Genomic DNA, 127196 nt, shown 5'->3' with positions numbered 1-127196 from the left:
CACATGAGCCAGAAGCTTGACATGCTTTGGGATGTGTCACCTCTCTAAGCTGTCATCCGTAGCACATCAAACCATCTGTTGATTGCAAGAACCTCTGCCCACTTCAGTCTATTTGTAGGCCAAATCCCTGAAGGTTGGACATTTACGCTTAGCATCAATGATATTGGATGTTTCTATCATGGTATCCCCCATGCAGGTATTGCGTCAATGCAGTGTGTGATCAAGCATGTGCACCTATACCTAATCATTTGACAGTTATGTCTGATATGTGATCTGAGCCAAATTAATGCTCTTTGAGTCTTAGGGATACAATGAAAAGATTTTTTGTGGTTACGGATCAATGTTAAACATCTTTCTGTAACTCTCTAACAAGGTTACAAAAACGTGCTTAACTAATGCATAACTAGAGTGGTAATGATGTAATGCATGAATTACTGCATCAGGATATATCATTAATGTCTGTTGCACACCTTCAAGCAATGATAAAGTCACTATGTGATTAGTATAATTAATTAATGGATTATTATTTACAGATTTTTAACTCTTTTTCTTCATACATTAATCTACAGTATCTGCCATCACATTAGCTGAACTCCAGTTACACAGGAAAGAACATTAGAGACCCATGCATTTGATCAGCCTGTCTGAAACAGAACATTAACTGTTCTCAACATCTACATGCTGCACGACCCAACAGTCTTTATGTCACAAGCTAGAGGGTGTTGTTATTAAAAACAAGTGTTCATTATGTATCGTTAAATTATTACTTAATGCAAATTCACGAGAAATGAGTATGAATAGCTACTGTTCTGCTTTCAGAGAGGCTTTTTTTTAAAAAGTCTTAATTCTAATAATATAACTGAAGATACATTTAATGTGTCAATTAATGTATGAAGTAGCCTAAACTTTATTTAGTACATGACCTATTAACTAATCACATAAACTCAGTGAGTTGATCATTTCTAATGGAAGGAATTCATAATAGATCCCATATTAATTTATGAATTAAACCACGAGTCATGCATTATTTATGCAGTTTATGTACTTATTTTGTACCGCACTGTATTTTGCATTAAATTATATTATTATTTGCACCCAGCTTTCCATTGTTAGGATTAAGTCTATCTGTGACAATGACAAGACAAAGAGTGCTCATAGATATTTATTAAATTAGAATAACATTGACAAGATATGCATAAGTAAGTATAATAATAATAATAATAATAAGTATTTTCTTAAATAAGCCCATACCTAGTTCTTTTCAAACACTATTATTACACCTTCATTTGGCCCTTCAGAATTGGGTTAAATGATGAAGCTTTTAAATTCATGATTCACTGAATTTTATACAAACATTAAAACAAATGAGATTATGCAAATTTACATTTACAACATAAGCAATACATTGACACCAGGAGGCAAAATACTGTAAGTCTATGTTTGAATAAAATGTTATTTATTCATTCTATTTCACAAAATAAATATAGATGAATAACTTATCATACAAAGAGAGAATTGACATTCTGGCAGAAAGTGCTATTCCATTTGGTTCTTAACATATTTCCCTTTATCAATCACTTTAAAGCACTCATACCCATTGAAAATGGTCCCATCCATTAACATATTATTTATATTACATATATTTTGCAGGCTTTTCATGTTAAAGGAATGTGTACACATTTATGTATGGATATGGTTGTGGTCGAGAATGACCTTAGGCTTTTAAAATATTACCTAGACCTTCGTATATAATTTCACATCAGATTCAATGCCTATAGAGAACTTAAATAATCATAGGGAATAAGTATATAAATGGATAAAGAATCTGATGATATGTAAATATAATATTTCAAAATACAAAGTATATACTTAACAAAATAAATACAAATTGATCCAATAACAAAAAATTGCAAACTGTCTCTTAGCAAGACAATACATTTTACATTTTCTTAGGTAACATTCAGTGTAGCAATACAGGATCTAGATTAAGAAAGTACAATTTGACAACACAAGAAAATAGTAAGTTTCACTAGTTCATGAAGAGGATATTTGTGACACATCAGATAACTGTTATTCACTTACAGTATACACAGAGATTTACAAGACTAAACATGAACATTGATTAACGGCAGCATACAATACAGATTTGTTTACAAGCACACAGAAGGGATGGTGACAAAGACTCACAACACTGTCCTCCATCTTCTTCATCTTATATTTCTCATCATGGACACCAGTGTTGTGAAACACTGTGATCGTTGTAAAGGACTGTGAGAATGAATAAAGAAAAGACAGATGTATAATTACTAGATATATACTAAGCATATATTGTGTTTGTTACTAGCAGTGGTGGAACATGTACTCAAGATTCTTTACCTAAAGGTCCCAATTTATAAAAAGTGAGATTTCCATGTTATTATAAAGCAAGTCAAAGGGCTATAAAAACACTGTGAAAGTATCAGTATACTTGAGTAAAAGTAAAGAAGTATTATCTGCAAAATGAACTGAAAGTGTCAAAAGTAAAAGAACTCATTATGCAGAATGGCCCTATCCAGAGTGTTATATTATTATATACTGAATATATTGTACAAATGATTAGATCAGATGTTATATATATATATATATATATATATATAAGTATATTAACTACAGCTGTAAAAGGAGGTGCTGATAGGCAGATGTTTTTCCCAAATTCCTATGAGTTGGTTCATGTAGCTTTTATATTATTTTATTTTTCCATTGTTAAAGCTTTAGCTTTTTGTTATGTCTAACAATCTGACTAGTTTTCATTTTTCTAGTTGTTCTGACAATGACCAAAGTACGCCTGATTTTGAACAGGACATTGATCCAGAAAATAACTTTTATGTTAACATAAATAACAACTGTAGCTATTACACAGAGCAACAGTTCAATAATAATACTAAAATTGATTACGGCATATCTATCATTCATTTTAACAGCAGAAGTCTGTATTCAAACTTCCAGAATATAAAGGAATATTTAGGACAGTTCAAGAAACCCTTTAATATTACAGCCATATCAGAAACATGGATTAATGCCGATAGGGGCATGGATTTTGAGTTACAGGGATATGAATTTAACTATGTGAATAGAGTAAATAGTTGTGGAGGGGGGGGTGGCGCTTTTTGTTGATAAAGGGCTAATTTACAAGGTTGTTGAAAACATGACAGTAGTCATGGATGATATAATAGAGTGTATCTCAATTGAGTTATGTATGGAAAAAATGAAGAATTTCATAGTAAGTTGTGTATATTGGAAACCAGGATCCAATGTTAAAATATTCACAGAAATAATGGAAAAAATGTTTAATAAAGTAAAGCATAAAGTCAACTATATATGTGGGGATTTCAACATTGACCTACTAAATCCCAACAAACACAAATCGACGGAAGAGTTTATTGAAACACTGTATAGTTTGAGTCTTTTTCCAACAATCACAAAACCTACCAGAATAACATGCAATGGTGCCACTCTGATAGATAATATTTTTACAAACAATATGGCACTAGATAAAATACGAGAATAAATTTGACAGTGCAATATAAGAAATTAACAATTATTTAAAGAAAGGCAACATCAAAAAGAAAGGTCTTCAGCCTTAATTTGAAAGAACTGAGAGTTGCGGCAGACCTGCAGTTTTCTGGGAGTTTGTTCCAGATATGTGGAGCATAAAAATTAACGCTGCTTCCCCCTTTTTAGTTCTGACTCTGGGGACAACAAGCAGACCTGTCCCAGACGACCTGAGAGCTTTGGGTGGTTCATAGTGTGGTAGCAGATCAGAAATGTATTTTGGCCCTAAACCGTTTAGTGATTTATAAACCAGTAGAAGTATTTTGAAATCTATTCTTTGGGGCACTGGAAGCCAGTGTAAAGACTTCAGATCTGGAGTGATGTGATCCACTTCGAGCAGCAGCGTTCTGAATCAGCTGCAGCTGTCTGATTGATTTTTTAGGGAGACCTGTAAAGACACCGTTACAGTAGTCAAGTCTACTGAAGATAAAAGCATGGACAAGTTTTTCCAAATCCTGCTGAGACATAAGTCCTTTAACCCTTGATATATTTTTAAGGTGATAATAGGCTGACTTTGTAATTGTCTTAATGTGGCTGTTAAAATTCAGGTCTGAGTCCATGACTACACCAAGATTTCTGGCTTTGTCTGTTGTTTTTAACATTGTCGTTTGAAGCTGAGCACTGACTTTTAATCGTTCCTCTTTTGCTCCAAAAACAACCACCTCAGTTTTTTCTTCATTTAATTTAAGAAAGTTCTGATGTTGTAGATACTATACATAAGGTATAAAATAATAAATATAAATAAATATTAAAAAAAAGTAACGTTAGATGCAATGTTATGAGTGTTTTTGTTGTTCTTTGTTTGACTGTAATAAGAAGAAGAAAAGGAAGGCAGCCAGTTACGTCACTTCCGTTGCGTAGCCTGTAGGGGGAGCTCTTGGTCAGTGTCTCAGTCATTAAACTACTGACTTAACAGTGAACAGTCGCTATTGTTTTAACTCAAGTTATTTCTTCCCCTATTCAGGTAATGTAGTCTTCGTGGTTTATATTTTGGTGTAACCTTAACCTGTATTGTTACTTTCAGTCATTAAACTACTGACTTGAGAGCTGAACAGTCGCTATTGTTTTAACTCAAGTTATTTCTTCCCCTATTCAGGGGCTTAACACTGGCACATCCAGTCAATAATTTGTTCAATGCACTTAGTCAGTTTTTGTATTGGACTATAGTCCCCTGGCGATAAGGTTATGTAAATTTGTGTGTTGTCTGCATAACTATGGTAATTTATTTTGTTGTTTTCCATAATCTGAGCCAATGGAAGCATGTAGATGTTGAACAGAAGAGGCCCCAGAACAGAGCCTTGGGGAACTCCACAGTCATATATGTATGCTCAGATGCATAATTACCTATAGACACGAAGTAGTCCCTATTCCTTAAGTAGGATTCAAACCAGTTTAGTACTGAGCCAGAAATGCCAACCCAGTTTTCCAATCGGTCTAGTAATATGTCATGGTCGACCGTGTCAAATGCAGCACTGAGATCAAGTAATACTAAGACTGTAGTTTTGCCACTATCTGTGTATAAGTGGATGTCATTAAAGACTTTAACAAGAGCTGTCTCAGTGCTGTGCTATGGTCGAAAACCGACTGGAAGGCATCAAAACTGTTGTTTAGTGACAAGAAAAGGTTGAGTTGTTGAGAAACCGTTTTTACAATAATTTTACTTAAAAATGGAAGGTTTGATATTGGCCTATAGTTGCTCATTAGTGACGTGTCTAGATTGTTCTTTTTTAAGAGTGGCTTAATGACTGCAGTTTTCAGGGCCTGTGGGAAGATACCTGAGAGAAGAGAATTGTTTACAATCTGTAGAAGTGCTGTAGCCATACAATTCAAAACATTTTTGAAAAGGCCCATTGGTAGAATATCAAGGCAACAGGAGGAGGTTTTCAAATGTTGTATAATGTCCTCCAGGTTTGTATGGTTAATCGTATGGAATTGTGTCATATTGGAATTTGTTTAGCCTAGACACTGTGACAACACATACCCTGTACTCGATATGGAGGCACTGTTTGTTTGTCTAATTTTCTGAATTTTGTCTTTGAAGAAGGTGGCAAAATCATTGCAGGCCTTGGTGAATAAAAGTTCAGATGCTACTGGTACTGGAGGGTTTGTTAACCTATCGACAGTAGCAAACAAAGCACGTGAAATATTATTGTTTCTGTTTCTGTTTCAATAATGTCCGAGAAGAAGGACCGCCTTGCATTCCTTAGTTCCAAATTATAAATGCAAAGTCTCTCTTTATAGGTGTTATAATGGGCCTGGAGATTAGTTTTTCGCCACCTCCGTTCTGCTTTTCGACACTCTCTTTTTTCTGTTCTTACCAGTATGACATTTCTCCATGGGGATCTTTTCTTACCAGAGACAGCTTTGACTTTAGTGGGAGCAATGGCATCAATAACATTTGTAATTTTACAATTGAAATTGTCTACAAGCTCAGTGACTGAAACCCCTGAGAGGGCAGGTGTGGAGGAGAAAAGCTGAATGAATGTTTCACCAGTGTTTTCAGTGATATACCGTTTTCTTATTAACTTTGTTTGGACACTTTTTTGCACAGAGATAGTGCCATTAAAGAAAACACAGGAATGATCAGAAAGAGCAGCATCAGTCACCACAACCTTGGAAATGTTCAGACCCTTTGAGATAATCAAGTCCAGAGTGTGCCCCTTATTGTGTGTGGGCTCTGTCACATGCTGAGTCAGTCCATAGTTCTCAAAAATACAGCACAGTTCTTTGGTCCCTCTATCCTGGAGGTTGTCAACATGAATGTTGAAATCACCAGCAATAACTACACAGTCAAAGTTAATACAGATTATAGACAGCAGTTCAGTAAAGTCGTCAAAGAAGGATGCACAGTATTTAGGTGGCCTGTAGATATTTAAAAATATAGCTCGAGGAGAGGACCTCAGCTGAAGAGCCACATATTCAAAAGAAGCAAAGTTTCCATAAGATATTTGAGTACATTGGAATGAGTCATTAAACAAAATGGCGACTCCACCTCCTTTCTTATTCACTCTATTCTCACTCATAAAACTGAAGTTAGGAGGAGCTGACTCAATGAGAACAGCAGCACTGTTATTATGATCCAACCAGGTTTCAGTTAAAAACATAAAATCAAGATTGTGCTTAATAATAAAATCATTGATTAAAAATGATTTTTATGCCAAAGACCTGACGTTAAGTAAGGCTAGTGTTAGTTTGTTAAAATAACTATCTGTCTCGTTTTTTGGGACAGACTTTGGCTGACGAGGAATGGATGCTAAATTTGCTAAGTTTGCAGTTAAGTGCTTCTTTTTCTTACTTAGCGGATTCACCATTCTTTTTTTATTACCTATCATAACATAGATTGAAGAAGAATTTAAGGGCCCAGGCTTGTCCTGGAAAGAGTCATGAGTGCCACTAGGCGTGCAGCCTGGACCCAGCACATATCAGTTAAAGCTTGTTGCATTTTGTACACAAGCATACTTATCAGTCTGGGGAGAAGGAGTTAGCTGCCGTCCTTAAGGGGGCAGAGGTGCCTGGCGTTTTACTTTCAGTGGTTGAGTCAAAACGGGGTCAGTTTGATGCTGGGGGCGAATGATGAGAGAAGGAAGTGGGGCAAACTTGATTCCAGCATCTACCAGCTGCTCCATCCGGTCAGTGAACCCCAACATGTGGTAGGGGGAAAGAGGGGAAAGGGTGAGTGGGGAGAGCGATGGATCCTCAAAGGCGTCGGGGTTGGTAAGGGGGTTTGATGAGTGTTGGACGGGTGAAAAGGGGGGTTGAGATTTCTCGTCTCTGCTCTGTGGTCTCCCATGGTCAAATCTTTGCTCAGGTGGGGGCTGTGGTGGATCACTGCCGCACTTTGTTGCGTCTTCCTCTTGTTTTGATTCATCTTGTCTCGTGTCCTTGGCCGAGGGAGCAGATGTGTGGCGCAGAAAGTAAAGTAAGCTAGAGGTGAACAGCTTTACTCCTGGCTTGTTAAAGAAAAGTCCATCTGCTTTAAAAATATGTCTGTGGTCCCAAAAGATTTTAAAATTGTCAATGAACCGCAGAGAATGGACGGTACATGCAGATGAAAGCCATTTGTTCAGTGCCAACAGTCTGCTGAATCTCTCAGCTCCTCTTCTGAGGGCCACTGATAAACACCTCCACGTTTAGAGAGCTGACTGTGTTCAGCAGATCCATAAAGTCACGATTCAGCACTTCAGACTGTTGTGACCATATATGCAGTATAATGTTATTCACAGTTGGGTGTGCTGCCACGATATCCGGGATTCTTTGGGCCAAGTCAGACACCATGTCTTTGGGAAAACAGAGTATTTTGGTGTTTTTACTGCTTTTTACATCTTTTATAGCAGAGTCACCCACAACCAGAGTTTGAGGCCCAGTCGTTAGCTTTCCCTGTAGCTTTTTACTTTTTAAATTGCTCTTGCTAAATTGTCCTTACGCTGCTGTGTGACGATGAGACGCAATCCAGGTCATCAGATGGATGTCCAGGGTCCTGCTGCAGTGGAGCAAATCTGTTATCCACTTGCATACTCGGTTGTTGGGGAAGCATTTTGCTGCTAATTTCCCCTTTTGCAGCTGTACGCGGCTGTGTCCTACTGAGAACACTGGTTGAAGAGGTGCCTGGATGATAATGCAGGCCAGCCGTTCATATGACAAATCTCAGGGCGCTGTGCCCTGCCTGTTAGTCGTCCTTCCATTTCCCAGGAACATGATTTACTCTTAGGCTTTGCACCAATAGTGTTCCAGGTAGGACTACCACTTGTTGATTTATTACCCGTTCCACAGCCTTCCTGTTTCTTTGTAGCCTTGTTGGTGCTAATTAGCCGTGTGTTAGCATACTTTTGTCCATTGTTTTGGGTCCATGGTAAAGTGGTGTCATTCCCACATGATCCGTCCACTTCCACGTTTACTTCTAACCGGTGAATTTTGGTTTCCAAAACTGCAATCTTCTGAAGGAGTTTATAGTAGTCATCCATGGAGAAGGGAGGCATCTTGCTGCTAATTAGCTTTAGCTAAGTACCACGTTTCCAGACACTGTAGGACAGGCTTGAGCTATTGGTAGGCCACGCAGAAAATGTTGAAATATGGCAATAGCATACTACGTATGTCTACAAAAAATGTATAGTCCAGTGATGTATAAGTATCCAAGAGCCGCTACTCATAGTTTCTCTCAGAGGAAAAGCAAGATTATCAGCAGAAATATGCAAGCAGAGGCAGGAGCAAGCAGCAAAGCGTCTGCGCTGTAAGAATACACTATTCGTCGCACTATAAATACAGATGTTAAAATAGTAATTGATAATGAAACAATTGAAAGAGTCTATGAAAATAAATTTCTGGGTGTTGTTCTTGACCATAAACTCTGCTGGAAGCCACACATTAAATATCTGTGCATGAAGATGGCCAGGAGTATTGGTATATTGAGCAAAACTAGATACATCTTGAACAAAAATACGTTACATACTCTGTACTGCACACTTATTGTACCATATATGTTATATTGTGTGGAAGTTTACAAAAAATTTGCGCATTGCAAAAAAAAAGCAATTAGGATAACAAATCACATCGGGTATTATGGGCATACCCATCATCTTTTTTTTAATTCACATTTGCTGAAATGTATGGACATTGTTACATTCAAAACTGCACAATTTATGTTTAAAGTTAAAGAAAATAATTTACCTTGTAACATACGCTAAATGTTTAAAGAAAGAGACGGGGGATATCATCTAAGAGGTCATTGTATGTTCAAGCAACCTCTTGTGCGAACTACTGTTAAAAGCATGTGCCTTTCAGTTTGTGGGGTGACCTTATGGAATGGACTGAACAATGACATCAAACAGAGCCATAATATCATTCAGTTTAAAAATAGATTGAAGACATCATTACTTGACCAATATAGAAAAGTATAAACTGAAACATATGATTGGAATTTGTAATTTAAAGATATTGTTGTATATTATTGTATTGTTGTAAGTTATTGTAAGACCGAAAGATTGTATGCTGTATTTGCATATCTATTTACTTTGTAATAATATGATTTTGTGAAATAAGGGGCAAGACCAAATAAGCTTTTTGCTTCCGCCTGCTCTCGTTCGACAAGAACGTTAATAGGCATATTTCCCAAAATGCCAAACTGTTCCTTAAATCTAAAATTCAAAAACCTAAACAACTAAACGATAGTTAAGCTACAGTTTGTTGGACCTTTTTGGTGCAAAACATTTTGTTAGATGTGCCTGACTTTTATAAATACTCTCATAATGCTTTCTAGAAATATTGCTGTAAATTAAAACAGCCACAGATATAAAAAAAAACATTCAACAAAAACAAGAAGCCAAAGATTTAATAAGCAGCCAACATTGTAGATAAAAACGACTGTAGTAGCATTTCCTTATTGGAATGTTTACCTAAGCTTATAAGTGGCCACGCATAGTGTAGACATAATAATTAAAGAAGTTGGTTTTTTTAATGTATTTTTAATCTCTGTCAACACAAAACTAACGATAAGCTATGAGTGAGTATACTATATATTCAACCATGCAAAAAGTCTTACCATAATGTTTGGAGTTGAGATGTTTTGATTATTTCTCAAATGTCTTAGCTGTTCGCAATCCAAGTATTTCCAAAAGAACCTTTTGACATTTCATCTGTGATATTGATGATGGGTATTTCTCTGTGAAAAGAGGTGACAATTTACTTGCTCGTCTTTATGCAACAGATTAAAATGTGCTGTATATGAAATGGCATTCAGAAAAAAACTAGTAAGTAAAATATAACTTACCTGCACCCTTCTAATGGCACTCGCACTACTCCATCTTCTGCCAATATACTCTGCTCCTCCTCCTGAAGGTCAAATAAAATACAGCTTAAATGCATGTCAATATTTATCAAGTTACTGTAAATGAAATTGACATGCATGTTGTAATAAAACTGTACATAGTTATTTGTTTATGATAGCAACAGCACCTCTTGAGCATCCTCAAGCTTCTTCTTCTTGCTCTCTGGCATGAGGTCATCCAGCCAGCTCAACTCCCTCTTGGTGAAGAAACAGTCCATTAGCTTCCTGATGAACACCAGAGCCAACACCTGCAGAATTGAAACACAGAAACCTCTGAGTCCACAGTAAACACTTAGATTGCTGCCTATGTTATGGTCCTGCTGATGCTATAATTGAAATGTTTACGCACCATCATGGGAAAGACAATGGCAGCCTTGGAGGTCTTGATGACCCAGAGCATAATCAAACAGCTGAGCTGGATGATGGTGAAGAGGTGCACTTTCCTCAGGGGTACATGTCGTAGATAGATAAAGTCTGGCTGGTGCTTAGCTGGCATGCCGAACAGTTTCAGACGGTCAAAGAACTGGAGAAGATAAATGATAAAACAATTCTTGAACCTCATTATTTTTTTGGCAAACTGGGGGGCAGTTGAAACAAGTTGTGACAATAACAATGATATATCATCCCCTTTAAAGCTGATATGGTAAACATGTTGGCAAAAACTTGCTTATTTACACATCCAGCAGATACAGCGCAACATTATCATTAATTAGAGTCCACCTGTCCAATGTAAGTCCAATATTTACTCCTTTAGATCTGGTTTTGGCCTCTACCAACTCCTGAGTGAAATATCTGGCTCCCTAGTCAAGCTGTGTCCGTCTGCTGTTTGGTGCTGACCAGGAACAGTGGGTTTTCAGAAAACAGCTGCCTGTAGCGGCCAAAGATCACTGTATGAGAGTGATGACAGTGAACCAAAACAGTAAAGTCACAGGCCGGACAGCTAAACGATTAGCTGAAACTCGTTATAAAGCTCTGTAAAGCCAAGGGGAGCTGCAGATTCAGGTGATTATTCTCCATAGTTTCATCACTGCTAGCGACCACATTGGCATTGTTTTCATATTGTCAGTTGATACATTGTTATAAAAGACAAATGGTGCAACGACAATATCCTGAAGCTCAGTATCAGTGAAATATGATCACAATCCCCCCTTCTTTTTCTGAGTTATGGCGTTGAATAATGGCCATAAAAGCATTTTTGCGGAACATTATGATATCACAGTGAAGTTGACCTTTTAGATATGAAATATCATCACTTCATCCTATTCAACATTTATATTTATATTTTTTAAGATTATCTTTTGGGCATTTTCAGCCTTTATTTTGATAGGACAGCAGAAGACATGAAAGGGGAGGGAGAGGGGGAATGACATGCAGCAAAGGGCCATGGGTCGGAGTCGAACCGGGGCCTGCTGCTTTGAGGAGTAAACCTCTATATATGGGCGCCCGCTCTACCAACTGAGCTTTCCAGGCACCCATTTATGTGAAATGTGTTTTATGAGGTCACAGTGACCTTGACTTTTGCCCACCAAAATCTAATCAGTTCATCATTAAGTCCAAGTGGACGTTCGTGCCAAATTTAAAGAATTTCACTCCAGGCGTTTCTGAGACATCGCGTTCACAAGAATGGACGGACAACTTGAAAACCTAATGGCTGCTGCCGGCGCGGAGGCATTAAAATACTGATTAGAGCCACTTTAAGTTATCTCATCTATCTTAACCATTTGAAAGGTGTTACAACAACCACAGGTACATATTACATGCACATGTAATGTAAAAGGTTCCTAAAACCCACAGAGAATACAGTTCTGCAGCAATTTTATGATCTTTAAGGTCTTCATCAAACAGCAGACAGACACACACATGACTAGCTGGGGGACAGTCCAACATCTATCGAGCTAAAAGTTGCTCTGTGTCTGCCGGATGTGTAAGTACAACAAGCTGGATCCCATTGAAAAAAGCATAGGACCCCTGAGCAATAAAGATCTTTATTCCCAAAAGTGTTTGTCTAAATATAGTTTTCAAAACCAATAATAGAAAGTACTTTTAAGTGAAGAAAATAAGAAGTAAACTGTGCAATTAAAGAACGGCCAGGTGTTCTCTAAATGTTGGGAACACACTAGAGGCCAATTAACACTTTTTATCTGGGCAGCCAGACAATATAGAAGCGATCCCCTATCATGGCTCACTGAGAACTGTCTACACAGATTATCCGGTAGGAGCGTCTACAAATTAAAATGTAACCACACTGGCCAACTGTCTGTCAAATCTTAGCCATGCAGATAATCTCAAAACATTTTCATATTTACGACCGAAATTCTGTCACAGGAAGTGTGTGATAATCACATTAGGAACTAAACAAATAAAAGCTGATAAAACATATTTGTTGTTATGTGCGAGATGCTATTTAATAGCATCTAACTTGCAACATCAGTTAGATTTGGTCCACTAAAACCAGTCAGTCATATCAAATGTTATAAGGCAAGGTGTTATCATTGTGTTTCCTCATCTATTGATACATTATAATGTGAGATAAAAAGATGCATTAAATAGAGTATTTTACCTGAATGCCTCTGAGAGAAGATGCTCCCATGTAAAGGAATACTCCATACAACACAGGCATAGGAATAAACTGAGGAACAATAAAAGGGTTGTCTCAGTAACACAATTATATATGCCAGGAACTGCTTTATTTTAGCAGGAATACTAAATGATGAAGCCCTGAGAAATGTATAGAACAATTACAGAGGGATTTTTTCAATCACACTAGATACATACAAGAATAACTGCACATGGATGAAAATGCCCAAATAATAAAAAGACAGTGCCTGACCTTCAGCACAGATGTCATGAAGACAGAGCAGCCCATGAGCGTGAAGATCATGAGGCCGGTAAAGCGTTGCTCTCTGATGCCAAGGAACTTGGGCACTTCCCCAGGAGCTGAGCACTCCGACTCCAGCTTCAGGCTGTTGACGTGGCTGATGGAGAGGACGGTGGCTGCCACGAACCAGGGCAAGCCCATCAAAGAGCACACACCAAGCATCACCCCCACTATGAACAGATCCAGGTGGTACCCACAGCCTTTCTGAAGGGGGAAAGCACCACTAAATAAAGTTGAAGTTGAGCAAATTTTGAAGCACTTCAGACATCCTGAATTCAAATCAGCATGTCTCCAAGATGCTATACAGTACAGTAAGTAATCTTAGTATTGCAGTCTGCAACCAGGGCTCAAGTACCTTGAGTTTGTGTTCTTTCCTGTTGATGATGACAGCTGTGATCTGCTGGTCCATGAAGATGAGGATGGTACAAAGCAAAGCTGGGACCACTGTAATGACTGTGGTCCACCAGGGGTTAGGCCCCAGCGGGTTGATGAACCAACCTCGATCATCTCTGGTTGGCTGATAAACATAAATTTAAAAAAGGTTTGTTGTTGGTTAGACATAATTAGCAGCTTGTTGAAAAATGATGTAACTCTGCAATTTGTTGATGAAATTTTCTTTTGCGGACTACCTCACCTTAAACACACTGGGAACCTGTAGTTTTGGAGAAGGGATACCTAAGGCATAGTCGATTAATACCATGGTAAGAATGGTAAGGAAAACAGAAAAGTCACTGATGATGGATCTCACCTGATAGAAATGAAAACATATAAAAAATTATTTAGTTTCATATATTTTACCCAAAGTAAATGCAAACAAAAGGGCTAAAGGAAATGGAGCTCCTCATTTTTCAAATGTCCTTGTTTCTATTATGCAGTACCTATATTTGACCACTAGAGTGTACCACTGCACTAATCCACTATGCAGCTGTGGAAGCTCTGTCTTCATGCTTGGATCATAATGCACTCTCAAGTAATGATAATGTGTGAAGAATAGTACCTTTGTGGGAAAGTAATTGCTGAACTTGAACTCCTTGAGGAAGGCGGACATGAGGACGGTGGAAAAGAAAAGAATGACACACCAGAAGAGGACATCAGGGACGTAGGGTCCATGAGGACCGCAGGCGCTGCCCACAAACTCCCCGCGCTTTTCAATACAGTCCTGCAACAACAGATAGAGGAGGCCAGAGCTACTTATACTCATCATGAAATGAGCAATACACAAGAATCAGCAGACTCTAGGTTACAACAAATATGTTTTATTATGAGCATCAATGTCCACAGAAAACTTAACTGAGTACAAACAAAATGTGCTTTTATAGTGATTTGCAATGAGTAATCTACTATAATCCAGACCACATGCCCTTAATCTCCTCCGTTCAGTTTCCTACATCTGGGAGGGCATATGCTACTTTAAGGTGGAAAACCTAAATGCACAGTACTCCTTTCAGTCTGTCTTTGTGTAACTCAATAATTCCTGCCCCAGTGTGCGTGTAAAACCCCCACAACCGGGTTTTGTTTTTTGTTTTTTATTCTTGACTTTTTTCCTACTTTTTTCTTTAAAAAACCAAGTTGTCGGAGGTAGTACCTTGGTCTCCAGTGCTTCCCAATAAATTTCTGAGGCAGTGACGTTGGTGGTCTCCCAATACTTCAGGGTGCCATTGGTGGGGTCAGAAGGCTCAACGCATGAACATCTGTGGAGGAACATGAACATCTGGGTGACTGAATAATCCCTCATCTGTCAGGGATTTACAGTACCTCCAAGAATTGTATTTAATTGTGTGAGAATTAGTGTTCACATACGAGTACATGGTGAGTTTGTCCAGGTTGTTGTTCTTGTTAAAAGGATAGTGATCTCCCAGGTGGATAAGTTTCTCCAAGGCCTCATAGATGAAGATGATGCAGATGAGTGAGGCGAAGGCTTCCTCTGTAAAACGTGTGATGTAACAAACGAGCGAACTGGCATCCGTAGCCACCAGCACGATACAGAGGAAAGCTGTCCACAGACCAATACAGGTTCTCAGAGACAGATAGGACAAGCCATACTCCCTATGTGGAGATAAAAGAGGAAAAGTCACAGTGGGAAAGATTTGAGATCAAACCACATCATATATTGATTATTTACTGTCTGTAATGTGGTGGATTGGAGGAAGTCATTATCACAGTGAAATGAAATGGACAAAAGTCCATACAACCAGAACATTTAATGGTCTATAGGGAGGCCAGATGTTTGCAAGATGGTTCATTCATGTCCACAGAAGTTATCCCACAGCAAGCCGATAAACTTTAGACAATGTAATCACAAAATGATGCAATGTTTAGATTAAATGTATAGTAGATTTAAATGAGATGATTTATGTGTACTGTCACATGAAAAGAAAACATACTTGCAGAATTTGAACAATATTTTTTCAAATACAAGCACTGGCCCCGTGCTGCCCAGGATGGTCAGGGGCTGCCCTGCAAACAGGGAATAGGCTATTCCAGTCAGTGAGGCTCCAAACAGCGACTCAATTGCACTCTGGGGAATGGGAAAGGACAGAGAGATTATTGATGGATAGTTACCTTAAAAATATTCACCATATTGAACTACAACTGTCGTCTGGTTTAATGTACGGAAAGACTAGCAGCAGTGGACAGCAGTGTACAGCTAGTCTTGGCAGAACACTGTGAACATTTAGAGGAAAGGGCATGTGATTTACTATGCGTCCTTCTGTTGCCTCGCCCAATAGTCCTCCAAAGGTGATGACAGGGGACATGCAGGCACAGTAGAGGAATAGGAAAGAGGCCACACACTGTAAACTGAAAGCATCAGTGTAGTCGGACAGGTAGTGGGGTGCCTTGCGCTTGATGTCTAGAAAGAGACCACCAAACCACCTGGAAACATAAAAAGGAAATTAGTCACACATGAAATTTATATTTTAAAAAGCCTACTGTAACAGATACCCTGGTTTTTTTAAACAGCAATATGAATTTATTTTCACTTTATTCTTAAAAAATGTGCTAAAATAATAATTTTTCTCTTTTTCCTTTACTTGCTTTCCCTCCATTGCCGTCTTCCCAACGTGTAGCTTAGTGTGATAGTCCCTTACCATAGAAAAGTGTAGCTGCAAATAGAAATCTCCAGGCAGGATGTTTCTATGGAAACCACGTTATGACTACAACCACAGTACAGACCAAGTTTACCCAGAAATAGCCAATCAGTATTAAGTGTACAGTTAATAGAAAAGTGATATTTTTTCATGTTTACTGGCTTGATTTTGAAAAGTTCTATGTACATTTTAGACAGCATATAATAAGGAAAGACTGATGTCAATTACACCAAGAACAATGTATTATCTCAAATAATAATATGTATTTTATATTTTAATTTACATACAATTATTCAACATGCTAAGCATTATGTAGTGCCCTATGTCAGCATTAGTATACATTCAATTAGATACATTCTTTTTCTCTAAGCACTGATTTTTTCATAACCCAATTGAAAAGGCAGGCTTTTAAAATCCCTTATCGTATTTAACTGCGTACAAAACATAACAAAATAAATGTTGTGTTGTGTGAAGCTGTCCAATTGTAGATAGATTATCTGCAACAACATAGTGAGCAAATGAGTGGGCTGCAAGCTGTACTGCCACAGCACTGCATTTCCAGAGTTTAGTATGAGGCACTTATTTATTTAAAATAATATTTCTTCACCTCTGTAAAAAAGACTTCATGCTATTCAACTGGTGATCAGAATTCACTTTAAACAAAAACACTGCCCGTTCTTTCCCTTTGTGATTCCACACCTTCCAGTTCGCTGCAGTTCTGGACCCCCATGGCCACCTTCCTCCTCTTCCTCTTCGCCCTCTACTAATCCGTTAGGTAAAATGTTACTTTTCTTCCTCTTCTCCTGTTTAACAAACAATCCACAGCAAGTTGGGTTCTTTTTCAAGTACAAAATCTTAACAAATGAAATCTGAAAGAGAAAACCAGCTAAACAATTCCTACAAACCTGAGAAGGTACATTTTTTGGTGGCTCTATCCTTATGGATGGGTCCCACTCTCCTGGAGGCAGGACTGTCACTTGATCGAGAAATTCATCAATTCCAGCGATCAGATCATTGCGGTCTTTCGCTTTATAGGCAACATCATGGAAAACCTAGAGACAGAAAAATAGGGAAGGTTAATTAAGGCTACACTCCTGACTCAAATCTTGACTGAATGAAGAGCAAGCAGGGCTGCCCATGAGGGGGTAAAAAGAGGAATGCTTTCTGGAGCTCAGCCGCTAGGTGGGGGGAAATGGAGGCCCGCAATAATCATGTTCATCCTAAATATAAGCAATGAAAATCAAATTTTATTTTGAACCAACATATATATATATATATATATATATATATATATATTCACCATTAAAACTAAAGTGAACATTGCATGTAGTGTTGCTTTAATAAAGTGTAGCCTGTTTCTCAATGAAAACCCCCTCTCCTGGAAATGGTATGAGTCTTTTTTTTGTGCGCCACCAAAAAACACGGTCGGCTGATTTGGAAAAACGAATGTTCCCTCTGAAAAGGATATACTGTACAGTGATCATGAACACCCATGGAGATGCTAAACAGGATTTATGAGATGAAGCTTGAGCGCATTTATAATGGAATTTGCATTGCACTGGGGCTATTTAGCACTATACCAGTAACTGTGGCAGGAGGAGAGAGATCATTCAGTAAACTGAAAATAATAAAGAATAACTTGCACTCCACAGTGAGCCAGGGGAGGCTTAATAACCTGGCAATACTTGCCATTGAGTCTGAACTGCAACAGATGGACATTAAAGACATTATAAAAGACTTTGTATCCTGAAAGACAACAAGGAAGATGACTGCATAAGAGGCAAAGATGAAGCCATAAGGTAAGAAATTGCATTTTCTACTAGGAAATGTTTGCCAACCTTAACTATCGAACAGACAGACACATTCACACTTGTATCTTTGGACTTACTTAACCCCATGTGCAGAACATATTACACACACGTAGGACCTGCTCACTATGAAACAACAGTGTTAATCACTGACTCACAATTCACCACTATAAAATATCCAGTATCATCAAATCTACTAATTCCACAGAGTGTATAACAAAGTTGGACTTTGTCAAAACCCATCTTTTCCTTCTCAGTGATGATGGATGGCAGCCTAAATCCCAAACAAAAAGAAGGACATGAGGGCTGACTAATCGCCAAAAGCATTTGATAAAAGCTCTGAGCTGTGTTTCATGCTGAGAAATGTTCCACCACTTCAGGAATTTGTTCAGTTCTGCTGGACTGTGAATTTATGCAAAGTGCCTGCAGAATATCTGAGTGCGACATCTGGTTGACATTCAAAACAATCCACACTCTTCAAAACATTAATGAATAAATAAACCCTGCAGGATGCTAACATGGTAATGAGGTGTTCTTTAGTGAATTCTTACCTCATCTGTCATGAGTGTTGCAATGGACCTTCCAATCTCATGATACTGAAGCGCTCTACCCAATGGTCCTAAAAGAATAAACAGAAACCTAAAGGCAAAAACAGATATATATATATATATATATATATATATATATATATATATATATATATTTTTAAATAAATTAACAAATTCAATCTCAATCAGAACCAACTAAGTCTAACTAGCTAAATCTACTAAATGTCAAACAGGGTTCAGCTGAGTAAATAAAATATATTTTTGGCTTATTGAACTGGTTAGTTGAATCAGCCCACAGCAACCTTGTGGCGATGGGGACTTCAGCCAGCCCACTGAGCATGACTGCCGGTGAAAGGCGGACAAATGCCACCACCGGCTTGTTCAGAAATTCCAGCTCTCCCACTAACACGTTACACGCCTCGGCCCCTGCCGGGATCTTCTTCATGAAATGAAGGTCTTTCTGAAAGAGGAAGTATAGTGTTTAGAATATCACATAAAAGGCCTTTACACCTTTTCCGGTGGTTAGCTTAGTAGTAAAAAAGGTCAATAATGCATTCTATAAATAAGTAATTAATTAAGTTTATCCTCAGATTAAGCCCCAAATGAAATGGTTTGACTGGATTGTGGAGTCTAAATACAGTCCAGCTGTCCAGGCTTTGTGCAGGATGTGAGTCACAGATGTGTTACAATAAAATATTACAAAAGATTATTAAAATATAGATGTTAGTTTGACCTGTTGCATAATATTTTATAGGGATGGCAGAATCTTTAATTTCCCAGAAGTATGATGCTTATAAGCGTATAAAATCTGACCCTGACTATGAAACTGATCCTCTTACAGTAGCTATATATGCTTTACACTCTTTTATGAAGTGGAACTGCATTGTACAGAATATTTTGGAATATTAAAAGTGTTGGCTTTTTCAGCAATAATTATGTGGAGTTGACAAGTGTTGTCTGACGAGTTGTTTGTTCCTTCAGTTCATGTAGCCCCACTGTGGCTGTTTAGAACCATCCAAAAGAATATTTGGGATGTAATGATGAGCCATGTCTTCCATAAACACTGTTATGGTACAGGTTTTTGAAGTCCCACAGTTAATAGTGATTATTTTGCCGTGTGCATCAAGTAAATAATAATATGCAGAATAATATGCAGCTGCCACAAAGGGGGGATTTTGATTGCAGCTGTGTTCATAAATATATAAGGTGCAATATGGATGACTAGGTACATTCAATTCAACAACTCTAAAAAACACACTCCATATAAGCACAGCACATTTCATTAATGTTTAGGAGAACAGGACAAAGCACATGAAATCGTTATTAACAATATTGGACATTGGACAAAAGGACCAAAGATTAAACCCCTATACATTATGCAAAAGGTATCGTTTGCTGTGTGTGTTGTCTAATGGCTGTAATACTTAGCATGGTTATAATCCTAATCCTTTACTAGATGACTAGATTTAAAATACCAACAAGGACCTCCTGTTCTACGTTCGAAACACACAATTAATATATCATATTCACCAAATATGATTATTTAGTAAGAATTACATTTGGGCTACTGTTACAGATACAAAACTATACAGTATCTTGACAGTTCCACAATACAATACCCACTCTGACAAAAGTGCAATCAGTCCCTTCTGACATTAAAGTGCTCATATTATGCTCATTTTCAGGTTCATAATCGTATTTAGAGGTTATATCAGAATAGGTTTACACGCAAAAAACACCATATTTTTGTTGTATTGCACATTGCTGCAGCTCCTCTTTTCACCCTGTGTGTTGAGCTCTCCATTTTAGGTGCCGAGTGAGGCATCACACTTCTGTACCATCTTTGTTGGGAGTCACACATGCACAGTACCTAGGTCAGAAACTACAAGCTAGTCAGAAGCAGAGTATGAGGGCGTGCCACGCTAGCAGCTAGGCGAGCATTATAACGTGTTGCAAAGTGACGCACGTTCGTCACGGAAGTAAAGGCTGGACTACAATAGAGCTGCTTGTGAGCAGTGTTTTCTGTTGGAGATGGTAAGTACCTTTGGAGTGGACTTTGGGCTTTTTCACTTTGTAAACCTATAACATGCACAAAAAAGATATATAACACAATAAAGGAAAGGGAAAAAGCCAAAAAACTAAATATGAGCACTTTAATGCACAATCTTTTACATAAGTAAAAGTATCAATACATATAAAGATACTTAATTACAAGTATTAATACCACCATTCACAATGTTACCTAAGAAAAGTATTTTATTATTCCTAACATTATGCAAATTATGCTTAAAGTATCAAAATATCTCATTACGCAGAAAAAATGGCCTCTGTGACAATTATATATTATAATACTGTATTATTATTGCTGATGCATTAATGCGTAGGCAGCATTGTATTGTGTTGCAGGTGGTAGGTGGCACTAATTCTTATAACTTCACATATTGTTAGGTATTTTATCTATAACAATGTATAATATTTTATAAGATGATGATATGTTTTGCATATAAAATCTTACTTTACAAATTAACTAGTAACTATGGCTGTCAAATGTATCGCTCTGACATGTGAAGTAGAAGTCTAAAGTAGAATGAAATGGAAATACTTAAGAAAAGTTTTCGGACATTATGCCCATAACTTGAGAAACACAGTACTGTATCTACTAAATGGCATCTGCACAGTGTGTGTACTCTACCTTGCTGAAGTCCACAGAACTGTTCTCTTTACTGACGTCCCCTTTCCCGTCTGGACCCGCTAACTGAGACTGGGAGGCCGTCATCTGACCTGGATAATCCAGAAAGGAGAATTATGAATAAATTCCAAAATGTCTCAACATTTCAGCAACTGATGTTTTCGCTAAACATTATGAAATTGACCAAGTATACATAATATCTCTAGAATATCTCTGTGTGAAGATCACACACAGATCCCAGAGGACAACATCTACCGGTGCTATTGTGGATAAATCCACAAAGATTTCACTACTGTTGTTGTCTCAAAAAACCCAGGCTCATGTTAATATGATTACTGCCAAGCTGCCTGGCAGGTCTGGCCTAATTTCTGTATTCATTACACATCAGGGTCAAAAATGAACACTAATTATAGTGTTTAATACACAAACTACAAACATGGCGTGGAGCTTATCAGAGATCATTGCTTTGAAATAAGCTTATAAATGCCACACCAGTGAAATTAAAATACTAATGATGTCCCACCAAGATGTCTAGTAAACTAGAAAATTATTTAAAAAACAGTTTGGTTTGTTCTGCGTAACAAATTTTGTCATGTTGAATTCTGGCAAACCTGAAGCTTAAAAACGTAGCTGGCAATGATATAGGCATGAAATGCTTCCAACTACAAGCATGTCCTAAACTAAATTTAACCCAGAATTCAACCAAATATTTCTTGTGCTATGAAGATCAACCGCCAACAACTTTGCATATTAATAGAATGTACTTTTGCACATTGTTTTTTAATCTCCTTTTTAACTCAACCATTTCAACCCAACAAAAACAACCTATTTTAAGTTGCCAGTATTAACATGAATCATGAGAATATTCCCCTCTACAATATGTTTTTTTAAGTATAAGCTGGTAAAGGGGCAAGAGCATATTGTATAAACCAGCACCTGTTGACTTCAGTGGGGCTGTGGCAGGTGGGTGGGCAGATGGTGGGTGGTGAATAGAATCAGGAATGAAGAGAAGATGGAACATGCGCAAGTTAAGACCATATGCATATAAGACACATACACATATTGCACATTTACAAAGCATCTACACTTAAACACCACTGACCACATTCATTACAGAATCCAGTAAAGCAGTGATCCCCAACCTTTTTGATTTGCGACCCCTTTAAAACAAAGTTCTACTTTGGATTCCTTCTCACAGTTTGCATACAGTATTTCAACGTGTTGTGACCAGTTCAACCAAAGACCTTCGCAGAATGCTTCATTCATTAAATTTTTTTTTTTCTCACCATTCTTGTCCAGGTGGATCTCCGATGTCCGTCGACCCATGTCAGCAAGGGAGCGTACAATTGGCAGGCGATTAGCTAGCTTCTTTTGGTTTTGGTGATGGTGCCGCTTCAGCAGGGTTTCACGCACTCTCTTTCTGAGCTCATCTCCCAGTGGTGAGTATAACGCCTGGTGGTCCAAGACCATGTCTAAGGTAGACAATGACAAGCTATTTGGATACATGTTTCACGGTTCTAGTTGAGTGCAACTTGAATTAAATGCATCAATTTATTCCTAGATTTCACACAGCATCGTTAAGAAAAAGGAGCCTTACAAAATGTTATAGTCACTAAGACAACTTTATCTGAGTTCTTAAGTTGACAAAAACAGCAACTTTGTCACTTGCTACAAGTGTGTCTCATTACAATAGTTACCTGCAATCTCTTCAATGGTATTAGCCCTCATGTCGAGCAGCACAGTGCTGTTGATAATGCAGCTTCGCAGTTCAAACAGGCTGTGCAGAGACAGAGTGGCTACGTAGGGTTTACTCCATCGCTCTCCTCCGTCCTCCACATCCTCCTCGAACTTCAGCCACCTGTAATAGGAGTTTGAGTACCAGTTAGGAGAGAGGCTAGCCGACAGCTAACTGGCCAGCCATCTGTTCTAGCTGCAATAACAACACTTATTCATTGTGGGTCCCTCTCTCCTCACATTAGGCTCATTTACTTTCTTTACTCATTGTCTCTCATCAAGGTATCACTATAAATAAAATATGTCTGATTTACCATTTTAGCAGAAGACCATAATTCATATGATAAATAAATTATACATCTTGATTAACATTGACAATTATCAAAGAAAAAAAGTAACAAGTTAATTCCCCAAGCAATTACAACAATGAATTGTGATTACTTAATGTAATGAAAACACAAACATTAGACACGCAGACACACAGTTACATCTCTCATCAGTATAAGTGGGATCGTGGGCATGACCTGTCCATTCAATCAGAGCTTTCAGTAAGGACATGTAGGTCAGGTCTTTGTGTAAATGCTGTGATGACATGGCAGTCTAACAGTACCTGGCACTTTCCCTCCACTCCGAATCCTCTCCATCCCTTACACAGATTTCATCCATCTCTGTGAAGAGGTCATGAGGAATATGCTCCTCATCATCATCCTCAGTACCCAGCAGGAACTGCACTCTCTGGGAGGGAGTGTCTGGGAACACAAGAAATTGCACTGAGTGGTTTAAACTGAAATGGTCACACTAAGTATTTTAAGATAGTAAGAGATAATGAACAAACGTAGAAATATTTTTTTTTCTATGATATAATGTGTGCAAGTTCATTACTGTAGTTAATACCATAAACAGGAGACTCTCTACCCTCCAACAAGGTGGGGGCTCGGTCCATGCTCCTTTTCTTGTGTTTGTTTCCATGGTGATGGTGTCTACGATGGCTGCGGTGCCTGGTACTGCCCAAAGGGACGTGGACCCCAATGTAGAGAGTCCTGTGGCCTGGGGACACATCACACCGCAGTTAGAGGACTGCAATGTGCCTGTCTGTGTGTCTGTCTGCATGCTTGTGATAACCATTAATGTTTCACTGATCATGATAAAGCACTGCTTCTTTGTTACACCATCAAGTTTTATAGTATTTATCATGGGTTTGTCTACATCATGAAAAATCATCTTGTCCCCATTATGTGTAAAATAATATAGGACATATGGTGGACTCTTTTGGGTCCACGCAAATAAAAGTTCAGACTATAATGTCGACTTCATACTTGCTATATAAAAACAGAGCTTAAATTAGTGATAAAGTAACAAAAAATAGCCGGTGCAACACAGATGTCTTCTTACTTGATGGTTTTATTACTTAAGGTGCAAAACAGTGACTAACGTTTCGATGTAGAGTTACATCTTCATCAGAGACTCTGAGGCTATTTTTTGTTAATTTATACCGTTTTTGTCCTGCCTTGGTTGCACCGGATTGTTGTGGTCTGCAGAAGCGCAGATAACTTTCTTTTTTTTACTTAAATTAGTGATCTTTTACCGACAAACAATTAATGCATGAATAACTGTGTTCAAATGAGCTCTGAACTAAACCGGTTGTGTGGAAAAAAACATGTCTAAATACTTATTTTGGTCAGCAGGGGCATATAATGTTAATGATGAATGAAACACAGGAAAAAGTAATGATACACAAATACTCTTGAATTCTTCAATTTGTATGGCATGAAATTACAATGTGATAAAGTGAGGTTATAGTATATAGTATGGTATAGTATCTATTTACAGTATCCTTTTCATGTAGGCAATACATGACAGCATTCTGCGTGAAGTGAGTGCATATGGCTTTGACAATTTAAATCTTTTTATTTTATTTTTTTACTTTTCTTTTGCAGTTTTTTGTGCTATTGAGCTCTGGAAAGAAACTGCAAAGAACCTTTTACTGACCTAATGATACATTTTTAGTTTGGGTGCAAAGTTCAGTTGAGTGTCATCTAATATGGAAAGTTGTTTCCATATACTGAAGCGATGTGATTAGCACACACACACACACACACACACACACACACACACATACAACACGGAGGAGCACATTACACACACTTACAGTGTCATATTATATATAAAGGCTACCTGCATTATTTGATAAATTACTGTAGTGGCTTGTGTTTCCCTTAAAGATAAAGGTATCAAAAAATGTTGTATTTTAACAAATTCATACTTAAAGGCTGAATCCTTTTAATTTCACTTAAAAGCTAAAACTGAAAAGCTGTGTATTGTTATCTGTGTCTATAGATACAGATGGGGAAAGCTGCTGGCCTTTAGTTAGCCAATGTTACAAAATCATACTGTTTGTATCTTGTTTTGATTGTCCATGTTTTTCAGTGATTATGAAATTGCTGATACAAACTCAGCTCACCCACAGTTTCTACCTCCCACTCTGCTCTTGTATTTTAACTTCAAAATAGCTGTCAAGAGGAAAGCAGCCGTTTTATGGAGCGAGTGGGCAGACTCAGCTACAGCTGCCGTTTACTGCTTGACGCTTGTTGTATTCCAGATGCAGTCAGTGCAGTCCAGGTACCTTCAAGATCCTCCTGCCCGAAGTTGGTTCCCTGTTGGGACCGTGTTCCTCCTCGGTCCACCACAGCCTCATCATCATTCCTCTGTTGGACACATAGCGGCAAACACAGAAAAACACATATTCAACATTATAGACATTATAAAGAGCACAAGTCATACAATATCTTCATACAATATCTTATCTTAGCTGAACTGGAACATGAAACAACATATCTTCCAGTATGTATCCTGAACTTTGTATGAAACAAATTTTATGTTGACTTGGTGCTGCCTCACAGTCAAGGGCATCATGAACACACACATTATCCAATCGAATGGCGCGTTGCCACGGAAACAAATTACATGTCTCATTTTAAAGAGGAAAGAGTATCATCTTAGTCCAAACAAAAAGCTTTTTATAACGGGAACAATAAATGACCCACCTACAATTATAGTTGTACTTCTGTTTAAGGTGATTCCTTTGCAGTGGCCTGTATGACGCAAAAGGTGAATCACTGCTTGAATTGAATTACAAAGTTAGGTGAAGCAAGTTTGTACCCTCCTCCGTTTCATTTTTATCACTGATTTATCCATCATCTTCTTTTACCACCCACACTTATCCAGTTACAACAATACATTACACTTGTTCTTAATTAGAGGAGAGAGAAATAACAATAAAAAAAACTTAGGCTGCATTCCAAATAAATGAAACTGTTTTAGGAGTATCAGCTTTGATATTATGTTACTAACTAGCAACAGGCTAGCAAGTTATACGACACTGGTCCACCTGGAGATTATCCAAACTCATGGTTTATTTAACAGGCTACACAGACATTCATATACGAGAGCAATAGAAAACAAGCATTGTTAAAAGAACATAATCTTTAGCTCAGAGCTTTTGTCAGATTACAAGAGAGAATACTGAATGACCGCTGGTTGAGTACAAGAGATTTTCCATGGACCGTCCTGTCCTACAGAACCACCAGACTGATACCCCCTCAGAAGTACTGGACACCCGTCCCACATGTGACAAATGTTATTAAACCGTTAGTCTCGCTTTGCCAGACCATCCACCACACGCTGCAGAGCGGAGGAGGATCTGGCTTGTCCACATAGCATTCCGGGATGGGAGAAAAACGTGCTCTGGTTTTTTGACATTTCTTTAAACCAATTACAATCGTCTTGGGCGCCGCTAAGCTCCGCACAGAGCCACAGTGCAAAATCGCCTCGGGAAGGAACTTCGCAGCAATCCCGGAAGTGGAACATCGAGGATATAGACACTCAATGGTGTTTTTTGCCCCCAACTGCTCCTTCAAGGCAGCGCTGCGACCGCTGCCTTCAAGGCACCTAACCCTAACCCTAACCTTAACCTTAACCCTAACCCTAACCCTAACCATAACCAGTGTCTGATCCTAGTGCCTAGGCAGCGCTGCCTGGAAGGAGCCGTTGGGGGCAAAAAATGCCTATAAATGATATAGACTTATAAACCATTAACCACAACCAGTTACATTTTTTGACAGCTAAACAAGAGATAACTTAGAGCAGCTGGACCTACTTTAGATCTACTTGATTAGAGTCAGATCACTGAGAGCACCAGCATTATGTGGTGTGAATATCGGCCTGCTTATGTAATACTCATTGAAGAAGATGAGGGGGAGTAGGCGGTCAGAGGGAATCTGTAAAACCAACAGAAATCATTTAACAGTGCATGCAAGGATAAAAAACTCAACCCCTGCTTTCACCTGTTTTATAAAAAAATAAATATGTGATTCATTAAAGTTTTGGAGCTTTTCAACATTACACAGATGAATCTTGAATCTGAACATACAAACACACACACACACACACACACACACACACACACACACACATACACACATGTACTTATGGCCACCCACATGAAAATCATTTCTTAAACCATGGGAGGCTAAACTTCATAACAGGCTTTATGGAAGGCACATAATGTACCTCTGACATACAGTATTAACACACCTAAGCTAACTGTTAGCTGGAATGGTTTTGGCTAACATCTTGGCATCCAGTTACCTATTTGCACAGCCAACAGATGCGGTGCAGCAGTAGCTCTGTTTTGGTCTTCACCAATATCTGGCTGAAAAAAAAGTGTTTTCAAAAGATACCATTTGAAAACACTTAAGATAAAACACAAATATTACCTTTGCTTCACCAATTGGCACTGGACGGTTGGTGAAGAACCACATTTGTATTTCTCCAAATAGCCACAAGGGGCAACAACAACAAAAATCCATACCACACTCCAAAACGAACTTCGACAAGCGGCACAAAGGTTAGATCATCAACAGTATTTTTTGGTTGTTTTTTTTTTACTAGATTAAAGACTTCATGAATGTGAACTAACGTTAACTGGTTGGTTTGGCAAGTGAACAGCGCACAGCCACTAACATTATAGCATGATGCTAACAGGTTACCATACTAATGCTAGCAAGCTAAAAGAAAAAATTCAGTTATGTTGTGGACAAAAAGTTTATAATAATTATATAATATAATAATATATTATATAATTATTATTATAACCTCTTTGTTGTGGAGTTCGGCACATGAAACGGTGGTGCTTGATTAAGTCATGGGATCACCAAAGTTATTAGGACGGGCCCTCTATGAACCATGAATGTTATTTTCCATGAGGATCCAGTAGTTGTCTCGCTTTTCACTTTGGAGGAAACACTGACAGACTGAATGAACTGCCATTGTAGAGCAACAGAGGTAGTGTTTTGTTAAAAACTGACAGTATCCTATAATTGCATTTTACACTCAGCAGTAACAATAAATGCATACATAACAAATACAGAAAGCCACCATTACTACTGCAAACATCCATCAAACAACTAAACATTTTGCTGAACAATACGTGAAATGTGTGACAAATAAACACTCCTGGTGTTGATTAGTATACCAATGGTATGGACTTTTAAGAGTAAAACTCATTTGACACTGTCATTTATTTTAAATCCATGCAGCAACAGCTGGGATTGAGAATGCAAAACAAGCATACAACAAGAGAGCTCTGCAGAATAAACCCTGTCTCCTGGAATTTACAAACAGATCAAAGCACTTTTTACAGTAGGTATTTTTTATCCTGAAAGCTTGCTTAATATCATCTTTTCCAGGAGCCATCTTGACCACCATTTGACCATCAAGGCATTATGATAATGAAGGGCACTGCAGTTCACAGCTGCAGTGCCACATGTGCTGGCCAGGCCACAAGGCTGATGTTGATAATCTGTCTACAAATACACAGGGCATGGATCAACATCCCTGCTCAGATTAAACCGACAGTATTTGTTACTAAAACACCAGACGCATTAGCCCATATTAAATCTGCACCATGCTCACAAACCTGTATGTGAAATAAACTGTAAACACCTGTGTGTAACATTACTGTAAATTGGACTACAACTGGTTACATTCTGCTACATCTAAAAATAAATTAAATTGCATTAACTTCTAATGGTCCATGTAGGTCTGTGTATCATCCAGTCATTCAATTATTCAATTTAATTATTCAATTCAATTCAGAAAAAAAATATGTTGAGTGAAAGTTCATCAGTGACAACAGACGGACTGTGGCCTACCTTATATGTATGTACAGTAAGAGTGAATTGACATTTGTTTCCTGCATTTTAAAAGTCATTTGTCAGTGACATTGTTTCTGTCCTCCTCACCGATATGTTTTAAAACATGAGTTTAGACAGTGAACCGGAGGGTCGCTGGCTCAAGTCCCCATACGGACATACGGAAAGTATGGTGGTGGAATGGTATCTGGAGAAGTGGCAGTTCACCTCCTGGGCACTGCCATGGTGCTCTTGACCTGCGCTTGACTTGCACCAAACTCCCAACTGCTCAGGGCGCCTTTCCATGGGCAGCCCCCTCACTCTGACATCTCTCCATTAGTGCATGTATAGGTACTGAGCATGTGTGTGTAATTCAGGCCTGTGTGTAATGTGTATAATAATAACAACAGAGTGAAAATATTGTAATTTCCCTTACGGGATTAATAAAGTATAAATTGTAAATTCTATTGTATTGTTATACTGTACACTATTTTTTTATATTCTTACCATCATCTCTGTTTTTATTCTTAATATGTTAAGTGTTGTACTTTGAGAGCAAAGAGTCAAATTCCTTGTTTGTCTATGCAAACCTGGCCAATAAAGCTGATTCCGATTCTGATTATTATTATTATTAATTATTATTATTCACTATGAATAGTATAGACCAAATCACTGTGACGTCGTACTAACACAAAACATCCCTTCTGGGTAGACAAATGGCAGTTGATTTGAATCGTGGAGCTATGTAAAATCAGCAAAGTTGTTTATTTCTGTTGTCATTTTCAGCTGTAACTTTAATGTTTAAAGATATATAGTTAAACACGATGGTCTGACCTATCTAATGTTTCTGCTGTCATTTTTTGCACTCTGTTGCTTTGCTAGCATCTTTTATAAACCAAATCTAACGTTACAAACATATCACCGCCGGTCGGACTGACTACTGGTTTTGGGTGGTGTCATTTTCTTTATTCTGTGGCCCAACAGGTAAATTAGATATTCAACTTAATTAAACACACAGTCATTTTCCTTTTTTCAAGCCTACAAAACCTGAAATAACTTGAAAAAACAGAATGAGTGGAAGCATTGAATTATCGGATACTACACGGACCCATGTATCCTCCATCCAAATGCATTATTTTGTTTTTCTGTTTTTCGTGTGGATAAAAAAAAAAAAAATCCACATCCTTTTCCTGTTTTCGTCTTCAAATCGGCAATTTGAATAGAGGTTAAAGGGAAATTTCTGTATTTTTCAACCTTGACCCTATTTTCCCATGTTTTTGTTGTCTGCAGTGACTAATGATAACAACATTCCACTGACAGGCTCGGATTGTTACAAGTGTCTGACATTATGGGAAAATGGAGAAGTTGCTGTTACCCTGCCATTCTTTTGTGTGTACTAAAGCGCACAGCCACTTCCCTCCTGTGGCTGTAAAATGCAGAATTTAACTGCACAACAGGCTCATCAACACTGTAATTCAAGTTGAATTAACCGGTAGTCAAGGCTGATTTAATTAGTTTTTTCTTCTGGAAAATTGTCACATGATAGGGCCATGACAAATCAGGGGAGGACACGTCGGGACTGATAAGACCTAATAAGAAAGCGAACATGGGTGTCAGCATCATTGTTTTTAAAAGTCTGTGTTTCCGCCCATCCAGACCAAAACACAGTCCTGGAGTTTTCAAACTATTTTCAAACAGGGTCAGCAGCATTTTTAAAAGTCTCTATTTTAGAGGTTCAAAAACACCGGAGTAGTGTAGACGCTAGACCTAAGTGTAGCAAAAGTTATGTGTTTTAGGACGGAAATGTATTTGTGTGGATGTAGCCTCCCTTCCTCCAACCCACAGAAAAATTCTTTTCCTCATGGAGGTTGAACGTTTATGATTCTTTCCCAGGTGTATTGTAAGAGAGGACAGAAGGTGTGATGTGGATGAGAACTTGTGGCCAAACGAGACGTCAACCCTATCTTCAACCCTGTCTTCTGTTATAGCGCTGTTGTATTCCTATTAGGGCTGTGACGATAACCGCATCACCACAATACCTGCAGTGATGTGACCCTAACGCGGAGATGAAATCACCGTCATCACCGCATTTTTTATTTATTTATTTTATAAAAAAATGTTGGTGGTGAAAGTTACAGGAGTGCATATGTCGAACACAATAATTATTGTTTAGTTATCCTTATCAACTGTCTTGTATCCTATATTCAAGAGATTATGGAGAAAAAAAACTTAAGTTGCTCGTCACTTCAGCTTATTTTGTTAAATGTATTTCTATGAAGCTAAATGTGTTCTATTGTATTTTCTTCTTTTATGCCCTCTTAAACATGTAAGATGTCCTTGTGTATCTAGACTGTATTATTATTATTATTATTATTATTATTAAGAGGATGGGCAGTACATTAAATATATGAGGGATTTATTTTGTACATACAGTACATGTAATAAATTACACTGTAGAAAAGGCAAAGACATTTCTCCATTCTCAGCTGAGGTGGATGCATTAAGGTTACTGCTGCAGTGTTTTACCATTGCACTTTAGCCTATAGCTAGTGGATTTCCTTCTGCTTATACCTTATTCCGACAAAACACCAAGTTTCGTAGCCTAAAACATAGCAGCTTATATTGGTAGAGAGCTCCCTGTATGCTCAGCTGCTAGACCGCTGCGCTGCAAAGCGTCTGCCCTCGGCATTGTCGGCAAATCATTTTTATTTTTTTACTTAATTTTAACAAAAGACCTTTCTGAACTGTCTGTGAAATAGATCAAAGGAGAGGAGAGAAAGCAGCACGACCGTAAATGACAGCAAAACACAGTAAAGACTCTCACATTGAGCGGAAATGGAAACACTGCTGCAATATATGTTGTAAGGTTCAAGCCGATGCTTTTTCGGGGGTAATGCCCTATACTTTACCAGCGGTATTGACAACAGAAACAACTGGGTCTTGAGAAGCTCAAGCTTGTTGTTTTTATTGTTCACTTTTAACCCACTTTACATCGTCTTTGGTATCTCTTTTTTCCTCTCGCTTTTCATCACAGCCGCACTCATACGCTACTCTCAGCGCTCGCTGTCCCTGCGCGATCACACGGGCACTGAGGTCACTCACTTAAGGCACCCTGCCATTCTCGTAACGGGAGAGTTGCGGTTAACCGCCATATCGCGGTGATAAGTTGCTTCTTCACCACGGTAAGAAAAAATCTATACCGTCACAGCCCTAATTCCTATATCTGTAGCTGTCCTATACAAGTATAGTGAATATTTATAGTTTTGTATTGCATTACTGGAATAACTTTAGTTTTAGATGCCCTTACAAATTACTGTGCAAAAATGGTACAATAAAGTGCCCATTGAAGTATACTGCAGCGTATCTGATTCATTTCTGTGACATATACTGTAGGGTAGCACAATCCATGCAATATAGAAGTGACCTTGTTGTTGCAATGGAATCTGGGTTTGCTAAATAAATAGATAAATAAAATATATGTCAAAAGCCAATATTTATACATATTGAAGTGCTACCTGTTAGTGTTTTTCAGGTCAATGTGTAATGAGTGACGAGTGTTACTGTTAGGAGACAAAAGTTGTCGGTGTTCAAGTACAAGAGTTCATCCTTAGATATGTATAAATTGTTTTGGTTACATTAGTGCATGTTGGATGTTAGATTAACTGTTAAAGGGGTTGATTGGACAAAGAGATGCTTGGATGTTAACACATAACCATGACAGATTGATCTACTAATTTAGACATGGTGATCACAACAAGAAGATCAGATAAACTGTTCTCAAGGCAAAGTAGGTTCTGAATAAAAACAGGAATCCAGGGTTCCTGGATAGTTCAGTTGGTAGAGCAGTTGCCCATACAGTGGTGTGAAAAAAGTGTTTGCCCCCTTCCTCATTTCCTGTTCCTTTGCATGTTTGTCACACTTAAGTGTTTCGGAACATCAAACCAATTTAAACAATAGTCAAGGACAACACAAGTAAACACAAAATGCAATTTGTAAATGAAGGTGTTAATTATTAAAGGTGAAAAAAAATCCAAACCATCATGGCCCTGTGTGAAAAAGTGATTGCCCCCTAAACCTAATAACTGGTTGGGCCACCCTTAGCAGCAACAACTGCAACCAAGCGTTTGCGATAACGTGCAATGAGGCTTTTACAGCGTCCTGGAGGAATTTTGGCCCACTCATCTTTGCAGAATTGTCCTAATTCAGTTACATTAGAGGGTTTTCGAGCATGAGCGGCCTTTTTAGGTCATACCACAACATCTCAATAGGATTCAGGTCAGGACTTTGGCTAGGCCACTCCAAAGTCTTCATTTAGTTTTTCTTCAGCCATGCGGTGGTGGACTTGCTGGTGTGTTTAGGATCATTGTCCTGCTGCAGAACCCAAGTTCGTTTCAGCTTGAGTACATGAACAGATGGTCGGACATTCTCCTTCAGGATCTCTTGGTAGACAGCAGAATTCATAGTTCCTTTTATCACGGCAAGTCTTCCAGGTCCTGAAGCAGCAAAACAGCCCCAGACCATCACACTACCACCACCATATTTTACAGTTGGTATAATGTTCTTTTTATTAAATGCAGTGTTCCTTCTACGCCAGATATACTTGGACACACACCTTCCAAAGAGTTCCACTTTTGTCTCATCGGTCCACAGAATGTTGTCCCAAAAGTCTTGGGGATCATCAAGATGTGTTCTGGAGAAATTGAGACAAGCTTTGATGTTCTTTTGCTCAGCAGTGGTTTTCTCCTTGGAACTCTGCCATGCAGGCCATTTTTGCCCAGTCTTTTCCTGATGGTGGAGGCATGAGCGCTGACCTTAACTGAGGCAAGTGAGGCCTGCAGTTCTTTGGACGTTGTTGTGGGGTCTTTTGTGACCTCTTGGATGAGTCGTCGCTGCGCTCTTGGGGTAATTTTGGGCGGCTGGCCACTCCTGGGAAAGGTTCACCACTGTTCCATGTCTTCGCCATTTGTGGATAATGGCTCTCACTGTGGTTCGCTGGATTCCCAAAGCTTTGGAAATGGCTTTATAACCCTTTCCAGACTGATAGATCTCAATTACTTTCTTTCTCAATTGTTCCTGAATTTCTTTGGGTCTCGGCATGATGTGTAGCTTTTAAGGATCTTCTGGTGGACCTTACTGTGTCAAGCAGCTCCTATTTAAGTGATGCCTTGATTGTGAACAGGTGTGGCAATAATCAGGCCTGGGTGTGGCTAGAGAAATTGAACTCAGGTGTGGACAACCACAGTTATAGTATGTTTTTAACAAGGGGGGCAATCACTTTTTTCACACAGGGCCATGATGGTTTGGATTTTTTTTCTCCTTTAATAATAAACACCTTCATTTACAAATTGCATTTTGTGTTTACTTGTGTTGTCCTTGACTTTTGTTTAAATTGGTTTGATGTTCCGAAACACTTAAGTGTGACAAACATGCAAAGGAACAGGAAATGAGGAAGGGGGGCAAACACTTTTTCACACCACTGTATATTGAGGTTTACTCCTCAACGCAGGTGGACCCAGGTTTGACTCGACCTGCGGCACTTTGCGTCACTCCCCCTCTCTCTCCCTAAAATCTAGTCTAAAAAAATAACAGGAATCAAAAGAAGAGTTTAAGTATAGAGGTCTGTAGATGCTTTTTAGACTAATCATCTATACACCAGCAAAATAATTTTAAAGGGCTGGCAAACCACACGGCTGAAGTGATATCACAGGATGTGGCACATACTTGGATCTGATCCCTACAGATGGCTGTGGCAATTTTGGAACCATCAGTGGCAGCAATAACAGCATTAACTGCACAGGCTTATATGTGGCACAAAATACACAGTAATCCTTAAATGTTTTTGCTATAAACATCAACATTCTGTTAAAGGACGCATTAGTATTGAATTTAGTTTTTTCAGAGATGCAATTTAAGTTGTTTTACAGCTTTGAGCCCCCACTCTGGCAGACTTAGTGTCTGCATCTATCTCCAAGCTGCAAGATGGATCAGTAATGGTCAGCAGAAGAAAGTTGTTTTCCACTTTTGTATTTTCGCCAGGATTTTACGCTCATTTTGGAGATTCAGAGAGAGGGGTCCCTTCCTACAAATTGTCCCAAATGTCCTGTGAAACACGCATTGCCCTCTGTTAACCACATAACAATCTGAATATTTACTTAATCAAAAAGGTGCTTGTCCTACCTGATATTTGAAGAGCCAAGGAGCCTCCATGTTTCCAGAATGCATGAGCTCTCCCTCTGTGTCCTCTGCTATATAATCAGTTGAGTCAGAGTGCAACACGGTCTAAAAGCTGAGCTCTGCAGTACAAACTCCTGCTGCCCTGCTTCACACCATGCCTAGACACTGATGCCCTTCTGTTGTGCCAAAGAACAGGGTTTGTGATTGAGCATCTATCGACAGCCACCAGTCTATCATCACGAGATTACAGCAGTGACATCATCGCTGCTGCCCAGTAGCATCTCATCAAAGACAGAGCTTGATTCCCACCATCCCTCCTCTCTTCCCTCTTTACTTCAGTATGTATGTAAAGTAGAGCTATAAACTTGTCATGTAGCTTAAAATCACCTTGGTCACTCCAATGAATGTTTCTGCAGCGCCACCTGTGAGTCTCTCTTCTACTTGCACTCTTTATAATTTGATCTAAGAAAAGTAAAAAATGACCTCAATGCAACAAAAAAGTGCATTTTATATGCTTGTTTTTATCTTTATTTTAACTTTTATCCTAATACTGGTATAGAAGCCATACATCCAGGGAAAGTAACTCACCAAACTTCTGCACCCAATGTGCAAAAGGAAGAATTGACCTGAAAGATAATAAATCATCACTTTTGTAGAAGAGTCCATTCGGCCACTCAAAACACTTTTTTCAAGACGTTTTTTTTGATTTTTAAATGTTCAGTGAGTTATAAGGCCAGGTTGTGACCTCATATTTTGAAACCAAAGCCACATGGGTCTAAAAGTCCTACGAGAGCAAAGACACTCTCAGCCCAAAGCCTGTCAGTCTAAAACCTTCAGCTAAATGGAAACATCTGTTTTGATGTAAAAAGCATATAAATAATGACAATCTCCAAAGTGATAAGCAGAGACCAATGGGGATGGGCCCACACGTTTCTGAGAACATCCCCTGAGAAACTTCTTTTACATCCATAGGATTTACCATGTCCTCCACAGACAATAGTTTGTTTTTGTACCATCATAAATTTGCTGCTGTACATAAACCTTAATCCATGTCACAATATTTAAACATAAACATAAAAAAGGTCACTTCTGCCTGAATTTACTATATTAATCAGACATCTGCCCCAACAGGGATTTAGCATATTTAAAACGATATAGTTTTATAAATTATAAATAATAAATGATAAAGTAATGAGACATCACCTGATCACTCTTACATCCTACATGTTATACTGTAAAACAGCATCATAACACATAAAGCCTACTAGTATAGTGCCTGTTTCAATTCAGAAAGTAACTTTTACAACATGCCAACATAAAGTCACATTTTGGCTCACTAAAAAAATAGATTGAATAAATGTTGCTTTGTCTGTAAGTGTCTGGAGCTCTGCAGGTGAGCTACACCTGCTCAAAGCTCTACAGGTAGCGACTTTTTCACCTGTGGAAACATATTGACTTAAACACTTTGTATTTGCTTTCTGTAGAAATTGTTGCATTTTAATACTATCACTTAAATGTTATAATTAGTATTCTGGCAGTATACAGCACATAGATTAAGTTTGACAGTCTGGATAAAAAGGCGTCCTGAAATATTAAGTGAATATTTGTCCTAAGACATCAGGTTTCTTTACCGTTGGTAGCAGTGGCTCTATCTGAGCACCTCGGTCCGCGGTGTCCATCTTCCCCTCTCAGCCGTATCACTGTGTCAGCGAGATGAAGCACAGACCTCCGCTGTGTATAATCCGGGCAGGTGTAGCAGAACTGAGCGACCACACAGCGGTCACATGTTAATACCAGCGTCGGTCAGCAGCTCGGTGGTGATTTGCGCCTCCCGTGCTGTTCGCCTCGTTCATAGAAACATGCGCGTCTCTGCCAGCTGACGTGGACGCGTCACTCTTAAATGTTTAGCCTTTGTCGCGGACGCAGATGTGAGCAGAGAGACCGTGCTTTCTGGGTAAAATGTCCTGTGCCGAGTGTGTGCAAGTTAAATAAGTTCTGTATGGTTTAGTATCAGACTGTCTCAGAGTCAGTGGGCATAAGCTTACTCATGAGGACTATTTGAGCAAATGCTGCACTCCAACTATCTGCTCTGCAATCTATGTTTATGATTCCCCCCACATTTCCAATAGCCTACACAATCTCACTCGTACTTCCTTGGAATTAAAATTAGTGTATTGGCATAAAATCATAGGCCTATGTCAGAAAATTGCATATTTTTTAATGCTGAAACCTTCTGGAGATAATGACTTTGTAAAGATAACATTTTGACAGCAGCTGCTTTTTCTGTCTTCTGAGGCATCCTGTAACCTTTAAACGAACATAAAGTCTTAGCAGATGTATTACTGCTTAATAATACAGTACCCCACTCTGGATAGACAGGAAGAAAATATCAAATTCTCAGATAAGAAGTGAATTAATTCTTATTTTTTTAGTATTTTGGGATGTTATGGTGAAGCAGTAAGAACACGCATATGATTTACAATAACAGGAGCATGCATAGGCATAGGCCTATAGGCCTACTAAAAATTGCTCTGCCCCCCTTCTAGGTGATGCAGGTGCCCTCCGACTCTAGGCCTCTGAAATGATCCCCACTTGCAAAGGCAGTGGTGACTGTTGTTGGCACCCAACGATGAGCAAGACAGTAAACACACAGCGCGAGTGTTTACTTCCCTCTTTGATTTGTTCATCAGAGCTTGTGGGTAGCAGCTGAAAGCATTTTTAGCACTGCAGTTCTGATTCTTTTCAACAGCAGGGATTCCTTTAGCTGATATAATAATAGTAATAATAGTAAAGCATCGCCATCTGGTGTAGATCACAAACCATGTGTAGTTGAATCCAGAGGCAAACCACTACAGCCTTTAATTGAGACATACATAGAGGTTTGCTTATTTAAAAAAAAAATAAAAAAGTAGTTGTCCCTGGACTTGACTGACCCCCTGAAGGGCTCAATGGTGTTTTTTGCCCCCAACTGCTCCTTCCAGGCAGCGCTACGACCGCTGCCTTCAAGGCACCTAACCCTAACCTTAACCTTAACCATAACCATAACCAGTGCCTAATCCTAGTGCCTTCAAGGCAGCGCTGCCTGGAACACCGATAAATCCCTGAAGGGCCACATATTAAAAAAGCTGTATGATTACAGGACCTGCATTCAGTTATCGCCATCTACTGTTTATCCCAGGGAAGGCCTGTCGCTGACTGATAGAGTGAGCAACACACGATTTAAGACTTATTGACAGCTGTGAGCATCTCCTTCACACCAACATTCCAATTGAGTGCACATTGGGTTTATTATGCATCAATTTTAATTATTTCTCCTAACTTAATTCATTTGATATCAGTGTTTAACATCTTTTTCAAATGAAGACATTACAAATATAATGATAAATGCAGAGAATAAATAGGGGTTGACTCATTCAATCCTTAATTAACCAACCAATCGATATGCAATCAGTTATAGTAATAATACAAAACACCAGATATTTTATGAACTGTTTCTTGTTCTGTCTTGTTCTGTTCCTCTTTCACACAGGCAAGACTTTCTTTTGATGTGTCACTTCCTTTGGCTGCCGAACAGAAAACTTTTCAACTTCACAGTTTTTTTTATTTTTTTTATTTTTATTTTTTATTCTAGTTAACTATTAAGTTTTTACCATCTTAGATTGGTAAAGTCATTCCAACCAAATGTTGTTGCAACAATGCTTATTGTTGAGTCAGATAAAAAAATCTGGTACTTTTCATAAGCGTTACAGCAAACACCACCTGGATACCTTTGAATTGTGACCGATATTTTAAAAAAAGAAATACACATTGAAACAGTGTAGCTCCATTCACATTATTAGTGTCTCACATTATTTTTGTGCTTTCTTTAATTTAACTTTTCTTTTCTGGCTGCCGTTTTTGCCACGTGCAAGTCTCATTAGTAAACGGATCTTTGAATCCGCGATTTTTTGTTCATATCCTGGACCAATCAGTACACACAAAAGGGCAGGGTCTCCAATTTTAAGGAAAAAAAAGAAAGCATGATGAGACACGAGATTGTCTCACATAAGCATTGTCTAATTGAGATGATTTCTAATTGATCATAGATTAAAATATTCCTTCACAGTGTCCTTTGAAATGATGATGCGTCCATGAAGAATTTCCAAATGCAGTATACTTGTCTGTTTTAAGACTGTTTAAATGCAAATTATTTAAAATGCAAATTATTTTTAAAGTAGCATCCTAATAAAAAAAAAAAAATAACATGATTTACTTGTCCTGATGATAACACCATTTATTATGTTTCAATCACATTACAGCAGATACAGATATGTTCACAACAACATAGGCCTACAGGCTATGAAAAATAACCGGCTGAAATAAAAAAGAAATAAAAGACCCTAAACGTCTACATTACCAACATTTATCACTTCTGTGCCACAAGTATCATAGCAGTGGTCGTCATAAACTGTTGGAAGCCTACAGCTTGGATGAAGTACAAAATACTTTTTTTTTTTTCACTGACAGGGATTAATATGCCAGCATATGCTACACAAGAACATTTCATTTACAAGATTCTCGATATCTTTCTTTACTAACAGTTTAGGCTACTCAACAGAAGAGCTTTTTAAAACACTAGGCTATTTATGAATCAGATTTAATCTATTCTGTGTACATCCAATCACTATCACCAAATGTTCAATATTATGTACATTATATTCACAATTACAGTGTTTTCTGGAAACAAGGCGCCCAAGCCATGGAAGAATTTACACTTTGGCCATTAACTGTGAAGAAGTCCTTTTCATCTTCATTAATTTGTATAGATAGATAGATAGATAGATAGATAGATAGATAGATAGATAGATAGATAGATAGATAGATAGATAGATAGATAGATAGATAGATAGATAGATAGATAGATAGATATATTCACAGTTTGTTGTTTTTAACTGTGAGGATAGAAACTGTAATAACCAATGTCCTTTGTGCAGTTTTTCTCACACTCTCTCGGTGCCAGCAGCTCAGATTTTAACGGGGACACTGTCTCTGAAACCGGCGTGGCAGAAGGTGAGATTCTTCTCCTTTTGGCCTGTTCAAAGATACCAGAGTCGCTCGAATCAATGGACTTAATGGAGGACGGCGTCTCTATCCAGCTCGACTCAGATGTCATGTCTTTGGGTTTGGTCTCCTCCGAGCCGCCGATCGGTGACCTCTCTGTCGGGATGGAGTCTCCCTCCTCAGCCAGGTAGTTGGTGCCCGCTCTGCCCCCGATAGAGTTAGCGTGCCAGCAGGAAAAGACCGAGCTGGATTTGCTGTTTACGCCACAGTATTGCGGCGGTGTGCGTCCTCCCCAGCCTGACGGGTCGGCGTAATAGCCAAGAGCCCGATTGGAGCAGCCTGCAGTCGGCAGGGGAAGAGCCTTCACTCCGGCCGCTGCGTAGGACAGCAAGGTGGCCGCGTTACCGGCGAAATCAGCGGCGTCGTATGCCGAGGCAGCAAAGTCCAGTCGGTTGTTGGCAGGGGTGACAAACCATCGCTGCGGGGGGGTGGCAACAGTGGGCTCGTCGGTTTGCTGCGGGGACAGCAAGCTGTTGCCGAGTGGGACGCTGCGCTCAGTGCCAGGACCAGTCCCCACGCCAGGGTGAAAGCGAGATTTGGCATAAGTGCTGACAAATTGGTCCTGCAGGAAAGAGCTAGGCATGGCATATCTCGCACCCGGCACGATCTGTGAACGCGGAGAGTCACCCGGTGATGGAGTTAGGCGGTCGATGTCGCAGCCTGTGTAGACACTGAAAAGATGGAGAGAAAAACATTGAAACAATTCAGTGACTACACTGTGCGCTATAGAAATCAACGAAATGTAGATCAATATCCCTTTCGCCAATGTCTTTATTCAGCATTCTCACATATCATAGGCTATATGTGAAAAGTGTTTTTAGAGAGAATTGCATGATTTTAAAACATTTAGGCTATGACATCAAATCTAATCTTTGCGCAAGTGGTTTCTAAATAGGCCTATACTGTTTTATACAAAGATCGGCTACATGCAACGTTTCATTGCCAAAAAGTTATCGCTTTGGTCAGTTGTTTTACATCTGAATTTTACGGGTCAATATTACAATCGCTATGCACTTATTTTGAGAGCGAGACTAGCCGAACTCACATGAACGAGGAATGTTGTCATCAATAGACAATAACGGAACAATTTAAACCAATATTTTGATAGGCCTATTCATGTTTCTTTTTGACAAACATGTCCTCGCTTCAGCTGTAGTCAATTCAAAAGTACAACACTTTTTTTGTATTCGATTCCTTTTTGAAATGTTATGAGCCCCATCTAATTTGGATATCAATTGACATAATATTCAGAAGTGCGTTTAAGCTTTTAAATGAGAAGTAACCTGGTTGTTGAGTAAAGAGTTGTATGGATTTATATTATAGCAGCCTAACAGAACACAGAGGATACATTCAAAAACCTATAATCGAATGAATGTTCAAAAATCCGGAAAAACAAAAATAAATCTTACGTGTCATAGTTGTCCCGAAATCCTTTAGCAAACGGATTGTGGTCGATTTTCAGTTGCGTAATCTGTAAGAAAAGAACGCATTGATTAGAAAATCAGCGTGTGTTTGGAGATCTTATCTATTTTCTTGGTTCATATTCAAATCCGGATCGTTACAAAATAAATAAGTAAAATAACTATTAAACTAAATATATATATATATAAATATATATATATATATATATATATATATATATATATTTTCTTTTTCTTTTTCTTTTTTTTTTAATCTGTTTTGTTTAAGTGAATGATTGAGTTGTTTGGGTCGACATTCGAAGTGTTGTGTGACATATGAAGTGGTCGTACATCGGTATTCTGGTAAGCTGTGACGGCGATGAATTGCGTTTCTGTGAAGGTGAAAGTCTGGACTTTTCCTGGTTGGCTGGTGTCCTCTGTCCCATCCTCGTTTACTTCAACCACATGGAGCCTGGGCTGGTACTTGTGGAGAGACTGGAGAACCACCATCTGGAGATTTAATTAAAGACGCACGTCAACAACTCAGCTTCAAACTTTGGATAGATGATTAAAGCAGAATGCTACACGGATTTAGCTCGGTGTTATCTTTATTTTATGATTACTGTAATAACGCTGCACTACTGTAGTCGCGCTCTAAAGATAGTGAACCACTAAACAGATGCATACTTATAATTAGGCTATGCAATAAACAAGAAAGGGGGAAAAATCACTGCATTTTTCCAACTTTTATTACATAGGCCTAAATAATCCAAAAATATATTTGTAATTGAAGCATTGGATGCTGTTGCATTACCTGTCCCGTGTTGTTGGAGGCACCTTTGTTGTTTGTAAGTTTTAGTTTTCCAAATGATATTTCTTGACGCATCCAGTGCGCTCCGGTATTTGGTGAGTCCGGGTGCATATAAACCCTATTTCCTGTAAAAGAATACGCAGAAATACAGAGTTAAAACACACGGTATATGGTTTATTATCAAAAAGAATGCAAAGATTTTAAAATAGGACTGTTTAACCACATACAGTGGTCAAAATGTATTAAAACAAAAACAGGTTTTACTGTGGAATTAAAAATGTTAATTGTGCAATAGGACGAAATGAATTATACCTATTACATTTGTGTCTGCTTTTCCACATGGCACCCACTTGCCTCCTTGAAATCGCCAGTGATTTGGATCAGCAAGTATTACATCCACAAATATATTGTAGTGAGCAGTTGGGTCAAGGCCAGAAATGTTGAAGCTTAAAAATGGGAACATTCGTCTGTTGAAAATAAAGGAAGACAGATTTAGAAAACGCCTCTCACAACGAAAAAACTCACACAAATCCGGATCGGATAGATTGCCCGTTTTCTTTTCTTTTTTGGACTTAATTCCGTTATGCTTTTAATTTGGGGAAACAGTGATTCGATGTTAGTTGCACATAAATGTAACATTTTGGAAATAAAAGCTTTACAGTGATGTAGCCAAAACATTCTGCAGGTGTATAACAGATGAGCCAAAATGCGCGCACTTACCGTCCTTGCTTTGTGATGATCATCTCTGTTTGGTGTCTGTGAAACTTCAGCCACAGGGCCCTGTTGCACAGATACACCTGCGCTTTCCCCGGAACGAGTCCTGCTTGCGACGTGGAGAACTGGTAAAAAGCCCCTCCGTTGTACGTGTGCCCATACTGTTGCGCGTAAGGGTAGCCTGCTGCCGGGTAGCCTTGAGGAGAAGTGTTGGTCAGAAGGCTGTTGTAAGCTCCATTAGTTATGACCGGGTGATGGGCCATATAACGGCTGGGACTGCCAATGGAAAAAGCCGGATGCGCTGGTCCATGCTGGGTCGGGTAAGGAAACATGGCACTGGTCGCTGCTGAGACTGACTGTGGTTGGGTAGATGGAGAAAAGATGCACCTTTCTCCTGCAGATCCATCGAAATTATGACGGATGTCAGAGACTCCGTGAAGACCAGGAGAGAGTTTGCCCCTCTGGACGTCCCCTGATGCGTCCTTGGAGTCGGGAAAATTGTCTGCCTCTGACTGATTCGTCATCTCCCTAGAGTTTTTTTTCAGAGGTGAACTTCTCTCCAGGTTGTCACTTGCAGATATAATAGGATGGTCCTGCAATGAAAGCTCTGATCCATCGGAGCTCGAAAAGCCACTGCCCACATTCATAAATTTCTTGGAGAGACCACTCGCTTGCGAGATGAAATTCTCGACTTGCATAGCTCAATAAGAAGCCACTATCAGCTCAACCTATATCACAAGCCTTCCTGAATCTAACACGATGAAAACGCCTTGCTGTGACTTGTGCTACCGAAGGCAGCAAATTAGCCAATTGACACCATCGTGCAATCAGGAAAGATTTTCTTTCCATCACTCTCCCCGCTTTGCTAATGAAACAAGTATTGTCATTGGTTAACTCAAGGCTGTAATTTAATTAGACACCTCTTAATTAGGACAATCTGAGGAGCGCTGTGAGCAAAGTTTGATTTGGGCCTATATTTGATTAAAATATATGGATTCGACTATTCCTGTTATTGTATATGAATGTGAATAACAAAAAAATAAAGATAAAGTATAACGGTTATAAAGATTGTTTTCTACTGTCAGCTGGAACGCTAGCTGCGTTATTTACCTATTTATCCGCGTTATTTACCTATTTATGCGCCATGAGTGCCAAAGTATGTCTGCCGAAGAACCCAAGATATATTATTAACACACCAAAAATGACAGTCCGTGACAGGCAGTGCATCTGATGCCTTAAAATGTTTGTGGTATAGCGTGAAATCATGGCGTCCCACTGAAGATGTGTTTATGAGTCCCAGTGCTGATAAATATTTGATGCCCTAAAGTTATGAACCAGTGGACTGATAACAGGGCTGCTGTGGCAAATACATCTCACAGAAAGTAAAGGCAGATCTTAGATATGTTATCTTATGTTTGATATCATTTAATCAAAATCCTTTTTTTTTGTCTTTTGGAGAAGTTATTGTAAGAGTTAGAGGCTATTAACTTATACTAAGTGTGACGTATATATGAGCTCTGCCTATAAAACATTTCCCCCAAAATTATATTAAAATAAAGATGATATTTGGTGTCAGCAGCATGCAGGTCTGATGAGTTTAGATCATTGTTTGAAGTTATGTTTAAGTAGGCCTACATAAAATTAAAATAAAAAAAGCGTGTAAAAACAGCCCCCAAAAAATCAATTTTTTTCCATCAGACCTTTTATCTTAACTAGCCTCCCTGAAGTCCTCACTGCAGTGTGATGAAACTTTGTCAGGACGATGTTGATGATGCTGTCAGAAGACACAATCAAATATTAGAATGGCTACAAGTTAAAATCCCAGAGTATAAACACCTTCCTGCGTAACTTAGTAACAAGGTTATTACCAAGTTAACACAAACTACTTTTCAATGGGAGTGCTTTATCTATTCTATGGTTGAAAGGCCTTTTTAAATTGTATTGATTATATAGTTTTGGTTCATTGGGTACACCTGAACAATAATGTAACTCAGTGCAACCTTTATGAAGCATAATGTGTCAGGAAGGTGTTTATACAACATTATGGTCAGTTTATGAAGATTTATTCAATTGCATTATATCAAAATGTGTTTCTATCTGTCCTCCTCGTGTATGTAAATGGGGGTAGACAAAATATTAGAAACACCTTTCAATGCAAAGCAGTGCAGTACAACATCACAGACTACGGTGTCAAAAACTGATAATTTCCACTTCACTGAATAACTTATGGTTTAGTTCTCCTGCAATGTCTTTAACCTGCAGGTGTGTGCCATGCAGTCTGAAACAGATAAGGTTAAGAGAAGACCAATCAAGGCCTATTTCACTGGTACATCCACGCGGTTGTATCTCTAAGGAGCAGCCATGAATCTCTGAAGCTAACAAGAGGGGTCATTACAGTATAGCGCTATTGGGTCCAGCAATCTATTCCTGTGAAACATGCAAGCACAGGCTTGTCTGTGCCCAAGCAATAGGGGCCACTCGCTGCTCTCCTCATTACAGGATTATGGTTAACTTTCATCACTGATCTTTAACAAGCAAAATGGGCTTTTTTTTCCCCCCTGAACAAACCAATTGTTGAATCACCCGTGCAGCAACCCAGTTTGTTTCCCCAGGTGCTCTGGTGCCTATTTATCAGACTAAGTCCTTTCTTTCTATTGGCTTAGCCAGCTAGTGGACATAACCAAAGAGGAGGGGGGTGATTTGTTATGCCTGTGGCCAACCTTGCCCCTCTGGGAGATAGCTAGAGCAGATTAGGATCTCCTGCCTGGTACAAACCCTGAGTATAATGCACTATGAAGAGTATTTATGCCATTTCTACTCCAAAATGAAAATACATTAACTTTAATTCTAGTAAGTGCATGTCTACATCTACTATTTGTCAATGCAAGCAAATAGACACCTAACTCAATTGCAACAAACCTATTTGAAAGATCTCCATTAGAAATATCCCTCAATATTCTGTAAAACACAAACAAACAAAAACATTTTTTTTAAAAATAAATTTTTCATAAATCCAGTTCTGGTTAACAATGTTCAGTTGAGTTGTGCTTGTTCTTTTTTTTCAAGCCGCTGTATCACCATTTATTATTGTTGTGCCAAAGGAACCTGCTTGCCACCTGGGTCTAATCTAATCAATGTGAATGACAAGGAGAGAAAAAGCCTGAAAGTGAGCACCGGCTTAGGGACTTTACCTAATGCCCAGCACTGTCACTTCAATGATATGATCACAGCACACAAAATGACAACAAAATTATAGCCAGCAAGGATATGGGGACATAGTGTGCTACTCCAGTCAGGTGAAATTGCTTTTTCCGACTATGAAATGGCTTGTCTCTTGTCGGATGGGTAAACATTTCCTTGTCAGGCCAGTAATAAGGAATGAGGCACACTGGGCTGAACTAAGAGGATAGAGCCAAGGTTATTTGGGATTCATGACAGGTAGTGGCTTATATTACAGCGGCACTAAAAATTTCATGGGAATGCATTTAAGATGGCCTTTTAGTTATTTATATGTTGTTTGCCAGACGTCACATTGCAATTTCCATCAATAAATCAAAGTGAAGTATTTCTTCCTTTCTTCATGGCTCTTTGATTTTAAAAAAACAAACAAAAACCCTGTATTTGTCTTAAGTCTTTAATTAACTAGCATTACTAATCACTATCAAGTGTGCTGGTTCTTTGTGCTTTGCTAACATAACTATTCCCCCCTGTGGTTTCCTGCCATCAGTAATCTGCTCTGTCAGAGGGAATCAGGGTGCTCTCTGACAGGGAAGACAGCTGGAGGCCTGCTAAGGGGTGGAGTGGACAGTTGTGGCTTTTAAACCCTTATTAGTCGTCCTCCCTGGACGCACCAAGACACGCGTCTACGCAGAAGTGCACTCCTACACCTGCTCATTATTGATGTTCTAACCCAAACAGGTTCTTTACCACAAAGCTCAAATTAACCTCAGGACAGGTGATTGTGATGTTCAGTGGAAATACAAGTGACATGACACCTGTGCTAATACCATACCTGAGCCTGCACTCCAGAGATCATTCACCCAAAAACAAATATTTATACATGTGCTTCTTTATCTGGAGCTGAGAACAATAAAAGAAAACCAATTATATTTTATTAAGAAAGTCAACAATTTATCTCTCTTATTCCTGCAACCACTAAATTCATCCTCCAATTACTTTCTTATCAGGTGAACAAAGTCACATGTAATTTAGCTTTTATCACAGTTTGCAGAAATTTAAATGACAGAATATAGATTTTTGAAAACTAATATTTTAATTATGTGAACCCAGTTTATTCACGGGTATTATGATGTCACTACGTACCACTCAAATTCGATTTATTACATAGTTTGTATTATTATTCAATATTCAGTTCTGTGTGAAAGATCATCAATATGCCCTTTAATATTCCTGTGCCACATTTGTTTATCTCTTGAATAAGACAGAGGGTAAAGCAGATGTCGTTAGTTATTTTTATTTTCCGTCTTGCTATCCTTGTCAGTTGTTTCTACATCACAGGACAGTGACAGTGTGGTAATTAACACACTCCTATGGAAATAATAGTATTATTCTGTGGTAGAATGCACTAAGCTGTCACATTTAAAAAAAATAAAAATAGAATAATGTTAATACAGATGACGGTATATAAAAAAATGAATGCATAATTATAAATGTGTGAATTTTGTCTCGTACCAATTCTGTAGCAAAGTAACACTTGTGAAATATTGTTACCCTCTGGGTACTACACACCCTTAGAGAGTAATGCCTACAACTGCCTCATGCTCTCTGATGTGTATTATTTGGCTTAACAAATGGTGAGGATATAATGTCAAGAATAACAAAGTTAGTGGAAGGGCTAATGTCCTTACGAAAACTTCTTTTATCACCTGCTACTGACCTGTTATCAACTGTTTGGTTTGTTGCTAGTCTCTTTAAATTTTAAAGAGGCTGTGTGACCCGGAGAGTGCAGTTGGGGTTTGTGACCATTTTGTTATTTCTGCTGCCATGCACTGTCAGATGTCTGCAAGTGAAGAACATGGCCACTATCCCCAGTAAGCCCATGGCATAAAAAATTCAGACTAACTCTACTTTTTGAGCCATTTCTGATGAAAAGCACACAGAAATGAAACTGACTTATGCCAAATGAATATCATTGAATCGCTGTGATTGTGAGGCTGATGTTTGTAACTTTGAAATTATTTATAAAAAAACATCAGTTCCATTTTAAGAGTAGCCATGCCATGAAGTGTGCACTTACTCCTTTGAGAATCCTCGGAGGTTTCCCCGAGCACTATCAGCCTAAAGCTGAACAATAGAAAACAGAAGGCTCCAATCCAGTAACTGAAGCCTTGCCTTTTTTGATGCGATGCCTGCATTTCTTAGACAGGATGAAAATAAGTACTAATTACGCAGTCACAGCTGTGTCTGCCAGCGTATTGTTTAATCGATAGCTAGGTTGACATGATGATGAATGTGATCTACATACAACAACTTAGAAACCTGTTACCTGGTTAATCATCATCCACAATTTGGTACCTAAATGTCTTTAATTATATCGGTGATTAACTAGTGATTAACCTGCAACAGAAATTCAAATAAAACAGGAATGCTGCACAGATCCCTCGAAAGAACAAATAATTCTCAGTTTGAAGAGAAAATATTTTGGGGGAGTATAGGAGCAAACAGGCGACTGTCGTGTTACAAGAATAATCTTCATTAAAATCACAGGCAACAACACCAGGCCAACACACAGCTCATTGGGAATGCAGTGTGAAAAGAGAGGCCCACAGATTATCACTCTACGTAACTCATGTTTAATTTATCCAGGAGCAATATTGTCAAGAGCCCTACCATTCCAAAGAACTACAGGCTGATAAAAGCTGAAATACGACTTAGGGAAGCCCAAAAATAACACAGGCTTCGAGAAAAAATGTCACAAAATGGAGAGAACACACTTGAGAGTGGAGGCATTAGAGGCATCTTCGATATGTTTAGCACAGCTTCACAGCAGTGTAATATAGCTGCTTTAAGATTGTTAATATTTCAAAAGATGACTTTAAAATGGGCCGGACGATAAAGTGTTTACACAACAACCAGACATGATACACCAGTACTTGACCTTTGCTCTGATTTGGGACTGTTCTACACAAACCTGCACCTTCACAACAGCCATCGCATAATGCTGGCAGTACGAGTGGAAAAGCAACATAGTCTTACATTCGACTATAAGAAGTAACCTTAAACCAATTTCTGTGCGCTCTATGGTGTGTTTTTTTCCTTCCTCCTCCTCCTCCTCCTCCTCCTCCTCCTCCTCATCCTCCTCCACCCCATGGCTGAGTGAAATGGAATTGCCTCTCACATTCAAAGACAGCTCTCGGAAGGTGATAATAGAGCTACTCCCTGCTGTCTGCAGGCAGGAAATAGGAAAGTGGCATATGGGGCCAGGAATCAAATAGATAGGAAATGTGACCAGGCAAGGGAAGGAACTAAAAGAAAGGTTAATGATCAGTTCTGAATTCTACAGGGACGAGAACCATGTTCCAAGTTGAGAGAAAAAATAAATGTGACATGATTTATGTCTCCATCGCTCACATCTAGGCTGTCACAAACAAACACCATTATTTTTCTTGACAAACTTTACCAATGGTATTAAATGTAGTGATCCATTTGCTTTTTTTTTTGCCAATATGGATGTTTAATCCATACAGCTGCACACATGCTACAGGACATCTCATATTTCAGAAAGATTAGATGTCTTTAGATTAGATTAGATTAGATTAGAGAAAAGAATATCTCACACAATGTTTCATACTGATTAGAAAGATGAGAAATACAGACAGTACTGTATAAATAAGAATTAAGAATCCATCTCCACAGCCTCTCCATATGCTCCCAACAAGTGTGAACTGGCTGGTGTCCTACTGTTGCCCTTATAGCAGCCTGACACGCTCTCCAGCCTGCAGCATCTCCAAGAGCCTTAAGGAAGTGATCCGCTCCTTAAATGACACGGAAATGAAGCCGCTACACTGGGACTAAATTAAACATTGGACACTGATTTGTGTAATAGAAAAGAAGAAAAAAAGGAGAAGATAAATCATAGAATGACTAAAAACATTTGCAGCCAATGTGAGTGAAAACATGAAAATTAGTGCTGTGGGTGTGTAATCATTAGGGGCAATGTGGGCTACATTAGCAGGGAGTAAATTTTCTTTCAAATTTTCACCCTGTTACCACACCTTGGTTGAAAGACTTTGTGCCCTTTCACCGCAAAGCTGGATTCCCAACCTTTAAGTATCAGTTATCTGCAGTAAAGAAGGAATCAATTTTGAAGCAATTTACACTTGGTTTGAGCTTCTACTGAGGTTTTGGTAACAATCATTGTAAGTTGTCTTTTTAATTATCTGAGGGAGTGGGTGACACCAAGGAAAGATGAAGATGAAAACTGACTGAAGATGAAAACTGACTGAAGCTGTGGGCTCATCTGACTCAACTGTAAACACACAATCACATGTAACATGTAGAATCATGAAGACATATCCAGATCATCAGATATGAGATTATTGATACATCCTAAGATATACAGAACACATGTCCAAACACTGGATTCAAATACCTTCCTGGGACAGACTGTTGTTGTATCAACAGCTGGACATTAGAGACAAAGCAACATCACACAGACTGGCTTTTTCCAGATCTGACAGCTAGATCATTTGAAGCTGACAAGATAACACTTAAATGCAAAGGTGACATGACAGTGTCTTCAGAGCCAGATGGATCGATACCCAGCTTGGCAGCTGGAGGATCTGAGCAGTGGTTCTGCAGCAATGTTTTTATTTTTATTTTTTTAAGTTCTGAAAATAGACCATAACTGTCTAGCACAATGTCTGGTGCATTATCAAAGAGCAGATTTCCTTTCTTATGTTGCAACTGAAATATTGATACATTCAATTTAACAAAACAGCCCGGGAGTCCAGAGGAGACTCAGAACCTTTTACTGATTTTTACATTTTTCAGAAAAGCTTTAATAGCGCTATAGTTTCACTTAAGCTGCAATTTGAGCTCTTGAAATGTTGGAGTAGCAACTGGTACGGCCATAAAACAAGTGGACATCCAGGTGACTGAAAAGCTCTGTGTGAGGTTTGATCAAATACTAAACTAATTGGTGGCCATAATTATAAGACTAAAACTATCGATGTCAACTCATGGTTGCAGTCAAAAGGCGCTCGAAGAAGCCCACTTTTCCAAAACGTCCCCCAAGTGAGACGGCCAAGAAGACCCGTAGATCAGTTCAAAAAACTCGGCAAGTTGCCTTGGTGACCATCCAGGCTGCACCGACTGGCACTATCTGTATGCCCCCCCCACACACACGCACACACCATCTCCCAACTACATCTATACACTTAAATAAAAATCTAATTCTGTCTTTCAAATATTCAACAGTCCCTTTTCCCTGGGAGTAGAGGTAAGGAGTATTGTTGAATAATGCAGCCAGACAGGGATCTCCCAGAGCTGGTCTCCACAGGCATCACTGAGCAGGTCTGATCCCACTTGAGTAGCATCTATCATGGTGACATCATCATTCACACAAGGAGATATGATAAGACAGTAGTACACTACTCTACTACTTGAGCCAACTCTAAAGCAGGCAGTGGTGTTATTTAAACCAATCTACTGGCCATCTGTTGATGCTAAAATCATGGTCTGACTGCCATTTCTAAATCAAACACCATCAGTATGCCTTTATTGCCTTCCATTGAACGCGACCATGTTTTCGAGAAAGAAAAACAAATTGGTAGCTTGTGAGACACTCGCATATTCCCTTTTACCTTGTGTGATTCTGGTGGGTGTATAAACGTAAAAAACCACAGGGACAAGCTGCTAAAGAAGAAGAAAACAACATCTATAGTACATGCAGCAGCAGCAGCAGGTCTCTACCTCGCAGATTAGGGCACTGGGAGCACTTTGCAGGTTGCTGTCACAGGTATGAGGAGGGAGAATTGCGCTTGCTATCCCCAGGTTACAAAAGGTGTGAACAAAATCTGCAGCCAATTTGTTTTGTGCAGAATTACAAGGTAAAAAACATTGCAGGAGCATGCTTTGGTTTGTATACCTATCTGCTTTCCTGTTTACTATATGTACTTTTCTTTCCTCCTGTTTTATCAGTGCCTTAACTATCTTTGACTGATTATAACAAATGTGCTTGGAGGTATATGTGAACACGTATGTTCTGGTTCAAATGGTTATTCTAACTGGGCCGCAAGTGACATCAAATCAACAACTAAACACCAGACACAGCATCAAAAAGAAAGCCATCCAATCCACGAAGCTCTATCGAATCACAAGGACAAAGAGAGAGTGTGAGCGTTGGCACAAGAATAACTGATCTGGGGGGAATTGGCAAGACCAACAGCAAGCAAGTGTATTACATATGGCGTGCCATTTTCACAGCTACCACAAAGAGAACACAAAAAGTGTTATATCTCACTATCTAAGAATAATAAACAACCACCCAGATATGCTGAATCTGTTTAATACTGTAACAAAGACTGGAGGTAAATGGAGTTCATGGAGGACTTTTCAGTTTATATCTATGGGCTTAAGAATACAGCGAGATGATAAGTTCTGTACTCTGGTAAATTAAGCCGTCCTCCCACTAATTCTATGAGGCGTCAGTCGGGAAACTGGCCTGCCAGGATGACTTTCAGCTCTAATCAAGCCAGATGGTTTCTTAACACTGAATAAATGAATTGATTTGTATGGAGCATCTCTAACAAGGTTCATATTCGTCTTGTGACACAAAGGTGGTCAGTGTGAGAATACAAGAGCGATGATCTGCTAACCCAGAGGAGGTACATTGTGAATCTCTTCAGTCCTACTGCTATGAATATGACTAACATCTTCACAGTGTTTGTATCTGTTATGTTGACAAAGTGTTAGGACAAGGCCTTTGTCGTCACAACTGTACACAGCTCACACCTCAAGTGTTAACTTCTTCGTCGTAACCCACTACACCACACTTTTGTCTTACTATCATTAGATGGATCACTGCACTTTCCATGTGGTGTGAACTGCTATCAATTATGCAGCCATCTTTCAATTATTGTATATTCTTAAAGTACCTGCTAATGAATTGTGAAACTACTGTGTTATGGTGTGATTGTACTGGGCAATAACCAGCTACTGTACATTTTGGCAGCATTTCAATTAGATCCGGGTGGCGGTTTTTCAGTCATTAAGCACATTTGGTGTAAGGATGTCCACCTTACACTTAGCCAAAGGTGTTTCTGCAGTTGCTGTTAGCCAGCAGCATCTCAGCCCCGATGCAAAGCCACTGCTGCATGTAGGACTCCGAGGACAACACACAAGTACCCACTGTGATTTTCACTGGGGATTTTGATATTCACACCTGTACTAGGTGTTGTTTGGGAGTCTGATAAGCATGTGTGAAACTAGAGGGGTGACTAGAATGGGGAACCTTATTTGAGGGGACAGATCTTTTCAGATATATCTATTGAGGACATATCTATTGTTTTGTATTTTCATGTCTAACAATAAGAAAGGACAAAGCCAATCAAGTGCGGTGTATCTACCAGCCATGTGTCTAATTGAAGCTGCACATGGCCATATGGGCATGTGCGAAAAATAGAATGTCCAACAACTACATAAGGATTCAAGCAGCACGTGGAAAAATAAAATATTTCCAACATCATTGCCAATCAGTGACTACACAGCTCATGAAGGGAGGATTTATCTCAAAGCCATTGCAACATTCATGTGAAATTGTACTATGAGAGAAAATGTACCAAGCAGTGTATAAGGCAAAAATTATTTCCAGTGTATGAAGAAATCATAGACCTCATCATTACAGGATCAGAGGCTGAAAAACAAAGTGCATGAGAGTTTCTCCTCCTCTCTCTACATTGGTGATGTTCAGAGGCAGCCTGTTATTGGAGGTGTTAATTGGCAAATTCAGTACAAGTCAAGAGCATGTTCCCTGTCGTTCCCGCTCCCAGCAAGGCTAGGTCATTAAACCGAGAATGGATTCTTTCATGCTGCCTTAACCCTTGAATTGCAAGTTACCATTCTACAAACATCGCCATGCTCTTTCCCACCCCCATGTGTCAAGAAGAAAAAACAACCTACGATGATTTAACAGCGACAATAAGATAACAGGAGGATGACATCTTGAGGGCCAGACTTTTTCAAGTTATTTCAAATTGGCAGTCAAGTGTCTTTCAAAAAGTTCAGAAGTTTACAAATGTCCAACACTCCCACCCTCCACAAGTAAAAAATAAATATAAAAGTAGTCTTTGAACAATGAGATCGTCAAAACAATGGCATCATCTTCACTGATCAGCGCTTTTGTGTTCTATGTATTGAACGAGCCTCCCATCCGCCTGAAATGTGAGCCTCCTTTGGGGTTCTGGGTGCGATCTCACCACTGCCTCTGTCATCACTTGCTGTGACTGCCAAATCTCTGCTCCAGAAACCAGGGCTCTCAGACCAGCACTGAAACAAACACAATGGAGAGGGGAGGCTGTTCTGAGACTTTGCACAGGCAGCAATGGCTTCAACACATTTAATCGAACACAAAGTCAGCTCCACCACTGCTGCACAGAGAGCACAAGGAGCCCAACGCATGGCAAGACAACTGTGAGGTGATACTCTCAGCTCGCAACGCCATGAGAGTTGGCAGTCTCTCATGCCAACGGTGACCAGTGCACACACAGTTGAATATGCTTCCCTCCAAAGTTGTTAATTATCGAAATGACATTGATGTGAAGAGGGCATTCTAGTCAGGTGACCTTAATCCACTTGCTATCTCTCTGTTTTGTTTTACGATTTGATTAAACCCTTTAACAATCTTATTTTTCCCCCTTTTTGGCAATGGCACAATCTGAAAACCATTGTTTCAATATTTACAAGAGTAATTGTTGAAAATAATGACTTAGTGGAATGGTGCTTCATGTGTCTATTGTCTGCAATTATAATCCTATTACTGGCCAATAAAGATCTATTTATTTTGTTAAGTTGAGATATTCAAAATATTATTGTTGTTTAACTATTATATTTGATGTGATGTCTACAATGCAGGAGCTATTGAAGGTCATTGTGAAGGAAAACCTACTGTGTGTATATTGTATACAGTTTTAAAACTAGGTGTAGAGAGCAAAACAGGAAAAAAGAATAGGTACTGGTGAACAGCTTTTACTACCAAAAAATGTTTACTTAAAGGAAAAATACATGATTTTAAGGATATTAAATTCCAGTAGATTTACACTTATAATTGAAGTTTGAGTTTAAAAAATATGAAAATAATCATTTTCACTATTTTAAACTATCATAAGCATCAGAAACAATAGTAGTTGTTGCCCAGTGTAAGTCAAAAAGGCCTGTCAAGCAGTTTGGTAGTAATAACAGGTTCCAGTGTTTGATTTTTGGGGCTACCTTTTTGTGGAGTGGAATATGAATTGCACATTTAATGTAATAGTGCATTTTGTTAATCAACACTGGATATTGCAACTTTACCAAGTGACAAAACTAATGTTTTAGACGGTGGTTATTAAAATGTGTTATTACTTCACAGAATATGTGTACATTTTTAATGCAGAAAATACAGCTGCTGCATCATCCATCTTTAAACATTTATTGTAGAAGCCCCACTTGTAGCCGTATATTACATACAGCTGAATATAACTAATAAAGCAATTGACGCCCTAAGAGATGTGCTGCATGCATGCAACCTAGCTTTGGTATATTATTATTGGTACATTATTATATTAGTATATTATTTCATGAAATGATAATGCTGAATCTGAATATAATAAGTAATAAGTTAAGTTCTGCAGTTCTGACAATAAACTATATCTTTTAAAAATGTATTTAAAAACAAAAAATGTAAATCCCTAAAATAGTGTTATTTCTTTCTCCTTTTTCTGTTGATATAGCATGTTCATGTTCCTTTTATTATGCTTGCTTACTTCTCTCTGTCATTGTTCATTTTCATCATTTTAAATTCAATTTGCATTTATTAAGTGTCATGGACATTTATGTTTAAACCGTAGTATGCATTTAAATGACATTGTCATTGTCTAAGATCTCAACACTTATACTAATATGTATTTCCATTTTTTGATGACATTACCACATAGTATATACTGTATTACACCCTGGTGACCTATTATTCCACTCAATCCACTTGAAAACACTCCAGTACCATCAGCTCATCTTGCAAGTACAAGTTGATAATGCAGGCCACAGAGATCAGTCTCTGCAAAGTATAACCTACTAGCACAATAAGTGCCAACACCTTTACTGGGCGTTAGTTTCCTCTCTCTCTTGTCTGCTTGAAAATGACTGTGGTCCCCTAAAGCCGGTGACTTCCCCGTCTCCCCGAACTCTCTGCAGCACCGACTGGTGGTGCAGAAGCACTGCTGATTAGCATGCAGTAATGATGGTGAGCTGGGCTCCATTGTTCTAACACCTCCCCTCTCCTCCGCACCAATCTGTCACCATTCAGTGGGCTAGAGCTGCCTCAAATGCTTCTCTCCACAAATGAGATGGATAATTAGTTGCCCCTCACGAATGCTGCACTCTTCTCACCCCTGATTGCTTTCACCTTCTTGCCCCTGGCAATTTTGACACCTTGTAATCAGCCTGCTACTTCTCCATCTCAATCCATATCCTTCTCCTTTTTTATGTCCTTTTTCTTTTATTTTTTACAGCTCTTAAGTCTATTTCAAATCTACTGCCTCTGGCAGCAAATGTCCCAATGAGAAATATGGCAGATATATCTCATATTCTACTGGAAATTATGGCAATAACAATGCATTAGAGCTAAAGTGGACCTTTCTCAAACAGTTCACACTACTGTATACACAAGCGGGTAAATATATAGTGCACAAAAGTACACAAAAAAAATCCTAGCTGTCAGTACGAGTTTCCTCTTCCAAATAACAATGAATGACAACATAATTATGAGCAAGCAGCTGTTCATGATCCCAGAGAGAAAAGCATGCAGGCTGCACAATGTTCAACTCTTCACAGATTAACCAGAGAGGATCATTAGGGATATGTATTTGCCAAAAACTATGAATAGATTCTCCCCTCAGTGTGGGTGATGTGGACACTGATGTGTTGTGTTTTAGCAGTGCTCTATTATCTTAGGCTAATGACTCACTAGTTTGGAATAGTTGATAGCATTACTATAGCACATATTTTACACCCTTTCTGAGCTATTTATGAAACGCAGTTAAATGTGCAGAGAAAAATATCAGTTAAGGTTGATATGACAGGTCAATCAGTCTATTAAGCAGTATTTGATTTTGGAAAGTTATAATACCGAACAGATGCAAAGAGAGAAATAGGGTTGTTTGCAGTCTTCACACCAGCTCATCTACCCAGCCCAAGTGTTACCAGCCCATAGCTGAAGGGCTGCAAGATGTTTCAACACACACAGTGTCCAAAAACATCATCACGCTGAATGGTGAAAATCACTGCAATTGTTTGCAAAGGTGTGAATAAATACTGCCCAAGTCAAAAGCTGATGCTGCTGTTTAGAAAAGACTTGGGTTTAGTCATATCATAGGTAGTGTACATTATATCAGTGCCTGAAACATAATGCGCATTTCCAAATTACAATTACCTGTATTTCACTTTTTAGTCTCTATACAATTTTTTAAAACTGTCATATTTTCCCATAACTACTAATTACTTATATATCATTTCTATATATAATTTCTATCTATAATTTCATTTGAAACCGGCACATCTGGAATGTCCCATTTTATCACTTTGTATAGCATTATTGGAGTGAAAACGTCATATAATGTTCATTTGTCTATTAAAATAAATGTGCCTACATAAATACTGTACAGTGCAATACTGCTTGAGGTAAAACCATTACTATACAAATAGCAAGGTAATTGGGCTTCTGATTTAACAATAAGCTTATGCATCATGTCACGTGTGTTGCCATCTGTCATCACTTTTAATGAATACATGGCATACGAGCTTTTAAAATGATTTAAAAGTTGGAAATTTTTCCAACTCTGCACCAAGAATGACACACAGCTGCTTTAAATTATCCTGGTTGGAGGATATAACATGAAAAAACAAAGGGAATGTAATGCTAGTGAAAACAGTGCTAATCAGCATATCAACCGTTCTGAAAAAGATTTGTTAACGTTTGAGTGATTTGATCGATGCATTTATAATACGTGACGTTGTTGTGCGAGATATAAAAACTTGCTAACTTAAAAAGGAGGCACGTGTCTTACGTCAACAGAAAGGATTGCAAATTTACAAAGCAAATCTTATTTCTTCTAATAGGAAATTGTTATTAATGCACCTTATGTTTAAAAATAGGAATGTATAAACATGTTGCAGAACGTTAATACACATCTTGTCCACAATATGACTTTATGTATGTATACACTTAAGAGTACCCCAACCTGTTTTATATTTGCATGTTGAAAACGATTTCAATGATAAAAAATGTAAAGAGTAAATGTCGGCTTTATTTGCTCATATATACCATATTATGCATCATCGTCACTTAGTACTAGAGTAAAATCTCAGCGTGATATTAGAAAAATATAATGACCAAGAAAGTGTACCATTCAATTCTTCACTATTAAATAAAGGGATTCAAGTCTTATTGCAGTGTCATTTCAAATCCTTTACAGCGCATGTTCTTCATGGCAGGCAGGACTAGACCATGATTACAGTAAGTCTTGGAGTAATTGTGACCAGGGGCCTGTCAGTCTCTGCTTTCACTGTCAATTGTTGGCTTCATTCTTAGGAGAGAAATGCGAGTAGAGGTGGCTGTTCATTCGGTCCTGAGGAACCACAGCGTGGCAGAAAGCACATTTATCGGGACTGCTGCTCTGAGGCGTCGCTAGCTCTGTCCCCACGTCAACTGCATCACACAGCTCAGGGCTCCAGAGAGGCTGCAGAGCGGGATGAACCAAAGAAAACAATATATTATTCATGCTCCTAATAATCCTTACACTCACTCTATTGAAGCATGCTGGACCACTTGGCCTTCAAGTTGAAGTATCTGTTGCTTTAAGGAATACAAGTACATGTCAACCCAATAGTCTGCACAAATACTCAGCAACAGTAAAGGCAAAAAGGCTATTCTCAAGTGTTTAATTATCTTCCTATTTATGTGTTCAACCCCACCATCAAACCAGCCTTGCCTATTATAAATGCCTGTGTTGATATAATATTATATATTCCAGGGAAAGAATCATACTATAAAAAACTGGACCAACTTTTAGATCTTACTGCATGTTATTCACAGTTTTTTTTAATTATTAGGCATTTATACACATGAGCAAAATCCTACAAAACCATCGTACTTGTTTCATTAGATTCAGACACTGTAATGTGCTTCCATCTGGCTTACACTTTCCAGCAAAGATGCCAATTATAACCAGAGCATCCATGCTTAAGTAAAAAAAAAAGAATCAGCACACATTACACAGTAATACGTTTCAAGTTAAGCCAAGGGGATTTTTTTTTATGGACTTCACACTGTTTCACTCCTCCATTAGCAAAGACCAATCAGAGACTGATAATTTGCTACTAGTTTTCGCAGACCTTCTCCTGTGATTCTCACCTGCTGGGGTCCCCGTACGCTCTCCTGGGAGAGCGAAGATGATGTTGAGTGGGAGGGGGATGAAGGGTAGACAAAAGGCATGGGTTCAACGGGCTCCTCTTCTGTTAATGTGGAGGGGACACTACTGAGAGGCAGCTTTGTGGGCATGGTCAGACCAATGTGTCTCTCTGGAGTACTGTTCAGGAAGTCATATTCACTGTCCGCAGAGGGCGGGAATTTGACACTGAGTTTGGTGAGAGAGTCTACTAAGTCCCTGTCCTCAGGGCTGGCACCGCGGGACGCCAGAGATGTAGGCGGGAGTGGGATATCCACTGCTGACCTTAGCGCTGAGGAAAAGGGTGTCTCTGCCTCTGCTGTACGGTCTGTGCACTGGATGGGCATGGAGAACCGCTGATCTGTCAGACGGCAGAAAAACATGAGATTTTACATTTTGAGTTTCTGTCTCAGTCGACATGTTAACGTATTCCGGCGCTGGCTTTAATGACATTTGAGCTAGGCAACGATTTCAGAAGTTGCATACATTAAGATATAATCCTGGACCCCTTTCATATATATAAATGTACAGTATATATATATATATATATATTTTATGAATAATTAATAATTTATGAATAGTTACATTATTAATTATGCAGCTAGTATCTAGAACCAACACAATGCATTTGTTATTTTAAAGTATGTGTTTATCAACCCTTTTTTAAACAGAGGTGGTCAGCCACGGTTCAAAAAGGTAATGAGGCATTTGTGTAGTCCTAGTTAAGGTGTTGCTATCATAAAGAACAAAGCAAACTCATAGGTTGTTATGGCATATAAAACCCATTTCAATTCAGCACATTTTCTTTTATAAAATATAAAAAAACAGGTAATATTTGGTAAATGTTACCGTTTGATGCATCAATTCCTCCATGGAATCTTTTTAGGTGATCTTTTTGTCTTCTGGTAAGAGAGCGAATCTGCCGGAATTTCCCTTCAATTGCTTCAAATGCATCCAGCATGTTCTGACTGACAAATAAATAAAGAGTGACAAAAAAAATCTATTCTTTAACTGTAATGTCCAAGATATTTATTTATTTTAAAGTCTTTGTGGAAGGAGAGACACATACTAGTCAACGCTGACTTGCTTATTAGGAGCCACAGCAACAGTGACCATATTCTCCTGTAAAAAAGACATTACTATTTATAGTGATCATTATCAACAATTATCCAAAGGCATATTGTTAATGCATCTGCAGTTTGATTTACACATCACAACTTTTTTACATTTACTAGTGGAAATTGTTTCCTGGCCTGTTAAATAATGAACAATAAAGCTCAAGCTGCTGACTGTGCAAGCGATATTATCCTCTAGCACCATCTGGTGAAGTGAAAGTGGATACACCTTGTGTGGAGGGAAATAGAGGGTTTGATAGTATTACAGCAGCAATGTAATATTAGCTTTCCTTGATTGCTTGAGTCTTTGAAAAACAAATGAATTTAAACATAATAAAACAATGAAAGTATATGGACATTTCCTTCTGATTAGAAATAATTACTAAACAAGGATAGAATGTATCTTAACTATCATCTGTCATCTAAAGCAGCTTTAGAGCTTTGTAAAACAAGGGTCAGAAATATTTCAATGAAATATTTGCAGACTGACTAAAGGATGATGCTGAGATCTTACAGTCACAACAGCAATGCTCAAAAGTTGTCAGATAGTATGAATCCCATATGGATCAACTATATTTTAAGCCTCATGGTTGCTGCTTTATTAATTTCCCATTGGTATTATGTGTTTTCTTAACATCCTTGTTGACACAAGTAGAAGTACTATCAACGTGTTTGTATGTGACAGGAAGCTGTATGTATTCGTGATTTCAAACGTGAGAATGAAGAAAAAACTGTGTAGACATAGAAAGAGCACACTTTAGCACAGCAAACATACCGGGTACTGTATTTTCTTAAGAGCACTGGCCCCATCAAGGAGATGATTGGCAGGCTCACATTTCATCTCTCCTTGGAATCCAAAACAGTGAAAATTAACAGTTTAAACATGAACAGATTCAGTAAAAATGTATGACAATATCAATATTGTCATACAATGTCAATACCCAGAATGCAATGCAATAGAAGAGTAGATTATCATGTTGGCATATAAACAGAGAGATCACCTGGCACGTCTCACTAACCTGATGGTTGCCTTGTTGCTGATAACTTAGCTTCAAGTTTTGAAATCAACTGCTGCTGGTCCTCTATCTGCTTTTGAAGTTTTTGAGTGTATCGCTCATAAAATTCACTCTGTAAAAATGCGTTTTTTTTGTTATTTTTTTTAGCACACATATCTGCAATCTGGTCTATTCCTATACATCATGTGTGTGTGTGTGTGTGTGTGTCACATTTTCATATACATATATTATTAATAATCATGTTCAAAGCAGATTTAATGCTATTTGACTGTCAACAACAATAAAACGAGTAAACCCACTGTGTGAGTTATTAATTTTTTCTATATTGGTAATGTTTGGATTATTTCACACAAAGTTAGAACAGGTTTTTCTGCTCATGTCGTTACCATTTGTTGCAGCTCCTTTTTAGCATTGTCCTTTTCAATGGAGACCTGGCGATAAGCTTCAAAAGCTTTATTGAGCTGGTCTCCGATGTTCCTTTCCATGCCGTGTGCTCCACAGTCATCCCTGACACAGCAGACATGAGCCCTGTGAGTGAAATCACATGTTTTAAAACATAGCCTACCTACAACAATACACACTCCCAAAGACAGCACTTGTTTTAGTTAGTGACCCTTTTTGCTAGTTTTATGTTTCCACTGTACACACACAACGGTCAACGTGTCTCTGCACGCTTTAAACATGATAAAAAGAAGTCAATAACTCCTTAGTGATATCAAGTTACTTGGTTGATTTATGTAAGCTACTGTTGCAGTGACTAAACTAACATACTTCCTAACCGCTGTTTATTAACAACGATTATTGACAGTTCCAATGGAATATCAGTTTACATGCAACAGCAAAATTATATTGACATTTACAACAATCACACAGTCGATGCCTTCTAGTTCTAGTTCTATAAATGATGATGTTGATGAGCAACTGAGTCGTTGAAAAGTAATGACAAAAAATGTATGGAGTCAATGTCTTGCACAGATATAAGACCACTGACCTAAACAATCCTTACATTTGTGTCTGTTCTTGTCCATTGTTAGTACAGACTTTCAAACAACTTTTGAGCAGGTGCTGCACCATACAAGTTAACATGGACGTGTTGAGTGCAAAATAAGAAAGAGGCTGCTCATCAATTATTGATCAATCTTCATTATACATGTCATAGCAACACACTAACGTTACCTGTCACACCACCGGCTGCTGGATGAAGCCACAGGAATTGCACTTCATTAACACTAACTTTGGAACCCACCAAGGCACAGCATGTAAGCACTTTAAAGTGTCATTCAAACCCTAATCCACACAGTTCCGTGTTCCTTTAACCGTAACTGGCCGGTTAGCCATATCTCATTCAACCGGTTGCGGATAAAGCGACCGAGCAACAACTCCACAATATCAGTTCCCCTCGCTGCCAGTGAGTGATTGTCCTCTTACCTTCATTCGTGTAACTGTTAAAGTCGAATTTATTATTTGACACCACCGCAGCGTCCCCGCCTAATCTTCAGATGCAAAGTTACGAAGCGCCTGAGAGGATATGGCAATGGATGTTTTACATAGCCTAGTTGAGTTGGGAACTTCCCTCGGGGAATCCCCCTTGCTTGTAGACTTCCGCCTTTACTCGACCCTGGCCAATCAGCGCGGAGCTCAGAGGAGAGCTTGGTGGTTAGCTGGTTGAGGGTTCTTCCAGCCTACGCGTCTGCAAACAGACTTTTGTGCATGTGAAAACTGTCCCCAAACTCGAGTTACGCTGTGCTCATTTAACTCTCCAACACTCTGTCTTACATTATTGCATGTTCAAAAAGTTCTGTAGAAAGTATTGAGCCTGCCTTATTGTAAGTAGGCTACAGCTGTAATGGCCAGATTAACCTTTTAGGGGGCCCACAGGCAAAACATGAACTGTTGGTAATTCTATTTTACACCACTCTATTTAGGAATATGTACCATGTGAGCACAAAATAATAACAATAATAATAGCTAGGCTAATATAATGCAATAATGCATAGTGAAATTAATTAAATTACCAAAAAAGAATTTCCCTGCAGTGAGTTTGGGGCTTAAAGGGTCTGGGAAGTTGCCCGCTTGGCTTAGTTGGTAACAGACAATTCAAGTCTATTTGTATAGCACCTTTCAAGAACAAGGCCATTCAAAATGCTTTACATAAAACATAAACCAAATGAAGAGAAGATATACAAGAAACACAAAGCAATATAAAAAACACATATAACCTGGATTACAATCAGGGCAAATTGGGCAACTGCCACATAGGCACCAGTCAGACTTCCAGAGGCCTCAGAAGGCCTTGGTTCACTGTGTGTGAATTAGATTTATCAATTTATTCTGAAATGTGCACAACTAAAGTAGAATATCAACTGTGTCCTGCATTATTACGTAATATTGTGGCCCTGTCTTGTGCTCTATCATAAATAACCCTAAAAAAAAAAGGATGTTTCATCAAATTACCACTAACAAACACTAAAAGAAATTGGGCAGGTGATATTTTGGGTCTGTAAAATACAATTAAACTGCCATCTGAAGTGTGCTGTACACTGTACTTAATGGCTTGGAGGCAACAGGAGCCTAACAACAAACGTTTAAATCCTGTTACTGTTCTTTGCCCATAAACTTTGTAAGAGTTATCACTTATTTTTAAATCATCCAACTGAAATTTAAAAAAAATAAAATAAAAAAAATTACTTTTAATAATTGGTGTTTTCTATATTTTATGTTTTTATTTTGGAAATATCTAGGCAGTGAAAAATCTCTATGTTGAGTCATAATAGATGAGGCCTTTTTCACAGAAGACATGTTGACTTGTCATAGAGAAATCAGTCATCAGTAACACCTGTGCTTTCCTACTTTTTTATTACATCTTTATTTAGCACAAGAAAAATAAACATTAGAAGACAGAGTGAAATATACCAGGATGAAAATCAATCTGCAATGGTGGAATTGATGCTACAACACCATTATACTGAATATTAAGAGATACAACGTTATTTTATAAAACAAAACAAACAACAAAAACGAAAAGAGAACTATTCAGGTAGAGAGACCAAGAGCACAAAGAGCAAGGAATGAAACATTCAGACAGATGCTTTTCCTACTACAAGTCAAAATGTCTGCTGTGAAAAAGGCCTATTCAACTGAATTTGTTTAACTACTCATGACTCACTAATATCCCTTTGCTTTTTTGACTGATGTTTTTCTTCTTATTTCTTATTAATCTTCTAAACAAAGATTTGTTTTTTACTGTGACCTCCCACGTGTTGCATAGTTTTAAGCACAAATAAGGAATTGTAAACACACACACACACACACACACACACACACACACACACACATACTGTATATATATATATATATATATATATATATATATATATATATATATATATATATATATATATATATATATATGTATTCTGTATTATGTGTGTGCACACATTACATAGCTGACCCCCTGTACAGGAACTGGGCTTAGTATGAACATTGTTGGGTTAACCACAACCAACAAGGACGTCAGTGTGTACTGAATGTACTCTTCTACATCACAGCAGCAAGGTGAGAACTATCACCACTGGAGGTCAGCAAAAACAAGGTACTTTTTAATTAGTTGCAAATGAGACGTATCACGAGTAAGAGGACATGCCTCACTCCCATGCATATGCAGAAGCTCTCCCACAGACTATATGTATATAAAAAACTCTATGGTTTCCCCACACAGTGGAAGCACAACGGTCCAGGTAACATTTGGTCATCTGCTCCATCTGCTCCACAATACTCCTTGAAAACCACCACATTACCAGTATCTAGAGGTGTGCTTTGCTGAGCCCTCTGGTAATATTTAGCAATTTGTGGCCACAGTTTATACCACATGGGATCAGGTTCTTATGTTGTGACTAAGACTCAGTAACGTAATATAAAGGCCTTGTTATGCTCCTTCCCAGCTCTAAAATTCTGTTCCGAGCCAAACTTATGAAATCCCCAATGAGAAAGAATTGTGGAATGATGATAGAATATTTAGTTGTTTGAAAAAAAAAGAAAATTGGCTATAGTTACGGTACATGGTTGCACATCTTTTGCAGCACTATCATTTGGCACTGATATAGACTCTTAACCTTAGGTTTGCAAAGACAACTGTTTTCTATTTCACTGTTTAAACATTCATACATAAATACTGCAGTGGCTTCATTTTTGTTTATTCCTAATCTGGGACTGTTTTTGTAGGTTTTTTCTTTTCACTTCTTTTAAAGCCCAACATCTTAAAATAATGGTGAACGTCTCAATGCTTTCTTAACACCTTGGAATTATATTAGTAATTTTCTTTTTCAGCATGAACCAACATTAAGTGAGTTATGACGCAATACTCTGTCCTGATGACATACTGGTAATCCCCTTTCTGTTTCTACACATCTAATGCTTTTACATCTCATCAAACCTCCATACAGAGGTATGACTGCACATGAGTTAGGGTTGATAATTCTGACCCCATGTCCCCAACTGCATTGACTGGCACAGTGAGAACTCTCGCCCCAAAGTAAATACTAGCTTCACAGAAAGAATAACCAGTAGATGGCAGCTTAGAGTGACTTATTGAGATGCAGTGTCTTTTTAACTTCCTTACAGTGATTTTATAACCTTAGGTTATTAAGGGTTCTCAGAGCAGAGGCAGAGTATAATGTATGACCCACTGAAGCTATGAAACCAAGTGAAACAGGTCATTTTTAATGTCAACCTCATTTGATCGTGTTAAGTGTCAGGGTGGTAGCAGTGTAAAATCAAAAAGCAGACCCTGCTTGCACTGTTATCCAACATTTTGCATGCAATATTTTCCAAATGTACATATGTTGCTAGTTGGTATTAAAGGCGCTGTAAATGAGCTTTTTAAAATACTACCATAATACACTGGTACTGATACCTTACATTACTTTTAGGCCCTTTAATATCTCAGGATATGGCAATGCATTTTTCTGAGTAAGTCACAAGTCAATATTTTAATAATGTATTAATTTATTGAAAACAATAACAATTTAACATGAGTGAGATTTCTAAACATGGCTCAACTTGCTTTAGATTTTAATCTAACTTTCTCACACAGCTGTCTGTTACCTCCTCATGGCCAGGAGGCACAGACAGTGATTTCTGATAGACAAATTCATTTCCTTGCTCAGCTGTTTATATTTTTGAAACTATTAACTACTAAACAACTAATAATAATTGCTTAAATTAACATATATTTTCTTTTAGTTTTTACATAGTACACAGGGAGGTATGTGTTTAGGCTAAATGAGCCAACAAAGTTTTCTCAGTCTGATTTAATCCTGTCTACAAATGAAAAAGCTGAATAGGTGGATGAGCATTTCTTGTCTCCCTCATCAGTTTGAGTATAAATTAGTGCACAGCTTTGTGTGGCCGGTCTAGCACAGTGGGACTCCAGTGGCTTGGCTCCCAGGGGTCGTTTTCTGGAGTCCTGCCACAGAGGTTGTGTCGTCTGTGACCCTCACGGACATTCCAACCTCAACCTCTACTCCTCCTGAGAATTACTTACACTCCCAGATTGCCAGCAACAACCTCCAGTCATGTAAAAAACATAAGGAATTCCTTTAAGGAAGAGAACGGCAGGCTTAAGTGTGTCACATATTTTTCATGGTTTCTTTGAACTATTGTCATAACTCTTGTCTTGTGGTTGTGCTAAAGAAAAATGTAATTTTATATTGTGGTATACTGATACGCAATGATTTGATCATTGAACACTGGGTGAGGCATATGAGTCATTTCAGTGACCACACAATCATTCACCTCAAGTACCATTTTCTCTTTCTGTTCAGTCCTCAATCCTCCCTTTGTTCATCTTTCCTCAGGAGGAAATTATATTACTCAGCTGGCTGCTCAGGATATTAATGTTACCCTAAAGAAAGAAAATCAGTACATTTTCAGTACAGTCATTATCAACTTTATCTGCCATGCCTGGGTGAGTGTAAACAACACTAAAGATAGGAAAAGTGCAAACATGATGAGACAGATTCATGAATTCTGTGTTCTCTTTCATGTGGCGATCTGCTCTGTTTCTTTCTCACATAGGCTGAAAGGTAGTGTGTATAGTGTAGCATTTCCGACAACAATACCGGTATGTGCATTCCCTGCATTGCGAGACCACAGTGTATTAGTACTTCAATAACCTGAGGCGTTGAACAGAAGACAAGAGGAATACACTGGGTGTTGCCTTCATTATAAACCATAACCATAAACCATATATATATATATATATATATATATATATATATATATATATATATATATATATATATATATATATATATATATATATATATGCTCATTGTACACAATAAAGTGAGCAGAGAGGTGTTTTTCTTGAGATATGAGTCTCCCAAAGTGATTTTTGTCCAATACCATGACCTCACCACTTACAGGAGGACATCAGTGATGCAGAGAGGCCTCATAAATTTCACCAGAAGTGATCTCTGGGGAGACGGTGTCCTTCCGGCATCATCCAGCTTACCCTGGAGAAGACATTTGAAAGGATCAGATGTGGGGCGGTTTAAATTTCATCAATTATAGGACATTGGTGTATGTGGTTTATTGAATGATCTGTGCCCTCAATATCTGCAATTAGTAGGATGAGTGGAGTATTTGTATGCACAATACCACGTATCAACTGATATTATCGTTGTAACGTTGTATTGCCCGCAGGCCGACGAGCCCATTGTCCTTTGTGATATGTCACTGGTGAAAATGATACCAAGCTTGCTGTTATAGGGGGCCCCGTTTTAGATACACATCACACTGGAGCCTGGCTGGAGCTCAGCAGTAAAGCTTGAGCCAATGTAAGGGTCCATCCATGTTTCCTCCGTGTCTAGCAAAATAAACAATCTGCTGTGGGTCTGCAGAAACGCGAGATCAGACAGAGGGCAGAAGTGAGGACTCTGACATGCTGGGGGAGGAGGTGGAAAGGAGGAATGCAGGCGGGGGAAACACATAGATCAGATTTCAGGAGCCCCAGAGAGAGATGGAGGTGACTAAAGAGGAACCTTGCTGTCAATAGACCAAGAAACTATGAATGAAAGAAAGACAAAAAGATGTCTTTGTCCCTTTGCACATTTTCTTCATAAAAATGTTTGCATATGGTTGTGGTATTTATTCATTACAATCTATCTCACTGTGAAGAGGTGCAATTGGTGTTTTTCTTCTGAAATATGTGAAAGTAGGTGTGTCAGAGCAGACCAGTGAGCCACTGTGGTTTCCATCAGAAGCTAAAGCTGCACACAATATTGTTTTGGTTGAGGCTCTGGCCTCGGGGGCTTCCTGCTATTTGAAGAGAATGGGGTGGGGATGAGTAATGTTGAGTAACTGGGAGAAGATTCTGTAGTTCTAAGAATTGTACACTATTAGTCATTTATTCTAAATCTTTATGGGGAATTTTATGATCGTCAGCAATACTTGACTCTTATTCGCTCCTGTAGGCTAATTGATTTTTTTTATATGCCAAATTCCAGTGAGAAGGAAAAACATGCAACTGTGAATATTTTGTGTTAAAGCTCCATCATGCTTATTTGTACCTCCACAGCGATCAATTAGATGGTGCTCCTAACTGTACTTTATGATGCAGAAATTCTGCAAAACGTCTTTCCTGCAAGCTTATTGTATTTCCTGATTGACAGAGAAAGGAAGTTCTCTCCCTGTTCCTGTTACATAAGAGCTTAACCACAAACCTCTCATTGAACAAAATGTTGTTTATATGCAAGGTAAAGAGTATCAACCAAACTAATTCTAACATCCCTGAATATCTCTTTAATAGTAATTTAAAGAGTAGATTTTTCACATATCCTGTTACTTCTTGTATTACTGAATCAATGTGATAAAAAGAAGTTATGTGCCCTCTCTGTCAATAGATTTTAAGAGTTTTAAAAACAAACCCTTCACTTTTGGTCAAATGTCATCATATTTTAGCTTATTTTACTTTACGCAAATACTAATTTTGCTTTATTGATGAACAGTTCAAAAGCCCCCAAAGTGAGCCAGTAGTATATTACTGGCTGTCCCCAAATGTGTCAGAATAAGAAAAGGCATTTCGGACATCCAAAATCAATAGTCATGTGGAAAGGGAGGGTCACAGCGACGTGTGGGTTTCCCACAGAGGGTGAGGTTCAACAGATATGGCTGTGATGAGAATATACATAGCAGAATGCCACTGAACGCTTTTATTTCTGTCTTGATGTGTTTGTGAAATGTTGGCATCAACAAATATTCCCTCGCTATTTCCCTAATACCTGCAAACCAAGGTACAGTATGTTGGGTTGCATATACTGTTTGTTCTGAAGGAATTGGGTGGACTTGATAAGGCATGTGGAATGTTCACAACTGGCTGACTGTATATAGATCTCATCTCTGTAAGCTGCACAAACAAAGTTGTTGCAGCTGTGATGTAGATGCTGTATTTGCTCTTCAGAACATGTCCTAACGCGAAACATAGACATAGAACAAAAGTTTACATCTGTTGATTTTGCAAATGCTCTTAATAAAACTGAAGAAGTGAAAGGGCATATGAGGCTAAGAAGAAAATCCCCAGCTGACCTCACCTAAAGAGTTCTCTTCATTACTTAAGCTCATGAAAAATGTATCAGCAGGAGACTTAAGGCTCCAGATAGATGAAACTGGAAACACAGAAGCATTCATTCACACTATCAACAGTAGCGGAAATCATAGTTTTTGGTGCATTAGTATGTCCTCAAAAACACTTCCTGACAGGTTCTCAATGAGTGGACTTTATAGAATGGGGCCATTCATTCATGGCGTCTCTTGTGATTACAAGGGATGGTTGGATTTATCTGATTATTATTTAACTGGTTACCAGGTGACCAACAAAGATGAAATCAGTTTGTGTTTTGCAGGAATTGTGATATTTTTAAACAGAAGTTCCCTCAAAGTAACAAAGCACTATAGTGACATTTAAAATGATGTGTAACATTTTACTGTGTTTAAGTCTCTTATACTGTGATCCCCATACATTGCCACTCATCACCTCTATCCCACTTTGGGCTTTCTTAGATTTTCTCACCAAAATAAACATGTATTTATCTTTAAAATGAATTTGAATGCTGTTCAAATGCTGTTTTTGGACTGTGTTCATTGTGTTCTCTCTCTTGAAATAAAGCATACTATCGATACAGATTGTTCAGAGCTAAAAACACATAGCAGTTATGTAGTGCTAATTTGGTAATATTTTGGCAATAGGCGATGGCAGACTGCCTTCACCCAACTAAACTTTAAATCATTGTCAATGTGGATGCATTAACTGCCATTGTGAAAATGTGGACAATGGCATTTTGCTGCGCCTGAACAGCACCATACAATGTTTACAATAAAGTTTGGAGAGTTGCCTGGCAGCAAAATGTACACAATGAAACAGCCCAGTGGCGCTGCTCTTTATGTCAGTGTCAGGCCTAAAAGAACTGCCTTTGTACACATATGACTCTCATTCTCGGGACATTTGACATGAGCAAAATGAGGGCCAGGCTCCACAATAAAGCCTATACTGCTGCTGTCAAGTATTTCCTCTCATATATTAGAAAGAATTCAGAAACGCTTCAAATATGTGTGTAAAAATGTCAGTGGAAAATATGAATAAAACTTACCTTATCATACAAACCTCTGTATGTGAGGACACTTTTAAAAGAAGACTACATTGTGTGGTATCATGGAGGCTCATAATGTTTCAAAAACATTTGTATTTGCAACCCTGTCTTTGTGATGTTTTTATATCACTTCATAAAGTGATGTCAGGGATCAATAAAAATGAATTGTCATTAATGACCAAAGCTTTAGCACATCTCTTCATAATGAAATAGCATTTCACACACACATATATATATATATATGTTCCAAGTTTTCTAATGCAGTATAATACTCAGGTATAGGATTTACTCACAAATAATAAATACAGTAGAAGAGTGTAATGGACATCACCAGTGTACAGCTGCCCTCACCAGTGTTGTGATATCCAAGTTCCCTGTTGCAGTAAATCAAACACAGATTATGAAACACATGGGGAGATATTCCACAGAATCCTTTTAATAAAGACTATGAAAGCATGTTTCAAACATCTAGCCTATAATGTATTTTTTTTCTTAAATCATCCTCAATTGTCCATTATTAGACAGAACCAGTAAAGTGACTCATTCATTTTTTATAACTGAGTAAGGCTGTGTTGAACACCACCACCACATCAGCACCTCAATTAAAGTGTTGTGAGTTGTGAATGTGGCATTTTTCTCTGTGACACACACACACACACACACACACACACACACACACACACACACACACACACACACACGTATGCATTCACAGCTCTCTTTTGTGGCTAATTTACAGTCAAGAGTCAGGGGAAATGAATCTGCTGTTGCCAAAAGGGGTTACACGCCCTAACCCAAATACTTTCATCCAGGCAGGAAGGTACAGAGACTGTTACTAAAAGCTTCCTGGAACTGCTAAAACACTTCTCAGGAATCTAATACAGAGGGGACGTGAGAAGAAACCTCTCTCTCTCTCTCTCTCTCTCTCTCTCTCTCTCTCTCTCTCTCTCTCTCTCTCTTTCACAGAATGAGCTGTGAGACTGTAATTGCTGTTATGATTTGCAAGAATAAAACAGAGAGCGACACTTTCTTCATATACCTCAGAGTTGTTTGCTGGTAGAAACTGTTTTCATTAGCTCAGTGAGGAGTGAGAACAAGTAGCACAATATCCTAAAATAACTTCACCCTCTTATTTCCCTCGGAAATACCCAGGGTGTGTGAGGGTGAGCTATCTGTGTGGCTATGGGTTTGTGTCTTAGTGATCTTGTAATCTTTGCATCTATGCATGTTTGTGCCTGTTATAGTGATTGTGAATGTGCAATGAAAAAAAATCCCCGTCAACGTCATGCTCTCTGGATATCTGGCAAAGGCTGCCCTTTTATATCAAAGCAATCTGCTTGCAGTGATTTAATATTATATTGTATATACGGTAGGCCTTTGAGATATTCTAGTTTAATGGAAAACAGTGGAAATTGTTTAATTATAAATGATTCTACCTGTGATAATAACACTAATTTCCATTATTATTAGGTGTAGGTTTATGTAGGTGTCGTTATAGTGCTACATAACTACAGGAATCAGAGATAATCTTTCCTTTCACTGTTTCATAAAAGATGGTGGTTCTATTGCCTGTCTGTCTACCACCCCCGCTTTAGTACCCTGAGCATAGTGCTGAATCAGACCTCTTTTCCTTCCCTTCAATGCTGACCAATTGACTCATGTTGGCCTGGTTAACTTCTCTACATGCTCTACTGATGACCTTTGCTTTCATTTAGAAATATCACATATCACACCTACACAATGTGTGTTCTAGACCGACTCTATCTGTAAAGTGTCCTGAGATAATTCCTGTTATGATTTGACACTATAAATAAAATTGAATTGAATTGAATTGAAATTTAATTTGCATCTCATTTGTCTTATTTGTTCTCATTGACAATGGTAACACAAAACAACTGCTATCAACAACTGACTAAAACTAACTGAAATCAGGGAGACCAGAAGGTTCAACTGTTTAGGGAGTCTATAAGGGCAGAACAAGACAGCAGTTATAGCTCCTTGTTCCTTGCTGAAGGTCACCATTAATTCACATTTTCAGCCACCAGTGTTGGTTTTCCAATCAGCAGATGACAGTGGTGGGTAGATTGCATTTGACTTATAGCCCAGCCTACCCCTCTGCCACCCTCCCGACACACACACACACACAAACCACCACAACCACCTGTCACTCACATTAAGAAGGTCTTACTGCGCACAATCCATTATAGAAGCCATCTCTTTCAACAAAATGTTACTCTACTGCAAGACCTAATCCTTAAAGGATTAGTTCATCAGAATAATCAAAAGCATATTTTTACAAATGTCCTCTAGTGGTTTCTAGTCATGCAGATAGTTTTTGTAGCAATTAGATTTAAAAAATAATATATATATATATATATATATATATATATATATATATATATATATATATTGAGGAAAAGCCTATAGTTTTACAATGTTTTATGGCTGTTTTGTGTGTCGTTATTGTCTATTTTTATTGGTTTAAGAGTGATACCTATACGCTTGTATTAGGGTTGGGCGATATGACGATATATAATTGTCAAAACCATATGAAAATGTCAATTAGATATATTTTTCTATGTCGTTTCTATCGCAATGTCGAAAAACCACTGCGTTATGAAAGATTTTTTAAATATTAAATAACCGGAGTAGTCTATAAAAAAATAGGCTTAACCATGTGGTTATTTCTTTTAGACTATTTATTTATTGAAATACCATAAAACGTGATATATCGTGATATATATTGTTGTCGAGATATGAAATCACCTATATCGTGATATAAGATTTTGGCCCTATCGCCCAGCCCTAGCTTATGTATATCCAGATCTTAAGTAGCCTACTGCGTTTTTTTTATAGCTGGTCTTTTTTTTATTAAATCGAATTTTGCGGGAAAGGGATGCGTTTGTACTACACCACTGAGCAATCATTATTCAGGTCACTATAAAACCACACCAATGTATCATATCCATTTAGGCTACATTGCAGCTCTATTGATCATCGATAAAGTGCTGCATCCGAACTAAATAGAATCCTTCACTGCCATTAATAATGTTTTATTTAATTTGCCCTTCTTCTGATTATATTCTCCTTAGGTTTTACGAGATAAACGCAAAAATATCCTGAAACTTGACAGAATATCACATCCAGGACCAGCCGCACGGTGGAATGTTTGGTATGCATCTTTTAATACACGAACAACAACAAGGTGGAAACAGTGTCTTTATATTATGTGTTTAAATAACAAAAGCCAATAAAATTTTCATAAATGCCGAGACATATTTTGCATATAACAAAAATGTCCTTTTAAATCTTCATTATAGCAAAAAAGATTTAAAGCGTTTTGTATTTTGGTAACATTGTTAAAACACCACCCCTACACCAAATGGTCGAATGGTTTCGCCCACCTTGGCAGCGTTTGTCCTGCGCAGCATACTGACTGCAAATCAATGAAGCCAGTCAAACAAACTGGGCTGGGCAATCGAAGTTGGGACAATTTACGGAGGTTTCTGTTGCCGGATAGTCGACGACAATAAGGATATGTATACAGCTAATATGTATAGCATCCTATTTGTGTGTCATTTAGCGTAGTAAGGAGTCTATCCATGTCAAATAATATTCTACTTATACGAGGAGTTTAATGTATTTCGCTAGAAAATTGAAGCTTAACTGAAAAAAAAAATAACGTTACCCTCCCTATTTGAACTGAGGATGATTTTTGCTAATACTGGAAACCCACTAAGGACTCCGTATCGCAAACAGGTAAATACGCTAATATAATATTTGACCAGCCTTCAGACATTAAAAGCACAAAGCTGACTTCATGGAAGTCGCTGAAAAAGTCTAACGTTGTATGTCAGCAGCTCACAGTTTAAATAAACTTAACGTTGCATAGCCTATAGGTCGGCGCTCAAACAGAAAGAAAACTTACTTTGGTTTTTGTAATTTGAAATGGCAGTGTTGTGTTCCTGTGTGTGATGAAACATTCAGATAGACCACGGTATGCATAATGAGAATACCTGCTGCTCGGGCTGTGGTCCAGGTCCAACACTGCTGGAGAGATACAGGCCTGTATAACCTCAGTTGATGTTTAATTTAATAGTTGCCGCATAGAAAAATAGGCCTATGTAATACAACATATTTTGGCATATTAATGAAGTAGCCTACACATGAGCTGGCAATAAACACTTCATAGAAACTCGACCAAACCGAAGTTTGCAATTTTCATAGCAGACTATATTTGTGCTTAGTTTGGACCAGTGAAGATTGGTTGGCTTCTATTTTGTCAAATTCACATTCAGTGATAGAAAACCATAGGTTACCTTAAATGTAGGCCTAGTTCTACACCCTATTTGCGGTATTATGTTTAACTGTGATGTACAGAATTATACAGTAGGCTATGCGTGGCTTGTCCACTGATGCATTTACTTTGTCCCAGTTAGATATAGATTTTTAAAACTCCCTTTAGCTAAAAGACTTGAATAAACATATTTACTCTGCTGTGCTCATGTTGTATATCCTGTGGCTAGAGCTCCATGGGCGAGGCCTGTTACTGGAAGCCCTGTGTATTTCCAGTGCGGATATGACGGCCTCTGCCGGTCTGGAGCTGGCTGATAAGATGCCGCCCTCTCCCCATCACAGTCTCTCACAGTCCTGCATCTAAGTAGCCAGTCACATGTATGAAAACTAAATTATCTTCCAGTCCCATAGAAAAGGGAAGCTGCACTCACCTGAAGCCCAGAGTCTGAAAAAGCAACTTGGGACTTTGTGGCAGGCATTTTCTTTAAAGACTTGGCTTGTCTTGAGTGTTGGTTCTTATGTTATAAACTATTGCTCGAATGTAATGCATGTCTCTTTTTTATTTTTAAGTAAAAGTTAAATACATATGCAACATGGAGCTTTTTTTTCTTCTTTTTAGATCTAAAAGCTTTTGTCTCTAGCCCCATTCATTTCCCACATTTAGCTGTAATTATTTTTTCTCATTTCCAGCCCTACAGTTTAAGTGTATTACTCTTTTCTAGTCGCTGACATAAATATATTGGTATGAAATGAGTTTTATTCAGGAATAATTCCAATCACGAAAATCAATTTGGCCACGGTTAGGTTGTTTGTAAGTAAGGGCTAGTCATGAGAGCAACTGACATTTTTTCACATTTAATGGTTTGTTTATTATTTTGTTTGTCTGTTGATAAGGTTTTTATTTTGTTTTACAAGAATTGCAAAATATTTCATGACTACTCTACTCTGTCACCTATTCATGTATGTAGCAACATTATTGCTGTTGTCCTCATCCATGCTTAAGTATAGTCTTGCATTGCCAGATCTTCCTCCACAGCGCTGCGGAGGAGGGTCTGGCTAGTCCACATAGCATTCCGTGATGGGAGAAAAACGTGCTCTGGTTTATTGGCATGTCTTTAAAACAATCACAGTCGTCTTGGGCGGCGCTAAGCTCCGCACGGAGCCACGGTGCCTCTGCAAAATAGCCGGAACTTGTTTTGATGGAACGTGTATGTTCAAAAGTTGTTTTAGTCGTACAACAGAAAACTCAGATTGGACAGATAGTCTAGCTAGCTGTCTGGATTTACCCGGCAGAGATCAGAGGAGCAGTTAACCATAGTCCTCATAAATCAACTGAAGTTTAAAGCTTTGGGGGCGGTGCACGGTCACTGAAGGCTTGTATCGTGTGGACGTGCCAACAGTTTTGTTGTCGTTGCTTAGAATTCCTCATGGGGGTGGCAGAAACTACGCACTATAGCTTTAAAATTCCAACACAAAGAAAGCGGAAGGAAACGGACATCAACCGAAAAGATATCATCCGGCGGAATTTCCGGCGGCACCGGAGCAATCCCGGAAGTGAAACATTGTGGATATAGACTAATGCTTAAGAGAACAGATAACTGTTTTTTATGGTGGAAGGAATGAGGACCTGTGCCACCAATCAGTTGGTAAACAGTGAGTCAAACTTGTTTCACCGCGAAGGCATTTGAGGCTGTTGACCAGTAGGTCACAAGAGAAGATAATCTAGACTTGGGTTGCTCAATCCTGTCACCACTTTATGCCTGGGATTCCATCAGCTTCCTCTCAGCTTGTGATTCCTCAGAGAGGGGGTTTGGGGGATAATCAGTGTTGGATAGTAAAGAGAAAGACACATCCCTTAAGGGGAAAGCTCTCTCCTGATCTGTGTATTGTAAAGGACAGGGTTGCCCAATCACTGAAGGATTTTAATTTTGTTTTCCCCTTGCCCTCGGAAGGATTTAGGAAGGAGCTTATTTGACACCTGAGGCAGTGTGACATCAGTCTGACACTGATGTCAGAGTTACAAGCCCCTATGGAGCCTGATTGTGCTGACTGTGAAGGTGTTATGGAGATTGTTCTGCAGATATGGATCACTGCTCTGTAAAACATTAATCCTCCCACTGGACAGAAACCCACATGTTACTAATGATGGAGTGTCCAGACTGTTCATCTTTTTTCCCTTTTTAATATGAGAGTGAGTGACTTGGTGAGGGCACACAGCAGGCCTTTCTCGGTCGATGTATATGTGAAATCGCACACAGAGAGACATCTAATCATTTTATCTCTTTGTATCTTACTCTTTTCTTTTCAGAAAAGTGCAGTAAGTTGTTTTGTCCTGACATGGAAAAGGATTAGGCTTACTTAAAGCTGCTGTAATCAATATTGTTAAATTAACAATGGACCTAATGACGATGTGCATGTAAAAGGGGTCACTTGTAGTGACGTACCCACAGATGATTAGCCTATTACCCGACTGGGCAGTTCCCCTCAGCTCAACTTAGCATCCACGCCATTTCCAGACGCAACAGTCAGCTTTGTTCAGCTCTTTAAAAAGTTCCAAAACCCACTGTATGCTACCTGCCCTGCAGCAGGCAGACACAGTTAGCAGCTAGCTAGTGTACTTACTATAACTTTTTACAGATAAATCACTAGACATTTCCCTCAGTAGTTGGTGGAGAGCAAAACAGAGCTAAAAGATAGGTGATATTGGTCTTCAATTCATCAGGTTGACAGAAATACAACTCTAAATGAATACTAATGTTACTCTCTATCTGCTGGATGTGTAAATAAGCAACTGTTTGCTAACAACTTTGCCTTATTAACTTTTTAAGGTGATAATATCTCAATATTATGTTTACAGTTTGTTTCTGCTGCCCCGAAGTGGCTTTAAGAGTAACATAACACCACCTGAAAATCTAATTTCTGCGGACCTCCAGTAGTTTTGCACCTTGCTGCAGAGATGTACAAGTGTACTCCAGGGTCTATCGGTACACTGTGACATCAGAAGCACACTTCTGACGACACCCAACCACACCCATTAGGGATGCCGGTTGTGGTCAGAGGTGAATCTTTGGACTTGAGAACTTTGAGCCGTGACAATAAACGTTATTATTTAATTACCAGCCAGCCTGAACTTGATTTTAACCTAGTTTTTCTGTGTTTCCCTGCCTATTCCAGCCATCTGTTGCCTCATCATCACACCCCATGGCTCCACCCAGCCCAAGCAACAATAGCAGCAGCAGTAGCACTACAGGTTGGGACCAGCTCAGCAAAACGAACCTCTACATCCGAGGCCTGTCCCCTTCAACCACAGACCATGACCTGGTCAAGCTCTGTCAGCCGTGAGTACCACACTTCCTCTCATTATTATCTGCCATCGATCAGCCATTGATTTTTTGGCCCACTTAGTTTTAGAGTCTAGTTTAAATGTGCAATGGCAGTCACTTTTTACATACATTTGTTAAAATACAAATAAGGTGTGAAAAAGTAAAAGGCAAGATGTAAATATGCCATTTTACAAGTACAATTGCACACTTATTGTATTGAAAGATAAGAAAATGTATATAGTGTTGTCTTTGTTGTAATCTATTGTCTTTGGTGTAATTTATTTATATAATTTGTCTTCCTTTCTAGTAAGTTGACTTTTAATGAAAAAATGTAGTCCTGCTCGTCTGTTTAAATAACTTCAAAGAAAGGATTTAAGATGTAATCATATTCCTATGAAGAATAGAGTACTTTTAGACGATGCAGAGAGCGTTGTGAGTCACCTATGGGTTAATATGCATATTTGAGATTCTTACAAATGTGGCAGTATTTCAGACTTCATTTGAATATGACATGAAAAATGTATCTTGAAAACCACACAAGGACAGAGTGAGATGAGCATGTGGGGCACAGCAGCAGAGGTTTCATATATCATGTGTGTGGATAAAGGAGAGATACTGTCAGCACTGGGCTTGTCCACAGCTCTCTTTTGTGCGCTGAATGCTTTATATTTGCCAAGCAGAGAGACCACCATGGTGCCTCAGAGATTTGATTTGCTTTTTTTCTGAGGCCCCCTCTTCACAATGCGATACTGACTTTGCAACACAAAGCTGCCAATTCATTTTTTGGGTGTTTAGAAATATATTACATATTGAAATTGGCCTCAGCAGCGACACTGTATTTAACTCTTCTTTTATTTGATTTTATTATTCAGATGGATAAAAAACAGTACGCAGAGAATGTCGTCTTTTTACTTTTAAATTGGATTGATCCTCCTTTAGATTTACGAGAGCAGCCTAAATGCAATAATTTTCACTTGTTTTAATGTACTTCACACTTCAGTGTGTGAACTAAACTATTGGATGAGCTTTTTATCACTAACTATTTACATTGTGATGGCAGTGCAAGAACAAATACTTTAGAGCGCCGCTGCCTGTGCTCCATGGCTGCAACACAGCAAGCACCTGGAAGTACGGTGGCCACTACGGAAACCATTGTTGCGCGTGTTAAATTTGGAATCGATGATCAGATTCAAAACCAAAATTTCCAAACGATTCCATTGGAAACGAATCCAAGTTGGAACCGGTCCTTGATGCCCAATCCTAGTCGCAACATGTTATTTGAGATTAGAGTTCAGATGAAAAACAGGTTATAAATGATTGCTATTTTATCATTTAGCCTAATCCCTGGCTAAAGTATCCTTGTGGTTAACTGTAGGGTACATTGTGGCTTGCATCATGGTCACTGTAGATTATATAGGTCATTTTTAACATGATACCTATGGACTGAATGTGCCCACTGTAGTTGGTCATGTGGAAAACACACATTGAAAGAAATATATTTTAAAAGAAACCTACGTACGTTGCATTACTCCCAATTTTAAAAACATTCTTCTCTACCTCATTGAGTTTATAAACAGATTGTAATATATATATATATATATGTGTGTGTGTATGTATGTATGTATGTATGTATGTATGTGTATATATATATATATATATATATATATATATATAAACATATATAACAGCAATGTACTGTCTACTAATACAACTAACTGTTGTTTACATACATAAACAGCTGTTTTAAAATTAGCACTGACAAATCACAGTTAAAGAAGTCAAATTAGCTATTGAGATATAAATTGTTATAAATATTGTTTTGTTTACAAAAAACAAAACAAAAAAAACCCAGGGTTTTACCTATTACACGACAACATGAGGCAGACCAGACTTTTTAATGTCGTTATCTCTCGGTTTTGTAAGGCAGTGGTTTGCAGATATTCTTACTAGCATCTGTAAGTGAAAAATGTCTGCCATTAAAAAGTGGAAGGTGTAAACAGTTCACCAGTGTTCCTAAATATAAAATGAAAACATGAATTATATGTCAGAACTTTACATATGGATGACTCCCTCTTTGATCCCAACTGTCCAAGTGACCCAACTTCTCCTAAGAGAGACTTTGGTGACTCTGTATAAAGTTTGATACAGTGGTTTAGTTTAAAAGGGACTGTTTAGCTTCGCACTCATATGGTGGGGATTTTCACCACCACATGGAAACCACTTCCTGTTTCTCATATTTTTACAGTGATGTCATAGATTGTTGCTCAACCCTCCCTTTCTGTGTGTTTTATAACTGGCTCCGTCTGGTACATAATCCAGCTAACAATGCCTCCCTTTTCTGCTCCTCCCCTAGGTATGGCAAAATTGTGTCAACAAAGGCCATCCTGGACAAAACTACAAACAAATGCAAAGGTGTGTGAAGTTGTTTTTCCTCCTAACTTCACCGCCCTCTTTTATCTCTTCTTTAATTAAGTATGTATCAAGGAATCTCATGAAGTGCCCTGCAGGATTTTCAACACCTCAAGAGACATCATCACTTCTACACTTTCTCAAAAATTGGTAGATTTTCATTGTGGGAATCCTATCAAAACATCAAGTCATTCAACAGCTATGCAGTTGTGTCAGATGACCCGGCAAGTCAGGAAACAGACAGCCAGGCTGCTCAAAGCTGCCTCCCAGCTCATGTTATTTTAAGCCTCAGCCCATGTCTGTTGGTGTGTCACTGCTGCCGGTGCTTCATGGGAAGAAGTGTCCGATGACTCCTCTTTCTGCTGAGTGACAGTGTTGGTCTTGTTCCATTTCTAGTAGACTACCCATCTGACTAAAGAGGGACTTACTGATTCTCCCTAGTGCTGATGGGATTAAGAGAACTCTTTGTCACTCTCCTCTGGATTATACAGATGCCAGTAAATCGATGGCTCTCAGTGAAAGGGGACACTGTAATAGACCTTGTAAAGCTTGGACTGAATTTTAAATAAAAGCCAGAGACGGCTTCAGCAATAACTTTGTGCAACCAAAATTGTATTTTTTCTAATGTCAGAATTATCAAGAACTTATAGTCAAACCAAGACAATAATTCACATTAAACAAATGTTTTTTATTGTTTTTTTTATTTTTGTATCTAAAAGGGCCCTGCCATATTTACCATAATTTAGCTTGAATAGGTTAAATATAGCAGATGCAGTAGAGGTAAAGGACTATAGGTTCACCCTGTTTGTACCCCCTTGGACAAAGAGCTGACCTGAGCCATGAACGTCACACTGGTATCTGCATCCTCAGCGTTTTTCTACCTCCACTTCCACACACACACACACACACACACACACACACACACACACACACACACATACATGCGCACACACATGCACAAACAAAAGCTGTACACAGTTAGATGAACTTATATAATGCAAAAGTATATACATACATACTGTAAATTCAGCTGTAACACTGTATGTAAAGCTTTATACTAATGTGTTTTACCTACTGATTAACACACACCCCATCACCATCCACCACAGAGAGGCATAGGTCAGCCCATGCAACATGGAGGCTCAGCCATTGTTTTGTGCTGGCTATAGAATATTGTCCTAATTGTGCTGCATGTCTTCTCAGGATATGGCTTTGTGGACTTTGACAGCCCTGCTGCAGCTCAGAAAGCTGTGGCTGCCCTGAAGACCACTGGTGTCCAAGCTCAGATGGCAAAGGTGAGAATTCATTACAGTCTAATCCTGATATCACGCCCATACAAGTCACCCAGTAACACTGTTTCCCCTCCATCCAGCTGACGAGGCAACCTAAACCTAATCTTTGTGTAATTAAATAGCAGGATTGGAATCCTTGAATGCAGGGTATATTCTTACCAACCCTTTTGTTGAATCCTAAAGGAAGCATGTGCTGAAAACAGTGAATGTTTGTGCATACGTGTGTGTTTGGAACTTTATTTGATTTCAGGCATTTGCACAATTTAGCACTAGATGTATTAAGGCACTCATTTTCAGGAACAACTGTGACATATGCACAAGGTTGTTGCAGTTTGCAAGTGTATACATGTAAATATTGTACATGTCAGATGTTTAGTGAACTGTGAGGTCAGGTACTTCTTGTTTTGACAAGATATTAACTGTGAGCACTTCATTGAATTTAACTATAGTATTCTAGTGAGACATTTGCGGTATTAACAGCATCTCCAACTTTCACCTGCTGCTGTCATTTCGCTCTTTCTTATTTGTCTTATTCTCTCTTCCTCCATCTTCATTTCTTTTTCCATAAAGTTTGACTCCTGTTGCATTTATAGTGTAGTTAATACAGTGCACATTTGTGCTGCACCACTGTCTTAGTAAATCTGTCCCCCAGTGATTAAATGTGTTTGGCAATTTGCTAATGTATTCATACATGGTTTATAATGTACATATATGTGTGTGCATTTCCCTGCAAGTGTTGCTTTTATGGCGACAGCTCCCAGCCAGGATTCAGAAGGGTTTCGGATGTGAGTGGCGCCAATAGTTAGACTTTAGGGTGTAGAGATTGGTGTTGCTGACAGCCGGATGACGTAGCAGAGGAATTATCCACCGTTATCCACCGGAGCTGAGACTAGTCTTTCTGTCTCCTCCAAAGCACCATTACACATACATTTAGTATCTTCCTGAAAGATAATTTTACTTGAACCTCTAAGAAATGAACATGCAGCAAATGAGGCTTCATGTAGCAAATATGTAAAAAAAAAAAAAAACTTACAAAATTGCAGAACTGCTAATAATAAACAAATTTCTCTTCTTTATTTGACAAGTTGGAGTTGAATTGTCATGTAAAAGAAATAGTTCAAACTATTGCTTTAATACTGACCATGTTGTGTGGACAGACAGTGTCATTAATACACTACAGTTCCAGCTTTATTTATTCAGAGATTTTCAGATGACAGGCTTTAAAGTAGGACTGTATTACTTTAGGCACCTATACCCTCTGACATCCGAAAAAGGAAGTTAATAATTGTGTGTTGTTATGGTAACAGAAACCAGTCATTTGAAATTAGTTCCCATACAGCACTGAGCAAGAACCCTTGGCCTCATTTCCCTGTCTGGGGATCTGTAGAGCTTCTTGACATGCCTCTGTGCACCCATTTTACTTTTTTAAATTAAAATAGAGCTGCTCCGAGGGGCATGTTGAAGTTTAATCTTTGTATTGTGGAAGGTAAATGGCATTATAAGGTGTGAGTTTTTCACTCCAGCTTTATTCTCACTATTGCTGAAGCTTGTTTGGGCTTAATATGGACTCTCTGAAAAAGGTCCCTTTTCCTGTTTTTTTATTTTTTTATCTGCCTAGGCACCCTCAATGGGCTTTCTCTCATTATTATTTTAAGGCAGGTGGTGGGAAGTGGCCAGATAAGAGATTCTCTCTTTTTATGATATGTTATTTCAATGAATGTCTTGTGATATGTGATTATGTGCTTCCCTTTCTCTGTATGCATATAAGGGATTCACCTAATGCACGTTTGCATTAGAAGTTATTAATATAGGCAACATTGTATGTCATGGTTTTATGGAGCTGTGTGAAAGACAATAATAGAGGAACAGCATTGTTTTATATTGTTTCTTGTGACCGGAAAGTCGCAGTCCAATCCCTGGATCAGCAGTCTAATTGTGGGCAGAGGAAGTGAAAAAGCAGCACTTGCCTGTCCCTCATTTCCACAATTGTTAGCACCCTTGAGGAAGCCATTTGAAGTCCCAACTGCTTCAGTGAAGCTGCTGAGTGGCCTTTATGATCCCCAGCAGGAAAATTCAGTTGAGGCAGCTGTCCAATAAACAACAGAGTAGTACAGAGTCTAAGTACAGAAAAGTATGGAAAGTAAAGTAACAGAAATAAATAGCATAAACTACGTGACAATAAAGACCAGGTCAAAATGTAACGTGCGTCAGGTAATTAACAAGTAATGTACGTATAACAACAGAAAATAAGCTTGCTGTTATTACGCAACAATGTATCAATTGCCTAACTGGGGGGTCAATTAAGGGACACTGCCACTGAAAAAGGCCTAAAAGGTAAAGCAGAAAAGCAGCCTTTTTTTTTATACACGTGTGTGTACATCCATGTGTGAAAAGCAGGTATCACTGAAGGTCTCCTGCTCTCTTTTGAGTTATAAAAGCTGCATAGAGCTGTGGTGCTGAAACACATCCCTGCACCCCTCACTCCATCCTCTCATCTCTCCTTCCACTGTGTTCAGGACCAACTGAACGCCTTCCCTGGGTTTTGTTGAATGTTTGTTTAACATTTTGTCGAAATGTAGATTTTTCTGTTGTGTGTATTACTTTACTAGTAATCCGACCTGTTCCTGTAGCTGACTCTGAACAGCACAACGTTGATGAATATTAATGGTGGGAGGCCGATCCCCAAGGACTCGTAGCCGTGTCTTATGTTTCTGCTGATGCTATTAAAATACAGCAAGAAATCAGCTGATGTGAGCCTCAAGCCACTGTGGGCTGCATGCAAATCTCTATTTATTACAGCTCATAGTGACCCTTTACTACCAAAAAAAAACCCAACAGAGACAGATGGGAAGAAGCAGAGATAACTGATCCCTATTAGAAGTCTATTATAAATGTTTAGCCGTTTCCAGGGATAAATTATATGGAAAAGGAAACTTCTCCTTCCGTCCTCTCTTCCCCATTGTTACTAAAGCCAGTGTGGGTGTGATACTACAAAGGAATGTTTTTGTGTTTTCCAGATGTGTCTCAAGCATTTCCCTTAGTGTAATTACATCGCCTCTGGCTTCCTCTTACTCCTTTCTTTTTCAATATACAGCAACAGGAACAAGACCCAACAAACTTGTACATCTCCAATTTGCCTATGTCTATGGATGAGCAGGAACTGGAGAACATGTTAAAGCACTTCGGCCAGGTCATCTCCACACGCATCTTGAGGGACTCCAGTGGAGGCAGCAGAGGAGTGGGCTTTGCGAGGTCAGATCCTTGTGTAATTTATTAGAAATGACTCATGGTCCTGGAAAAATATAAAGAAACCATTTTTTACTGATGCCACATATAGCATTTAAACATCAATACATTTAAACTATGTCAAATTTGTCACATTGGTATGATTAAACAAATAAAGAGCCCTTTATTTAGCAGTAAAGACCACTGTGTGACCAGTAAAATAGAAGTGATGTCAGGGACAGGGGAAGGGAGACAAGTGGCAATACCCCCTTTACAACACTAAGCCTGAGACATACCAAGCCTATAATGAGCCGTCGGACAGTCTGGCGAGGTCAGTGACTCGAGTATGTTCGGTGTGTTCCCTGCCGTCGTCCGTCCGCGGGGCCGTCGGCCTTCATTTCGGCCGATTTGACATGTTGAATCAGAAGGCGGGCACTGCCGGCAGTCAGACTCAAATGACCAATCTGATTGGTAGAGTGCTAACCCGGAAACGAGGAGCGGTTTGAGCATGACTAGAGTCTCTCAAAATCTGACGAAAATCTTCTAAACTGACATTTGTCGATCTGAAATGAAAACAGATTCAGCAACTGCATGGCCTATTTCTCGCTTAAAATGTTTTTAGAAACGCGTTTCAGTGAACTATTTTAGTAAAATCTGAGATCGTATTCTGAACAAGCCGCCATGACAGTCTGGCTTTGAATTTCCCATAGACGTATATAGAATGGACCAACAGATCCCGTTCCTCTGGACGGAGACCAGTAAAGGATATTAGAAGCACTTTTCCCGTGATGGCTGAGCGTTACTGCGCAGCCTCCAACTGAGAGAGACGCAGAAATGTGACGTGAGCAACCTGTCTGAAAGTTGTAAGTCTTCTGGTAGCTGTGCCAAGAGAAATCTCAATCATTCCGAATATTGCAGAGATGGAGAGCATAGGTATATGTAAGGAGATAACATGGGCACAGGCTAATTATTGCTAACTAAAATGCTAGTTAACATTAGTAATTAAACTTAAACAGCGAATATAAGTCAAAACTGCCTGCGAGCTTCTCCTGTACTGTACGGTAATTCCTCTACTATGCGACAGTAAGTCCCGTGGTTATGACCCAATCGTTAGCCTATTTTTACAAAAACGGCTGCTACGGAGCCATAACGTGAAATACAAGGTAATGGAGCCTTTTATACATTGTCGTGTTTCTTTAGAAATAAACAATGAACAAATGGAGTCTTTAAACGGTTTTCATTTTTGGGCGACAATACAGATTAGCGTCGCCTGCTGTTATGGAGACGTATTGCGTCTCGTCGTTTTGGTGTGTTCCGAGGCACTTTTTGGACCGAGGGTTGGCCGTCTGGTTGGTGTGTCACGGCCTTTAGGCATTACAGTCTGTGGGAAATGTGGCTTTTACATTTGAGAAACAATAGTGCTAACTATACCAACGGATTAAAATCCAGGCTATCAGGTGGCTGGGTTGGCTCAATGGGTAGAGCAGGCACATATATACTAAGGGCGCTGACACACGGAGCCGATTATTGGCCGTCGGACAGTCTGGCAAGGTCGGTGACTCGAGTCTGTTCGTAGTGTTCCGTGCCGTCGTCCGTCGGAGGAGCTGTCGGCCTTCATTTTGGCCGACCCAACATGCTCAGTCGGAGACAGGGCAGTCGGGACTCACCCGGAAATGGCGAGCGGATGAGCCTCTCAAAATCTGACAAATCTTTTAAACCGACCTTTGTCGATCTGAAATGAAGACCGATTCAGCAACTGCATGGCCTATTTCTCGCTTAAAATGTTTTCAGAAACACGTTTCGGTGAACTATTTTAGTACAATAGAAGATCGTATTCTGAACAAGCCGCCATGGAAGTCTGGCTGTGAATTTCCGGAGAAAAAAGACCCATGTGACGTGTTCGTCCTATCAGCTGCCGGTTTTCATTTTCTGGGAAACAATACAGAGAAGTGCCGCCTGCTGTTATGGAGACGTATTATGCGCAGAGCATACGCTCAAGTTGGCATCGCCTCAGTGTGTTTTGAGGCATTTTTTTGGACCTCGGGGACCCGACTGATCAGTCCGACTGGCTTTTCTGCCGACGGTCAGCCGTCTGGTTCGTGTGTAAGCACCTTAAGAGGTTTATGCCTTGACACAGAGGTCCAGGGTTCGAATCCGACCTGTGACGATTTCCTGCATGTCTTCCCCCTCTCTCTCTCCCCTTTCTCACCAGCTGTCCTATCAATTAAAGGCGGATAAGCCCAAAAAATAATCTTTAAAAAAATATATCCAGGCTATCAGTAATACCAGCTACCAATGATGAAGTGATGAAAGAAAAATATATATATATATATATATATATATATATATATATATATATATATATATATATATATATATATATAATTTATTTATTTATTTATTTTTTTTAAACATTTGGTTTTGCTGATTTCTCATCATAAAAAAACCCATGCAGTTAAATGCTGAATGAGTTTCATTTTCAAAAGTAATACCTAAAAACATAGCTATGTTGTCGAGAACAAGGCGGAGAGAACAGTGCATGTATGGACAAATGGAAACTCCTTTATGAAATAGTTTCGACTGCTGGCTTCCACCATAACCTGCACAACCTGACGTTTAACTAAAATACCTGACGGATGAGGTCAGGGTCATCATTGACAAAACACAAATGTCATAATGCATCATAGGATTGTTTGTGTATAGGTATGTATGGCAAGTTTAGTTTGCAAGTTGATAACATATGTACACGTTGGGCTTGCAATCTTTTATCTTGAACCACCCACCCACCCAGAAAGAAAACAGTTAATGGAAAGCACCTTCTTACCATTTTTACTGCTGTTCTTACTGATGTAGCTATGCTTGTCTTTTATGTCTTTAGGATGGAGTCAACTGAAAAATGTGATGCAGTCATTTCTCACTTCAATGGAAAATTTATTAAGACACCTGCAGGTGTTCCAGGTAAGACATGCAGTATAATTATCTTATATTCACAGGTACGCACTGCAGAAATGTAATGTAGGCTAGTTTATCTGCCATACCATGAAAATAATATTGTAAAGAAAATAACAGGATTTGTCTTGTAATGACTATAATGTGTACAATGTTAATGGCCGGTGTTTTATAGGCAGGATGAAGTGGTCAGCCAATTGATTCATGCCTCCAACAGGAGTCAGTGAGTCTGCTGCTCATATACACTCAGGTCTGAGTGGCAGAGCACAGACAAAGAAAACGAGAGAGGGAGCTGCTCAGTTTGGCCTCCACTCCCTCTCTAAGCATTTTAATTGGATTATTAGACTGAAATAGTCTCTGCTGGCCTTGCCTCCTTTAGGAAGGGGAGGGGCTCACAGCTCCACAGCTGCCAGATTAGATGTCTGCATTCCCAGGCTGGCTAGTAAATGTGCACTCCCAGGCTTCAGGGAGTTAGTGACTCTGTATAGCAAGCAATAACACAAAGTGTGTGTGTGTGTATTTGTATTTGTTTAAGACAGAGTTTATTATCTCTCCACTTCTCTCTCTTTAGCACCATCTGAACCTTTGCTGTGCAAGTTTGCTGATGGTGGACAGAAAAAGCGACAAAGTCAGAATAAATTTGCCCTGAATGGTCGCGGTTGGGGAAGGGACATTGACTCCAGACTGGTAAGTGGTGAAAGGAACCAATCCATGATATGAATAATAAAGGACACATTTCAGGTGCACCTAAAGTGTTGTACATGTAGGATAAAAAACAGAGTGTAACAAATATTATAACATTTAGAGTGACTATTGTTTTAGTGTCGCTGAAGAGTCATCTAAAGGAATAAATCACATGTATTGTATCTACCACACCTGATTTTTATTGAGTTGTGATCCTGGTTATTATCTATGCTGTTAATTATAAAGTATTTTGTAGTCAAGGGTGCCCTCTTTCAGGTTTGAGCATAATAGGTACAAAATAGACTGGTGTATCATGATGTTGTTTTGTTTAAGTATTTGTGTTGCATGCTTCAGTTTAGTTGCCAAACCTGAACCTTCTTTTGTTCCCAGGCCGGAATGACACTCACATATGACCCCAGTGCAGCTGCTATGCAAAATGGGTAAGCCACATCAACGGATAAGACTGCACTGTCATGGTCAGTATGTATTTCATTGTACTTAGCTTTTTTTATTCTACTAAATTACACTTTATTCTGTGTCCACAGATTTTTCCCACAAGCATACAGTATTTCAAACCGGATGATTGCTCAAACGTCCATGTCTCCTTACATGTCTCCAGTTTCAACATACCAGGTTTGAACCCTTCTCTTCAATTATGATTATGTATCTTTGATACTGTAATACAACAAAGGCACACCATTTCATTTATCAGTTTTAATGCAAGCGTGTTTACAGTGCGTTTGTGTGATGTTCCAGGTGCAAAATCCATCCTGGATGACTCAACCCTACATTATGCAGCACCCAGTAAGAACAAAATCACAACTCTCTTTCCCTTTTTTTTTCTATTTCTTTAAAACATTTCCCTCTATGGTTATAACAGAATTTAAACATGTTTCTGTAAACAAACAGACAGACACACACAATATGTGAGAGTAGTAGTTGCACATAAGGTGACACTGATCCTTGAGGATTTGCAGTACTAAAGTGTTTGTATAGGAGTGTAAAAACGACTGCTTTGGAGAGGCTATGTGAAGCTGTGTATTTGTTGACAGATGCCGAATATTTTTTAACAGATGGGTTTCAATTGAGAATGAAGAGTCCTTTCTTGCTTTGAAAATGAGCCAGCATAGATGAGAAAACACTGCTAGATGCATCAGGCCAGCCAAGATGCTTATAGACAACTTCCTCAACTTGTGACTATTCACCTTCTGGTGTGTGTATTAGATGTGAAGTCGGAGATTACTCAGTTTCTCTTTGCCTGAAATCCAATCCTGCAAAACTGATTATGCTCATTGTCAGTTACATCATAGCTATTCCGTATCATTTTCATAACATTCTATCTTGTTTACTGTGTGTTTTTGAAAAGTATTTCAGGTTTAAAGAAGGATATTTTCTCAGTGACTTTGTGTATGCACAAGCTGCAGACATTCCTCTCATCTGCTCACACTTTTCTTCCAGGGTACTGTGATATCGCCCTCTATGGACCCATCTATGTCACTACAGCCTACTTCCATGATGGCCCCTCTTGCACAGCAGATGAGTCACCTCTCTATGGGCAATGCAGGAACGGTAAGAGAACTCTGCTTGGGATCAGAAATGAGTTCACACATTATACTTATTTTTAGAATGAGGTGTTTAAAAGTGCTTAATTAAACTGTAAAATGTATAGATGAACATGCTATATATATATATATATATATATATATATATATATATATATATATATATATATATATATATATATATATATATATATATATATATATATATATTTATATATTTATATATTTTTCTCTCCTTCATTGTGCAGTTTATGGCCGCAAACACATCTATGCAAGGAGCATATATCCCACAGTATGCCCACATGCAGACATCAAATGTTCCTGTAGAGGTACGTGCATTAACATCATTGTAGCCTGATGTGTATGAAGCATCATCGTCATTTTAAACAACAGCTTATTGTTATTTTACTCTCTTACAGGAAAATGGTGCACAGTCCCAAGTGGACTCATCCAGCAATCATTCCCCATATTCCTACCAACAAACCAAGTAGTGCTGAGGTAACATTTGGACAACAGCTAAAACAATCATGTCTACAAATGCAACGGATGCTAAGGATCTTTTCACTGTTTTGCACAGGTTCTGCAAATATTTAAGTGAGACTATTTTTGGTATCATTGTCAAATGATTTGAAATATATATATATATATATATATATATATATATATATATATATATATATATATATATATAAAAGTTTTAAAAAGTTTTATTTTCATACTAGAAAATGTTTATTTTTTACCAAGAATTGCCGTAGGATACAAGGAAGACTAATTGTTAAAGTGCATGATAGTAAATGTGTCTTTTGTTAATATTTCCAGATTTCTTTTTCTTCTGAAGACTTTTTTCAGTCAGACATTTTGAAAATAATGTTTTTGTGCTTGCTGTGTTGAGTGTTGCTATGGTGAAGTGTTACGTGTTGTTTTCTTGTAAAGTGATTTCTCTTAGTAATTTAGATTGATCTTGCTGTCTGATTAAAATTTGCCTTCATAGTTTTGATACAGTTGTACAGAAACACCACAGAGAGCAGCAATAAGCAAAAAAAATGTTATGAGCTATTGCCTTGCCTTGCCTATGTAGGACTTTTTTTTAAGGAAATCAATGTGTTGTTGCTTTCCCCCCTCCCAAAACTGATAGAAAAGTAGAAGAAATTTTAGATTTTAAATCAAATGTCTCCAAATCTGATAATTTTATTGGATGTAATATTTATTAGTAAGAATACCTTACATGTTTCTGGATGTTGGATGTGTTACCTTTTGAATCTTGCCTCGTTGATTATTGTAGAATAGTCGAAATTGAACTTGGCAGGGTGGGGAAATGAGAAGGGGCAAATGTGTTTTTTGTCTTTTTTGGGTGATGTTAATTGTTATTTTGATGGGGTGTGTCTTTTTCACATTTATTTGAAAAAACTAACAGGAAAACAGACTTATGATTGTGCAAAAAAAAAAACTCATCTAAGCCTTGTAATAGAACTTAGGGCAATAGTTCAGCGAGTTGGGGAGTAAAATTAGATGTGTGTATGTTATTGAACCTCGCTCTTTAATAGGAAACAAACATACTAGGCACTTTCAATTGTAGTTTACTTCACCAAAGATTGTGAGCTAGTACACTGAGGAAATTGTCTCTTTAACCAGGACACAAGTGACTCTGCGAACTGGATTGCAGTTTGGACAGTGTGCCTTTTTTGTACAATTACATTCAGTTTTATTAGGTAATTGTACAGTACGGACACGCACAAGCATGAAGGAAGGCCTGGATCCAACAAGTGCCACACATTAATTTCATACTTATAGAATAATGGAAATTGTAACATTATAGTAAAATAAATTAAATTATGAAAGGACAGTGCTATGACCTTTTAAAAAAAAGTCAGATCATTAACATAGTGGATTAAAGCAGGCTTTTTGATTATGGTATGCTCCAATGAGCCTGTGATTCGACCTGGTGGTCAGTCAGATCAGTTATCTACCTCAGAGTTTTCTTTCTCCTCTGTACTAGGTCGGGTTAGCAGGTCCAGCCCGCCCTTCCAGACCAAATGCCACGCTCAGGAGCTGGCCACATACAGCTGTTTCCTTATAGGTTGTTTTGAATACTTTGGGATTTTCTTCAAACCATTTTTTTTTATGATGTATTGTTGTAATCATTAGGGTGGGCAACAACATGTTTCTACTCATGTTCACACATTCAGTTTCATAGTTTTAAAAGGGCTGCTGCTTTTATGGCAATAGATTCCAGAGCAGGGTTCAAAATAAGCAATATCCACCAGCCAAATGCTGGTAAAATATGCAAGTGGCTGGTAGATTTGTTCCACTCACCAGCCAAAAAAACAATGGTAATCTATTGAGTGGCTGGTAAAATGTGAACATTCACTGGCCATTTGGCTGATGGATGACAAAGTTAATTTTGAATCCTGTTCCAGAGGCTGATTTAAAATGTTAAAGACCAATAATGACAACAAAGCGTTGTGGTGTTCAATGGATCTGTGCTCCTTTAAACAAACATGCTTGTTGCTTTGTTGAGGGTCTAGATGTATTCGCAGCAGCATTTCCTCTGTAGTTAGCTTGAGTGTGCAACAAATGTAAAGGGCCGCTGTGATTATACTTGAGATTTCTGTGTAATGCCTGAAACTGAGAAGTAATACTGTCTTGTGAGGTTAATGCTGCTAGTGGTGTCTGAACCATGTGCCATAGTATCTGGGTCAAGAGTTGCAGAGGTGCACATAAGAAGAATTGCTCATATAAGTAACCACCATTTTGAACAGTCATTAAGTTATATGAAAAAAGTTCTAATTTATGAAGATTGTTGTACAGACAGCTTGAGGAAATAAGAGATTTTCATGGAGCTATATGAAAGTTTATTGGTTTTTCTTTTTACTTGTGCCACATAATTGCCAGTGGTAACGTATGTACAGTTTAAGGAATCTCTCCTCTTTAATTTTGTTTTTCTAGTGTTTGTTAAAGCCAAAGACCTTTGTTTTCTCAGTAGAATGTTGCCTAAGGTTTATTCTTTCCAATTCTTTGACATTTTGAATAAAAACTTTCAACTTTTAATCCATTGTAAGTCTAGTCTTTTTTGTCAAGAGGAGCTACTGTTCTTCATCCTGAACCCAGAGTACACCTGTTTTTACATTTGATTGAGAAATAGTCGGTTACCAACCTTGGATTGATGATGAAATTATGTAAGTACATAATTTGTGTACTCTGCCAATACAATGTTTTTTTTTAATAGTTGAACAATACATTTCAATCTGATGATAGTTGTTACTGGAGCTTGGCTGGAGCTTCGGAGGGCTGACATCCAAGCACTGTCTCTCACTTTGTCTCTCACATTTTGATTTATGTTTTATAAGGAATCTGGTCTTGTCAGAAGTTTTAAAATGTCTTGCTTGATAGGGTTTTCCACTGACCAGTTCAAAAATGGAAGAAGAAAAGAAACATCTGTTTAGTTCCCTGGTCCCTCGTCAACGCAGCAGCTGACAGAGGTCACTTTGCTGTCATTTTTCTCCCAGATAGCAGAATCTCTTACTGTGACAGTGACCATCTCTTACCTTACACATACATTTGCCAATATTTCAAATATTCACTCAGTGAATTAATGAGACATAACTATCTCTTAAAGCTGGCAAGAAATATTCTGCCATGGACTAAAAAGTTACAATGTATCAAAGGTGATGTTTCTCTTTAAAACGTGGTGTCATCACAAAATAATTAAATATATGACAGATATATACACCATACCTATCCTTTATGTATGGTAATAACTATCAGACAGTTGCAGTTCTCTATGCAATCAGTTATAATGACCGAGCTTAAGCTCAGCCTTGTCTCAGTATAGGAAATGTACCCCTCTGAGCATGGTAATATAGTTGTAATAGCTCTGTTGAGATGGTCTACCAGTATTTATGAATTACTATGCTTTCCCATAGGGTGAGAACAAGGACTATATAAACACTGTCGCATGGTATTGTTGACAACATGCGTGGCCTGGACTGGCTGAGTTATGGGTATCAGGAGGTATGGCGTAGGGTGGGTAGATGGGTGGATGGGGGCGTCTGTGAGCAGGCCTTGCCATAGCAGATGGGTCCCCACGGTACCCTGCAGGGTGTTGTGCCACCCTACGGGAAGCCACCAGCTCCAGACGAAGAGCAAAAACTCACGCTCCAGCTGTCTGTGTTTGTGCCACCTGCGCCTTCAAGCAATGGACTTGAAACCCTCTCCCCCCTAAACAACCTCCCTGCCCCTGAGGCACTCTGCTGCCCCCCCTCCTCACCTGCTCAGGTAGGAAGCACCGTACATCTATACCATTTTTAATCATCAACTTATGGAGAGGGAACAGCTTTTTCCTATCCACTGATGTCCTAACAAACCATATTGACTGTGATTATTCAGATAGCATTGTTGTCTTATTGTAACACTATTTATTGGACCTGACTGATGCTTGACTAGATTAATAATGAAAGAGTAGATACATGGGGTGGACACAACAATACAATATATTGCAATCGACTGTACTACCCCTAACCATTGTAAATCTTACAGTCTTCAGTTTTTGTGGAGACCATTGTGAAATGTTGTTGATTCAACTCTTTAATTCTTTTGATGCCATTTGTCCAGAATAAAAGAAACACTTATAAAATGCAATATGATGCAATTTTGTAGTAATACAGAATTGTTATGGCAACAACAGACAATTACCAGGGAAATATAGATTTTTTCTTTTTTAATTAATCAATTAATCATTTAGTTTATAAAATTCGTTAAATGTCTATGACAGTTCAGTCCAAGCTGACTGCTTCTAACGTCTTCAACCAACAGTCCAAAACCCAAAGATATTCAGTTTACTATAAAGCAGAGAGAAGCAGTAAATCCTCATATTTGAGAAGATGGAAAGATGGGTTATGGATTTAATGTGTGATGGTTAATTATATAGTAAATGTGATGGAAGCCTTGAAACAGCCTCACTGAGGGAACAGAAAGGCAAAGCTGAAACTGTCTTAATAAAAACACTGACATACATGGCTTGCATTTAAAAATGAATGCACTGATAAAATGTTCTTCTGGCATTTAAAGACAGCCAATTAAGAGGCTCTCAATTTCAAAATAAAGCTACTGTAAACAACATTTATAGAAGATGGAATCTAGTAAACAATATCAGCATAATATCAGCAAAAATATGTGACCACAGCATCAGAAACATAGTCAATGATAACCATTGAAGTTTGCAGACAACATTTGAGTGTGTTGCAAATCGACTGCATTGTAACGTTATAGGCTACAGTATAAAACAAAAAAATAAAAAAACAATGCAAATCCAGAAACGTCAGTGTGATGAGCACTGTGTGTACAGCACCATCTAGAGGCTCCTGTGTATAAAATAATCAGAGCCTGAAGGACTGTAGTTTGTCTGATTTTATTATCATAGCAACACAACGGCTGAATAACCAAGGAAGCTATTCCAACATTAGCCTTCATTTGCATAAATTGTCTACGTGCTCGATTTTTGTAATGAAATCGCAGATAATATTGTTTAAATGGTATTGGTTTGTAATGCCAGATATGTAAAAGCAATAACGACAAGTATCAACACGAACTTGTTGTAAACCAATGTAGGTGAAATTAGTGCAGACTGGTGGATTTACACTGTATTTATTAGTGAAGTGTTGAGGCCATGTTTGGGAGCCTTTGTACTGTGTGTTTGTGTGGGTGGGATCTCGCTCACGTTGCTGCTGCTGCTGACACTAGAGTCGAGCAACAGTCAGAAAAGTAGTTTGGTGCTACGTGATTATTTGTCTTCGCTGCCATGGAGTCACTGGAGAAAAGTTACCGTTACCTATCATCAATATGCTGTGTCTTTGTGTTGTGTGTTCAGCTGCAGTTGGGTTTGACGGGAGGTAAGAGTTTATATCTGAATCTCCACTCCAAGATAAATGAACGTGATATCTTTTTGCAGGCACGCTTAGGTTGTACGCACGTACCCGTTTAAATTAGCATTGCGTAGGCCTGTGTTACAGTAAGTGACCTTAACTCTTTGTTCTTTGTATTTATGTTTGTTTTGTGTCTGATTTCAGTAGCCTTGACTAGACATACAATGTTTCACTGTTAGCTAACCAATTGTTCTGAATGACGACACTGTTGTTACTGTTGTAACTTATGAATACAGCTTGACATGTCACGTAAAGTTGTGTGCTTCCCTATGTTGCGAAACACACAAGCAAATAAAACAAATGTAAAACCCGTGTTTTCCCTTTAGAGGTGGGTGTATTTCAAGGCAGAATCTTTAGATGTTGACTGAAGGTGCCTCATTTGGCCGGTAACGTCATGTGGAGGAATGACTAGCGATGTTGCCAATCAAAAGGGATACTAACTGGAAAAATATTAACTTTAAAGTAAGTTTACCACTTAAAACACAGCTACAAAGATGAGACATCTCAGATTAAAGCAACATTTGTGTAACATAGTGTATGAGACCAGTGTTGGATTGTAGCCTAAGTAAGTACATTTACTCTGTACTTAATACTGTAAGTACAATTTTGAGGCTTGAGACTTACTACTGGAAGGAACGTTACTTTACTTGAGTAACGTTATTTCAATTGTATGCTAATTCATACTTCTACTCCAATTTACATTTTAGAAGCCAATGTTATACTTTATATTCCACCACATCCGTCTGACAACTTTAGTTACAATATTTTCTGGAGATTCGGATTATTACTACAACATATAAATCAACTAATATATTATGATATTAGTATTATTATAGATGAAGCTACATATAATAATATACACATGTAGCTGAAATTACCTCCACCTTTACCAGCTGCAATATTAAAGTGATGTATGCATCAATAGTTACAATCCAGCAATCTTGTATGAATCATTCTGAAATAGGCAATTCCGCATAATGAGTATGTTTACTTTTGGTACTTTAAGTGTATTTTGATGCTAATACATATGTACTTTTACTGAAGTAAGTCATTTGTAATCCAAGACTTTTACTTGTAATATACTATATTTACACTGTGGTATTGCTACTTTTACTTAAGTAAAAGATCTGATTACTTCTTCCACCAGTGCTTGAGACTAACAACAGAGCTCCATAGAGGGGAAAATAATCTGATCCCAAATAACAGTTGCAGCACTAAAACAGTTAGTGGAACAGTCTAGAAAAGCATGACACCATTTGCCAAACACAGGCACAAACTACACTGATAAAGAGGAACAGTGGTCATAAGTTGAAACTAACCAACAGGGTAGTTTCAACTATACAGACATGTACAGTCTGTTGGGGGGTTGTAGTATCAACTATCCAACCAAACATGACGCAAAGCTGTTGCAGCATCTTAAAATGGTGATTTGGTGTTTCGTGGTTTCTAAATCCTCCTACACAGATGCACACAGCTAAAAGAAATCTAGATAGGTCAGGAGCCAAATCTTTCCATTACCGTGTTGTCCTATGGTTTTTCCTCAGACTGCCCTGCAGACGGACGCACCTGGGTACCATTTGGAGACGGATGTTACTACTTTGTCCACGGAGAAGACGACACAATCAAAAGCTACACTTTTGAAAGAGCAAAAACACTCTGCCAAGGATTTGGTACCTGAGACATTTTATTTTCAAATATATTGTCAAAGACAAAATGACAGATGGCCTGTATGTATTCTCAATGTGTGTGTGTGTGTGTGTGTGTGTGTGTGTGTGTGTGTGTGTGTGTGTGTGTGTGTGTGTGTGTAATTCTGTTCTCATACATTACTATGCTTTTTCTAGAGCTTTTGACCATCCAGAGCGCTGAGGAGAATGACTTTGTCATTAAATATAGCCCAGCAGTGTGGAAAACCAATGTCAACGTGTGGCTGGGAATGTATTATGACACAAACAGTAAGTACCATGTGACCGGAGGACTGTGAAAAGATGCTGGCTAACTTCCATAAAATACAATGTGATTCTCTATAGCAATCAGAAAGGGAAAAAAATGCAACTTGTTTAACAATTGTTTGGCGGTAACTAGGTGGAAAACCAACACTGAATCTTGAAGGGTTTTGTTTCAGATGTTGTGAACTGAGAACTGTTGTTATATATCAAAATCCATTGATCATAAGTGACCATTTATTATTAACTTATCTACATAGTTTTGAGCACTTTTCAGACTTCTTGTCTATGTCGGCTTAAAAATGAGGCGTGAAAATGTATTCTTGTACAATAAAGAGTAAAGATAAATGATCTTTACTCAAAAATGATCTTAGATATTTTCAGTTTATTTTGTCTGCTCTGTTTTATTTATTACTCTATTTTCTTGAAACACGTTTGATTTAGATTGTCTGCTAGTGCTAGCTTCTTTTGAAAGCTTGTCTGTCTTTTACATTACTGTCTCTAAATCCGGACACGATTCAGGAAATCCTGTTTTGTAAAACCGTGGGGACGCTAAGCTAAGTGTAAATTCTAAGGAGGGAAACACATTTACTTTCAACATTAGTTTAGTTTGTGCAAATGCTGAAGGAAGATCAATGGCAAAGCAAAAGGGACACTATAATTCCGCCATTATTTGGTTGACATTGCCTGTGATAGTGGCTGTATTCTGGCCCATTATGCTGGAGTACTGATTGTTGTGTCTTGTCAGGTGACGACATGAGGTGGTTCAGTGAGCAACCTGTAGGATTCAGTAACTGGGAAGACCTCTTTTCTTCATCAGACCTCGTGCCCTTGGATACATGTGTGGCTCTGCACAGCAACACAGGAAAGTGGGAAAATGTCAGCTGCCTGGAACAGGCGGAGAATGGAGTGGTCTGTGAGACAAATCAGAGTAAGATAAAAGTTTGTATGTTTTTAAGACCTATTGGTATGCTATTTAACTTCCAGATTTGTTCAAAGTAACACTTCAGAAACTATGGTTTGGATTGTTTTCCACCTATCTCACAATGTGTGTGTTTTTTTCAGAGGCAGAGGAAGCCAAGCCAAGTAAGTCAACCTTTGAGCTGTTTTTGCTGTTTCTTTACTTATTCCTCTGTGATTTTGTGTTTATAGTTAGTGACCTTCCTTGCATTGTTACTTGCTCTCCTCAGAACCAAGCGCACTGCTGTCTGCTCTGGTCATTCTCAGCGTGGTGGCTGTCATGGGAGTCTCAGCAGTCATTTGGTTCCTGCAGCATAAGTACAACCTTGGCTCCACTATCCTAACGGCATTCGAGTACCACCCCCCTTTCCGAGTCGTGGACACAGACCGGTCCTGTCTGGTGGAGGCTGAGGAGACTGATAGCGTGCCATAGGAGAACCTTCCCTCTGTTCACAACAGGAAGCACCAGGCCCTCCTCACTGGGTCCGTGTTCATGCATAGAGAAAACAGTTACTGAAGTACTGTAGTTTTGGGATAACACATTACACACATGACTCAGAATGGCTTACTCTAATACTATCGTCTCACTGTTGCACATTAATATCTCACTGCTTCTGCTTTTTTTTTGTCATCTGCACTAATGAACAATCATCTGTAAATTTTTCAGATTGGTGCATCAGCAACTTTGCAGCCTGGTCTACATGTCGTGTGTAACATCATTATTATCAGGCACTACACATTACTTGATAACCTTTGGTATCAGTATTTTTCTCTTGTATATTCAAAGTAACTAACTATTGCTCATGGAAGGGATTAAATAAAGAGCAAAGCTTTCATACTTTTTGTGAGCAGACAGAAATGCTCAGCGATTTAGTATTGCATTGCCATAAACCTTGAGGGACTAAAAAGAGGAAGATTGAAATAAGAATGGGCAATTGATGCAGCAGAGAGTGAGACACCCTGATGTTTAGTCCCCAGTGTGTATCAAGCTCCAAAAATGCTGGCTTCTACATTTCACATAATGCAACCAATCGCATGCTTCCGTTAGACCCTGACTGCCTGGTAAATGCTCATGTCTTTTAAACCAGTGGAGTCCCTTTTAAGCAGTATTCAAAGAAACAGGAATTCTCAATCTCAGGCTGTCAAGGGCACATGTAAATAGCTTGATCCAAACAAAAACCAGCTTAAGTTTGAGCAATTGCCTTATTATTTCACACATGTAAATGTAGCCAGTGCGGTAGATTTGCATAGTCCGGAAAGCAGATTCTTTTCCAGGTAAAATATAATTTTGAAATGGAAAGCTGTCCTAAACCAATACTGCTAGAGAACGTCCTGACATGTTTCCTTGCATTATGTCCTGGGCTTCAGTTTTTATTGTGGCAAGGTATGAGACATGCCAAAATATAACCAGTAAAGCTAAATTTTGTTAGAAATCATAACACTGATGAAACTGTCTGCATTCATTCCAGGATATTTTCAAGTTGGCTTTCATGACAATAATCTACATTCACAGTTCTCCCGTCCTTTATTTACTCGTCAAACAAACAATATGTATTTTTTTGTGTTTCTTTGCTGCCTCATGAAATCCAATCTTGGCATTATCATTGCTTTATTTTTAGGATGTGGTCATGATTTTGGTGTTGGAAATAAGTCCTCCTGTGGCAAAGACAATCGATATTTGGCTATGTGATGGGCGTAGTTTAGAATGATGACAAGATACTTATATTACATTGTGTAAAATACCCCTCTTAATACTTATGTTCACTTTTAACAGCATAAATGCTTTTGTGAATTTTTGAGATTCATTTAGCAGGATCGGAGCCCCTGTGTGTTTTCATAATAAAGTATGTGTAACTATAAGAAGTGCTTGTTTTTGCATTTGTTGAATCAGTCTGAGTCAGAAAGTTCTATTAGGCAGTAACAGCAAGTATTTCTAGTAGTATGCTACCAGTAATATGTCTCCTTCCAGCCTTGGGTTGTCCAGCAGAGTCAAAAATGTGCAAGAAAGAAGTTGAGAAAAAAGAACGATCACTCTCCATTGTGTGTGTGTGTGTGTGTGTGTGTGTGTGTGTGTGTGTGTGTGTGTGTGTGTGTGTGTGTGTGTGTGTGTGTGTGTGATCTATATAGAACATTTCTGCTAAGTATATATGTCAGTGCATAATTGAGGAGAAGAAGGATGAATTAGGACACTAAAATTGGGGATGGAGTCTAATTAGTTCTGAAAGGATATCTAAATCACTGTCATCTGAAAAGTGCCACTCCCTTCAAATGTCCAGTGGCTGTGTTGACATCTCAGTGTGTGCTGAGATGAAAAAGAACTAGGAGAGGTAGGCAGGAAATCATTTTTTATTTCTTCCTGTTTAAGCACATTGATTTTTATACTTCCAAGAAGTCTGTCATCTAACAAATTATCTTTAAATCTCGGCTGCATGTGCCTCTTTTGTTGAGTACTTTCTCTCAAAGTTGTTTTAACATCTTATTATGAACTATGAAAGGCATTTGTGGACCATTAACATTTACTGATGAAGCTCGTTAATACAGAACCATAACAATACCCTTTTCCTCCGAGCATTTCAGGTTATTTCTAGATTTGGCCACAAGGTGGGACAGTGAATCACATTTCTGTCCCTTCCCTTTGACATTGCTGGGAAGGGATTTTCTTCTACTAATTAATGAGGCCCGGAAACATAATCATAATCAGTTTGATATGGTTGTGTGAGTATTTGTTGTTTAACAATAATCTACAAGAACCCTGATTTCTAAATATGACACACTTAGCAACAAATAACTTTAAACATGAACACATATTGAATATAGTGCATGAAATACAAGCTCTGATGTTAAGTTATAGAAAGGGTATCTTGTCTCTAAGCTGAGGTGAAAGTCCTCTTGATGATTAAGAAAGTCATGTAGACTCGCTGTAGTAGCCAATAATTAACATGTTGTTCAAGATGAAGGTCCATACAAGCAGAATGGGACTGAGCTGCCGGAGAAGATCGTGGCTGCAGTCTGGGGTTATGTGTGGTTAGTTGGACATGTTAAACTTGTTAAACATGTTGCTTCTCTCAAGTTATAGATAAAAGTTCCTCTTCTAATAACCAAACACTAAGGGGATTAGAAAATAACGACATTTCTGTATAGATACATTTGTCTGTAAGACAGATCTGTCTGTTTACTGTATATAGTATCAGTATGATTGTATGAACTGTGTGCACTGTAATGTAAACACTGGAGTAAATAGGCCTATATTATCAAAAATTATGGTTAAGAAACACAAAATGCTGATTTCCATGCATTTCTTAATTAATTGTCACCGCAAATGTAAAGACTGGGCCTTTTAAAATGACTTAATTGGTTAGATTTAAGCAGATATTTGTTTTCAAAGCCAAAATGGATCAGTTTTGCACAAGACCGAAGAGTGATTCACCCTCATGCAAAGTGTCATTTATTCGGGATGCAGTAGCTGATTGCTGAGTAAGCTTTGGTTTGTGTACGTTTTAGCGATTCAAATAGAATAGAAAACCAAATGGCAATTGAGTCTGATATCAGATTGTATAAGGTCTGCTCAACCTACGCACATTTGTAATTTGGTGTAATGCTACAGAGCAAAATGTGTATTGACATGCAAAAAGAATGGTTGTTTTTCATAATTAGGATAATTATAAGTATGCTAATTAATTGTAACACTAATATACTAAAAAGCCCATTTGTTAACCATTTATTTTTTTGCAAACAGATTGTAACTGAAGTGATTTATGCTGTTACGCCTTTTCTGTTTAACTGGGATGTATGTATTTTATTACCATAGAAGGGCTGTTGTCTCATCACAATGGCTCTAATGGCCTATTTTCACTCATATAATAGCGCATGAATTTTATTCACACATCTGCCACACCGCTCCTTAAAGCAGGAAGAGGTCTACGTTGACCCAGAATGACTAATTAAAATGGACATTGGTATGCATGAATAAGATATGACATACAGTAGCATGACAGATGGAATGAAAATAAGCGAGATATAAGTTCATCAAGCCTAAGAATTAATCAAGTTATGTGTTAATAAAATACAATAGGCTTCAAAATATCCTAAACTTGTAAATACATAAGAAACAGCACTGACTGAGAGTCAAATCAGTCAGAACTCTTTCCTGCCTTTCTGGTTTCACCACAATCCCATGTCTCTTTTTCTCAGGACTCTACTACATATCAGTTATTTCTCCTCAGTTCATCCTCTATTCATGTTCTGGGAAAGGTGTCTGACCAAGGTAGTGTAGAGCATCTGTTTCTCATGTCCTTGAAATCTCATGTTTCTCCCCCATTCACTATCCTGGAACATGCTTCAATTAACAGAGGAAAACAAAGGCCACTACTTAGATGACTGCTTGCTGACCGTTCATTATAGAGAAACAGTAGTATACTCTATTGCATCGTCAATACATGGCAGACATACTACACTTCTTCACCACCTACAGGACTACAGTAATCACTACAATTTGCATGTGTAAAACAAATGCTTAAACCTGACTTTGTGTTCTTTATCACAATTATAATATATAGACTGCCACATATTTACATTATTTATTTGATACAAAACTATTTTTTTTTTTTTTTTTAATCATTGCATTCATGATTCATTTAGCATTCCGAAAAAGCTACTGTAAGTGCACCATAAGAAGATACAGTTTGATTCATTTTTATATCTGACAACTTACATAATTTTTGGGATTGGTAAACTCAGAACTGTTATCACACACACACACACACACACACACACACACACACACACACACACACAGATGAAAACTTAAGGGATGAATGTACCCATGTGTTTTTTAGCTCAGACACTATGCCATTTTCTAAATCAAATGCATGTGCAGTGCTGGAAGGCTTTGGTGTGAAAGGGATCAGGGTGTGCTAACATGATTAAAATCTGTATTATTCAAATATGTCAGAAAATCAATGACAGGGAGTCCAACTCCTGTGCCTTACAGGTACATTGAGCTTTCTGTGGACTGATAGAAAAATAATAATTAAAAACAAAAGCACCATCTTAATTTGTTTTCCATCAGTCTCGAGAGAGATCATCTTTGCTGTGTCTTTGGTATCTCATTATACTTTCTAATCAAGACTCTTTAAAAATCCCTTTAAAGGAGACAGACTGTTTGCCCTTCCCCCAGCATGCTGCTGCATTGCAGCCATCGACTGTGACATAGTATGTTACAAATGACCAAGGTAGGCTGACATTTTTGATTGTGTAATGTGGAAAAAACATGGCTGGAAAAAGCTTTTGAAAGTGACGCTGCCCTGATCTCTCCCATCACTCATTCTCTCTAATGAAGATTGTCCAATACAATTAAAATCCCAGATATCCTGTCGCTAGGGTGAGAAATGTATCAAATCATTTCCCCCCCTCTCTCACTATGTGTGTTTATCCAGCCAGGCGTGTTTCACTCAGTCCAGTCAGTAGCTCCTGTGACTGCAGCATCTAAAATGACACAGAATTAGGGGCGAGGGTGGGGGGAGAAATCAATGAGCACAAGGGATGGTGAACAAGCAAATAAACCTGTTTTAAATTACACATTTCTTTGTAAAAGGATTTTTTGTAAAAGGCCTTTGTGCCTAAATAACTGTATACAATTAGCTCAACTTGAGGTAGTGTGCTTTCGCAAAAGCTAAAATCCACTCTATCCACTAAACACGAAACATTTTTCAAAAAAGACAACACAGTGTTGTTCTATCCATCCAATTAAACACAAAAATCTCATTACTTTGATTGTAACCTCTACGGAAACAGGCAAATCCTGATCTTATAATAATTCATTACAAAAGCTATATATTATTTGTAGTATTTTAACACTGGATTTACAGTATTACATCAGTCCAAATCAGTGATACAGTTTCAAACTGCTACATTGTTTTAATTACTGGGTTGTCAATGTTTGTTGTTGAGTTTAATGATAAAATGCACCCCATTTCCTGTTGCAGATTGTACGCTTGCTTAATGATGAGAAAAAAAAGGAGATGTTAGTGCTTGTCCAACTGGAGTCACTTTATTGAATGAACAGGATGCATTGCAATGCCTTGTTAATAGTTCCTCTATCACATTTCAAGCTTCCGATCTGAGCAGTCCACACTTTCAGACAATTTTAACAAAAGAGTCCAGAAAAAGGAAATTATAATTGACATAAAAAAAAAAAAAAGATCCCTGTCTAGCAGTGTCAAAAAGCTGATCCCTTTAAGACAGATTAATGGATTTCTCTGTGGCAGGTGCAATGTTTAAGTATGTGGAAGAATACAATTATTTATAAGACCTATTGTGCCAGCCTCCTTCGGTTATTAATTACAACTACGAGAATGTGTGCAATATAATCTACCACCAAATGCAATAGGCAGCCTTTCAAACCTTATTTTGCCCATATGATGAATTAAAAAAAGCAATATTACACCAGATCATATAGCTAAGTAGGCTATGCTTTTTAAATCAATGCAAAAAGGTTATAAATAAACCTTGAAAATGTGTAGCATTTTAAAATGTAAAAAAATAGTGGGTTTCCACTGTCACACTAGGGATGTGATGGAAATTGAAAGCAAACTTATGCACCTGTTTGTAAAGGAGTTTACCTACCTCTATACATGTATAGTCTTATGAGAAGTGAAATAATATAGCCATACCGTTTTGACAATGCCTGCATCATCATTTATTGTTTTTGTACATTAGTGGTTCTACGATATGAGGAGAATATCCGCTAATGTTGACAGTCAGTTTGTGCACTTGCTGGCTGCAGTTTTTGAGGAACAAAAGTTTGCATTGTAGAAGCTCTGAGCTGACGTCACTTCTCTTGACTTGCTCGGAGTGAAGAGGAGGAAAGAGTCTCTGTTAGTCAATCTGCGACTAGAGACCAACACATTCAGTCACACTCCCACCCGGACTCAATTACACTGACCAACTCATCCATTCATCTCTTTCAACAAATCTCTCAAACTGCGCAAAACTGGGAAGTAAATTAACAGTGTTATTCCATTTCGTTTTTTTTTTGTTTTTTTAAAGGAATAACGTTATAGCGATTTTCGACGATAAGGTGAGTTTTAAGAGTCTGTGTTTTGCTACCTTCGTGGGCTCCGTAACTAACATACGTCCATGTGTTATTTTGTCATTTAACAGATTTCTGTCGCCTGGGCTGCTAAGCTAACAGCTAAGCTAACGTTTTGCTAACCAGTAGCATCCCTTCCTACACTTGCCTCATTGAAGCGTTATCCGCTCTGTGAGTTCAACACGGCGATACAAAAAAGTTAATGTCAAAGTAGATAAAGCGTTTTCGGCTGTTTGTGATCCAAACTTTTTTCAGAAGATAACTGTTGTCATGTTAAACTTGTAACTTGGTCACAGAAAGAATGTTCGGTCATAGAGTTGAGAAACTAACGTTAACATGTCACACCGGTAACGTTACTTGGCACAGGCACGCAGTGCTGCTCTCAGTCTTGTCATTACCTTGCAGCGTGGATATTGTCTTTGTTGCCAGCTAGTCCACTCTGCGGATCCACCGTGCGTTACCGGACAGGATGATAAAACATTTTTTTCATAAGTTAGCTTGTCAGACATATTCGGTTTTTAAGCATCTTACGAGTGAATCATAAAAAAAGTAACGTTAGTGTCTGGTTGCCTGTGTAATGCTTGTTGTGGTTTCAAGCTTCGTGTGACAACATGCCATGAAATGATCAAACAACTGGATATAATACAGGTGGGCTTTCTTAATGTTTTATCTTAAAATGAAATGATTTGTTATGAGTGTTAAAGCCGGGGGCTGTCCGCTGGTCTCGTCTCCCCCCTCGATCTTCTCTTTTTGTTGCTTCCTCTTAAAGAAGAGCGCAGCTAATGCTGCAGCTGCGGTCTGGGCTGAAATTTTGCCCTTTGAGATTATGACAATACCCTCCATTTTTCTGCTTTCATATTAACAACAAGCATTCGCCATCTTGGGATATTTAAATTAGATGAGCGCTGTCCATTTAAACGGTGGTTATCTGTAACAAAGTTATGAAACTTTGGAGGTGAGAAGATCTGAATGAAAACGTTGCAACCTTGATTTCTGTGGAGTTGAAAGTGAAAGCAATATTTTAATCACACAGATGTAATAAGATTGGGAGTTGGAGATGTATTTATGCAATTGCGATTTCAAAACTGCTTGAGTAACTGGTATGTTATGAAATTGGAATCCAACCACTTTCCTCTTCCTGTGATGACATGTCACACCTTTGGCCTAGCCCTAGTAGGCCTAATTCAGCTTTTAAAATTTGTAGTGGCTGTAATAATCTGCCACAAACACAAACTAGGCCTAACTTCCAATGTAGAATTCAGGATATTTTAACATTGCCCTGATTTCTTGAATGTGTACTGTGGTTTTTATTATGCCGTGAATACTTGGTTTACTCTAAATTTTAAGAAACCTTTAACACTATTTGAATGATACCGTGCCCTTTTCTGTCAATTCTGAAGACACACAGGCCACAGACGCACAACGTTTTGTAATGGGCCCTTTCAAACTTTGTCATGACAGCATCAGCCACACTATTTATACAGGAGTGTGTGGTGCATGATGATTTGTGAACACTTGGGCTCATACAGTGTATAGAGCTTATTTTGATGGTGTACATTTCACTTTCGTCATTTAGTTTGTTTTGGCAGGCATCTTGTGTTTGCTGAACTGTGAAGCTAATTTGTCTAATATATACTGTATATAATTGATGGTACTGAACTTGTGTGTGCCCTTTGCACACACAGTCTTAAGTAAAATGGCATGGCAGTAAACATTCTCAGTAAAGTCCATCATGGCTTCAGTAGCCAAGGCGGCGAGATCAATCACATCACAGCCTTGATGTGTTATGCATGCATCCAGTAACTGCCGATGAATCAAAACACAGGTAGAAGGTCACTAAATTTGCCTCATATTTATTCAGAGCACATGATGTTGAAAACCTCTGCAGAGACAACAATGTTGAGGTGCTGTATACTTGGATTCTAACATGGGCGTTTAACATTGAGAAATCAAAAGTGTCAGGAACTTTGGCATTTGAATGTTAAAAAATATTGCATTTTCTTTTGCTCTTCCAGGCTCCAAAGGCAAATGAGGTTCATGGTTGCTAAATAATTAATAAGAGATGTATTCACTTGATACAAACTATGTATTTAACTTTAAATAATTACTATAATTCCATTCTCAATACACCACATCATCAACTCTGTTAGATTTTTGTGCTAAAGGTCAAGACCTGGGCTACTAGTGAAGATTTAAGTTGTCTACTATCTAATTTTCCTAGTTTACCAAGCACTGTTAGGTGTAACCAGATTAGTGTTTTCCTAAATTAGTCACAGTGCTCCTAATTTAAAGTGGGGATGATGTTAAACATTTTTTTTTTTTTTTTTTTAACAGAATATGAGAAGTTCCCATTTTATGTTCCGTTGGCTCTTTTAAAAGTGCTCCTTTTTCCTTTGCCCTTTTGAAAGGACCAAATAAAAAAAAAAACAGTACTGCTAATAATTGTTTTCTTCCATTTTCACCCTGTCTCTCCTATTCATACCCTTTCCACAAGTTTGCACTCATTAATCAAAGATGCTGGCCTCCTGCTGAGGGCTGAGCAGGTTCATCAATTTGGCAGCCAGCTTGCTGTAAGGAACAGTGCAGAGGCTCTTAACACACAAGCATAAATAAATCTATGGTCTTTATATGCAAGCCCTGAAGGTTAATACTGTATAATTCAATGTACCCTCTTTGTCTGCTGTGATTGATGTTTTTAAACATGTAAGGCTTGACGGGAGTCCCTTTTTTGTAGGTCAGTGTTGACACTTTATGATTGGGTGAGCTTGGGGGGAGCGGCACGAGGGAGGTGGATTATTAGGAATATGTCAGGGAGATTACTCTTTTTCGCTCATCTTCCTGATCTATTTTCTCTCCGCCTGGAGATGCTTTTCGTAGTGCTTTATTTGAACCAATGATGCTTCTGAGATTGAAGTCTCCCTGCTGTGTAAATGGGGCTGATATTTAACATGCTAGTGGTCTGGTCTATTTGTTTGACTGAGAAGTATTTATTTGCCTCCTTTGCTGCAGAAATTGCAGGCCAGCTGAGAATGACTGAATTGTCTCCATATTCATAATTCTCAGTCTGATAGTTACAGGACCAACACGAACCCTCTTGTCCAGTTTTTGTTGTAGACCATTGCACTCTCACACAAAGACCTCAGCACCCCCCTTTTTATTGATCCTCTGCATTTAAAATCTGGTCACTGCTGCCACAAACACTTCCCACTTAAGATGTGCTAGGCATGCTGCTGCAGCCACATTTTTAAATATTTTAGTTTTTGCACCATTGCAACATTGTCTGTCCTGATAAGGGACAGCAAAAAAAAAAAAAAAAATCCCTTAAAATGTTTGGATCAGCAAAAGGCCAAAATCTAGGGTTTAATGAACCTAATTGACTAAATTCTTTTCTGACCATGATGTGACATTGCGCAGGCAGTGGGCATGCATCTTTGTATGCCATGGGAGTATTGCCTCTCTGTCTCATACTTAAAAAAGCGTGCACTTTCTTATTTCGAAGAAACAGCATAAAGGTACAGACCTCACCACTGAATATATACAACTTTAAACAAACTCCTTTTATTGAAATGCTCTTGAGTGTTTTAGCTGTGTTCACAATAATCCACAGTTCAGATGGAGTAGATTATCCAAAAATTATCTTCATAAAAAATAATCTCTATAAGGTACCTCTCACAACAATATGTATGCACACTCCAATTTTGATCACATTGGCTCGGATGATGTGAATTGTATTGTGGAGAGTGCTCCTGACATTGTTCAAGCGTGAAGCCGCTGTAATATTTGACAATATCTGCTTATTTCACACAAATTATGTTAAGGCTTCGATTTTGCATTAGCAAAACAGTGAGGGTAAATGAGGGAAAACGCACTACTGCCCCTAAGATTAACAAATGAAGAACAGATATTAAGATGCTACAGTCATACTCGTAACAAACGCAATGTTCATCCTGACCTCACTAGCAAGCTGAAACTCCAAAATCATGTTACACAAGGACTGTCAATGAGACTTTGAAAAAAGAACTTTCTGGGCGCCTGGCTAGCTCAACTGGTAGAGTGTGCGCCCATTTACAGAGGCTCAGTCCTCGCCGCAGCGGCCAAGGATACGGTTCCAACCTGCAGCCCTTTGCTGCATGTCATTCCCCCTCTCTCTCCCCTTTCATGTCTAAGCTGTCCTGTCAATTAAAGGCCTAAAAAATGCAAATAAATAAGAACTTGCTTTTGGTACCTGTTAGTTATCATGACTTAGTAAACAGCTTCCTGTGTAGGGAGGCCATATGTGATTATCTGCCAGATAGATGGACAGTTGAGTAACCTGAGGTGACTCAGCCTTGTAGTAATTCAAAGGATGGTTGCAACAACCAATTATTTGAAACTAGAGAGTGACCTTTTTCCCTCTTGATATTGAATGAAACATGTAAGTGTAGAAGAAATCTCTTTTGATGAAATGACCCAGATGGAACTGTAAGGTGACCAGTGTGTAGGTGACGCACAACAAGTGTTGTTGCTAGTGATGTAAGAGCATGGAGGTCATGCTTGTAAGTTGCGAGACATCTAATCTTTACTATTAATATTTAGAGCTGATTTAGTAAAATATCTCCTAAAATCATACCATACCAAATATGTGCTTGCTGTTGTATTATTGAATTGTTCTTAGAGGCCCTTCAAAAAACAGCATACTGTAAAGGTGCTAATATATGTTATAATTATTGTATTAAATAGAGATTATTGTTTTTTACAAATTACTTAACCAAACAAACCTGACAACCAACCAAAAAAAACTGACTGGATGACCTAAAGCAAGCTCAGGTTAGTCCATTTGAGTTAATAAATTAGTTTCTTACTTTTTGGTAGTGGGATATGATTCAGTAACTAACTAAAACGTTTTTGCATTGTTTGAATAGCTATAGTAACTGTGAGGAAAACAAAAATCCTGCACACTTGTTCCCTGAATATACACCGTTTTGGTCCTCACACCCTCATCAGGTATTTAGGACCGAAACAGTTTTAATAAAGTGAGTAGCCTACAAGTTTGTTTTCTTCACAGTAATGGTGTGGCCAATACATTTTAGTTTGTCATTAGTATAAGACTTAGTTGGGGATTTTAATTCCTTTAAACATGAACATTTCAAAATACAACCTCAAGGGAAAGCGCAACCTGTCAATAACTATCTTTTGTTCTTATATCTATCTCTAGAATAAACTTGTTCTGTGATTTATGTAACCTGATCAGAATCATAAAAAGCCCCAATACAGCATTGTGGACATTCAGAACAGGTTTCTTAACAAGAAAAAATCAAGTGCCTGTAGTGTTCTTTCATTTCTATGTGAATAAAACCTCTAATTGTATCCTGTTAATATGGATACTATTAGTCTATTAGGCTTGCAGACCCTTTTAAACTAGACTATGAGGATAACATCACAGCCTTCAGCTGTTCAAGAGGACAGTTTTTAAAGAAGGGCAGTTTACAGATAATGTAAATGGAAAAACTGGGAGGTTTTACAGTAAGAAAAATTGCTTAGTGATGATCTAAAAGTTAAGAACAACTTTAGTGATTGTTATTGATAGAGCTCAAAATGGGTTTTGGTTCTATGGTATGTTCAGTGGTTAGGTTTGATTTAGTTCAGAGTTACTATACAAGACCATGACTTCAAAACCCCTATGGTTGTAGAGACACCTTAGAGTCAGTTATTTTGAATGATGTCTGAAGACTTGAAATTTATTTAAGTGATTTAGGATTGATTCAAAAATTGAAGCTGGTTTAGAGTCCATTTCCTTTACATTCCTAACAAAGTAAACCCAGATGGTAGCCTAATGCATAAAGACAGTAAAGCATGCTATTTTAGTGTTTTTCAGGAAAAAATGTTTCAGTTTCTACTTAAATCAAATACATTTATTCGATACAGTTTCCTAAGGTCATTGGATTTCTGCAAAATCAAAACGTAGCTTGACTTAGCCTACTTGACCATAATCCAATTTCTGCCAAGTGTTTTTGTCATGTCCCATTGTCCTGGTTTTGTTTCTTGGAGCAAGAGTTTGATTTTCTGCTGATGTTTAGAATGGATAATTCCTCTCCCCTTGGGGTCCATATTACCATTTTTATTTCATTTTCACAGAGCTTTCAGATAGGAATGATGCTGAATGAGTAGATCGATAAAATCAAGCAATAAATCTGACTGTTGTTGTCTCGTGTTTCAGGTGCAGAGCAGTGATGTCACCGAACTGAGGACAGTCTCGTACAAGTAAGTTTTCTGGTTACATCAGCTACCCATTGTCCATCTCTGCCATGCTCTTTGAAGTGCTTCTCTTGATTTTGTAAAGGGAACAACCAGTTGGCTTTGTTAAATTGGAAAAAGTAACGTATGAATGGAAAGGCAGGACTAAGCAGAACACCTCATTTTAAAGTATTATTTATGAATAGGATTAGGGTTTTCCAATTAGGTTGAGATTTAACAAAGTCCTCCTTTATGACATTAGTTTGTGCTGAATTACACTTTGCTCTCATTTTGTGTGCATCTAATTAATTCATGTTTTTCTTAGAATTAGAGTGTCAAAGCTTCAGAACATATTTAAATCTCTGGGGGGAGAAAAGAAAACTTTTTTGACTGAGGGGTGTATTAGGATAAATTACTGTGAGCCAAACAGGGGTAATTGGTGGGGTTGGAGCTATTGTTTCGCTTTGTTGTTGATGTTTCCTGGTTGCTATTAACAATTGCCCCAAGACAGAGGTGGTGGATATATCAAATTCACATCTGCCGAAAGTCTAACGTAAAATGTGGTTTTTCTCAGACTCTATCGGAGACTATATGAAGACAATTGCACTTCTCACACTAAATCCACAACATTTTAAAGCAGACAAACCTGAAATGAAATTGTGCTGCAAGTGAAATAGCTTCAACAAGAAATTATTCAGATACAGTTTAGCGATCAATGCTACTGTTTCTGGAAGGGTGTGTGCTCACATATGCCTAGGGTTGAATCCAAAGTTTTCCCCTTTGTATCTTCACTACTCTGATTCCTTCTGTGCCTCTCAACTCTTTCAACATTAAATAAAATCCTAAAGGTGAGTGGAGCCGCTCATTTTGCCTTTATGAAACAAAAAAATGCTGATTTTGTGCCATGAAATTTATGGCATGTGCACGGCAACCTCCTGAGCTGGAGGAAAAAGTCTCCTACTGTTTATGTGAGTGACCCTGGAAAGAGACAGGTCATCTGTAGTGCTGCAGACAAGCTGAGTTGAAATGGCAATGGCAAAATGAGCCTCGCCACAGGAATCCCATCATCTCTAAACCTGAGTACTCTCTCTTTCATCTGTGCGTAGTAGAAGCCCTCAAGGATTTATTATAGCAGTTATGAGTAACCTTCAGTTTGCCTGCAGAGCCCAACAGTAAGTTTCAGAAACAGTTCCCAGGTTGGAAAGTTATAGCCGGCCATTGCTTTGGGTTGTCAGAAGATGACACAATGGTTGCTGTACATTAATTCCACAGTGGTCATATGGCCCTGAGTCATTAAATGCATATTTTATTAATAAAAGATAAATAACGGTTTCAAGAATAGTGATACATATTTTACATAACATTCATTCTCTCTCTCTCTCTCTCTCTCTCTCTCTCTCTCTCTCTCTCTCTGTTATGCATTCACATTCACACACAAAACTATGCTTACTGATACAGTGTATATGTATACTTTAACATTGTCGGATCAGTATGATTGGTTTGTCGGCTGTGTCGAGGGAAGTCAGCTGTTTATAAGGATGTAGTAGGCAGTGGTGTTAAAAAGTTGAGTGACTATGTTCACATTTCAAAGTCGGTGCAGCGATCTCTGCCTCTGATTGCTTTGTTTAAGCTGCACTTCCCGGTTTATCAGCTTTGCTTTGCCTCTTATAGTTTGATCAAGTTTGGTGAAAGTTTACTTTTCTTCATGGCTAGTGGAAATTTGGTTGCCCAGGCAAACTCGACAAAACTGTTACTGTTGAGCTGTGACCAGTGAGCCCATCCTCCCTTTGCTAAAGGGGAATGAGTAAAGAAATAATAGAGGGAAAACGGAAACCAATTGAGAAAGAATTTCTGAAAAGAGTAATGTAGTTATGATTAAGATGTGATAAGTGAGATGGATGATATGATTGGTCCTTACCTGATTTCTGCTTAACACAATGATATGGGATTTTTCTCAGCTGTAGTCTAACCATCCCGAGCAAGTTTCAAATTGAACCACAAAAATAGGGAGAAAACACATATACAGAGAGACGTAGACTAACTTAAATCAAGCAAAAATAAATTTAAATCAGCACTTCATTGTACACCATGTGCCTGCAGCTGCTTTATAGTAAAAGCCAGGCAGTGCTGCCATTCATTTCTATTCCACTTCAACACAATAGACATTCAATGAACACAAAGGGCACGTCTGGCTCCAGACAAAGCAGAAATGTTTTTCTGAGGAATTGTTAAGAGATACAAAGTAGGGCTGTTGGAACAAATACCGAAATTCAAATACAATTTGAATAGTAAAAAAATCAATAATATTCAAATGCTGAAACTACTATTCGAATGTGATTTTTTTAATTTATTTTTTTTATAAATAAGTTAGCAAACATTAGCTAATCTCCCTCTTCTCGCCTTGGCCTATCCGCATGTGTCACTTATGTCACGTCTTATGAACAATAACTTTGAGAAACACAAGGCATTGTGAGGTCTAAGCTAATGTTACGTACCGTATGTTAGTACAACATTACGGCGCTAACGTTACGTACCGAGTTAACTTCGTACAAGGGGGAGTGACCAAGGGGGTAAGCTTCTCCTCACAACGCGTAGATCCTATGGCGCCATTTTGATGCTAACAAGCACTCACCCCCCCGTTAGCATTCCATTGACTGCCATTCATTTTGACGTCACTTTGACAGCGAATAACTTTACATCTGAAGTGTTTAAAGACTTTATTTGTCCATTGTTTATTTCTAAAGAAACACAACAATGTATAAAAGGCTCCATTACCTTGTATCTCACGTTATGGCTCCGTAGTAGACGTTTTTGTAAAAATAGGCTAACGATTGTGTCATAACCACAGGACTTACTGTTGCATAGTAGAGGAATTACCGTATAGTACAGGAGAAGCTCGCAGGCAGTTTCGTCTTACATTAGCTGTTTGTTTAATTACTAATGTTAACTAGCATTTTAGTTAGTAATAATTAGCCTGTGCCTATGTTATCTCCTTACATATACCTACACTCTCCGTCTCTGCAATATTCGGAATGATTGAGATTTCTTTTGGCACAGCTACCAGAAGACTTACAACTTTCAGACAGGTTGCTCACGTCACATTTACGTTGTCTCTCTCAGTTGAAGGCTGCGCAGTAACGCTCAGCGCTCACCGGAAAAGTGCTTCTAATATCCTTCACTGGTCTCCATCCAGAGCAACGGGATCTGTTGGTCCATTCTATATACAGTCTATGGGAGTGACAGGCTGTGGGAAATCGTAACGAAGGACGGGAAATAGTTTTAACATGACTTTAAAATCGACATCCACCGAGCCAAAAATGCTTATGTTAACATTAGTTAGCTCATTCTTGTTTTCTAACTGCGTCGCGAGGTATAGTAACGTTGGCATAGTTGGGAGCTTCATGGAGAAAGCTAAAGTGGTCTGCCCTACAGCTGTCAGTTAGCATCGACTTCATATATTACCTTCTAATAGCTGCATTCTCAGTAATGTGACAATCTGAAAGAAACAGGTTGCTTTTAAATCACTAAAATAGTAGTGACAGCACGGTTTGGCTTGGCTATTACTGCAGTTAGCATTGTTTGTTACTTATCTAGTTTATGACAAATCGTTTCAGCTGTGCATTCTAACATGATGTCATTGTGCTAACCGAGCACCGTTAGCCTTTACAACAATGCCGCTTCAATACACTTAGATAATGTTTCATTACAGAGTTCTCTGTTGATTTGTGTTTGTCGCTGTGTGCTCGTTGTGGAAAATGAATGTAAACAAAGTTGCGTGCAGGTCCCCTCAAGGCCGGGCTGATGTTAGAAGTCACTCTAGTGGACAGAACGTGTAACAACAACCACATGCTTATAGTATATAGTGGCATTGACAATGCATAAGCCTGAGTGGTGTTGTACATATTATTTAACAGGCTGCAATTGAGCAATAAATATTTGAATATTATTCAAATATAAAAAAAATAAAAATCAAATTGAATTTGAATGTTATTATTGAGGAAGATTGACAGCTTTAATACAAAGTGAAGCAGGACATGCTCTCTCTTACTGTTAAGATATCAGGTCAACTCTAAATCAATAAACATATCAGTGTTTTTACAATTGCATTTTAAATGAGTAAGTAAGTTAATTTAATTATTTTGGTAAATTTCATCTTTGTTATTTTTTTTTTTAGAAGTTTACAGAATGTTGTAGGTTCAGTTGGTATGAAGTGTGTCATTCATCAGTTCCAGTCACATTATTGATATTCAGATATTTGGTATCACTTCAAAACTTGTATCATACTTTTCCAAACAGTTCCCAGTCTTAATTGAGAGGGAGGGCAGCTGTATGGACTGCTAATTGGTATGTTTTATATGCGTAATCATTTAGCGTGTTTTGTAAGAGAGAGGTTGAGCTATGACAGTTTAAATATTTATGTGCTTCAGTTAATAGTGTAGCTTTACAGAGTAGGCTGTATTTTGTGACTTTGCCAGAAGAGCAAACAGATTGCTGTAGCTATGTAATATTATGAGGTACATATCAGAGAGCCCACTCTTCTTTTGCTCTCAACATTTTTTCTGCCCAGAGGGGCCCTCTTCTGTAGGGCTTAATAGTAGTGTTTTCTAAATGGTTTTGTAGATTGGTTGGCAGTTGAATGTTTAAAGGATGTATGTTGTATGTAAGTTAAGTATGTAAAATTATTGAATGGATTTCATTTATGTGTCGTCTTTCCACTTGGAGAAGCACCAAACTACTGTACTGTAGGCTACTCACTTCCTCGGCTGCACCGCAAACTAACACATACTGTAGGTGGTGCATGTTTGTGGACATATACTGTATACCGGCTGAATCTGATGTTTAGGCACACTCTATTTTCCCTATGTGCTGTTTGGGTTTCCCAGGTCATTTATAGAGTAATATAAAACGTAAGATAGGAGCACAGTAGAGGTAGCTGTATGGATTTACAGTATGTGGAGCATAGACAGCTGCAGTCACAGAGGCTAGATTGTTGTCAATAAAGTGAAATTAATAATATACTGTGGTTGTGTCCGAAATCGCATACTCTGCACTACATACTCAATAAATATGTATACCATCGTTCAACATACTTTTCTGCAAATAAACAGTAGTGTATATCTTTTCGGATGCACTAAGCTGTAATTTTCAACGTCCCTTCCTGAGATCCTCCTTGCCGTTGAAGACATGTAACCATGGTAACCCCTGCCGACCTCCGCTCTAGCGGCATCACCAGATAATGCTTAAATAACTGAAAGAGGTGAATAACAACACCAACAGTCTCAATTAGAGCGTTCTTGACATTACAGAGCTCCTTGGTTTCTGTCTGTTTGTCTGTTATGAACGTTGTCGTTACTACAGCATTGTATTGTGGGATATTTATGCCGGTGTAGTGTAGTATAGTATTGCATAATGTAATATTTTACCGGAAATAGTATGCAATTCGCGTACTATTGGTTTCATACTAAGGTTTCAGACATATTCTTTAAAATCTCACATACAGTTTTAGCCTACCAAATAGCATGTTAGTATGGAATTTCAGACTCAGCCTGTGTGTTTCTCTTCTGGGGTGAGTGGTCAGGCAGGCCTGGGTTTTGGGACAACACTGGCATGGTCTGCTGGGGAGCTTGTTGGAAGACTGTAGGACTGCAAGAGCGTCTCTGAGGTGTGCAAATGGCATTGAGGAAAATTGAATTTTCTTGTGTGCCTGCTGTTCCTTTTTTACTGATGACATTAAGTCTTCATTAAACGACAGGGATTTTTAGTCTCTTCCTGACTTCATCAGGACACAGCAGCATTGTGCATCACAAAATGAAGATTCTGCAGTGTGTCTTTGGAAAAAAGCTTCCAAAGTAATTTCTGACTTGCCTGATTTTGAGGTGATGGATTTCTTTTCTTTTATATAGAGAACCAGAAATTCTGAAACCTTGCAACTGCTTGATCATATATCTCAAAACGCTCTAATATTATCAATGATAATAAAATGCTTACTGTTCTTGAGCAGCAGAAATGCCACTTAGCGGGATGAGAGTTTTGTTGGCAGCCTACAGGACCTTCGCAGAGAGGATCTGTGGTGTCAGCGCTCAAAAGGGTGTAGAGGTGACACCAAGGTGAACGCCGAGTTGTAGAATGGTTGGAAATCATTGATATTCTGACTCGAAGGCTGCAAATGGCTTGGTGGCAGATGGAGTCTTTGTCAGGGAAGAAAAATGGCAGCTCGGGAGCATCGACGCCATTTACCCTATCGGCTCGGCTGGCGGCCGGTGACCTTCTGCCGCTCAAAGAGATCCCCTAGCACATGATCAATTATCTCACTTCCATTGTTTACTAAGCTATTGTAAAATGATTGAAATGTCAGGGTTTTTTTAGGGAGAGATTGCATGTGTAATCATGAAACTGATGTTTCTTGTAAGTGCATAATGAGAAAACAGTTTGTGTTTTTGTACCCTTTTTAAGCACCGAAGAAAATGAATCCCTGTAAGATTGACACATACAAAACCAATATACATGTCAGCTGTTTAGCTCCAATCATTTCATGTTGTTACAGAATTATTATAATTGCTTTGACTGATTTTCTTCCAGTTCTTTAAACAACATTGCTAATGAAAGAGATTCCTCAAAATACAGAATATCGCATGGCTTCAATTTGGCAAGTGGTTTTCATTAACATTGTTTTTTGCTAAGGTGAGCATGTTTATGCAGATTAATTTGGTAATGGCTTTTCTCATTACACAGGTAACACAGGCACACAGAATAAAACTGTGGTATGCAGTCATTATTATTGACTGTAAACAAATCTAAGTCAGAATAAAATATTGAATGAACCTGGGGAGAAATGAGGACTATGAACAAATGATGCAAAAAGCAATGACATTGAGACCCCAGTTTAATATGTATGTATTTCAGCTAGATGGTTGATTTCATTAGCAGGTCTCATTGTTATGCACTGACTGTCCTCCTGCAGTAAAATGCATATTGTATTCACGTAGCCTGAATATTCAGGAAGAAATGTTTGGATTTGAGTTGCGTCCTTTAGAGAAAGTGTTGTCTTCCTACCCCATATTCTGATTATTCATTATATTGATACAAGAAGGAGAGATACTTTTATTACATTTTACACTCTGTTTTTACATATTACACATCTTGGCAGTGCCTAGGAGGTGAACTGCCATACCGGGACTTGAACTAGCGACTCTCTGGTTCCCAAGCTAAGTCCCTAAGGACTGATCTATTGCCACCCTAGTCTATATTAGGGGTGGAATGGTACACTGAAGTCAAGGTTCGGTTCATACCTCGTTTCAGACATCACGGTTCGGTTCGGTACAATGAAGGGAAAAGCATAACAAAAATGCAGAAGGCAATTTTTTTTATTGTGCATGTCTCAGGCTGTACCACCTAGTGTCGTACAGTCTGTCCCCTGAGCTAGCTGTCTCAGACTGTACCACCTAGTGTCGTACAGTCTGTCCCCTGAGCTAGCTGTCTCAGGCTGTACCACCTAGTGTCGTACAGTCTGTCCCCTGAGGTAGCTGTCTCAGGCTGTACCACATAGTGTCATCCAGTCTCTCCCCTGAGCTAGCTGCAACAGCCTGAAGTGTATAAAGTAAGATATAAACAGTAAACAATAAGTAGGCTACCCCACATCATCTCCAGACTCCATCTGGAACTTGGAAACAAAATAAGACAATCAGCTAGTAGTGTGATATGGGAGACAAGCGCTGCTCTCATATGTGAATGCACAGCGCAGGGGTGTTAAAAGAGCATCTTTGGTTACACAGAGCAGTTGGTGAATTGTGGTGTTAGCTTCACATGCTAACAGCGGAGCTAGCAGCAAACACCGGCGCTAACGGCGGCGCTAACGGGCCTGGAAGCCATTTGTGGTCGCGGCAAGAAGGGATACAGCTACAGTACGTTCATGTTTGGTTGTATATGGAAGGGACTAGTTTGCTTCGTGTGGACCATAGACTGTATATAGAAGGTGTGTACTCACTGGACCGACTCGACGTGTAGGCGGAGCTTGGGAGCTTCAGCGCTAAAGCGGGGCTACAGATTAGGTGTCCCTAAGAAACGCGTATGTAACAGTAGTTTCACATTACATTAATTCATTTGCACGCAAGTTTTATTTATTTTTATACCGTGTATTCTCCGTGTAAATTCATGTACCGACACGCCCATACCGTTTCGGTTCAATACGAATACATGTACCGTTCCACCCCTAGTCTATATCCATGACGTTCCACTGCCAGGATTGTCCTTCATTCGGCCAGATGTCCGTTACCTTACGCTTTCTTTGTGTTGACTAAGGGCACAAAGAATGACGATGTCGATTGTGATTGGTTTAAAGAAATGCCAATAAACCGGAGCACGTTTTCTCCCATCCCGGAATGTTGGGTGGACTAGCCAGACCCTCCTCCGTCTGGCAATGCGAGACTACTGCCACCCCAAAGAGACATTATGTTCTTTATTTTCTTACAACCAAAATGTTATTTCAAATTTTGCATTAAATGTCTAATTATCATTAAATATAATTATAACTGGTATATCATTATTACTAGTAGTAACCTCAGTCAGTTAGGTTGATATTTCTTCCACAGCAGGAGAAAATCTGTAGCATGTTAGCCATAAATAAAGGTTGGCCGCTCAGCTTCCTTTGGGCATTAGCCACGTACTTCTGTGCTCTTCTCTCCATTCAAATTCTTAACAGCATGTTCCACATTTCAGTATATGTGGTGCAAAAATCGGATTTTGAATGTTATGTGCTTGCTTAAGGTCTGCGTCCTCTACACTTGAGACCACTGTAATGTATGGAACTACCTATACAAGCAAGCTGTTTTCCTTCTGTAAGTAGGATGATATTAAGCTGCCATGCCATGCCACCTTTACTCTTTCAGGCCTGGCTGCACATAGCTTTCAGAGGCTTTGTGTTGTGGTCTGTTACACGCTATCCTCATTCAACTGCCCAGCAATGACAATATTAGCAAGGACAGATGCTGCTCCTCATTGGGCTTACAGGTGGTAACCTACTTAAATTAACATACTGTATATCAATATTAGTTTGGCCTATGCCATACAGATCTCGTACGGTCCTGGAGGCAGGGCTGTAGACAATATAAAAAACTAAATAAATTTAATAAATATAAAATAAATTAGATGCCTTTTGGTTAGTCCTCAGGTTATAATAATATGGTGAAATGTTTCAACAAGATGTGGCAGCAAACAACTCTGTTAATTTAGATTTTGGGATTGATATTTCTTGCTGACAGTTCTAACACATTGTGACCAGAATGGTGTTAAAGACATTGAGCTTTTTTTTGTCATCATTTTAGACTTTGCAAGTCTTTGATTTGATTAGAATTAGTGTTCCCAGGGCAATGATACCTACTTCTATGCATGTTTTTGAGTAAGGATGACATTGTCTCTGGTAATCAAATGTCAGCTTTCCCTTGAACCCTTCCTCCCTCCTTTCCTGTCCAAAAAAATAAATAAAGCAGTAGCAATACAGCTCCTCAACATTCTAGACAGTTTTTGACAATTTGCAACACTTAACATACATTGTCCCACTCTGTGCTGGTTTTTGTGACACTCATGGTCATGGCATGCTGTTAGCTTTAGAAGGCAGGTGGGTATATGTGGAACTGCACATGCACAGTTTTACTGTTATCTGTCAGGAATCTCTCCCTTTTTGCAAATTCATGTTTGCTTTTCCACCACATCTGAAGAACCATAAAGATTACATGAATTAAATGAAGCTGCTCTTTTTTTCATCTGTTATCAGCCAAAGACACACTTTTTTTTGGCATGCAACGAAAATACACTGTTGTTTGATAATGATGTGTGCATAGCTGTCTCCAAAGTAGCTCATTGATCTTAGTCAGGATTTTGGCTATGGAACTGTCAAAATCAAAGACACTCCCACCCCTAGTCCTAATAGTGATACTAACCCCAGTTTTTAGAGTTTAGTTTTGTGGTTAGGCCTGAAATAAAGCATGTGAAGTGCACATCTTTGTATATAATGCCCCGGGCCGCTGATGGGGGAAACACCGGGTCAGTTGTCCTGGGCCTTGGGTGAAGAGGTCCCAAAAGGGCTCTAACCTTTAATTAATTTGCTGGGGGGAGGCTTTTGGAAATCATCTTGTCCTGGGCACGAGCAAGACACGCGGCAGCCCTGATATTCCCTGTTGTATTCCAAATTAACTCTGATTTGTTGTTTTTAGAAAGGAAGCATTGGAAGCCCAAACTCTGTGACTATGCTTGTATCCATTGTGGTCTCAGTTACAATAATAATTTTATATCTATTTAAATGTCCACTTATTATCATGGTTCCTTTTAACTGATCAGTGGTGTACAGTACCTTCTAGTCATTGTGTTAGTGCTCCATTCTACTGTAGAGTACACAGTGTCTAAAGTAGTGAAAGCAGGTGATGGAAATATTCATTTAGCAGCAGAGAAGAAGCTCTCTTTGTGAAGATGGCTCAGAGGCAGACAGGAAATTAGTTATTTTCCCCGCACATTCATCAAAATAAAAATAGTCTGATGAGTATCCCAAGTGACTCACCCACATCTATTGAAGCCACAGCTGCATGTGCCATGCACTTAGAATTAACTCTCCAATGAATTTCAGGTGTTTTTGAGCACATTTTTCTTCTTCTTTTTCCTCATCTCAAAGCCATTGTCCTGTGTTTTACCCCATAATAATTAGCATATTTAAAATAATAAAATGTCCCATTTAATTTTATAAAATCCACCTGTTACTCTCCTAAATGCATTGTATTTCATGTTTAAACTTAACAAATTGAGAATAGAAAAGACAGTGCAGCTGTGGTGTGGACAACTTTGTTGCACCTTGAGGAGGTAATTGTTGCTTTTTCACAGTGAATGGCTTCCAAATGGCTGATTGGAAAGCCTTTCAGCCGATGACAGCTTGTCTACAGGTGTAACCTATAAGGTACACCATTTTTAATTAGTTCACTTCATTTTTCTTTTTTTCTACAGGCTATAGTTATTTCAGCGCCACATACACTGCTAATGATATTCCAAGGATTTGATTGACATGCAATGTAAAGGTGAATATCAGCCTTGTAGGTGGTGTGCTGCAAAAAATTAGCTATTTTTATTTTTACTAATGCTTAGGCCTAAGCTGGCTGACTGAGTTCGCTCAGCTACTCACAACACACTTGCAGATTGTCGTAATCACTGACCACGCTTAATGGTATTAAGACAAAATACTGTAGGCAAAGTTGAGCAACTCACTACAGAGTCAGAGGAATGTGTCAAAGCTGGAAAGTATCTCGCTTGTGTCAGTATTACTCCATGTTGTCTTAATCATGCCTGCTCCGTCCCATCTGGAGTGTTGAGGGCCCTCCTTGTTTCTTTGTGTTCCAAGAATGTGTTCCAAGAATGTGTTATGGGAGTATAGTCCCATGGTTCTCTACATCAAAGTGACTGGTGTAGAGATGGGGTGTGTCAGTCCTCATGCATCTCCATTAGAAGCCTGATGCAAGAGTCCAGTTATTGAATTGTGTTCTCCCTTTGGCAACCTGACATTATCTAGCTGTAAGGGCACAGTGCCAAATTATGAGGTTAAAATTCCTGATTATCTTACTTTTTCCTGTATCATTGACCTTCATTTAGGACATTCAGTGTATGTGCACAGGTGTTTGTTTCAATGTAACCAGCATGGCCTGCTTCAGTAAAGCAGTGGACATATGGACACTGTGTGACTAATGCTTTGAAAGGGACACTCGGGATCTGTTTTATTGCTTCATTTGGCACACCGCAGTCCCACTTCCCATTACAGTTGCCATGTGATTTATGTTGTGTTCTTTGGAGAGTGAGAGAGAGAGAGGAGCCGGGAATGAAAGAGCCATGATAGCGATGTTTACCTTGATCCTGGCTGCCTTTTATTTCATCCTGGACATTGACAGTAGGGAGAATGGGTTAAAAGCCCTGTTAGGCCCAGGTCTGCTCATCTAAGGAATGAGTGTTATTGACATTGCAGTGTCGACCCTTAAAGACTGACACAACCTTGGACTTTTCATCCTCACTGTCTCTGATCAGTCACACCATCAGACTTCACGACACCTTCCAGCTACAGACAACAAACCAATACTTGATTGATAACATACTACAGGCACACATTGTAGTTCTGTAGCATAAATGGCCACCTCACAGCGGTTTGTCTAACAAGAAAATAAGCAATAATCATAATGTCACCAGGATGTCTTTCTCTCCTTTTGCAGTCTATCTAAATCAGTCAATCTGAAATAGTAGGTGTCCTTTGTTCTGCTGTGTTATTTAGCAGCGCAGAGATAACCTTTGCACCAGCATCCTACTTTCATGTTTAATTTGTAGCTATGCTTCCTGTCAGATGATTGCACCTGATTAATATTCAATCGTTTTTTCTTTTTGCATGCAAATGCACACCTTTCACAACCCAATGATATTAAACTAAGATATTCAACTGCTGAATTTGTGCACAATTTGGAGTCACAGTCCAACTGCATTACCACCTTGCTTTCTGTCAGTAATTGAAGCTGCAAGGTAAAGATATGCAAACAATGTTAAAATTGGCATTTATATCGTGTATGATAAAACAAATTGTGCCAGAAAGTATTTTAACAAATAAAAGTGTGAAGTCTGGACTAAATACAAACATGCATACCTATGTTTCTTATTAGGGGCAAGTCAATATTTTTGAAATGGCACTTTTTTTTTCATTCATCTAATAAATTGCAAAGGAAATTGATATTACCTGAAGACATTTTGCCTGCTCTTGTTGTACAATTGTAAAGTCAATTCCAATATGCACATTGTTCAGAGGCAGAAACCTTTTCTTTTTTGCCTCTCCAATACATTACTGTATGTCTAATCTGTGTACTGCAGTACACAACAATCACAAGAAGTACCTCTCATTTTTAAACGAGAGAGAGAGAGAGAGAGAGAGAGAGAGAGAGAGAGAGAGAGAGAGAGAGAGAGAGAGAGAGAGAGAGAGAGAGAGAGAGAGAGAGAGAGAGAGAGAGAGAGAGAGAGAGAGAGAGAGAGAGAGAGAGAGAGAGAGAGAGAGAGAGAGAGAGAGAGAGAGAATCTCCATTTCGTGCCCCAGTGAGCAATATATTTCTTCATCAGAAACAAATACACATTAAAATGATACCTTCAGCAAATGATGGTGAACACATGATGCAGGAGTAAACACAGATGGAGTTGTGTAATGTGTAGTGATAATAATGTGGTGTACAATACGTGTGATTATCTTTTAACAAGTGGTGGCTTGCCTTTTCACCTCCTCCCTTTGCAAAAAACACTGCAAATACAAGGAACCAGCTGCATATTAAGCCAGTAAACAGGTACAGTGT

The 127196-nt window shown here is 38.5% G+C and overlaps 6 protein-coding genes and 1 long non-coding RNA gene across 18 annotated transcripts in view; 3 read left to right on the top strand and 4 right to left on the bottom strand.

Annotated features, from left to right (window-relative positions):
* Positions 1-10170: 10170 nt before the first annotated feature.
* Positions 10171-37375, bottom strand: slc4a10b (solute carrier family 4 member 10b). The gene is given in 28 exon segments (XM_078262886.1): positions 10171-10246; positions 10355-10416; positions 10540-10659; positions 10761-10934; positions 12972-13040; positions 13242-13493; positions 13645-13806; positions 13924-14037; positions 14287-14448; positions 14875-14980; positions 15090-15335; positions 15674-15807; positions 15989-16163; positions 17078-17181; positions 17284-17430; positions 18738-18825; positions 19037-19194; positions 21427-21515; positions 22710-22895; positions 23121-23281; positions 23768-23906; positions 24052-24204; positions 25781-25862; positions 34557-34569; positions 36111-36148; positions 37154-37280; positions 37282-37318; positions 37321-37375. Coding segments are annotated over 28 exon segments (3429 nt in total).
* A 3074-nt stretch (positions 37376-40449) lies between these two features.
* On the bottom strand, positions 40450-44245 carry tbr1b (T-box brain transcription factor 1b). The gene is made up of 6 exons (XM_078261808.1): positions 43554-44245; positions 43146-43300; positions 42837-42958; positions 42374-42532; positions 42032-42093; positions 40450-41293 (listed from the first exon to the last, which is right to left on the bottom strand). The coding sequence occupies exons 1-6, from the start codon at positions 44243-44245 to the stop codon at positions 40450-40452; spliced, it is 2034 nt and encodes a 677-aa protein (XP_078117934.1).
* Positions 44246-59045: 14800 nt separating this feature from the next.
* On the bottom strand, positions 59046-63913 carry tank (TRAF family member-associated NFKB activator). 2 transcript variants are annotated; one of them, XM_078261806.1, is made up of 8 exons: positions 63765-63913; positions 62723-62864; positions 62340-62448; positions 62096-62166; positions 61275-61327; positions 61055-61173; positions 60172-60566; positions 59046-59497 (listed from the first exon to the last, which is right to left on the bottom strand). In XM_078261806.1, the coding sequence occupies exons 2-8, from the start codon at positions 62819-62821 to the stop codon at positions 59327-59329; spliced, it is 1017 nt and encodes a 338-aa protein (XP_078117932.1). In that variant the 5' UTR covers positions 62822-62864; positions 63765-63913; the 3' UTR covers positions 59046-59326. The 2 variants fall into 2 exon arrangements, with proteins under 2 accessions (XP_078117932.1, XP_078117933.1); XM_078261807.1 differs by lacking the exon at positions 63765-63913 and adding an exon at positions 63513-63758.
* Positions 63914-67372: 3459 nt separating this feature from the next.
* LOC144525195 (uncharacterized) lies at positions 67373-76585 on the bottom strand. 3 transcript variants are annotated; one of them, XR_013502668.1, is made up of 6 exons: positions 76476-76585; positions 76000-76033; positions 72277-72357; positions 68760-68851; positions 68130-68238; positions 67373-67901 (listed from the first exon to the last, which is right to left on the bottom strand). It is a non-coding gene; the product is annotated as an uncharacterized LOC144525195 (long non-coding RNA). The 3 variants fall into 3 exon arrangements; XR_013502666.1 differs by having other exon boundaries at positions 67373-68238; XR_013502667.1 differs by having other exon boundaries at positions 67373-68238; positions 76000-76030.
* Positions 75418-92720, top strand: rbms1b (RNA binding motif, single stranded interacting protein 1b). 2 transcript variants are annotated; one of them, XM_078261802.1, is made up of 14 exons: positions 75418-75742; positions 79137-79338; positions 79454-79617; positions 81956-82014; positions 83215-83306; positions 86398-86555; positions 89407-89486; positions 90049-90164; positions 90552-90601; positions 90707-90794; positions 90918-90965; positions 91620-91730; positions 91972-92052; positions 92143-92720. In XM_078261802.1, the coding sequence occupies exons 3-14, from the start codon at positions 79481-79483 to the stop codon at positions 92212-92214; spliced, it is 1092 nt and encodes a 363-aa protein (XP_078117928.1). In that variant the 5' UTR covers positions 75418-75742; positions 79137-79338; positions 79454-79480; the 3' UTR covers positions 92215-92720. The 2 variants fall into 2 exon arrangements, with proteins under 2 accessions (XP_078117928.1, XP_078117927.1); XM_078261801.1 differs by lacking the exon at positions 79137-79338.
* A 4693-nt stretch (positions 92721-97413) lies between these two features.
* cd302 (CD302 molecule) lies at positions 97414-102410 on the top strand. Of its 2 annotated transcripts, none has more exons than XM_078261805.1 (6): positions 97414-97611; positions 99189-99314; positions 99486-99596; positions 100408-100518; positions 100653-100673; positions 100778-102410. In XM_078261805.1, exons 1-6 carry the CDS (start codon positions 97521-97523, stop codon positions 100978-100980), a joined length of 663 nt encoding a protein of 220 aa, XP_078117931.1. In that variant the 5' UTR covers positions 97414-97520; the 3' UTR covers positions 100981-102410. The 2 variants fall into 2 exon arrangements, with proteins under 2 accessions (XP_078117931.1, XP_078117930.1); XM_078261804.1 differs by having other exon boundaries at positions 97415-97611; positions 100336-100518.
* A 4990-nt stretch (positions 102411-107400) lies between these two features.
* LOC144525191 (bromodomain adjacent to zinc finger domain protein 2B-like) overlaps positions 107401-127196 on the top strand; it is a 51096-nt gene continuing 31300 nt past the window's right edge. For 6 of the 7 annotated variants that reach the window (XM_078261799.1, XM_078261798.1, XM_078261797.1 and 3 more), the window contains exons 1-2: positions 107401-107625; positions 113834-113877. The gene's annotated coding sequence lies outside the window, so the exon portion shown is untranslated. Of the gene's footprint in view, positions 107626-108106; positions 108286-113833; positions 113878-127196 lie in introns of those variants that run through there. The other variant, XM_078261793.1, reaches the window with a different exon arrangement.

The sequence above is a fragment of the Sander vitreus genome, chromosome 11, assembly GCF_031162955.1.
Source record: "Sander vitreus isolate 19-12246 chromosome 11, sanVit1, whole genome shotgun sequence".
In the NCBI taxonomy this organism is placed as follows: domain Eukaryota; kingdom Metazoa; phylum Chordata; class Actinopteri; order Perciformes; family Percidae; genus Sander; species Sander vitreus.
This window is presented reverse-complemented; position numbering and strand designations above follow the sequence as displayed.

Coding starts and splice junctions, on each gene's coding strand:
- tank (XM_078261806.1), bottom strand. CDS start 62,821: ATGGAAAGGAACATCGGAGACCAGCTCAATAAAGCTTTTGAAGCTTAT. Junction 62,449..62,722: donor AAAAGGAGCTGCAACAAATG/GTAACGACATGA, acceptor GCATTTTTACAG/AGTGAATTTTATGAGCGATA. Junction 60,567..61,054: donor AGGAATTGATGCATCAAACG/GTAACATTTACC, acceptor GCCGTCTGACAG/ATCAGCGGTTCTCCATGCCC.
- tbr1b (XM_078261808.1), bottom strand. CDS start 44,245: ATGCAAGTCGAGAATTTCATCTCGCAAGCGAGTGGTCTCTCCAAGAAA. Junction 42,959..43,145: donor AGCAGACACAAATGTAATAG/GTATAATTCATT, acceptor ATTCTTTTACAG/GAAATAGGGTTTATATGCAC. Junction 41,294..42,031: donor TTTCGGGACAACTATGACAC/GTAAGATTTATT, acceptor CCATCTTTTCAG/TGTCTACACAGGCTGCGACA.
- rbms1b (XM_078261801.1), top strand. CDS start 75,692: ATGATTTTTGCTAATACTGGAAACCCACTAAGGACTCCGTATCGCAAA. Junction 83,307..86,397: donor TCCAAGCTCAGATGGCAAAG/GTGAGAATTCAT, acceptor TTCAATATACAG/CAACAGGAACAAGACCCAAC. Junction 90,602..90,706: donor GCAGCTGCTATGCAAAATGG/GTAAGCCACATC, acceptor CTGTGTCCACAG/ATTTTTCCCACAAGCATACA.
- cd302 (XM_078261804.1), top strand. CDS start 97,521: ATGGAGTCACTGGAGAAAAGTTACCGTTACCTATCATCAATATGCTGT. Junction 97,612..99,188: donor GCAGTTGGGTTTGACGGGAG/GTAAGAGTTTAT, acceptor GTTTTTCCTCAG/ACTGCCCTGCAGACGGACGC. Junction 99,315..99,485: donor AACACTCTGCCAAGGATTTG/GTACCTGAGACA, acceptor TGCTTTTTCTAG/AGCTTTTGACCATCCAGAGC.